At 40.8% G+C, this 138,728-nt stretch overlaps 18 protein-coding genes and 2 non-coding genes across 25 annotated transcripts; 13 read left to right on the top strand and 7 right to left on the bottom strand.

Annotated features, from left to right (window-relative positions):
- The first annotated feature begins 274 nt into the window (after nt 1–274).
- On the top strand, nt 275–2,657 carry LOC116212764 (AP-2 complex subunit sigma). The gene is made up of 6 exons (XM_031547443.1): nt 275–443; nt 549–647; nt 724–774; nt 921–1,094; nt 2,062–2,121; nt 2,387–2,657. The coding sequence occupies exons 1-6, from the start codon at nt 441–443 to the stop codon at nt 2,426–2,428; spliced, it is 429 nt and encodes a 142-aa protein (XP_031403303.1). The 5' UTR covers nt 275–440; the 3' UTR covers nt 2,429–2,657.
- Nucleotides 2,658–7,229: 4,572 nt separating this feature from the next.
- On the bottom strand, nt 7,230–10,113 carry LOC116212731 (ER lumen protein-retaining receptor erd-2.2-like). The gene is made up of 6 exons (XM_031547394.1): nt 9,507–10,113; nt 8,465–8,689; nt 8,106–8,227; nt 7,920–8,000; nt 7,704–7,828; nt 7,230–7,585 (listed from the first exon to the last, which is right to left on the bottom strand). The coding sequence occupies exons 1-6, from the start codon at nt 9,730–9,732 to the stop codon at nt 7,537–7,539; spliced, it is 828 nt and encodes a 275-aa protein (XP_031403254.1). The 5' UTR covers nt 9,733–10,113; the 3' UTR covers nt 7,230–7,536.
- A 272-nt stretch (nt 10,114–10,385) lies between these two features.
- Nucleotides 10,386–13,388, bottom strand: LOC116213067 (probable alkaline/neutral invertase B). Of its 2 annotated transcripts, none has more exons than XM_031547874.1 (5): nt 13,013–13,388; nt 12,212–12,740; nt 11,694–12,125; nt 10,910–11,468; nt 10,386–10,804 (listed from the first exon to the last, which is right to left on the bottom strand). In XM_031547874.1, the coding sequence occupies exons 2-5, from the start codon at nt 12,632–12,634 to the stop codon at nt 10,509–10,511; spliced, it is 1,710 nt and encodes a 569-aa protein (XP_031403734.1). In that variant the 5' UTR covers nt 12,635–12,740; nt 13,013–13,388; the 3' UTR covers nt 10,386–10,508. The 2 variants fall into 2 exon arrangements, with proteins under 2 accessions (XP_031403734.1, XP_031403733.1); XM_031547873.1 differs by having other exon boundaries at nt 13,027–13,388.
- A 1,209-nt stretch (nt 13,389–14,597) lies between these two features.
- On the top strand, nt 14,598–15,107 carry LOC116214491. The gene is made up of 2 exons (XM_031549892.1): nt 14,598–14,843; nt 14,937–15,107. Exons 1-2 carry the CDS (start codon nt 14,598–14,600, stop codon nt 15,105–15,107), a joined length of 417 nt encoding a protein of 138 aa, XP_031405752.1.
- Nucleotides 15,108–19,158: 4,051 nt separating this feature from the next.
- LOC116214490 lies at nt 19,159–19,566 on the top strand. Its single transcript, XM_031549891.1, has one exon. The coding sequence runs from the start codon at nt 19,159–19,161 to the stop codon at nt 19,564–19,566; it is 408 nt and encodes a 135-aa protein (XP_031405751.1).
- Nucleotides 19,567–20,811: 1,245 nt separating this feature from the next.
- LOC116212673 (transcriptional regulator ATRX homolog) lies at nt 20,812–23,073 on the top strand. Of its 2 annotated transcripts, none has more exons than XM_031547314.1 (5): nt 20,812–21,271; nt 21,398–21,493; nt 22,033–22,155; nt 22,249–22,319; nt 22,591–23,073. In XM_031547314.1, exons 1-5 carry the CDS (start codon nt 20,936–20,938, stop codon nt 22,904–22,906), a joined length of 942 nt encoding a protein of 313 aa, XP_031403174.1. In that variant the 5' UTR covers nt 20,812–20,935; the 3' UTR covers nt 22,907–23,073. The 2 variants fall into 2 exon arrangements, with proteins under 2 accessions (XP_031403174.1, XP_031403173.1); XM_031547313.1 differs by having other exon boundaries at nt 20,813–21,271; nt 22,027–22,155.
- Nucleotides 23,074–23,650: 577 nt separating this feature from the next.
- Nucleotides 23,651–27,213, bottom strand: LOC116215705 (tubulin beta chain). The gene is made up of 3 exons (XM_031551529.1): nt 26,567–27,213; nt 24,923–25,192; nt 23,651–24,723 (listed from the first exon to the last, which is right to left on the bottom strand). The coding sequence occupies exons 1-3, from the start codon at nt 26,973–26,975 to the stop codon at nt 24,050–24,052; spliced, it is 1,353 nt and encodes a 450-aa protein (XP_031407389.1). The 5' UTR covers nt 26,976–27,213; the 3' UTR covers nt 23,651–24,049.
- A 642-nt stretch (nt 27,214–27,855) lies between these two features.
- LOC116215704 (BRISC and BRCA1-A complex member 2) lies at nt 27,856–31,544 on the bottom strand. The gene is made up of 13 exons (XM_031551528.1): nt 31,333–31,544; nt 31,132–31,222; nt 30,859–31,051; nt 30,674–30,764; nt 30,020–30,055; nt 29,805–29,903; nt 29,603–29,718; nt 29,479–29,527; nt 29,303–29,392; nt 29,019–29,072; nt 28,817–28,882; nt 28,313–28,410; nt 27,856–28,232 (listed from the first exon to the last, which is right to left on the bottom strand). The coding sequence occupies exons 1-13, from the start codon at nt 31,408–31,410 to the stop codon at nt 28,172–28,174; spliced, it is 1,122 nt and encodes a 373-aa protein (XP_031407388.1). The 5' UTR covers nt 31,411–31,544; the 3' UTR covers nt 27,856–28,171.
- A 363-nt stretch (nt 31,545–31,907) lies between these two features.
- LOC116215761 lies at nt 31,908–31,996 on the top strand. The gene has a single exon (XR_004158561.1). It is a non-coding gene; the product is annotated as a small nucleolar RNA Z161/Z228 (small nucleolar RNA).
- A 170-nt stretch (nt 31,997–32,166) lies between these two features.
- LOC116215762 lies at nt 32,167–32,265 on the top strand. The gene has a single exon (XR_004158562.1). It is a non-coding gene; the product is annotated as a small nucleolar RNA Z162 (small nucleolar RNA).
- A 511-nt stretch (nt 32,266–32,776) lies between these two features.
- On the bottom strand, nt 32,777–39,143 carry LOC116215703 (putative E3 ubiquitin-protein ligase LIN-1). 2 transcript variants are annotated; one of them, XM_031551525.1, is made up of 16 exons: nt 37,914–39,143; nt 37,763–37,826; nt 37,344–37,652; nt 37,136–37,221; nt 35,776–37,044; nt 35,535–35,679; nt 35,187–35,444; nt 34,795–35,104; nt 34,590–34,714; nt 34,390–34,509; nt 34,177–34,311; nt 33,923–34,045; nt 33,712–33,822; nt 33,423–33,566; nt 33,060–33,311; nt 32,777–32,975 (listed from the first exon to the last, which is right to left on the bottom strand). In XM_031551525.1, the coding sequence occupies exons 1-16, from the start codon at nt 38,849–38,851 to the stop codon at nt 32,958–32,960; spliced, it is 4,407 nt and encodes a 1,468-aa protein (XP_031407385.1). In that variant the 5' UTR covers nt 38,852–39,143; the 3' UTR covers nt 32,777–32,957. The 2 variants fall into 2 exon arrangements, with proteins under 2 accessions (XP_031407385.1, XP_031407386.1); XM_031551526.1 differs by having other exon boundaries at nt 35,776–37,035.
- Nucleotides 39,144–52,559: 13,416 nt separating this feature from the next.
- LOC116214489 lies at nt 52,560–55,082 on the top strand. The gene is made up of 7 exons (XM_031549889.1): nt 52,560–52,564; nt 52,908–52,960; nt 53,212–53,556; nt 53,638–53,858; nt 53,905–54,044; nt 54,246–54,888; nt 54,972–55,082. Exons 1-7 carry the CDS (start codon nt 52,560–52,562, stop codon nt 55,080–55,082), a joined length of 1,518 nt encoding a protein of 505 aa, XP_031405749.1.
- A 17,112-nt stretch (nt 55,083–72,194) lies between these two features.
- On the top strand, nt 72,195–72,981 carry LOC116213045 (peptidyl-prolyl cis-trans isomerase-like). The gene has a single exon (XM_031547851.1). It carries the CDS (start codon nt 72,218–72,220, stop codon nt 72,782–72,784), a length of 567 nt encoding a protein of 188 aa, XP_031403711.1. The 5' UTR covers nt 72,195–72,217; the 3' UTR covers nt 72,785–72,981.
- Nucleotides 72,982–78,914: 5,933 nt separating this feature from the next.
- Nucleotides 78,915–82,731, top strand: LOC116213017. 2 transcript variants are annotated; one of them, XM_031547816.1, is made up of 13 exons: nt 78,915–79,029; nt 79,134–79,449; nt 80,003–80,319; nt 80,412–80,504; nt 80,590–80,680; nt 80,761–80,854; nt 80,937–81,034; nt 81,138–81,207; nt 81,285–81,400; nt 81,514–81,612; nt 81,708–81,784; nt 81,890–81,934; nt 82,061–82,731. In XM_031547816.1, the coding sequence occupies exons 2-13, from the start codon at nt 79,195–79,197 to the stop codon at nt 82,578–82,580; spliced, it is 1,875 nt and encodes a 624-aa protein (XP_031403676.1). In that variant the 5' UTR covers nt 78,915–79,029; nt 79,134–79,194; the 3' UTR covers nt 82,581–82,731. The 2 variants fall into 2 exon arrangements, with proteins under 2 accessions (XP_031403676.1, XP_031403675.1); XM_031547815.1 differs by having other exon boundaries at nt 81,514–81,630.
- Nucleotides 82,732–83,024: 293 nt separating this feature from the next.
- LOC116214488 lies at nt 83,025–83,891 on the top strand. Its single transcript, XM_031549888.1, has one exon. It carries the CDS (start codon nt 83,025–83,027, stop codon nt 83,889–83,891), a length of 867 nt encoding a protein of 288 aa, XP_031405748.1.
- Nucleotides 83,892–84,888: 997 nt separating this feature from the next.
- On the top strand, nt 84,889–88,077 carry LOC116215711 (ferredoxin--NADP reductase, leaf isozyme, chloroplastic-like). Its single transcript, XM_031551536.1, has 9 exons — nt 84,889–85,274; nt 85,515–85,752; nt 86,135–86,268; nt 86,394–86,472; nt 86,676–86,767; nt 86,873–86,950; nt 87,250–87,312; nt 87,401–87,635; nt 87,748–88,077. Exons 1-9 carry the CDS (start codon nt 85,167–85,169, stop codon nt 87,813–87,815), a joined length of 1,095 nt encoding a protein of 364 aa, XP_031407396.1. The 5' UTR covers nt 84,889–85,166; the 3' UTR covers nt 87,816–88,077.
- Nucleotides 88,078–95,779: 7,702 nt separating this feature from the next.
- LOC116213519 (pathogenesis-related thaumatin-like protein 3.5) lies at nt 95,780–113,145 on the top strand. Of its 2 annotated transcripts, none has more exons than XM_031548500.1 (4): nt 95,780–96,047; nt 96,137–96,446; nt 96,623–97,015; nt 98,516–99,569. In XM_031548500.1, the coding sequence occupies exons 1-4, from the start codon at nt 95,981–95,983 to the stop codon at nt 98,715–98,717; spliced, it is 972 nt and encodes a 323-aa protein (XP_031404360.1). In that variant the 5' UTR covers nt 95,780–95,980; the 3' UTR covers nt 98,718–99,569. The 2 variants fall into 2 exon arrangements, with proteins under 2 accessions (XP_031404360.1, XP_031404359.1); XM_031548499.1 differs by lacking the exon at nt 98,516–99,569 and adding an exon at nt 113,115–113,145 and having other exon boundaries at nt 95,804–96,047.
- On the bottom strand, nt 101,327–105,473 carry LOC116213516. The gene is made up of 2 exons (XM_031548497.1): nt 105,287–105,473; nt 101,327–104,587 (listed from the first exon to the last, which is right to left on the bottom strand). Exon 2 carries the CDS (start codon nt 104,513–104,515, stop codon nt 101,735–101,737), a length of 2,781 nt encoding a protein of 926 aa, XP_031404357.1. The 5' UTR covers nt 104,516–104,587; nt 105,287–105,473; the 3' UTR covers nt 101,327–101,734.
- Nucleotides 106,463–111,695, bottom strand: LOC116213518 (endoplasmin homolog). Its single transcript, XM_031548498.1, has 15 exons — nt 111,531–111,695; nt 111,157–111,277; nt 110,919–111,072; nt 110,753–110,833; nt 110,515–110,626; nt 110,282–110,408; nt 110,047–110,185; nt 109,138–109,255; nt 108,838–109,037; nt 108,509–108,724; nt 108,244–108,409; nt 107,951–108,089; nt 107,676–107,826; nt 107,134–107,538; nt 106,463–106,996 (listed from the first exon to the last, which is right to left on the bottom strand). Exons 1-15 carry the CDS (start codon nt 111,595–111,597, stop codon nt 106,751–106,753), a joined length of 2,442 nt encoding a protein of 813 aa, XP_031404358.1. The 5' UTR covers nt 111,598–111,695; the 3' UTR covers nt 106,463–106,750.
- Nucleotides 113,146–124,743: 11,598 nt separating the features above from the next.
- LOC116213515 (GDSL esterase/lipase EXL3-like) lies at nt 124,744–128,476 on the top strand. The gene is made up of 5 exons (XM_031548496.1): nt 124,744–125,102; nt 126,950–127,080; nt 127,353–127,586; nt 127,683–127,938; nt 128,050–128,476. The coding sequence occupies exons 1-5, from the start codon at nt 124,850–124,852 to the stop codon at nt 128,241–128,243; spliced, it is 1,068 nt and encodes a 355-aa protein (XP_031404356.1). The 5' UTR covers nt 124,744–124,849; the 3' UTR covers nt 128,244–128,476.
- Nucleotides 128,477–138,728: the final 10,252 nt, after the last annotated feature.

Raw genomic sequence — 138,728 nt, 5'->3', positions numbered from 1 at the left:
CGTTTGCGGAATTAAGTACTCGACTAAGCTCATGAGCAGCTCTATCTTGACTTTTCTAGGGTGCGGGTGCTCGACTTTCTGGCTCGGTTCGGTTGCACCCCTAATGTCGAGAATGACTAGGAGCCAGATCAAAATGGATCACGGGCCTTAGGATGGGCCTCCTCGTAGTAGGCCCATACTTCTCGCCCATGCACCCGGTCCCGGTGGTCAACATCCACAAGGTCCCGGCATTACCTGCGCCCGGCGCATGATATACTTTTCATCGCTCAACCTGCGCCTCCTCCTTCATTCCGCTGCTCCTTCTTCGTCAATTTCAACAGCTAAGATCAAACCGAGCTTGCCGAAGGACGCTTCAAGCTGCTCTCCGATCTGCATTTCCCTGTTGGCGAGCGGAATCTCTGCGGTTTGTCGCTCAATTTCTCCGTCGAAGCAGCTCGACGATGGTGAGTTCATCGCGTTTCCTCGGAAATGATGGTCGATCGTGACCTCTGTGCATGAATGGCTGAGTTCCTGCAATTGTCTGAATTCCGCGTGGTTTGGCTTGTCAGATCCGATTCATACTTCTGCAGAACAGGCAAGGCAAGACTCGCCTGGCCAAGTACTACGTCCCCCTCGAGGATTCCGAGAAGCACAAAGTCGAGTACGAGGTAAGTTCCTCTCCTAACTTTGCAATTGGGAGGTAATTGTGTAGGGTTTTGGTGCTCATGGATCGTCATTATGCAGGTTCATCGGTTGGTGGTGAATAGGGATCCTAAATTCACGAACTTCGTTGAGGTTAGAGCTCCCATGGCATAATTAGCTCAGCTTAGTTCGTTGCAGCATCGCCTTTCGTCGATTCATTTAGCCTGCTAGATTGGCATAGTTTAGGCTTTTGTAGTTTGAGAGGGTATTGGTATGATTTGGAGCTATTTTAATGGCAGTTCCGGACGCATAAGGTTATCTACAGGAGATATGCAGGGCTGTTCTTCTCTCTCTGTGTGGATATTACGGACAATGAATTGGCATACTTGGAGTGCATCCATTTATTCGTCGAGATATTAGACCACTTCTTCAGCAACGTGTGCGAGCTTGATTTGGTGTTCAATTTCCACAAGGTCTGTTGCATATTATTAGTGTATTACTCTCATCTCTTTAGTTGCCTTAGGTTTGCTCCATTCCTATGTGTTTTGTTGGAATTCTGCTATAGTTTCCATCATAAAATCTGTTATGGTCAGCAGTCTATTTTTCATGCTCCCGTCGTGCTTTCATAGTTGCCGCTGAACAGTCTATTTTAAAAGTGCCACCAAATTTATGTACTTAAATGTGATAGGCAAGTCCAAATAGGCATTCTGTTGGTATAATCGAGTGGTACTTTGATATTTTTTCTATGGAAAACCAGAAGAAAGCCACTTGTACGTTCACAGTGAACAGCATATCAGCTCCGAGATCAGTATTTGTTTCATAGGATGCTTCAGGGCTAGAATCAGAATTGAGTTAGTTCCGGTACCACTTGTATAATGATAGATATTATGTGTTGAATGCTGCGATATAATTATAGAAAACCATTCAGCAACTCCCCCAGGAATTACTGGTTGTTGGTTCTTTTGGAGAACTCGAGGAGGCAAAGTGAGATATCAATTTCTTCCTAGTTGTGATGATTATATGATCTTTGGGCGCTAAGGGAATTGTGGTTGTTGAATAATAAACAGTTCGTCACATTTTTTAGCTTATCTAGAATCATTTTTTACTCTTGATTTTAATACAAATCTAGAAGAACTGTATGAAGCATTTTGTCTGGCTTCCTTTGAATGTCTCTGTGACTGTCTGCTAGCATCTTCTCCAGTTCCTTATTTCATTGTGCCAAGATTGCAAAGTCTTGCATTTTCTTTTGCACATCAGATAGACTGCTGATCAACCCATTAATTGTTTTGGACTACCCACATCTTAGTCACATCATCCGGTTGTTAGAGGACTTCTAGATATAGTTCTTGTGCTTGGATACATGTTTAGGTATAGTTTCTAGTATGAAGAGTGCTTTATGCTTTCTGGCAACTAACCCAAATTTCCTTTTACCCATCAAAGGTTTACCTGATACTCGATGAATTCATTCTTGCTGGGGAAATTCAAGAAACAAGCAAGAGGGTGAGCATCCTTTATAAGCTCTCTTAATTTTCTGGGCATAGGCTTTGAGTTTTCTTGGCCCACATGTCCTTTTTGCATTGAACGAGGGTATCGCTAGAACTATGTGTTACGTGATGGCATATGGTAAACTGCACAGACTAGCAGTTGCTGACATCTTAGGTTGCTGACAAATCAACATAGCAATCTATTAGTTGTGAGTACCTAAACGTTGTACGAGGAAATGATTATTGCGTGCTGATGGTATCGTGGATTTTATAACTTGCAGGCTATTATAGAGAGATTGGGGGAACTGGAAAAGCTTGAATGATAGGTTATCCTCTTTGCCACAGAGAGAGAGAGAGAGAGAGAGAGCTTCATGAGGCATTAATTTCTGTATTGTAGTGTTTCAAGTGTTCCATTCTAATTCTATGTTCATGTTTGTGAAATAGTTCTTTGTTCTTTTCTCTGGGTATTATTGCAACACACTTTCACTTCATGGTGGTGTTATGTCAGCTTGTGTTCTGTGGCGAAAATTACGGAAAGTTTGTTAATAATTTTATATGCGGCTTGCTTGGGTGTTGCACTCGGGAAACGACGAGTCGACCATGCTGGTGCGCTTGTCATTGTCACTGGGCTCAGCCCGCCATTAGTAACTAGCTTAGAGCTTGGTCTTAGGTTCAAGGTTGTCAGAATCGCGATTCTACCTAGAATCGGTCGAGGGTTGTAGAATCGTTGATGCGATTCCCGCCTAGAATGACGAGACTCGACAACTAAAGGAATCCAAGATCGTTCCACGATCAGATTTGAGTGACAAACCTTCGACCCGTTGTTTACGACAAAAATAAGAATCTCGGTATAATTGACCTCAACCCGTTATTTAATGCAAAACAAGAACCTTGGTATATAGGAAGACGCCATAAACGGTGATGGAAAGTCGCTTGATAAGTCGATGAAGACGCCACAAATGGTGGTGGAAAGCTGTTTGATAAGTCGATGATGAACGCCACGGAAACTTCCGATAAGTTCGAATTAGTTTTTCAAGAACCAAGGAGAATACTCTCACAATTTTCTGAATGTTCCTTTTTTTATTAAAAATTGACTAAGATGAATATATATAGACATAAACTAATCATAATCTGGCAATATCTCCTCCTAAAGATAAGGAAAATAAAACCTAGAATATCGATAGAGATATGACATAATCTATAAAGATATGAAATCTAAATACCCCTAGAATATCTCTATGAGATTTAAACTTTAAACAAATCTGATAATATCTTCTCTTGATCATCAAATATTCTAGAAACTTCCTCAAACACTTGTTGAATTTAGCCTTGTCCGAAATCTTCTATAACTTGAATCATGTTGATGGATTTTTGTTCATGTCCAATGGGCCTCCACGAATTTGCTTGAGCCCGAACCTCTTGAATCAGGCCGTTGAGTTCATCTTTAAACTTCTTTGCTTGTACTCGCGTAATCGGTCCAATTGGAACTTGAAATGGATCCCTTGAAGTCGTGCTCCGATTTGCATCAATCGTGAATCGCGATTCGAATAGTGAATCGTAAGATTCTACCTATAATTTTTAAAAAAACATATATATATATATGTAACATACTTTCATGAGTAAAAAAATAGCTCATAATATAAAATGAACAAACATATCAAATCTCATCCAATACATTCAGATTCAGTCTTTAAAAACATTAAAATAGTTCATTTCGTTCAACTATGGGAGAGTACAATTACTACATAGGCACAGACCAAACTGACACTAGCAAAATACAAGAATGATGATCAGGAACAAGGCTTGTGTTGTGTCGAATACTGGAAGCTCAGCAATTAACAACCATTCTCATTAAAAGTTCAGCAATTAACAATCAATTTTCAGTCACAGATCTGGGATGTAGAGACAAGCAAAACACGAACAAAAGTATTTTTAGTCAACTATGGGTCGAATTCAGCAGCAATCAGCAATGCAGTAAACCTACTGGGGTATATTTCATGAAAGATATTTGCATAAAAACTTCCTTTTATTGGAAACATTATCTAGATGCTAATATATATTCCAAAAGCAAATGGAGCCTAAGAGACCACATATCATGTACTTTAGATTATTCCAGCGCAAAGCCCGATGAGAAAGATAAACAAAAAATTTCATTCTTTGAAAGTTTGTTGCAGATATTATTCAGTTTGGAACTGTGCTTGTGCATGCTGCACTTGTATGTCCACAGGATCATATTTGCGTGTCCATGTACACGCCAAGCGCTTCCCCAGGTAACTTTGAATATCAAATGTGTACTTAATGTTTTTCCTTAAATTTATTCTTCTGGTTGTACATCATAAATTGCAATTTGAAATTTGTATATGATTAATCTCAAATGGTCTCTCGGCAATGTAAATACATTCGTGTTTGGTGACAAATCTAGAGAGTTTCCAAGACTCTAGTTGACTTTAATTAAAGGGTGTAATTTGAGGGCATTAAATCCAACAACATTCAGAAGACAAACTCGAATCTTGGAATGGTCAGAAATCAAAATGGTTCAGGCATTTCATCGAACAGGCCAAGTGCAATACACCAACTGCGACCCAAGAAAAAACATATTGGGAGCATCCAAAACTAAGAGCTCAAATCAAAATGTTCGACGGAATGGGAGACCGTACCTGCTCATGGTATGTTTTTTTTCTGGCGATTCTAGAATCAGTAACCATAGGTCCGCAACTCTGCCAACCGGAGGAGGTGGATGGAAGCTTCGAAGCTCCGAAGGTGGACAAGCTAGCTTGTCGGAAGAAGCAAGTGGAGGACCATCAATCGAAGCAAGCAAGTGGATGGAAGATTTCGTAGCAATCGGACTGGAAGGAGGGAGAAATTAGGGTTCATCCAACGGGGAAGAAGGAAGAAAGGGCGGGTGGGAGAGGCTTTCAGGTCTGGGCTTCGGCCCGCTTCCCAGCCCGGGATTAGGCCTGGTCATAGAATCGTAGAATCGGCCGGATTCTGCGATTTTACGACCTAGTGCGCGATTCCAGCCCGATTCTACAATTCCGACTCAGCCCGTAGAATCTGAATCAGTGACCCCCTTGAATAGTAGAATTGTACGATTCTACGATTCGAATCGCGATTCTGACAATCATGCTCAGGTTACCTCGTCGGTGTCTGGGGCCATTAGTAAAGTTGTTTACGATTAAGTATTATATACGATTTAATGGGGGAGGTCTCTCTATGCGTATTGAGTTAGCCATACGAATCGTCATTTTCTCTTTCTCATGAACTAAGTTATAGACACCCAACTTTCTCTTTTGATGTACCAGGTTAACTTGTCTTGTACTTGAAGCCCCTTACCATTTTTACGAATCCAAAAGCCAACCGAATATGACCTCGATAGTTCTCGATCAACTTCCTTATTCGTAGACAAAGCTGATTCAAAATTCTCTTTCATTCTAGGGCACAATATGTATTTATGCTCTAATTTATCATATGTAAAATGTGTTATAAATTATTAAAAATAGTATTTACGATAAATAACAATATATAATTACATATATACGATCATGGTTATTTTAATTTTATGAATAAGACAAGAAAATATATATAAAAGAAAAGGAATCAATTTAAATTTTGAAATCAAACGAAGTTTATGTGTGAGAAAAAGTGAAAAGTTGAAAAACCAACCTACGAGCGTGTGCAAAAATTAAAGAACTCCAATAGTAGCAATATTTTATAGAGTCGAATCAAGCACAGTTTATGTGTGATACCTCCATTATTTAGAACGTGTCACATAGAATATAATACTGGTAATAAATCATATATATATATATATATATAAAAGTATGATATGATTTATTTTTTGAGAAGCAAATATATATAACAAATCATACCTTTGAAAATATGATTTAATTTAAATTTGAAAAGATAATTACGTGATTTACTTTATTTAGATCTTCTCACAAAATATTTATAATTTTAAAAAATTTGAAAAATTATAAAAAAAAATAGTCCCATAAATCTATATATGTATGTCTTTAAAAAAATTTTTAAAATTCAAGAAAATAACGACTAGTCCCACAAATCTATATTTATATCTTTTAGAAATTTTAAAAATTGAAAAAAAAATTTGTAAAAAAAGCTCAAAAAATGATAAAAATAAAGAACAGTCCCACAAATCTATATTTATATCTATTAAAAAATTGAGAAAATTTCATTTAGAAACGAAGCATTTTGAAGCTATCTGACTGGGCTCACATTTATCATGCTTTCATATATACTAATCGTGGAGCTCGTGTATTGCATGAGATTGATCGCGATCATTTTTTTGCTAATTTTATTGTTGAAAATAATAATCAAATTTCACAAATAAGATAAAGAAAAAATTATATAAAAGGGAACTCAAAATATGTCTTGAATAATTCCACGTTGTCAAGTTTATGCATAAAAAATTAAAAAGAAAAAGTCCAACCATGGCGGGATGAATTTTTTATCTTTAACATTATCAAGATTCATATGGTGTTATATTGTGTCTTATGTTAAGACTTAACAACATACACAAAATTGGAGAATCCTAAAAATTCTACAAATATTTATGTGTGAGAAAAAGCAAAAAGTTAAAGAACTCATCTCTAGAAGTCTCACTGTAAATGTACTAACATAAACAATTTGAGAAATAATTTCACCACACATCATATTTTCAAAAAAATTCACGATGCATCACAGAATTTTTTTTTTAATTTCCCACCGTGCATCAGATCCATCAAGAGATGGAGGGAGAAATGACGATGCACGTTATTTGGACAAATGGTGCTCATTGAACCACACGAACTCAGCTTCTGAGTCCCAAATGGGGTGAATTAACCAAAGTGGGGTGGAAATAGCCCTAGCCTAAAATAAAATAAAATAACTGTATGATGAATTAAAAAATAATTGCATCATAAAATTTTCCTTATCAGTGTCAGTACAGAAGGATTAAAGGTGAGGCTCTAAATGAAATGGTGCCATCCGCGGCCGTGATATTTCATTTAACCACACAAGGATGCTGATATTAAAATAGGTCGCGCTGGAACTTCATCATTTGGCTGAGAAGCAGACTTTGTCTATGCTACGTTAGATACGTATTCGATGTTGTAAGCTCAATCCGACTTAAACGAATAAGAGTCAGTCTCGGACTCCAGGTTTGGATTTCTGGGAGACCATTACTTACCTAGGTCTAGTTTATTGCTCTCTCCTTTGCTCGTCGAGCTATATATACGTAAAGTTAGTTGCTGGAGCAATTACTCACAGAACATCATCATCTAAGAACAGACTAGAGGTTACAGCATATGCCGAAGGTAGACAAATAAAACAGTGCAACCTAGTCGATACAACAGCTAAGCTAATACACAGAGAATACATAACAACACGAGCACTATCTAACTGGCAAAGAACCGCTCCCTCGATTTTTTAATAATCAGACCACTCCTGATGGAAGTCGTAGAACAAGTTGCCCACCAAGGACACTGCATGCAATGAAACAATAAGAGACCCTTATTAATAATCTGCATCTCGAAGGGGAGAACAAGAAGTTTTCATTAATCATCAGCAAGCAGTTCGGAATTACGACTCCAACTCGCATACCTTTTGATGTAGTAGTAGCAAAAATCTGCGAGGATGAAGGTTTGGACTATCTCAGAGAGGAGAACCATCGAAGGCCACAGGCCGTACCCTAGAGCTGTAAGCAAGCGCCCACTCGTGTCTAATACCTGTATATATACGCGGAGTTACACATTGGATTCTTGCAAAGTCAAATGTAGCATCTTACGAGGAATTTAATGTAAGCTTGACTTCTCAAACCTGAAGAACCCAATGGGCGCAACTCAAGAACCTCGCAATTCCCAGGGCAAACACATAATGTGCCGTGAATGATTCCACGATCTGAAAAACGGAAAATAGTTTAGAGAGAGAAGATAATGTCAAGTCTTATATGCGAATCCATAATTCCTAATCATAGGAGATTCATGAGGATGTTTTGATTACTACCTTTATGTTCTGCATGACACGCAGCTGAGGAAGTACTGAAACACCTTCAAGATACACGCAGAAGGCCCAACAAATTCGGTTAATAATTTGATGATTCGTTGAAGGATGGATTACCAGAGATACGGATAAAAAATCATAACGCGTTAAATTCGAAATCCGTCAATTCAAGGATTGGACTTTCAATAAACCGGCTGCATAGATGCCTCAACATTAGATTAAAACAGTTCAAGACCTACTTATTCAGTTAAGTTGGGTAAAAACAGAGTACAGAAGCTTGATGAATAAGAGCCATTAGATTAACAACGAAGGTAAAACAAAATAAAGGAAATATATAACTTATCAAAAATGAAAGGAAACTGAAGATGAGCGAGGACTTAGACTCACCAGGAAGTAAATGGGGAAGTTGTCTTTGTCCTGCATGTAACTCGACTTCAACCTAAACCGAATCGTGTATATGACCCAGAGGGTTGTGGCCAGTGTAGCTGAATCGAGGAAAGTGTGAATATCGTACTCCATTACAACGCTACAGTAGAGCCTCACAGCCAGAAACAAGGCAGTCAGCTCCTGTGACTTGAGCGACAGTCCTGAATTTTAATTCAAGGTCCCCTCTGTTAGAGGAGAAACCATCACAAAATGAAGACTAATAAACAGCACAGATGAAGCTCACTAATGGATTTTCGTTTGTCTCGAAGAAGGTTCATTTGGGAAAAATCATGAATGTTGCTTCCTTAACAAGCGACCCGATTAAGATCCAACACAACTATGTTTGAAATGAGATCCCTAGCAATGTGTAACATAAACTTTGACAAAAGCTCATCAGGCAATGGTAGATATTAATCAGTACTGCCAGTAAAGCATATCTGCACTTTGCCAACGAGTGAAGCCAAACCACAGACACGAAGAGATCTTGAAACCCAGAACGAACTACGATTAACCAAGCGTTTTCGGGACAATGTCTTTATGAAAACCTTAATGCTAGTTGGCAAGGTTTCACCCATTCTCCTCTTATGATTTTACTTCGATAAGCTAACACGAAAATCTGGGGACGGGAGGAAACGAAGAAGACAATCTTATCTGCCATATATCATCAATTTGCACAGAAAGCCTTCGAATTGTGCACAGGACATTAGACAACCTTTTCTCTTATATTAAATTCCCTGTTCTTCCAAGCTGAATTCTTTCAAAAGCTCAAACATCTGATGCCATCAATAATAGGGACAACAATGTTCTGTAATCAAGAATCCCATGCAACTGCAGCAACTTGCCAGAAATTGGCTCAAAGTAGGATTATCATGATCAAAGTTCGATGTTTTGATCCCCCGAATGGATTTTTGTTAAAATCTTTTGCTTCCCATTCAGATTGAAAAAAGATCGAAGATTGAACGGGGAGCCCTTAAATACCGGCGCATGTCTTCTCCTTGGTGAGCTTGTAAATGAGGACGGAGATTCCGACGGCGTGGACAGCCTCTGCGGCCACGAAGAGGTTGTCGTGGTCGTGCACCACCATCTGCAGGAACACGATCGCCGCAATCCCGAGCACCAGGGCGAGGAACGCCTTCATCTTCGGCGGCTGCCGCCGGACCCATGTCGCCACCGCCCGCAGTAGACTGTTCTTGAGAGGCTTCATCCCGCAGTCCTCTCCAAGCCTCTGCCTTTCTCAGCTCAGCTCCTCTTCTATAAGCAGACGTTTCATCTCCAGAAGAAGAGCGACCCGAAGAATGCGTTGGTTCTGTCTGCTCGTGTGAGCTCGAAGGGGGCTGCGGTGGGGAAGGTGCAGCGGTAGTCATGGTGGTGGGGAGGTGTCGGGGGTAGGACACGTGTCCTGGTGGAGGGAGTTAATCCGTCGTATCATGGCCAACCACCGCCGCTGACGGTGGCGCCACCTCCACCAACTCGATGATACAATCTCTTCCCAGCTGGGATTGGTTCGCCTAATATCTAAACATTGACCATTTAGTCAACGACATGGATAACCCAAGGGAAGATATTCTGGTCAACGACATGGGTTACCCAAACCAAAAATCTAGACAAAAATTGTTGATATATTCATAAGAGAGAAATTATTAAATCTAACTGTTGAACCGTTCGGGGATCAAAGAAATGTTTGAAGCAACTGATACGATCTCTATCATGGTACTCAATTCGACATTGTGTTCCTTGGTTCTATACAAGGAATCGATATGGCAATGACAGACTCGTCGTCAAATCGTATGGGTATAATTTAACCGTCGAAAAGGGGATCCTACGATCACTCTCGCGCTCGTGATTCGTCATGGTTGCTTAAAAAATCATCTAGGCCAGTCGGCCGAAAAGCGTGATATTAATTTAAAGAGATCACTGTCCAAAATTATCTTATTACAGATTTTCTATAACATGAAGCTGGATCAAACTTTTCAAAAGTACCTAACAGTTCCATGAAGCAGATCTCTTGACAAGGTGCTTCATCTGCTTGTCATCCTCGAGCGAGATCATACCCAAATGAGACGGGTCCTCGAACAACATTTTTGCCACCAAGTACCCGGCAATCGACCATGTCTGGAACTTACGGGCCTGTTTGCCGATGTACCTTCCTGTCTTCCCATCATAGTACTCAGGCCAGTGATCCTTGGACAGCCTGCTCTCAGTCAGCTCGATCGCACGCCTTGCAATCTGAGGACGACCCGTCTTGATACAAGCTGCTGTGAGGAGCCATAGGAGCACTGCAAGAACCAATTTCACTCATCAATGAATGACCTTTGATCATTAATTAGTATTTCCTTTCTGGACATTAAAAAAGAAAGAACAAATTAATAGGTCATCCTTGCCTGGCCAAGAACCACCGTTGTGGTAACTCCACCTCGTGTTCTTCGGATCACATCCCGTCACGATCCTCCACTGGTGACTCTCAATCGCTGGATAACAGATCTTCAGTGGCATCTCCCCGACAAGCTCCTCCCACCGAGCCTCGATCAGGTCCATTATGGCCGCTGCCTGTTCGGGTGTCGCCAGAGACGACAAGATCACGACGCAGTTTCCCAAACAGAACCATCGGAAATCCATCCTCGCAGGACTCACATTCCCGATGAAGTATCCCCCACGGCTCGGCATGAAGTCAAAGACCCAGTCAGGGAGGGAATCAGGCATCACATTGAACTTGTTAACAGCCGTGTGGGAGTACTCCTCGGTCTTGTACCGGTATATGTCATTCAGCTGCTTCAGGTCGAGCCAGAAGTAGCTCCTCATGTGGTAGCTCAGGGCATGGAGACGCTGCACGATTCGTTCCACGAATTCCTTGCCCTCGCCGTCTTGTTTGAGTAGTAGAAGGGCACATCTTAGTGCCATGAAGAAGGGGGCTTGTATTTCAATAGGATAACCATAGACACCCTGCCAGGGGTACATTCAGTAAATCAAGTGAGACGATATATGCGATATGATAGGCTATGGTTGAAGACCTATCTTAGCTGCTTTTACATTCAGAAAAACATCAGTATGTATGTTTATATCGTCGATTATGCGGCAACATTTATCAGAAAGAAGGTCGTGGCATTTTAATAGGAAACAAAGGAAAATTAAGTTGCAAGATAAGGAGAAGAAACCGATGATACTGACCATCCTGCGATCGATCATGCTGCATCCATCTGCACATAGCAGAGTAGGGAAAGTATCAAAACCTTCGGATAGACAGAGACTGAGAATGAGGCGCATTCCCCTTTGGCATTCGGGCAATTCTGCCAAGGAAGTGTCTCCTGTGGACTTTGTATACGCACGGAGCAGTATAATCCACCAAAATCCCGAATCCACGGGAGCCACCCTCCCTATCGCACTCTCGCCAAAATCAGCAGTCAAAGTCTCATAGTTCCTCGCCGGGTGATGGATCACCTTAAAACTTGCAGGCATCACCCCTTCTCCGAGCTTGAATTGATCTACCATCTTCTCTCTTGATTGCAGACGGAGAGTCTTCAGGAGGAAGTTCCTCACTATCTCCGTCTCGCCATTCATCAGAAAAGCCAGTGCACTTGGAACAAAATCTCTAACAAAGACCTGAAAACAATTTAAAGTACCGTATAAGAACCAGTGAAGGGATAAAATCTGCGAAACCGAACTAAGCAAGATGAAATAGGCCGAACCTGATCATAGTTGAGTTCTTCCACTGAATGGTCCAAAGCAGCAATAGTCCCCACTGGTTGGCCACGGAAGTTGACAATGGACTTCCTCAAAGCTTCCCATGCATCCACAATCATAGGGTGCGTCTCATAGTAACTGTGCGACCTAGGAGTATTCAAACCCGACCTTATTCCCGGAGAAAACATGTATCCAGCATGTTCCAAGTTACGGAAATTCTCAGAGTTCCTGAAACTGTGACGGGGCGACAAGCTAATAGACACATCGTTGTAAGACCTCTCATCAAACGACCTTCTGTCCACATTTATAGGTTTCGGTCTGTCCAGTAAGCGCAAAAGGTCGGAGTCGCCAATCTCAAATATGGAGCTTGCAGTCTCGAGGCTTGTCAGGCTCCCATTCTGGGTGATATCCGTGGTGGTCGTTGACATTGTTGGATTGTTTTTCTCTCTTTAATCTCAAAGACTCAAAACGTACTAGACGAATATATACATCTGCCTAATACAACGCCCTCAGAATTTCCTTAACGTCAAACCTCTGCATCGATCAAAACCGAATATCATTGTCACGTCCGCAACAAAGGGACAGATTTGTCAAATTTAACTCAAGTCCATGAATGGCAACCTAAGCATGTCTTTAAACTACTCTACTTGAAGCATTCGACCCAGTTGAAGCAGGATCAAAGAAACAACTTTCACAAAACTAACACGATATGGTACTAAATCATCGGCATTACACACAAAGAACATCATATTCAACTACATTAACAAGCTCAAATTTGTAAAACAAAGGTCAGTCTCAAGCCGTACCCTGCATTTCCTACCTGTCCAAATCAATGGATGATTGTGCAACGAGAAACAGGGAGAAGGGCTATTCGAGAGCGGACATGGAAAGCGCCTTTGATGGAAAGCCGAAGCGAATTAAAGGAAAAAGGGTGCCTGGGGAACTGCATCTTTATAAATGGACCACTTCGAAGAGGAAGCAATCGGTCAGTGGATTGAATTACTCTGCTTGGACGTATAGTCGACCGGTGAATGCTATGTTACAGGGGAGGTTTCCTCGGTTGATCCGTCACCGGTTTCGGGATGTTGTCCTGCTCCTCCACTGTTATTGTCTCCGTGAAAGCACGACAGTTGAGCAGAACAAAATCAAACAAGAAAATGTCCAAAAAGTTCCCTGAAAACGGGATTTTTGTCGTCGCTGAAAAGGAAGAAGCTATGACGAATTTCTTCGGTGTAGACGAAACGATCGATGTTGCTCTAGCTGGACTGTCGGGATGCCAAGTGGCATGCTGAGAGTTAGTGGGGAGCTGACAGAGCGCCAGGTTGGACTTTTGTCGTATTTCATGTCAAGGGTATTGTTGAATATATAGCAACACCACCTACGGTTTTATGATTTAGAACGACCGGAGGAGGAATTAGGTTGGAGTTCTACTTATAGATCTTGATTAGACGGTTAATAGTACCGGAAACCCATTCTCGTATCAAGATCGTAATTTAACGTTGAATAGCATATAAGCAATGGATGAAACAAGTATTGAGGGACACAATCAATCGACACAATCCGACGTATGAAACTCATTGCTATTGAAATTTATTGCATAATCAACGCAAGTCATCTGACGAATAATTCTATAATAATATATACATCTTTTCAAAAAGAGTCATAAATACTGAGCCGACTATAATTATAATACTCGATCATGTCACGCTCACTATGTTTTCAATGGTTTGGTGATTCATGCTTACCGTGCTTAATTAGGACCTTGGAACAACATCTGTTGATTTTTGCGTTTGTTTAGAAACTGATTAATTAGGCCTCGTACAGACTGCTTTCATGAAACATTCATGTCCTTTTCGGGCACCCTTAGGAAGAATACGGGTAAGGTCTAGCGTATATATGCGTCTATATCGATCTGTGTGTGCACATGAGAGAGTCCATGGACTTACAAATAGGATGTCGAACATGAATCTCAAGATTTCCATTAACAGCGTAATGCGTGGTGCGGACTTGTACATATACTTGGACGCGTAACGAGTTTGTGATGCGTTCACGAATCCAAAAGAACAAAAAAATCCTTATTAAAAAGATAACGAAAATCAAATTCGACAACTCTTAATATCTAAAATGAAGGTACACTAATTTCGGTTTCCCATGTAAGCTACTTCGCTATGCATATGCTTTTTACCAGACAATCCATAAGTTGGTTATCCCCTCGTTCCAATCATTGCCACCGACAAATTTACATTGAATGCAAGAAGTCAATTATGAAATTACTAAATTTCCGTTTCCATATCTCTTTGCAAATCCTGCCTCGAAGTTTATGTATATAAACACCAAAAATCATTAACATAAAATTAATAAAAGGGGAAAAAAAACAAATAAAAGAGGGCCATGCAGGTCGTCTTGATCAAGAGCTTCGGCTCCCTTGCGATTTTCTTCATCATTTATGCCGTGATGACTCCTAATCCGACAGCAGCTCAAGTCGACTGGAGGACTTGTGGGGCGAACGGACTAACCACGCAATGCGGACAGATTATAAGCAGCTACGTGATTCTCAACGAAGGACCGCTGCCAAATGACGATTGTTGCAGGCAACTCCTGAAAGTCGGGAAGCCCTGCCACGATGCATACGTCCAGGTAGATCGATAGTACATTAAAAGATAAGGTTTTTGTCTTACCTCTATTTGGGATGGGATGAACGTAATTTATGTAACTTGTAAACCTGTGCAGGCACATATTGATATCAACGATTTCGAATACACCATACCCATAGTGATCCAGAGACGCGATGATGTTTGGGTGGAGTGTCTCGGTGTGGGTGAGCTAGTACCTGTTCTTCCGCCTGTTCAAGCTCCCGCCTATCCCGGTCCAGCTGAAGCTCCCAAAAACTCTGGAAGATAGTCGAGGCACTGAAAATGGCTGAGATCGACCGAATGATATCATTCTCTGTCATCTGAAAGAAACATAATTGATGTGGAGAATCACATGAATGAAGAATTTGTTCGATTGACCCGATAGTTCTCTTGCCCGCCGACCCCAATTTACTCGGCCTGTACTGTATTAATTTCAAGAACAGATTGGATTAAACTGTGTACAGCGATCCATTTCGATGAATACACAAGAAATTTTACCAATTAAATCAGTATTAATTAGTTCCCTCAATATCCCTGTCGTCTCCCTATTCTACAATCTTTTATTTAATCTTGTGCAATCTTATCTTGTTTCATCAATTATTTTGTAATAAACGAGGAATGCCCCTGAATATTTCCCCAAAAGAAAGGGAAAAAAGAACAATAAATTAAGAAGGCATGGGAATTCCTAGATAAGACATCGACCTCTGCTAAAATTGAGTTCCCGTTTAAAACACACGAATGAAATGAAGATCTTATTATTTTCCTTATTTGCTTATATGGTGATACTTTCATTAGTTAGAATGTTCATTTCATTTGGAAGGCATTTTTCTTTCAATTTATGCTCATTTCATTATTTCTACTGAATTTTATATGCATCATATATTTTTTTTAACTTTATATATCTAAAAATATAATTTATAGAATGACATCTTAAATATTAAGTTCATCTAATTAGATACATTTTTTCATATTCTCTAGCTCAATCTAGATGTTTTTCTTCACTATACAAAATTCATTTCATTTCCGTGTATTCATCTGTGCCTTATTATAGGCGTGAATAGAAAGAAATGGGGAGGATCAATCATATATATTGCATGTGTGATTGCAGTCAAAGGTGAAATAATCAGTTTCTAAATACCCTACGAGAAAATTGGATGTAGTTGCTGCGTTTATTTTTTGCGGGTGAAATAGGAAGTAAGGATTATTGCGAAATTTCAAATTCAAGTCACTTTATATTAGACAACCGACACAGTCTAAGATCGAACTTATCTATCCTGTAATCTTGTGAGTTGTTCACATGGACTGTAAAGATTAGTCGGGTGAAATCCAAACACTTTTTCCTTAAAAAAAAGAAGAAGATATCGAGTGAATTAAAATTATTTTTAAAAAAATGTGGAAATTTAAAGAAACTAGTGGTGACAATTCGTGTCGTGTCGTGTTTATACGTGTTGTGTCTAAACGGGTTCGTGTCATCAAAGTCATAACCCATACACGACACGATTATTAAACGGGTTAGGTTTTGGAAACCCATACACGACACGTTTATATCCGTGTCAACCCGTTTAGATACGTTTAAACCCGTTTATCGAAACGTGTCATAGTAGGTACACGTATATACGACACGATTATAAACGTTATCGGGACACGTTAACACAACTTGTTTATCCGATCAACTCAGTTACCCGGATACATTAACACAACATGTTTATCTGATTAACTCGTTTATCCGAACACGTTAACACGGCATGTTTACACGTTAACACGACATGTGTTGGATTGGATGAAAGAAAGGAAAAGAAATTAGGTTAGAGACTTAGGAAGTTAGGATTACATGAGGATATTTTGGTAAATCCAAATACATAAACGAGTTAACAGGTTACATGATTATAGTAACACGATTAAACATGTTTAAATAAATAGGTTTAATCGTGTATAATCGGATTACACAGGTTCAACCCGATAAGACACGCTTATTAATCGTGTTTAAACGGGTTGGACCCGTTTAGATCGATTATCAAAAATGTCCAATCCAAACCCGTTTAACTCCGTGTTGTATCCGTGTCGTGTTATCGTGTCGTGTAAAATATTGCCAGGCCTAAAAGAAACGATGACAATAAACAAAATTTAAATTAATATAGATCGTGCTTGGATAAAGTATAATAATTTGCTGAGGAAATATTATATAGATTCTTTTGGTATATTAGTAGAGCTATGAGGAATTTATGAATAGGAAAAAAAAAGCATTTTGAAAGTTAGAAGACTTACAAATATGAAGGAAAATAAAGTGAAAAAAATTTTGAAAGAAAAAGGACTAATCAATCGTTTTTCTGTCACATATTTCTTTAAACTTTCAGTTATAGATCCTTGCTTTGATTATTTATTTATATATTGAAAGAACAGTTTCTTTTCTCCTTTTCTTTTACAGCCAGTGGGCGTTTTTGGATACATATAAATTTTCCATCTCCCAATTTATTTCACCAAATCACTAAATACATTTTTCCCTTTCGATATAATAAATAAACATAAATGATGAAAACTCTTTTTTTTTATAGGTAAAATGGTGGGTAGCAGTGATGGCAATATTGCCGCCCCTGTTACGCAATGTTCAAGCTCTCATGTTCAATCGTGAACATATTAGACGAACTGAACAATCAGCGCAAATACTGATCCTGTCAACGTAGCACCATCAGGAGCCTAATATAGTTTACAGAAACTAGAGATGACTCAGGCCCAAACCAAATAGCCCATCCTACCATATGCCCCTGAGTGGATTCGAACTCGAGACTTGAGGATTACCAAATCACATGAGAGTGAGCTTAAAACCACTAATAAATGGCCAAAATTCAGTTCGTTCTTATGTTTTCCTCCAATCAAACTTGCTGCAGTTGTGAATAATTATCATAATTAAGCTCGAATAACCAGAATCTTCAGAGGCAATACACATATACCCATGGCAAGTGAAGGGAGATGGAATGGAAAAAAAAAAAGTTCTATGAATTAATACAACAGGTAAGTGAAGCAAAAGAACAAGAAGAAATAGAGGGATTAAGTTTTAACATCTCTCTTCTCATTGAATTATTTGCTCTATTTTTCCGTTGAAATGATAGAATTCTAGATTATAGACGCGAACATAATTAGCCGTAGATGATGAATAAAATACAAATTAAACATGGAAAACTGGAGTTGAAATGGGAGGACCGGATCACACCTACATTCTAACTTGTGAGAACGAGTCTAAGGGACTAAAAAATTGAGAAATGACCGGAGATTATGAGCTCAGGCTACACGGAAATGAAAAATATAGAATGGAGTTGAATGAGTTTTATAAAATGAAATGTAATGGTATTGAGGGAAAATAACTTCTTATTGAACATGATAATTCGAAGAACTATATTTATAATTGTAACATTGGATTTACTATTTACTAAAACTTCACTACATATCTTCTTAGATATATGAAATTAAAAGAAATATATGATATTTACACAATCTTTACTGAGAGAATTGAAGAAAAAATGTTATCATGATAAAATGTTCATTTAATTCAATCCATTCTCACTTACCAAATAGAACTTCTGGGAATGTGAGAATGGAAAGGAAAGGGCCAACCATTGAAAATTTATGTATGGATGAAAAAGATATTTAGGGGGTGTTTTAACGTTTTTAAAAAATGAAAAGAATTTTTTAATTATGTCCAAATATACAAATAATAATTATTATATATATATGTCAAAAAGTGAAACAAGAAGCGCCACGAAATCATTTTTTTTTGGAAACTTCAATTCATGAATGATTGTCAAGCGGATAATTAATGGGCTGGTGTTCCAAAAAAGAAAAAAAAATTTCGGAGATTAGAAGTACCCCGCCTGTATAATTTAAGGGACAAAAAAAAGTATTTTCCCCTTATTATTCTTAGCATTTTATTGGCGTAATAGATGACAAACATATAGCATCCTGCATACGACACTTAAGTCCCTAATAATGTTGGCCGCGAAATGTTGTCCGAGCCAATCATTGATGATGTCTTTCTTCTAATTTATTATCATTCAATTATATTAATATATGCACATTTATTGCTCTCTAAAATTCATATTTACATATTTGTTATGATTAATAATCACAAGATGTAACTCACTCCGTTTATTCAAAAAAAAAACTGAGAAAATTAATTAAGACGAATGAATCTACCCCTCATGTCCTACCATAAATAAAATTCTCTGCCTCAATCCAACAACATATTCACCAATCAAATCCACCCCTTTCCCCAAGCAACTGATCTTAATATCCTTGGGGTCATAACATTTACGATCGTAGTACCCATGGCCATCGTCAAGAGCTCCGCCGCGTCCGCGATGGCCCTCTTCATTGTCGTTGCCGCTGTCTGCTTCAGTCCAGCCGTGGCGGTTAAAAGCAGGGACAAAGAATTGCACGAGTGCCTACGGGGAATCAATGATGACTGCGGGGTCATCATCGCCACGTGGTTGATGTTCAATGAGGCTCTGCCTCCCAGTGTCGGGTGCTGCACGTGGCTCATTGACATGGGGAAGCAGTGCCACGATGATCTCGTGGATGCGCTCATTGAGATCAACAAGTACAAGGGCTCGCCCGAGGACGTGAAAGACAGGGCCAATGAGCTGTGGCAGTTCTGCATCTTCGAGACGAATCATGACCAGCCCCACGCACCTCTCATGGCCCCGGCCCCGGCCCCGGCTCACGGCGCTCAGTAATTTTAGGGCTAGGTGGATTGGTTTTCTTAAAATTGGATGATTGGAGTGTGATTTTGAAATAAGCAAATTAAACTATGCAATAAATTAACCGTAACCCTTAATCGGAGTTTACTTGGGCGTCCGAATATCATGATTCATAAAAAAAAAAAAAAACCACCGTAACCTAGCAAATATATTTACCTTGGAATTTCAATTTTCATCTCACTTTACTCTTAAAATTTAGCCCCTGTGGAAGAACCTCAGTGCGTACGTATTTGATCCACAAACATATTCTCCACTAGAGAACATGAAGAATTAATAATTTCTCATCAAACCCCATATATAATTGCAATCTTGATGTGATTTTCTTGGTAATTCGATCCAAAATTCTACGTTTGTACTCTTGAAAATGGGATTGAATTCATGATATTATATATGTTCGTATGATCGATGTATTTAGTGAACCTTGTCGACTGAGTTATGGTCACTATGCAAACCGGAGAAAAAGTGAACCTCGATGGCAGGTATTGACGCGGTATAAAATAAAGTTTGGGATTCGAAATGTCCTTCATGTCCTGTCTCATATTGCAACGTGAATTATCCCTGAATTTAAGACAACTTATCATACCCAAAAAAGAAAATTACCAAACAGGATTCGACATCTTCGATATTTCCATTATTATTGGAGATCTCACTGCAACTCTACATGAAATATCAGTATGGTTATATATAGAGTTCGATGTCGTGGCATTATGTCATTCATTTTTGTTATCTATCTCTAACTTGAACACGTCATGGCACTACCAATGTAACAGTGATACTTGCTCTCGTCCTGAAAAATCAACAGATTAACGAATACTATTTTCATAGGCTTATCGGCCTTCTTTTTAATTTTAAAAAATTGATTTAATAAAGCTTAAATGCCAAAAAAGAAAAAGAAAAAGAAAAAGAAAAAGAAAGGAAATGTAGTTTATTATAAGAAGCTGAGACTGCTGATGATAGCAGCCAGCGAGAAATCTGACCTATAGGCATTAGTAGGTTAGCTGCATCGTACTTATTTTTGTATTTACAAAAATCCTCTAGCTATTGGGAGGGGAAAAAGAAAAAAAGAAAAAGAAAAAGAAAAAATAATTACATTATAATGGGCTTGGGCCGAAATTGGGCCTGGCCCAATGATAGTTTCGAACTCTAAAACGCGGCGTTTTGCCATTGAATGTGGGGGAGTGGGTCCCATACTCTTCAATGCAATTCGCTTTCCCTGCAAAAATTGTTGGAAAGGGTTTCAAAATCCCAACCCTCCAATAGCCATTGACCCCCTTGCTTCTTCTCGCCCACTGCAGCAAGCTCCGATTTTTTCATCATTATTCACCATTGTTGATTCATCGAGAAGATGCCCTCCGAGGATTCGAAGCCCGCCGTCAAGAGGGTGAAGGATGAAGAGGAGGAGGAGGACGAAGACGACAAGAGGAGCCTGGGCTCTATCCTCAAGGAAAAAAACAGCAGAAGGGCTCCCATTGGTGACAATCAAGGAGCCAAGGTCAAGAAGGAGGAGCCCAGCAATGGCGGCGGTAATCCTTCTAAGGAGAAGGAGAAGCCCCCCAGAGTTGGTGGTTCTGCTGCTGGCGCCAGGGGAGCTAAAGTGAAGAAGGAAGTGAAGGATGAGGACGTGGATGATGATGATGATGTGCCCATCGTGAAGAAGGCTTCGGCTGCGAAGAATGATAAGGTAGTTCCTGGCTGTGAAAGTTGTAGAGTTTCTATCTGTTGGTGCTGGTTTTGAACTTGAATAGATAATTTGTGGGACAAAATTCCGGTTTGGTCTCTGATAAATTTATGGATGACATCAATGTAGGCTAAAGTGAAGAAGGAAGTGAAGGGGGAGGACGAGGATGATGATGATGATGATGTGCCCATCTCGAAGAAGGCTCCGAGTGCGAAGAAAGATAAGGTAGTTCTTGATTCTGAACATTCTGAAGTTTGGATCTTTGGCCGATTGGTCCTTTAAGAAATTTATGGATGACGTTAGTGTAGGCTATGCTTTGTATGATGTGCCAATTTTCGTGTGTTTCATAACATGTATGGTAGAATGCGATTGAATTTATGATAGGATTTGTTGCAGAAAATAGATTTTCAGCTGTTTAGTTACGAGTTTCGATGCCGGGTAAATTCCGGGCTCTCAGATGTGCAAAGTTGGGGTCAAGAACTTGTTTGACTGATTGAGGATTCACTTGCTTCATTTGATTTGTGAGAACATCATACACTGGATATAGAATCTGCAGTCATGTCACATGTTCATGATCGATGGTAGCAGTGAGAATCATGCAGTTACCGATCTTGCACTGATAGAATCTTTTCTCATTAGTAATTTCATCATAGGTTTATTTGTGGAAAGACTGTCCTGTAGTTTGTGAAATAGTGAAGTGCTTTTTTTTTTTTTCCCTTTTCAGCTTAATGAAATAATGGATGTGTTGTGAATAAAAGGAACAGAACAAGAAGAAGGTTAAGGAAGAACCCAAGAGGAAGATGGTGAAACAAACTGTGGAAAATGGAAAGAAGAGAGAGAAGAAAGTCTATGATCTGCCTGGCCAGAAGCGGGATCCTCCTGAGCAAGTATAGTCTCCAACTCGCTCACTGGAACCTTATGCCACTCTCTTAATCAATTCATTGTGGGAATGATTGAAGTCTGCATTTTTTGTTTTGCAGAGAGACCCATTGAGGATTTTCTATGAGACACTGTATAAGCAAGTCCCCAACAGCGAAATGGCACAATTCTGGTGAGATATTTGCTCGAGTTGTGAGTTCAGCTAGAAAAAGTGATCCTGCAATGAGTAGTGTTTTCGCATTAGGACATTAAAGTTGAAAGGTGATTGTAATTTGCTCTGGTGAAGGAAATTGAATGTGGTTGTACCTCAAACTAGGATTTCCTTTTTCTCCATTCCCATTGGTTTTTCTCGATCTTTGAAGGGTTAGTAACTCTCTTAGACCCAGATTTCATGGTCTATGTTTTGCAAACAGTATGAATATGTAGTTTTATATTGGCTGCAGGATGATGGAGTCAGGACTTCTTCCCAAGGAAGAGGCTAAGAAAGTCTTTGAAAAGAAGCAAAAAAGAAGTCAGGCACAAAGGCTTGGTTCCCCGGTGAAGTCTGTTGCTTCAGTGAAGAGAAGCTCTCAGACTACCGCCACTGTTAAGAACAATTTGCCATCTTCTCCACTGTCCTTGAATAAAAAGACAACCAACGCGAAGGTCTTGACGAAGCTGGTCAAGAACCGGAAAGACGAAGATAGAAGCTTTGACAATGACTCAGACGACGACTTCGTGTTGTCTAGCAGAGTGTCTAAGAGACAGAAGGCAGCTTAACTTGGTTGACTGGTTACTGCTTTGGCTCATTGTTATAGTTCAAAGTATAATTCTCGATTAGGTATTTTCTGATTGTATAGCACTCTAATGAGGCTCTTACTGATTGAATTCTATCTGAATCCAATGGATGACCATTTTATAATTATGAGGAGTTCTTCGTTTGCATCTGTTTATGTCTTACTATGCTATGTTTTATTAGATGAAGTGAACGAATATCGGGGATAATGTTACCACATTTGGCATAACAGGAAACCAATGCTACTGCAAAGATTCCTCTTTGGATAATTGGTACTGTAACTAGTATTCTTGTGATCGGTTTAATAGGTATTTTCTTTTATGGTTCATACTCCGGGTTAGGTTCATTCCTGTAATAATCTAATAATCCCATGAACTAAGTTGGAGATTTGAAAGCTTACGCAAGGAGGATTCTACCCCTTGCATAAGCTTTCATGACATTTTATTCATATAAATGATAAAATAGATCACTTTCCTCGATGTTTAAAAAAACATCATTTCATTTTTCGTTTTTATAATGTTTTTGCAAACTACATTAATTGATTTAGAACATCTTTTACTTGATGGATAGTATCTATTGATACTTTCAAAGTTAGAAGCAAGGAGAGGAGGAATTGCTTGATTTTGTTTTCCTGAATGACACAATTCTAATGTCTATTTCTGTATGTCAGAATTTATCCAAATCCTATCAGATAGACTCCTAAAATTCAAGTTGATCACTTGTAAAACTGATAGCAAATATGTTTGGGATGTAACATGAAATTACCGGGAGAAAACCCGAAGATTACATGAAGACACTATACAATACAATACAGCAAAATATCATCAGATTTCCCAGGGATGTACTTTTTAAGGTAGGGGCCTGTTGGCTGTTTTCCGAACAGAAACTAATGAAGTATATTTGAAACACTAGATGAAAAGGCGGATAAGCCAACAAAAGGCCCAAAGTCTCTCAGCAAACAAAGTAAGACTGCAACATATATAACCCGACCACAACGGAAAGCAGAGACAGGAAAAGGACTGAAACTCATATCTTGGTTGAAACAAACAGAAAGATGGAACCACATCCTCGGGAGAAACCCGGTTAATTCAGATGGAGGCAGATTCCTCAAAGTTACTGGATCTGTCTCAGGCCTCATAGTCCTCCTCGACTCCCTCATCGTACTCCTCATCATCGGCAGTGGCATCCTGGTACTGCTGGTACTCTGCCACGAGGTCGTTCATGTTGCTCTCTGCCTCAGTGAACTCCATCTCGTCCATGCCCTCCCCAGTGTACCAGTGCAAGAACGCCTTTCTCCTGAACATTGCTGTAAACTGCTCGCTCACCCTCCTGAACATCTCCTGAATCGAGGTAGAGTTCCCGACAAAAGTCGAGGCCATCCTCAGGCCCCTTGGTGCGATATCGCACACGCTTGATTTCACATTGTTAGGAATCCACTCTACGAAGTAGGAGGAGTTCTTGTTCTGGACATTGATCATCTGCTCATCCACTTCCTTGGTGCTCATCTTCCCACGGAACATGGCTGAGGCTGTAAGGTAGCGACCGTGACGAGGATCAGCAGCGCACATCATGTTCTTCGCATCCCACATCTGCTGGGTCAGCTCTGGCACGGTAAGGGAGATGTACTGCTGGGATCCACGGGAGGTCAGTGGGGCAAAGCCCACCATGAAGAAGTGGAGACGGGGGAACGGGATAAGGTTGACAGCTAGCTTCCGGAGGTCAGAGTTCAGCTGTCCTGGGAACCTCAGGCAGCAGGTCACGCCACTCATGGTGGCAGAGATTAAGTGGTTCAGGTCCCCAACTGGAGAACAGAAAAACAAAAGAGAAGCTTGTAAGTACCAAAAGAAGATCACGAGTGTCTTCCAATCAGTCTAGCTGTCTGTTTTGACGAATAGTTGAATGCTGGGGAAGACATTGCTGTCCCTGGCTGAAGTATACCTCATCAATATTGTTTCCCTGAAGTTTGAATTAAGCTTTAATGAAATACTAGAATTGCTTACAGCTTGGGGTGCTGAGCTTTAAGGTTCTGAAGCAGATGTCATAGAGGGCTTCGTTGTCAAGGACCATGCACTCATCAGCATTTTCAACCAACTGATGCACGGAGAGAGTGGCATTGTATGGCTCCACGACTGTGTCGGAGACCTTGGGTGAAGGGAAGACAGAGAATGTGAGCATCATCCTGTCCGGGTACTCCTCCCTGATCTTTGAGATCAGGAGAGTTCCCATCCCTGAACCAGTGCCTCCTCCGAGTGAGTGGCATACCTGGAAACCTGTTTAGAACATTATCAAACATTATAGAGTGCCGACTAGCATAACGGGAAGATCTATGATCTGTCATGACGGAATTGTGCCTTTTGGTTGGCCTGACTGCAACAGAAGTTAAACAAGTCGAAATTTATGACAACTACGGACACGAATCAAATGTTATCCAGTAATTCTGTAACTGATCCTGACAATTGATTGAATTAGCAGCTGATCAGCAAAACTGGTTCTTTCATGCTTATTGTCTTGTACATAAATGCTCATTGCCATTCAACATATTTGAACTCAACAGCAATTGTCAATATTATAATTACTGACAAGGGACTTAATGTCTTCAAATGATTTGATCTGCCACTGCCTGAAATGGGTAACCAGATTATGACACTGACATCAATGTCCACTGCATCACACCTAGTTTACTATAATTACAAGACTGTTCTCTAATTGGGCTAACACATCGTGACCGTGATCATCATGTCCATTGCTTTATGGCTAATTATAATCAAGCAACCCATCTAATTCGTCGGCTGGGACATAACTATTAGTTGGGCCATCACAATCACGGCATCTTGGAAACAGACCTTAAAAGGATCTATTGGGGTGATATATTTATATTTTGGCATCGAGAAAAGGTAGAACAAGACTATCATGCCTCCCGATATCCACAAACAGACAAAAGGTGGGACCTTTTCCCACGATCCAGTCCCGATCCAGCTAATCTATTTTAGTCCGAAAAGCCATGACTAAGACAGACAAGTCAAGAAATAGTATTTTATACGGCATTATTGGAAGGGTAGCTGTCTGTTTGAACAAAAGTGGCCAACAGTGCAATTCTTGTCTCTTGTTGGCATAACTGCCTTTATTCCCATCTACACCAAATAATTTTTTCGGAAAAAAAAATAAATTTGACCGTGGCTGAACTACTTTCGCTGTAGTGCTAATTATCAAGCAAGAAGCGATGTCGGCGCCAGCTACAATGGTGCAGTGAGGGTACTGGCACAACAACACAATCACAGCAAGAATTTGTACATTCATGGGCAGAACGGCGACCCCAATGAGATGGTAGATTTGTTCTCTGAACAAATGCATGATCGGAATCACCAGATCGAGAGATTTGATCATGAACAAACGGCAGAAATGGAATAGACAATGACGATGGGACGACGGAATCGCAATACGATGGATGTAAAAAGAAGCATATCGATGAACAGAGAAGCGTGAGGAACAAATTTTAGTTAAGGATCTGTAAATGCAGACCAAGAGAAGCATTCAATCACGATCCATGACCGCCTAATGAGAACAGATTTTGACGGAAATATAAGAATCTCATTGCGAAGGAAAATGCGAGGGGTTTAGCGTTTTAATGGATGATAGATAGATACCTTGGAGGCAGTCGCAGTTCTCGGCCTCCTTGCGGACGACGTCGAGGACGGCGTCGATGAGCTCAGCGCCCTCGGTGTAGTGGCCCTTGGCCCAGTTGTTACCAGCGCCGGACTGGCCGAAGACGAAGTTGTCGGGGCGGAAGATCTGGCCGTAGGGGCCGGAGCGGATGCTGTCCATGGTGCCCGGCTCGAGATCCATGAGGACGGCGCGGGGGACGTAGCGGCCGCCGGAAGCCTCATTGTAGTAGACATTGATGCGCTCGAGCTGGAGGTCGCTTTCGTCGACGCCGCCGTCGCCCTTGTACCGGCCGGTGGGGTCGACGCCGTGCTCGTCGCAGATGACCTCCCAGAACTTGGAACCGATCTGGTTCCCGCACTGCCCGCCTTGGATGTGAAGGATCTCCCTCATTGTTCGTCGATCGGATCACACGGACAGAGAGAGAGGAGATATGAAGGTTGAGAGGTGCGATGGAGATCGCACGACGCTATTATAATGGGAAGAGGGAGAGAGAGGGAGGGAGGGAGGTAGGAAGGAGAAGAAGAGGATATTTATGGGGGAGGGAGAGGGAGTCGAGATGGTAAGATAGGCAAATGCATGTGACAACTAATTTGGGTGTAAGCACTCTCTCTCTCTCTACGGAACAGAACCCCCCCCCCCCCCCCCCCCCCCCCCCCCCTCTCTCTCTCTCCCTCCCTCCTTCCTATGTGGAATCTGTGAAGGGGGGCACGAGGCCCACGTGCCCAACCGCTTGTGGGCCCCGACCTCCCTTACTATACTTGTAACATTCTCAATTACTTTGCACCTTTATTGGTTAAATAATTTTACGGTTTAAGTTACCGTTCAATCCCCCTGTGAGATTCCCGGCCTCCGGAGGTCCCTTCTCCGGCTCCAGGTATCGCAGCATCACGAATACCCGATACAAGGAACGACCGAGATGGTTCCAACCAGTGTGGGAAGTGGGACCGGTAAAAGATGGAATTTGCAAGGTCGGAATCTTCAGGTTGCCTATTCCGGTTCCACCACGCCTTCCATTCTCAGAGAAGACCGAAGGATACAAACCTTCTGGTGGATCTTGACGGTAAAGCAAGAGAACATGTAGCAGGTTATGCTACGACACCATCATCATCCAGCGATCGGCTGATGGTTCCTTCCAGATGGTCAGTTTCCATCTTCACGAAGCAGTAGCTTCGACAATTTATAGTTCTCTGCTAGCACGGCACTAAGCTTACAAGAGGTGCCGTCTTAACCCCGAAGCAAACTTTTAGTCTCCGCGCAAGATTTTGAAATATCCTTTCGACAAAAATTTCATCCCAAAGTCCGAGTTACACAAAAGATGGGAAGGTTGCATGCATAGGCATTGGAGACAATTACAGCTCTTTTCAAATGTACCACCCAAAAAACAAAGAAGAATCCTTTCCAACAATCATCGAACAAAAGACAGAGACCTGCAAAATATCATCGTTCCAGTGCAGCTGCAGTGAATGGAAGGACGATACAATTTACACTACTATGATAGGCAACAGGATGCATGCTACCCACATCAACATATCTTCAAGATGAACGGGAATGGCTTTGGTGGGCGAATCTTCGGAACTGTATCAACCTTAGAGTTGCATCTCATTACAGTACCTTTTGAAGTTCACAGCCTCATCCAACAAGAAATCGCTGTCAAATAAAGGTGGGTATCTCATAAGTATATCCATAGATAGAAATTCAATTAGAATTAGCTAGTGTTTTGAACTCACAACATTCTCTCAGCCATCTGGGAGATGTCCCATCTCGGACTCCATGGATAATCCGTCAGCAGAGCTGACCTGATCGGCGCATGATGGGAATTGAAATGCTGAATATATGAACACTTCAGTTAATAACTTTTCCAGAAACCAAAAATTGTTCCTTTTAGGAGAATATTCAATTCAAACTGTTCAGATATGTTACTTCACAAAGAGTCAATAAGAGTTACAATATAGATACAAAATTGCTGTGACTCAAACAGTTCCTTCCTAAGAAACTGACACACAGATGACAGATGTACAATCATTGATGCAGCTGTCAGGTAAAAGGACAACTTTGGCTTGTTAACTGAGTGGATGTAATATATCTCTAACGTACATATTCGCTCCAGAGAAATTTGAAATGAACAAAGAAGGTCGAGTTTTAGAAATACAATCATTAAAGTAGCTAAACCATGTTTGCTTCTATTCATAATGCAATTGATCACAGAGGCAAGTTAAGGAGAAAATGGGAACCTGATTACTCATCAGCATTAGCGCTGCTTGTTGCTTTGGAAACTGGGTTGGAATGGAAAGGTGGGCCTACCAAAATAAGTACATCCATTAGAATTGGTAGGACTCGAACGGATGGAGAAATGAAAGAAAGCTACCCAAAGATCTGGCTACGAGCTTATATTCAGATAACTAAGGACAATCACGTGAAAAATATTCTGCATACCTGGAACGTAAATGCGCCAGAGGCCACAAGAAAAGTTGCTTTCCTACAGAAAATCTGGGCAAAACAGCAACAAGAACACAATGGTGAGCCTGAGAGGTTTGTGCATTTGGTTTCAGAGTTAAAGTAACTTTGATTTTGATTTTGATTTTGATTGTGGAAAAAGACAAATAAGATGGTATTATAAATTTGACTTGGGAAACGTGTGTTTTTGTTGTGTAGTGGGTAGAGTTAAATCAAAATCATGATTCTAAAATCAAACTATGATCGGGCTAGAGCAAACATACAGGTTCAGCTTCTAGCGGTCTCCCAAGCAAGGGGGCTAATGCCTCGATAAAGTGTCTTCTAACATCAATTGATGAGACTGCTTCCATAATCTGAAGAGCATTGTTAGCTGACAGTTAATAAGAATTCACACAGAAAACACTTTATCATGAGCAACTGAAGGGAGATTGCATCCAACCTGCCCCTGAAGAGATTCTTCTAGATGAGGTAGATATTCAGCCATGCACCTTTATAAAGAAACATAAATGAGAGGAAAGAAAGGAAATAAGGAAACAAATAAGGGTATTGAATAGAATTCGTACATGCCATCTACCCATGTAGGGAGCTTCACATCTTCAACAGAAAATAGAGCCTTCAACTCTGTAGTAGATATTAATTTCAAACGAGGTGTATATTTCTTGCCAATGGGATATACAACCTGAGACAATTGCAAGATTCAGAATTGATTCACTACAGAAGAAAATGAACATAACAGTACAAATGAGAAATGAATAGGATAATAACCTGCAACTGTATCTTTTGGAGGTGTCTCCAAGGACACCCATGCACCATCTTGTTGATATTCATGTCCAACAGAGGCACTGCAAACTTTACCTCCTCTGGCTACACTAAAAATCAAAGGCATAAAAAACCAGCAGTATAATCAAGATGCCATGTAAGATTATCCGAATCACCGTGATTTATGGGATAATAAATTAAATATGCATTCCAAGGAATACCTTTTCAAGACCTGAGCTCACTTGGATCTCGATTCCCTGTGAAGAAGTGAATAAAGCAAATCAGGCACAATTACAGGCAGAGAGAATAAACTACTTTTGGATGTGGACGAGGAGTTTAAACCAGTCTTCACCTAAGTTTTCAACTTCAAATCCAAGAAACAGAATCGTAGGGGTAAGGGATGTGGGTTATAAAGGGTTTGCACTACCACTCATGACCATAACGATAAAAATACCCGTTTTGGATACCCTCTGTGTCAACAACTGCAAGATTCAGAATTCAGTTCAACAGGTTATCCAAAAACCTACAGTCAGATTCACTTGTTACACAACCAACTCGAAACCAAGCCAACCTTGCTGTCTTAATTGTTACACACCCTACACGAAACCAAGCCAACCTTGCTGTCTTTATCCTTTTCGTATATACTCATTTTTTAGCTATGAACCTCTTCGCTTGGATCATCAAAGAGGCAATTCTTTGTGGTTTTAAGCTTCTATCACAGTTCACTTATTTTTCTGTCTGAGTAAATTGCAGCACTGCAACCTGTATCCTAGCTTACCCGAGGATCTCTTGAGAGATTACTCAATAACCCTTCTTGGGAAGTAACATACCACTAGGTTTCAAGATCTTTAAGCTTTCTTGGAACAGGAAATTACCTCCCTAGACAACATGGTGTTGATCTCGAACTTGAGCCTATAGTCATTAACAGCCCCGGCTCTCTTCTGCTGGTACAAAATGTACTCATTCCTAGCATGCATATACAAGCCTCATCAAGCACATTTACTTATCTGAACTAGAAAATGTACTATCTATCAATCAAATGCAATTCAGAAACCCTAACCTCAGCTCTTGAATGAGAGCACATAGCCGCGTAGGATCTTTATAGCTCCAATCAGACAAAATCATCTTCAAGGGCTTGGCTTCGTCTCCTCCTTCACTACCCGTCAACCGGAACGGATGAAATTGCTCGTCTTCAGGTCCGAATACGACGTCTGGAGCACTCAGAGGAAACTCCGCATTGTATATAATGTCCCCTGCACACCATTAACAATCAATAATGTCACACCACGCGAGTTGACAGAACATCAGCAAACATCATCTGAACGGTGCTTACATTTGATGTAATCGAGGCAGTAAGGGATGCACAGAGTGAACCGGTCGAGCACTCCGGGGTAGTTCCTGCTTCCAGACCACGCCTGCTCAACCTGCAAAAACCAACAGCAGCTTGAGATCAGATCGCCATTGCAGAAACCATCCCTTAGCTTCAGTCACTTTCTCGGGAGATTTATGTGAGGTGTGGCAATAGTGACAGCACCTTGACGGCTTGGGGGAAGTGGGTGATGAGGTAATTGAGCTGAGCCGCGATGAAGGGGGGGAAGTAATCGGAGGCCATGACCGCCGCGGGGGCAACCTCCGCGATCGTAGGGTTTACGGAGCTTCGATTCGTCACCGGCGACCTCGACCTTCTCTCTCGGCGTGGGAGCTGACGATCTGAGGAAGACCGAAGAGCGGCGATACGACACGGCTCCCCCTCCCGCGGTCGTCGTTTTTGTTGTTCCTACGGTAAACTGCAGTGGGCTGGGTCATTTACAGAGATTGGACTCCGTCGCCTAGAGGCCCAGCCCGACTTGAGATGGGCTACCCGATCAGCTGGACTTTCCCAGTCGGAGCCCATGGGGACTGGATCCGACCCGGTACGGGGTAAAATCGTCAATTTACTCATAACCCTAGACAGTCCCTGTCCCTCGCCATCTTCCCACGAAACCTCTTTATAATGGCCGGCGCTAATCTGCAGAGCTCCCATTGAATTGAAATCGTTCCTCTCTACTTCTCTTTATCTATCTCTTCATATGGCTTCTGATTTTTTGTGAACGTCTGCGATTTGAGGAGGGATCAGGTGATGATTCTTGGATTGAACATCTCACGACGGTCGTCTGAGAACAATCTGATGCATAAAAGATCCATTTCTTCTGATGATTCCTCGTCAATCGGCGAAATCATGTGGTGGGGTCGATGATTCAATTTCTTCTCAGAATCAATCAATCAATCCATGTCTTCTCTCTTTCTCTTTTGGAAACAATTGACATATTCATTGCTTTGTTTCCTATGAAAGATTGAATTTTTATGAAGATTTTTAAATGGGAGCTAATGGGGCACAGTGAGGAACAATCAGAAATGTCTTTGAGGGCAGAAGAAGCTCCGTGAGACCAAAGATTTCAGTTCAAGTCCTTTTCATTCTGAGTGCCCCATTTCGTGTCACTGTTTCATTTAAGATCAATTCTGGTTATGGTTGGAATACAACCTGGTTAAGTTTTATTCGATGGGATTTGTGGTTTCCAGAAGCTGCAATATGAATTGACAACAACATGATAGTTCGAGGGTACGAATTGTTGAAACTCGAATGTCGACTTGAGATTCGAATGAGAATGGAATTCTTTACAAACAACATGAAAGCTCGAGCATTGTATTGTATTTGTGACATTGCTGTCACTGAGTCCCGACCTACGGAGATTTGAAAGACTCAAGTGCCTGCAAATGACTCAGATTGTTGTGTTTCCTCGGGTTGGATACTCCGGGTGCAGAAACAAGCTTGCTTTATGTGGTGAGAATATGCCTAATTGAACGCCCAAGCCTGCAAATAATGATGTTTGAGGGCATATAGGCTTGCCTTTTTTATAGATTAGGAACAAAACTCGCGAGGTATTCACTGATTTGCGATTTCCGGAAGCTGCAATATGCATTGACAGCAACGCAAAGAATTGCTGATACCCGAAACCCACATACTTTACGGACAATGCAAAAGCTCAAGAATTGTAACAATGCTGCCACTCGAGTCTCAGAGTTATAGAGATCTGAAAAAACTGCACTGCATGCAGTGACTTAGATGTTATGTTTCCTCGGCGTCGATTCTCCAGGATCCTGAAACAAGCTTGCTTATGCCTAATCCAAAGCCCAAGCCTGCATATAATGATGTTTGAGACTTAGGATTCAAAATTCAATAATGCTCTGCCTTAGTTTCATAGGTGCCATGTATCAATATACCTGTATTCTACCATCCGAGGAACCGGCAAAGAGCATCCCTCCGTCAATGTCCGATGCCAAGGATGTGATCTTGTGATGACCTCCACATGCCATCTTAATGGAGGCGAGTCTGCTAATTCTCTCCCTCAGCCACACCTCGATGATCCCACACTTTGTTGCCGTGAATATGAAGTCGTTGCTTGCAGCTATGTGCTGGATCTCAAATCCTGTCGAGAAAGCCCCTACGACTGCCTTGCTCGGGAAAGAGAAAACCTTGTACGTTTGAAATAAGTGGAGGCGAATTAAGTCGGTTTCCAATTGCCAAATCTCACATTTGCAGGAAGGACACTAGGACAGGTTGAGGTCGTGTCGCTTTTTACATACCTTCCCCGCTGTTCCATCCACTGAAGAGCCACCACAGAAGAGAAAATTATCGTTAACATGTAATGCATGGATTGTCTGCTTGCCCAACAGCTTTCTCGTGCCGGAGTAAAACGGAGATGATACCAATTTTCCCAAGTCCACCTCCTGCCAGAATTCATAGAACGATATCGATATAAAAGTTGATAGTATCCATCTTGTAAAGTGGAAATGGTATTTCTTTCAGATTCCAAGCAGAAATCTTCAGCTTCAGCAGTAACATTGGAATAAAACATCATCGGGAAGGTTTTACCTGTACACTGTAACCGGAGCAGCCGCAGTACAGCTTGTCCCCGAACATGGCTAGGCACTTAGCGGTTTTGTTAAAATTCACATGCTTGGGACTCCCGGACCAGTTGTAGACCTGTGACAGCACATTTATACGTATCGGTAACGAATGAATTCATACCAATTCCCGTTTGTGTTGACATTTGATATAGTGTGCAGAGGGGTTGCGGACTCACCTTAATCCCAGTTCCTTGAGAAATAAAGCAGGCAACATTACTATTGGCTGTTAACCCGTGCACTGGCTCCTTCACATCGTGGACTTGGACGCAATGAATTTCTTCGGGTTTGAGCGCCCATACCTGCAGCAGGTTCACAGGTCAAGAAAATTAAAAAGTAAGGGACATCCATAAACCCGAAAACTGAAACTGTATGTCCAGTTTTCAAGAAACAAATAGTAACGTCCCGGATATGATCATTGAATGCAACTCACCCGAATAGTTTTGTCTAATGAACCACTGTAAAATAATCTGTCACCCAATGATGGTAGGCAGAGGCAAGTGACTGCCTTGGCGTGTTCGCGAACTTCTTGGATCAATCTCAAGCTCCTCTTCGAGGTGTCCCACATCTATAAGAAAGCATATAAATTCAAGAGTCGGTTTGTACCGACAATTCAGCTTCAAGTGCAACATTTTGGGAGTCATACCTTGATGGTTCCATCAGAATGGCTGCTCAAGAGCCGAGTTTTAAAATGAACCAAGGCGAGGACTTCACCATTGGTGCCTGACTCCAACTCGACCACTTCATTGTAACTCCATAGCTCCGCCTAAGTTCGATGAACTAGGAATGGTTTAGCTATCTGACTCTTTATGTGATTTTTACTTAACCAGACTGATAACTACTTACTGCATTTATAGAAGTCGAGCGCATCAATGCCTTTAGTATGTCGGTCACAAGCACAGAGTGCCTCTTCAGCTTCCTCAAGTTCCTGTATATGCGTTTCGCGTAAAATCCAAGTCCCTCAAGCGCGGCTGAAAATATTTTTCAATCAAATCTGGGAGCATTGGTTTCATCAGTAAGGGATACATGAGCTTCAATAAGGAGGCCATACCTGGATCACTGATGAATGTTTTCAAAGCCAATGAAGCCAAAATCTTCTCCTCGAGGTTTTTCGAGGACTGAAGGATGTTTATGAACTCATCAAGCAGAGACTTCCGAGCAACGTCTCTCACGCCAGTATCGGGAAGAAGGGAAAGCATGTAAATAAGCCATGTGCCTACAACGAGACAAGACTTTGCAATCTCTATGGAGTTGCTCTTGAGGCATTCCTCGAGGGCCTTGAAGATGGAGCCCTTCTCATGGTTGCAGAGTACGAATGCAACTCGTCTCTCCCAAGTAGCAGAAGCCTTCTCCTCTTCTTCCTGCACTCAAAACTCATCTCTCTAAGAGTCTTAACGGAACATCAAGAAGAATGAACTTGAAGATAAGAAACTTGATCCAAACCAGTTTTTCCGCTGATTTGTTTTCATGCTCGATCCACTTCTCGGCTCTTACTAAGGCGTTGTAAGGTTGTTCGAACCCTGCAACCTTGAGTAGCCAAGCTTCAGTACAATGATTTCCTGATGCAGTCAATCGACCTGAAAGATGTAATAACGCCTTGATGGCCATGATTTGAGAATTAGGAAAGTCCTTCTTCTGCAATGCCTCGATCAAGGCATCTACGGCTTCTTCTCGGTAAATGCTCATCTTCCTCGGCTCCACCTGGAAGGACAAATTCAACTCTTATCTATATGACTTCCAATCAAACGTCTCTAAATTCCTTTTCTCTTCAAGGAACACGAGAAACCAGACCAGTAAATCAAGCTGAAGAAGAAGAGCTGCAATGGTGGGTTGCTGCTCCATTGGGGCCATCTGAAGGTACACAAGGAGGGTGTGCATCGTGCTGAATGCTCCTTCGTCTTTAATTATCTGCAAAATTTGGTTGCAAACTGTCCTCCTGAGAAAGAATAACATAATAAGTTTATCCGGAAAAGCAGGAAGTAATGAATATAAACTGGAGTTATCATGTTTTGAGTTGCTTTAACAGAATTACCTGTCCAAATGAACTAGCTCCGAAAGGAAATTGATGCAGATGCCCCTCGCAGTGTCGTCTCCCACGTGAAACAATTCAAGAACAGAAGAAACCTCAATTCTTGTTGCTATCAAGTTCCTGCAGCTTTTATCCGCCTGAATGCAGCACAGAAGGATCGAGATAACCGACTGCCTCTGTTCTACTTTATCCATACACTTAATCAAACCTGAAATTGCATCTGCAGATATAAGATTCAGTGTATTTACGGTCCTTTCACCCTCATCGCCTCCCATTAGTATCTGCTCGAGCATTGCCAAGGCAGCATCCTTTGGTTCCACCAATAACTTAAAATCATCGGAGCATTCATAATTGTTCAGTATCGACTGAACAAGGGAGGGAACAAAATCGTTAGCAGAAAGTTGAGTGAATGAAGGCCTCAGCTGATTTATGAGAACAATAGCCTCGAAGAGGCCATTCTTCAACAGAGCAGCCAAGCAATCGAAATCGGAGTCCACACTAGTGAGAGTCTCTCCAATGCTCTCGTCCACTGATATTAGCTCCGAGAGTAGATAGATCGATGCCCTGAGCACATCTCGATCTAGAGAAGCTGATAGGATCTCCACTAATCCATTGACAACGGTGGCTCTGCACAGGTGGGAATGAAGTGCAGGGTCCCCTTTCGTATCCTTCCATGTCTTTGCGATCGCCAAAACAGCTTCCTCACACTCTTGCAGGTTTTCTGAGGTACAGAGACAAGATATGTACGGTTTTAGACCGTTGATGATTGCTTCCACTGTAGCTTGAGAGATCACACTCGTTGGGGAGGTAGAGGCAGCTCCCGCAGCGAACCTTGAGGTCCTATGATTAGGTAGTTTCTTTTGATGAAGGAGGAGTGAAGATGACACATTTGAAGTTATAGTGTTTTCTTTCGATGAAGGAGGAGTGAAGGAACTTCTTGGTGTCTCACAGTATGAGAACTCTCGAGCAAGATCAGGATGCTGCTCTGACCAAGACGTAATGAGTCTCTTAAGAACGTAGTTCATCTTCGGTAATGTGCTAGCAGAGAGAGCTTGCCGAGTGATGGGACAGCTCGTGTTTCCTCGCTCCAACCATTCTTGAATTGCCTTTCTTTCATATGTCTGACCTGTTTCGAGGGTGACTGGGTCACTGAAGATCTGTCCTGTGATCGGACAGACAAAATCCTTTGGAGGCTTTGAGCCAGACGTAAGCTTCTCCGATTCAGGAAACGAAATGCAGCTGCTATCTTCTTCGTCATTTTCACTGAAGGAACTTTATGTATCATGAAAAATAGTTTTGTGCTAAGGAAAACAAATAAACCTGCTGAACTGATGCTGCTTGGTATAATAAATTTGTTAATTACCTGTTCTGGGAGGCCCAGGTATTTGCACGCTCATAACTCATTCTCCAAGACTGACTACTGTTAGCCCTTCGGGTTCTCCGCAAACTCTGAATTGCGTAGCTACTTTCGGTTAATCGCCAGCAGTTTATAATTCAGGAACTTATACAAGTCCTGATGTTTATAAGAAGTCCCAAAAAAAAAGGAAAAGTTTTTGTGTTTGAAGCCGTACTATTGCTTCACCGTCTGAATCTGCAGAGTTCCTGTAGTCGCTGAATGTATGCGGCGATGTGGGCAAAGAATTGGATGCGGAGTTGTCACGGAGCCGGCCTGACAATAACCTTACCAAGGGCATTGATTCTCTTTTACCCGGTTTTGGAGACGAAACCTTGGGAGAAGATGTTTTACTTTTAGGGGAAGATGAAGATGAGAGGACTTTAGGAGTCTCCACTCTAACTTTTTCCATGGAAGGCTGGACTTGCGTTCCCATTATTTCCTCTCCGTCATCGGAATCATTTTCCTTCTCCACATCTGATCCATTCTGTTATCATATTCAAGAATGGAGCACGAGTTAGAAGTTCCTCTTGGAAAGACGATCTTATTCCCGAGTTAGGATTGTCGAACGGAATATTGACATTATCTGAAACTTACATGAGGTTCCTGCACGATGGGTTCTTCCAAGTCCTGGGAGGTATTGGAGGTTACCCTTGTTAATCTGCTTCAACATAGTGCCGCAATATAGTTAGCGCTTCAGGTCGAATGAACAACCTGGACTGACTCGATAAGTAGTTAACTGATTTACCTGCTATCTTGTCTGGCACTGTCTTTCGATGCAATAACCGAGAATCCCGCACTCTTGGGCAGTATGGGGCCAAACTTCACATAATCAGGAATCGAACGGCTCACCTCGTGCAATGGAGTCCTTGGGGGCTCTGCGATCGGCATCATTGGTACCACCTTCTTGCAGGCACCAGTCGAATCGGACTTCATACAATCCTTATAGAATTTAGCAAAGAGTCGCGTATTCTCGTCCAAGGATTGCCTATAAATACCCTCGAGCTTGTGCAACTTCTCGATCTGATCCGGCCTCACGGAGAAGATGACTGATTCATTAAGAAGCTGGTCCAAGTCAGCAGTGAAGGAAAGATCAGATGAGTCAGGAATCGCCTCCATCACGAGCCTGTGCCTCGCCTCGGAGTACCACCCGACAATGGAGCTCATCTGGGGGAGAAACAGGTCTCTCCAAAGCTCGGGAGCAAAGTCGATCCTTGAGAAGAATGGGTCCACGATGAACATCTCCAGAACATGGAGGACCGAGTTCTCGACATCTTCACGGAGCTTCCAGAGGTACGAGAGGTTGAGGTTGGCCCACGCCGAAAGGTAGAAGTTCGGCACCCCCGCAGTTTTCTGCTCGGAGTTTAACATAGCACAGACTTGGAGCATTTTCTCTGCGTAATCCAACCGAGCAAGCTTCGTCTCGGTGTTCGACGTATTGATGGCTTCTTCTAGGGCATCGATGCCCCAGTCCAAGTTTGCTAGGACTGCCTGATCGGAGTACCGGACCTCCGTGCCGCCGTCACCATTCTCACCTTCAGCTGCCAATCTCTCGGCACATTGCTCCTTGTGCTGGGCCCGTTGGTCTCTGTTGATCAGTCTCTCTTGGGTGAAACTATCGACAGTTGTGACCAATAGCAGGACTATATCCTTTTGGTCCATCAAAAAATGATAATTTCCGGCCATTAACTCTAGCAAAGACGGTCGAAAACAAGGATGTTGCAACTGCAACAGAGCACTTAGCTCGTGTAGCTTCCAGTTCTCATGATCAAACGTAAATATCACCGATTCAGTGATGTATAACGACGTATCCGATCATAAACCATATGACCAAACACACGAAAATGCTTTTTGCTCGTTCAACAGCTTCGTCAATGGAGCTCCATAGAAGATCAGAAATGGCAGAGACAGGGACGGAGAGAGAGAGAGCCGGCAATTGGGGAGGATCAGCTCTGCCGGCTTTGGCATTAGCTGTGTGATGATCAAAGCGGAACGTAGACTTATTCCTCACAATAAAATTAATAATAATAATAATAATCATAAAGTTTTTTTTTGTTACAAAGAGGCCCATGGATCTAGTACATTGAAATAGAAATCCTAAATATATAATAAAAGGGCACGGGTAGTCCCACTGGATATCGAACCTAAGACCTCTTGGTCATCGGGCGAGTGGTGCACCATTGTGCTATTCCCTCTCTTAATATAAAGTCCTTTTTTGATGTTAATTAAATTCTATTAATTAATGACTGTTAAGAAAAGTAGTTTACGATGACTCTCGAATAGACCTGAACAAGTAAGTTATGCATGAGTCGTTTTCGATGCTACACCGAAAATTTGCACAGTGGCAATCTATACCGAAATTTTATAAATAAGGTGTAATAGGTCAAACTCGAGATATTTTTGATCCTATCAATTTTTTTTATGAATGTTAATTATATATACCGGGTGAAAGAGGATAAGAGCAAAACAAAAATAAAAGAAAAATAAAAAACAAATAAAGGGAAGGGCAGAGTATATGGCAGATTGAGGCTCATAATGACATCTCTTGGAGCTGGAGGAAGATATTGAAATTGTGGCCGGGAAATAGCGAAATCTTTTGTTGGTTACAAGCTGGGAAATGGTGAGAGCATTCCATTTTTGGTATGATAGTTGGTGTTTAGGGGGCCCCTTAGTTGTTGATCTCTGTACAGCAGGCCCGCAGTGCCTTTGCTTCAGTCCCGAGTAGCCAGAGACTGAGTTTTGGGAGGGTCAATGGTGTTGGCCAAGAAGTGGAGATCAGAAAACAGAGATTGTCAAGAGTGTAGCGATGAGCACAACGCGATCTGTCGGGAGGGATACCCTTATGTGAAATGGCACGTTGAAGTTCGGTTTAGCTGAAGTATGGAAGGATGTTCATCCAGCACCCAAAAAAAAGTGGAATGGCATCGGTTGGTTTGGTTTTCTGGCCATGTACCACAGCTGTCCTTCATCCTTGATGGCCAGCCTGGGGATGGGGATTGGGACAAAGAGTACCGAGAAGGTATATGATGGATGGGCAAGAAGCTTGAAGTCGCCATCAAAAAGCTTGCTTGGACAGGTTACATCTACAATATTTGTGTTAGTTATATGTCCTATAGCAGATATTTTGTAATTGGATAATTCCTATTTATGGCAATAACATTATTATGTTATTCATGAATTATTTATGTTTATTAGAATAAGCTCTTAAGATACTTGACATATACTTCATTCTCAAAGAGTTGAGAATATGAGTGACGGAGTTATCTGGTACAAGCTCTTTAAATTGTTCGCGGTCATTGGAATCCTGGCTGGACACTATTATTCTGACTAGACCATTACCTCTGTCTGTATCCATGATTAGTATATAGATAGGGGTAATTACACTGGTGATCCAAAAAGTTTCACCAATGTATCAAGTTGGTCCAAAAAGTTTTTTTTGCTACTTGACGGTACAAAATGTTTCAAAGTTGTAACATGATAGTACAAACCATTATCTCGCCATTGACATCGTCATCTCGCCATTGACATGGGTGGACCTTTAAGTTAATTAAAGAAATATTTTGTACTATTATGTTACATCTGTAAAATATTTTGGACTATTAAGTGACAACTTCAAAAGAGTTTGAACCGTCATGTAACGTTCCACCAACTCCTAAAAACATATAAGAGCCATGTGTCGGTCACGTTTCGGCCACGTCAGCTTCGCTTAACGGTGTCAATGGTGAGATAACGGTTTGTACTATCATGTTACACTTTTGAAACATTTCGTACCATCAATGAGTAAAAAAAACTTTTTGGACCAACTTGATACATTAGTGAAACTTTTTGGACCAATAGTGTAATTACCCCATATAGATATTAATGAAAATGGAGTAGCAAGTCTCATGCTATTCGATATTCGATATTGAGACAGACATGAAGATACTTATGGAGATAAGTGAATTGAACATGACGTATAGATAATATTCACATGATACATTACTGTTGTTAATAAATATTATTTAGACCATATTAGTGCATATAGTCCTTAAACTTGAGATGGCATGATTATCTCATACATAGGGAGTTAAGATTTACTCCTACTTATGTACTTGTGGTAAGCATGGATATTGGGCAGACAGTGATCCTAGTTAATTATATATAGAGAGAAAACTATCAAAATGATCATCGAAAGATTTTAAAACTAACAAAATACTACTTGAAAGTTATTTTTAAACAAAATGATCATTGAAAGATCAGAATCCATAACATTTTGGTACCACCATCAAGATTCCGTAAGTGTCGTTATGAGAAAATGACGTGGACGCTTACGTGGTATCTAGTAGGCAAACGGTCCCGACTAACGGTGCACGTCATCTAGTACGACGTTGTTTTTTATCACCCCAGTAAAAAAAAAAGTTTGACCTAAAGTCGTTGTCACCTTCCCGCCCGCCCCCCCATCTACAGTCAATTAGGGCAAACAAAAAACATAACGCTCAACAGGGGAGTATGGGCAAGTAGAAATCGAGGAAATTAGGGCAAGCGGTGGACTCACACCAGACGAGACGCACGGGCTAGAGTTCGACCACGGCACGGGCGCCGTAACAACTGCTGATCAAACCAGACGGACTCGTCGAGCTCAGGTTTGACCAGACGGAGTCATCGAGCTTGAGTTCGACCACCGCACAGATGCTGTATGCAGACCAGATGGACTCGTCTAGCTTGAGTTCGACCACCGCACGGCCGCCTCTCTCATCACCCATATCTCTGCGGGTTTCTTTGCTCATGTGACCGCGGATTGAAACAGAGATGGGAGAAGATTGACGAAGAGAGTGTAGAGAGACGACTGACCAATTGTTGTTGAGGAAGGAAGGGAGAGCAGATTGAGGAAGGAAGGAAGGAAGTTGCGCTGTTATACATAAGCAAAGGGTGTCAGCACCCAATTTTGGTCCACCGGCTTCAGAGGGGCAGGATCGTCGTTTTTGCCACCCGTGAGGGAAGTATTTCCGATTAATTACCCGAGTATTCACGACTTTTCGGAGATAGCACATTTTCCTAATCTAGCACCAATTTTATGATTTTTCAAAATAATACTATTTGGGACGTTTTCGAATTTCGCGTACATCGACGTCATTTTTCAAAAATTCGAGATAAAATCGAGATTTGAAAATAATTTATCGCATAATATTGATCGGCGAATTTTTCTAACACGATGGCGGTCTCGAATTATTTTTTCAACGTTCGATTAAGAAGAGAGGAATTGTCGATTTTTATGCGCGTCAAAAAAAAAAAGCCGGTCAGAAGTCAGACTGCTGACTTCTGACCATGACTTTCCCTCTTTCCTCTTTATTTTCCCCCAGCCTTCGTCCTTTTCCTTCTTCTTCTTCTTCTGACTTCTTTCTTTTTTTTTTCTTTTCTTTCTTTCCTTTTCCATTTCCATTCCAGCTGCTCCTCTGCACTCGCCGAAGTCTGCCGCAACCCACTCATGGCTACTCCTCTGCCCGAGGCCGGCTCGTCCTGTCACCTCCCTCTCGGCTATGTTTCTTCCTCTGCACACGCTAACTTCGGCTCGGACGGCAACGACCGATCGGCTCGGCCCCTCCTCGAAAACCCGCGGCTCTCTCTCGCTCTCTCTCTCTCTCTCTCTCTCTCTCGATTCCGGAACAAAAACCCGCAGCTCACAGAGTTCGGGGACACGAAAAAAATCTCAGAGCTCGCGGAAGAAAAATGGGGAGCTCACCGATTCTCTGGGAAGAAAAAAAGGAAAACCGGAAGCTCGTATTCCCAAAAAAAAAACTCCCCACAGCTCACGCTCTCCCTCAGCTCGTTTGGAGGATCTCATCCACAGCTCACAAGACCCGTGACTCTCAGCTCCCTACACCTCGCTCCCTCTTGGCTTCTTTTTCCTTTCGAAAAAAAACCCGTAGCTTGACTCGGGGAGGACTCGAACTTCCGGATTCTCTCACCTCCCCGGCGCCACGACTCCGCGACTCGTCCCCAACGCCCGAAGTTCCTTGAGCTCGCGGCCCCCGTTAACTCCATCGACTCACCTTTCTCTCGGCCTTCCCTTTCGACACTAACCGGATCGATTTTTCTTTTTCTTCTCGGGTTGGTCCAACAGCTCAGCAATCCAGCCGTTCAGCTCAGCCCAATCCAGCTCGTCCGATCAGTGGCCCAGTCGAGTAGCCAAGCCTAGCCCGGAGCGGTCCAATCCGTCCAGCAGCCCATTCGGCCCAGCAGCAGCCCGTTTGGCCCAGCAGCAGTCTGTTTGGCCCAACAGCCCAGTGGCCCAATCCGGTTCCCCCCAGAAGCCCAATTCGTCCGGCGTTTTTATTTTTTGTTATTTTTTTTATTTACAGAATCACCCCTCAACTTCACAAACTAGGTAAATTCCCGACTTAGTGGAATGTTTAGGGCTCCGCTTCTGAATATTAATGTTTGCTTGGATGAATATGATGTGAAATGAGCGTCTTTGGGTCGTGTGGGTGATCGGATTCGTCCCGAACTCGATTTTACGAACTTTCTATTTGTCTCATTTTAGTCTAGAGGACGCATTTTTATTCTTTCAGATCTGCCCCAAATTTTAAAATTCTTTTCAGCCAAGTCCCAGTCAATTTCACCATTTCCTATTCAGTCCTTGAATTTTTCAGAATTTTTCAAGCATCCCAAGGAACTTTTCAAGTTGTTTCAGTTTAGTCCCGGGACCATTTTCGCCTTTTTCAGATCCGCCCGAATTTTAAAATTATTTCCGTTCAAGTCCCGGCCATTTTAATATTTCCTGATCAGTCCTTGAAATTTCCAGAATTTTCTAAAATCGGTGCCGGAACTTTTCGTGTCGTCTCAATTCAGTCCTTGGGGCATTTTTATTTTTTCAGGTCAGCCCGGACTTTCAGATTCATTCCAAAGGAGTCCTGGGGATATTTTCAGTAATTCTTACACGGTCCCCAATTTTTCAGAATTTTCAAATCAGTCCCCGAAACTTTATCCGAATTTTCAAACAAGTCCCTGTTCTCTTAAAATTATTCAAATCATTCCCTGGACATTTTTAAGATATCCAACCCTTTCCTATTTGGATCCCTGATGGACAACGTGTGTGCCCCGTTTAAATATTTTGTTCTTGTAATTATTTGTATACAACGTGATGATGCGTGCTCTTTGCATGATTTTTTTGCTCCCATGAGTCGGTGCCGTTTTATCGATTTTGTTAACATTATGATTGTGCATGCTTGTATGTGTTTATCATGATCATGGCGGCTCCGATTGTGCAAATTTGTATGTTTGTCATGCTTGACGTGTTAATGTGCTCTTGATCCGTGTTTAAATGCTTTATTTTCTCGTTTTAATCGAAACCTCACATGAATCGGCTTAATCATGCAAACTCGACCTAAAATTAACTTTTTAATCCCAAGGTGGTCGAGAATTAGGATTCGCATCGGACGGTCTATCAATGATCGGTTCGACGGTCTGAAACCCGCATATTCAGAGCATTTGGCAAAAACATTAATTAATTTAATCAACAATTCCACTAACGGGTAATTGGGACGTTCACACGATTAATTAAATCACTTGGCCCTAATAATTTTGCACGAATTGGTAATAAATCGGTAACACGCGTCGATAGGTTGCAAACATGCGTTGGTGCCCTTCTCAAAACTTGCAAATTTTATAAAACTCGAGACACGTGGTTTGATGTGACATGAATGTCTAGGAAGGACTTGTGCGTCTCGACTCGAGGCCTCACCTGATTTCAGGAAACTCAGGTCGGGACGTGGAAGTTTTTCTTAGATCACTTCCGGATAGATTAACCGATCCTTTGGCTCTTTTAGGGTTCTTGACAACCCTGAAAGGTCCAAGGGATCGATTAGCGCCGGTCACAGGCCGAGGTGGCCTGCACCGCGTAATCTCTCTTTCCCGAAAATAATTTTTACCTCAAGGGCAAAATCTTCTATTTGCAACTTAGCGACACCCCTAGGGTTAGAATAAGAGAAACACTACGGTATCAGGGTAGGGATGGGCTACCTGTCTAGGCGCAGCTTCATCTGCATAGCCCGCTCAATTCGATCGATGAGTTTTTGTTATTCTAGCATAGTCTCGGGTAGTTAGTTTGGGTGGATTGGCTCAAAATACAAATACCGGACTAATTGTGCACTCGGTTAAGACGAAAGCGGGCAATAGCGGGATAGGCACTAGGTTCTAGGATTTACGGGCGAAATCAATGTTCGGTAATAACCTGTAACAACCGTAGTGTCACAACATAGAACAATTCTAAAAGCAACCCACAAACACAAAACTTGACAACAGACGTCCCGTACGTCAAGTCCTCGAAAAATAATGCCAAATGCGAAATACCTTCTCGAGGCGATCTTTGATCGATTCACACCTTGTATCCATTTTGTCTGTTTTAGGGTAGGATTTGCATGCCAAGATACCCCGGTTAATAATCGGTTAATTCACATAAATTCGGCAATAACAAAACCCCATCGTTTGCTTATTTATGCCCATTTTGTTACATTCTTGCACTTGTTTTGTTATGCGAATCGAGCTCGATCATTTAGGATGCGATCCATAGGGGGTCCAACGCCCCACCGTAGATCACGGGGTCTAACCCCCTAACACTGAGCGCATCTTAATTTCAATTCCGGTCTTTTCAAACCACACGGTGAGCACGAGTGGAATAATAACCGAATGCGATTTGACCGGGATTCAGTTGTTGTAATTTGTATTTTATTTATTTGAGAGGACAATGTAAGGATTTATGTTGTACATTTATTCATGTAAGAATCCCGGTCGGAGAGTGGACGGTCGGAGTGTTCCTTCGAATTTACGGTGTCAAAACGCGTAAGATGAGCGGAACTTAATTAAGCGGTAATTAAATTAAAATGGCAAGCCTAGATAAGCTAGAGTACCGATAGGGCATGCGAGATATATGCTCGCATGTAACAGAACCCCCGAATTCGGAACCTCGGGTTTTGCAGACCATATGCCTTAGCAATTAGGTGTACTCCGTACCCCTAGACCCGGGTAACTTGCTGGCCCTCGACCTTCGGGCCGTAAAATGGCAAGTGGCGACTCCTTCTCACGTGCGTCCGTCGCGCGTCCCCGGGAAGGTGGACACTCCCAAGCCGCGTTGCATAGGCGCGCGCATTGCGTGCCCCGACGAGATTAAAATTCGGGTGCGCACAGCTTGGCGACTCCGCTGGGGATACTTAGAGGGTTCGGGCTCGTTCCCACTTGCTTTGTTTGCTTGTTTATTTACCGCTTTCCGCATTTCCCGCTTATCTACTTTGCGCACTTTTATTTCCCGCACATGCATTGCATATCATTCTAGCTTCTAGGTACTTATGGGTCGCGTCCCACGACCGGTAATAGGAGCATAGGTTAGATAGGGGTTCCGAGTAAGGGTACGTCGCATGGTTGGACCGTCGATTAGGCCCCCAAAGATCCCCGCCCGATTTCAAGGAATTGACACCCTTGAGTTGGGAGCCCCCATCCTTACGTAGCACAGTCCCTATAGCACTAAAGCCATGCATTCTGCAGGAGCTCCATGCCATCCTCCAACCCGGCTTCGACGAACAGTTCATCGAGTCGGCCTGCGTGTCACTTGAGTCTTTTCTGTTTCAAGAGCTATGTACCTTGTAATTTGTACTAAGCCGTGGGCATTTACTTTCTTCGCACACATGCATCATATGTTTTACAAAATCAGGGTGCCATTCATATTGATGAGTGCTAAGTCGATATTCCTTTCGTCTTGGTAAGAGACGCCTCACTCGTCGTCTTGCTTGCACCTCGATAGAGCCCGCCAATCTACGAGGACCTCACCGACTCTCTACAGGATGCATGTCACACGTCTCCCAGGACACCCTTTCCTTCGAGCACATCCAGTATGATCGACCTCACCAACATTATGATCGATCACTGAGAGATTGCTGATTGATGAGGAATTCGTCGGCCAACCACAACTTCAGAAGGGGCCTGCACGAACGAACACTGTCTTGGAGAGGTCTAGGAAGAAGGCTCGTAGAGACCCACACATGCGCTCTATGATAGATGTCTCCGCAAGGCTCTCGCCTAGAACCGGTGCTTTCCAATGCCGCGCTCGCTCAAATTTCGAGTGTAGTGGAAGATCGGCTTAAGGCTTTATTTTACAAAATTTACATTGTACTTTGATTGTTTCGAATCAATGTGAATGGCGGCATTAGTTTTGAAAAACTCACGCATCGCATGTATCCTACTCATTTACTGTTTTGCATAACAATTAACGTCCCACCATGCAAGTAAGTGAAGTCCTTCTTCGCAGGTAGACCAATCACGACTCTCACGGCAAGGCAAGCCGTGGCCCGAGGACCGATCCACCTTCCTTGGCAAAGCTAACTTCTCACTAACCCCGCGCAACTAAGCGTCATCGCGTGATTGCAAACACGTCTCTTCGCGTAACTAAGCACATCCACCAGCACAATCGAGTGCGTCCTTTCTCGTCGTGCGAGCATGCCTCCACCTTACCCATGCACACACCCCCGGCACGCTCGCACGACGCCTACCAGGCTAGTTCGATCCCCTGTACCCTTGCGATAAAATTGCGAACATAGTTTGCTCCTTCATCGTTCCCCTTTCCCATTGCAGGAAATAACCGACAAGAAGGCAATCTGAATCCCGAACGACCACAATTGAGACAGGAAACACTTCTCTGCTATTTCCGTGAACTCCAAACACTGAAGAACGACCATCCCTCCACGAAAGACCACAGGCGACAGCTCCAACGAACATAGCATGTCCCAGCCCACCCGCCACGGGGCTTCTAGCCTAATCACACTGTCGATCGAAGATTGGGTCCAACCCACCCTCCGCTATGGCCATCGACCTGCTACTGGGGCAACACACACTCTCCTTCAAGCTCTTTTACATTTATTAGCATTTCCAAACAAGCTCTCGGCATGAACGACCCATTCAAGGGGCACTTGAACAGTCTCGAAGACGCCCTATTGGTTCTGTCGGACCTGTCCGACTCGCATGTCCCAATGGGACTCGGCTCCTCGAGCTTTCCCTAGGACGGCTGCGCAGACCAACCCGCAATCAGGAAAAGTACAACTATGCGGTTCCCAGTCACAGTCTAATTGCTCCAGCGTGGCGATGACCGGACTCCCGAAATTGAGTGTCCCCCACGAGCGGCACCCCATGGGTCGCGCGCTGGATGAGGGAATTTCTCATGGGTCCACCTTACATTTCTTACCACATATTTCACCATATAATCACCTAATACATCATCTTCTTTGTCGTCATTTACAGGGGCACGACGGCTACAAGCGAAGAGCGATACACGGGTTCACACCTCCGCGAGAACTCCTATCGGGCCTCTCTCCCTATACTTCGAAAGGAAAGAGGCTGATGAGGAAGTACCCCCTTTTTAACGAAGTCGAAGACAAAAACAACTGAGTGAGCCACATGCTGTCAACCCAACCATCTTAGTCGATAGCAAGCATGGCCCTCGAAGCAAAGCACGTACGCCGACTTCAAGAGCACCTATCCTCTTAGGGGCACCCTCCACAGGAACGACAAAACTCGGTCAGGAGCGGCGTCCGACGCAGACCACGAAGACTAGGGCATCCGCATTTAACACTCATGCCGAGGCAACCTCGGTCACTTGCACCCCAGGGCAAATCTTATTCTTCTTCTTAGACGATAGGGGAAATCATTTGTAAAGTTTGTAAGGACGAGCAACACGAAGTTCGGCTTCCGAATATCCAGGAGCCAGACCTTCATGAAAGGCCGGCCCTCATGAAATAGGGCAAGGCACACCAAAGCGACCACGCAATGTAAAGTCGAGGAGTTGGGGGTACAAAACAAACCCCAACTGCAAGAAAAAAAACAGAGTGAAAAGAAGCGGGAAACACCCGCCAATGAAGAGAGAGAAAAAAGACGCGGGAAAAACCCGCCAATGAACAAAACAAAGCACCGTCGAGATATACAACTCCGGCACTGCTAATTCGAAGAAGAAATCAACAAACCCCGACAAAAAGGGGAGCAGCAAACGCAACTCCTCGACGGAGACAGAACACAACGCACTCGGAGGTCGAATCCTTCGAACCCTTCGCCCTTGCAAACTCGAGAGACAAAAGAATCGAGCTCGCTAGGTCGAAAACCCCTCGGGGCGACCTAGGCAAAAGTTAGGGTAAGAGAGATGCACGACTGAAAATCCCGAGGCGGGCAGTTGTGGCAAAAGGAGAGCTAATCCCCTTTAGGTTGAGAGGTACGGCCCCGATATGGGTAACCGTAGTAAAAGGAGAGTAAAACGAGAGATAAACAAAACAGTCACCCTATGCTCTCGCACACTGCGCGAACCAGGGATCCCCAAGGAAAATGGCCAGGTTATCTACTCCAACATGATCCCCGATCGACTCTCCTGCACGACTCAAGTGTCCAAGGCGGATTCTTCCTCAAGCACGCAATCCAAGCAGTTCAAGACAGCCAACACCAACCGAAGGACGGAAGAGAAAGGGGGTACATGTCGCTGCAGGGCGTGAACCCATGTATCCTTTTGGCTTGGGACAGCGTGCTTCCTAAGCTTTCTCTTTTCTCTTTGTCATTGCATAACTCCAAGCGGGTCATAGCCACCCTACAACCGGCTACCACAAAGCCAAAATCCTAGACACTCATCTCCGGGAGTCAAGTCATAAACACTTTGGAAATGAATAGACTGAGGTCTAACCAAATTTGCACATAAATCACCAGGCGGGTCACAAACGCAGCCGCCTTACGGTACCCTGACGAGAAGGGTCCTAAGCTGACGGGCGTGTCGAATAATAGACAGAGCCGCTAGGGCATCATTGAGAATGTCTCGATATGCTCGTGCATGGCCAACAGGAGCCTTGGAGGCCTCGCATTGATGCCTTCGAAAATGGGATCTCATTTGCATCGCCAAAGCAAAAATTCTCTACGGGTCGCCCAGGCGACCCGAAACTAAAGAACATGCGTCGCGAACACATCTTTTACCTGTGTTTACAAATCGCTAGTAATCCCATGACTTACTAATGATGACAGGATCACAGGTACAACAAACGCGAAAACTACGACGGACTCTGATTCCCCATCTCTCGGGGTACGTGGACACTTCGTTCAGAACTTGAGTCATTCATCGCAAGACCGGGCATCCCCAGCAAACTATAATCGCCCCTGCGACAAAGCCGGCATCCGGCGGAGCAATGAGCAACCGTCCTAGTGGCGAGGCCGGCCTCCGGCAGATTAGCACATTCGGGGTAGCATTAGCCCTGCACATTTAGCGTACACCACCGTTCACACGACTAATAGAAAGTGGTGCCCATCTCTGCGGGAGAGCCACGTGCAATCCTCACTCTCCACCGAGACAAGATGCGTCTTGGTCTCGAGAGTTAGTTCAACCCACAGCCCCGCTTCACTATGGCAACATTCACAAGCAACAGCATCCCCGGTGAATACAGTGATCAGACTATTCCTGCCAAGCGCGCGACACAAGTCATCCAGCATGCGCCCAATCACGCGACAAACTGCAAGCCACACCTACCACTGCACCATCCCAACAAAGCCATGACCCAATGCCAAGCGCCCCTCTTCGGCGCCCCGCGCCATTCCCTAACACTAGTCGTTGCTTCTGCATTCCCTGCATTTTCTCATCATGCCCACCTTTACTGTTTTTCGGATTTCGTGTCCATATTTACTGCTTTTCGGACTCCGTGTCCTGGACTTCGTGTCCATTTTTACTACTTTTCGGACTTCGTGTCCGAAACTCCGTGTCCATCTTTACTGCTTTTCGGACTCCGTATCCATCCTTATTGCATTTCGGACTCCGTGTCCGTCTTTACAGCTTTTCGGACTTCGTGTCCACCTTTACTGCTTTTCGGACTCCGCGTCCAGGACTTCGTGTCCACCTTTATTGCTTTTCGAACTCCGCGTCAAGGACTCCGTGTCCACCTTTACAGCTTTTCGGACTCCGCGTCCAGGACTCCGTGTTCAGCTTTACTGCTTTTCGGACTCCGCGTCCAGGACTCCGTGTCCATCTTTACTGCTTTTCGGACTCCGCGTCCAGGACTCCGTGTCCATCTTTACTGCTTTTCGGACTCCGCGTCCAGGACTCCGTGTCCATCTTTACTGCTTTTCGGACTTCGCGTCCATCTTTACTGCTTTTTCGGACTCCGCGTCCAGGACTCCTTGTCCATCTTTACTGCTTTTCGGACTCCACGTCCAGGACTCCGTGTCCATCTTTACTGTTCTTCGGACTCCGCGTCCAGGACTCCGTGTCCATCTTTACTGTTCTTCGGACTCCGCGTCCAGGACTCCGTGTCCATCTTTACAGCTTTTCGGACTTCGCGTCCAAGACTCCGTGTCCATCTTTACTGCTTTTCGGACTCCGCGTCCAGGACTCCTTGTCCATCTTTACTGCTTTTCGGACTCCGTGTCCACCTTTACAGCTTTTCGGACTCCGCGTCCAGGACTCCGTGTCCATCTTTACTGCTTTTCGGACTCCGTGTCCACCTTTACAGCTTTTCGGACTCCGCGTCCAGGACTTCGTGTCCACCTTTCTTGCTTTTCGGACTCCGCGTCCAAGACTTCGTGTCCACCTTTACTGCTTTTTCGGACTCCGCGTCCAGGACTTCGTGTCCATTTTTATTGCTTTCCAAAATTCTTGTTCACTTTTACTGCTTTTCGGACTTCGTGTCCACCTTTATCGCTTTTAGGACTTCGTGTTCACATTTATTGCTTTACGAACTTTAGCCCTGCATTTGCTTTTTCGAGTTACAAATTCACACCGTATCATTTCCTTGCCATGACTCCTTAATCTTTTTCCTCCCACAAACAGGTCTGTTGCATCTGGGAGAATGGCCAGGTGGTCGTCAAGACCGAACGGGTGCTTCTCATAATCTTTGGCTGCACCCTCTATTCGAGCACGCAACCAAAGAGGGGCAAAATACTACTTGAAAGTTATTTTTAAACAAAATGATCATTGAAAGATCAGAATCCATAACATTTTGGTACCACCATCAAGATTCCGTAAGTGTCGTTATGAGAAAATGACGTGGACGCTTACGTGGTATTTAGTAGGCAAACGGTCCCGACTAACGGTGCACGTCATCTAGTACGACGTTGTTTTTTATCACCCCAGTAAAAAAAAAAAGTTTGACCCAAAGTCGTTGTCACCTTCCCGCCCGCCCCCCCCCATCTACAGTCAATTAGGGCAAACAAAAAACACAACGCTCAACAGGGGAGTATGGGCAAGCAGAAGTCGAGGAAATTAGGGCAAGCGGTGGACTCACACCAGACGAGACGCACGGGCCAGAGTTCGACCACGGCACGGGCGCCGTAACAACTGCTGATCAAACCAGACGGACTCGTCGAGCTCAGGTTTGACCAGACGGAGTCATCGAGCTTGAGTTCGACCACCGCACGGATGCTGTATGCAGACCAGATGGACTCGTCTAGCTTGAGTTCGACCACCGCACGGCCGCCTCTCTCATCACCCATATCTCTGCGGGTTTCTTTGCTCATGTGACCGCGGATTGAAACAGAGATGGGAGAAGATTGACGAAGGGAGTGTAGAGAGACGACTGACCAATTGTTGTTGAGGAAGGAAGGGAGAGCAGATTGAGGAAGGAAGGAAGGAAGTTGCGCTGTTATACATAAGCAAAGGGAAAAGAAGAAATCAGATTGGTTCTTTTCCACGCGCATAGGGACACCGGGATTGGTTTGTCTGCTTCAAGGTTAGTCGATTTTATATTGATTTGTTGATGAATGGTAGGTTTGACCGGTTGTTGTTGCTCGAAGTTGTGGTCCCTTGTCTCTGCGAGTCTGGTTTGTCTGTTCCTTTTACTGTCTGTCGAAGTTGTGGTCCCTAACTCTGAAAGTAGTTTTGGTATCTTGTGCTCTTGTGCTTTAACAAGCTATTGTTGATTTAACAAATAAGTCTTTCCTTTTGTTGCTGCCTTTTTCTCCTTTGTTGTCTCTTGCTTTTACTATGGCTTTACTGGAAGTTGTGCTTTTACCGTAGGATGCTTTATCTGTACGTTCGATTGTAAAATGCCTTTTTTAATGTTTTAATGCAGCTTGTGGGCTCATGGATGATCTGTACACCATTGTCTTACACCATGGGGGCAAATTTGTGTCAGAACCCCACTTAAAGTACATTGAGGGAGAGACCAATGCATGGGAGATGGTGGACATTGACAAACTGTCCATTACAGAGCTACAATACTACTTTCAGCAGCATGGTTATAATATTGAGTCCTACAAGAAGGTTTATTGGTTGGAGTATGGGTTCAATTTAGAAGATGGGTTAAGAGTTCTTGAGACAGATGAAGACATTCATAGATTTTGTGCTTCTGCGAAAGCTGCAAACAGTAATGAACTTGAGTTTTACTTTGATCAGCACTTACTGGATTATACAAATGGTGAGGCTAGACCGGTGGATGGTAGAAGAGATGATAACACAGTTTGTGGTGTTGCTATTGATATCACTGAGGTTGAATAAGCAATTAAAGACCTTACACTGGATGTTTCTGAAGAGGATGATGACAGTGAAGGGCTTAGTGATGATGATGATGATGAACCTACTGATGATGATGACGGTGAAGGGTCATATGGGAGTTATTCAGATGGTTCTTGGAAATCAGGACTAGAAGATGCTGATGTTGAACTACAAGATGCTGAGGATGAACATGATGACAATGCAATTGTTGGGACAGATCATCAAGTTAGATCTTCTGGAGTAAGAAGAAAAAGGACCAATGGATGAGCAGGTACATCATGTTGAAAGACCAGAAGATGCTGATATAAGGGGAGAAGTCGATGAAGATTTTTTTGAACATGATGAATACCATTCAGAGGAAGAGGGAATTGTCAATGGGAGTGATGATGAGAATGCTGAAGATGTTGAATGGTTTATTAAATTCAATAAAAACGCAACTTTTGGTCAGGTACATTTAGAATTGGAGATGATTTTTCCAACTCTTAATTTGTTCAAGTTGGCTATGAGAGATTATAATATTGCACTTAGGAGGCCTGTTAAAATTAAGCTAAATGACAGAATTAAGTGCAAGTTTGTATGTGCAGAGGGTTGCCCTTGGTATATTTATTGTAGTTGGTTTGAAGGTTGTGGAGGTTTTCTAGTAAAGGGATTTAATCCTACCCACACATGTTCAAGAAAGTTGAAGAACAAACTAGCAAATAGGCAGTGGGTTGCTCAGAAGTTAGTGGAAGGGCTTAGAATGTTTCCTAAGATGACTATTAATGATGGCTGCGCATATATGTCTCATAAGTATAAGGTTAAAGTATGTCAGATGAAGATCTACAGAGCCTTGCACATTGCCAGAGAAATTGTGGAAGGGTCAGAGAAGGAGCAATATGCCAAGCTTCATGATTATTGTGCTGAGCTTAGAAGAAGCAATCTTGGGTCTACATGTGCGGTTGGGGTTCAGAGAGTGAACTTGTCAGAACCCCCACACTTTGAAAAATTGTATATTAGCTTGGATGCAACTAAGAAAGGATTCCTTGCAGGCTGCAGACCTCTCATAGGTTTGGATGGTTGCCACTTGAAGGGCTATTATGGAGGCCAATTATTGACAGCAGTCGCTCAAGATGGAAACCATTCATTCTATGTTATAGCCTATGCCGTCGTGGAGCAAGAGACAAAGGAGACTTGGATTTGGTTCTTAACAAGGTTACTTCTAGACATAGGTGATCATGTCTTCCACGGGTGGGAATTTATGTCAGATATGCAGAAGGTACTAAAATCTTGATTTTGTAGATTTTGTCTAAATTGAATTTATATTTGAATGCTAACTTGTTAGTTGTACTTTATTTGTAGGGGATTCTACCTGCACTTAAGGAGTTAAGCTCCAGGATGCACTCACAGATTTTGTGTGAGACATTTGGAGACAAACCTGTGGAAGAATTGGAAAAACAAACAACTCAATGAGAAAATGTGGGATTGTGCCAGATCAAGGACTATGCCTGAGTTTGAAAGGAACATGGAATTGCTGAAGGCAATAAGTGAGGGAGCATGGAAGTATCTGCAAAATTTACCTGCAGAATCATGGACAAAGGCAGCATTCGGATCCTTCAGTAAGAATGAAAGCTTGACGAACAATATGTCTGAGTAGTTTAATAGTGCAATTGTGAAGATGAGAGGGAAGCCTATCATTATTATGTTAGAGGAGATCAGGATGTATATCACGAGGAAGATGAATGCTGCTCGAACTCACATGGCGAAGTACAACGGTCCACTTACACCTACTGCTCAGAGCAGGCTTGAAAAGTTTGAGATAGGTAGTCAGAGTTGGCATGCCACTTGGGCAGGAGATTCTCAAGAACTGCATTTTCAGGTGCAGCACATTCATATGAGCAGTGACAAGCATGCGGTTGATTTGAAGCATTGCACTTGCTCTTGTAGGGAATGGGATATCAGTGGAATCCCATGCAAGCATGCAGTGGCATGCATGACGATGAACGATTCTGATCCAGAGAAGTTTGTGCATTCTTACTACTCAAAGGAAACTTGGCAAAAGATTTATGAGCCATATATTCGACTTGTAATAGGGGAAGATTATTGGGAGAAGCAAAACTTGGACCCTATTCTACCTCCTAACTACTCCAGGGCAGGTGGTCGTCCTAAAATGAAAAGGACCAAGGGCAACGATATAACACAGGATCCATACAAGGCAAAAAGGAAGTATAGGAAAATAAGATGTGGAAAGTGTGGTCAGCCAGGGCATAATAGGAGAATATGTAAGGCACAACTGTGAAGGACAAGGGAAACAAGAAAGTTCCTGATGCTGTCACTAGCTCACCCGCAAATGATCCAATGGTACCAACTTTGTTTTTTTGGTTATGTCGATTGTTTTCAACTTGTTTGGTTATGTCCTCTGCTAAATTTGCTGCATCATTTGAATGAAAGTTCAAATGACTCTGTACTTGTTTAGTTTGCTGCCTTTATTGTCTCTGCTGAATTGTTTAAATTTGTGTTGAGTTTGCTTCCTCTATTGCCTCTGCTGTTTTGTTCGAGTTTGCTGCCTTTACTGACTCTGCTGTCTTGTTCGAATTTATGTTGAATTTGCTTCCACTGGTACCATTCCAATGGTTATGTCCTCTGCCAACTTTGCTTTTTTTTTTCTTTACCCAGATGAAAAAGAGAAGAAGGGAAGCCACTGATATAGCTGGGCCCTCAAGCTCAAATGTTCGAAAGGTAGGAGTTAGTTGTTTGCTCCGAACTTGTTTGCATCTATTTCTCTCCTGAATTGTGTATGTTTAATGCATTATGTAGGGGAGGAAGGGAGCAGAAAAAACTGTTGAAACTGCTGCTCCTGAAGATTCAAACCCTCAACTGCATAGGAGAAAGAGAGCAAGAACAACTCGAGCAAGTACTGCCACTGATTTAGCTGGGCCCTCAAGCTCAAATGTTCGAAAGGTAGGAGTTAGTTGTTTGCTTTGAACTTGTTTGCATCCGTTCCTCTCCTGAATTGTGTATGTTTAATGCATAATGTAGGGGAGGAAGGGAGCAGAAAAAGTTACTGAAACTGCTGCTCCTGAAGATTCAAACGCTCAACTGTATAGGAGGAAGAGAGCAAGGACAACTAGTATGAATATTGCCACTGAAATTCAACTATCTTTGCCTCAGTCATCTCTGTCGCAAAAGAAGTGCAGGAAGAAGTGTACATGAGGCTTTCTGTGTTGGGAATTGGTGTATGCCCTAGAGGCAATCTATAATCAGTTCTGTAATATGATATCTATTTCATTATATTACGAGGCATATCTGTTATTGTGTAGATTGCGCTAAATATGATTTTACACAATAATGTCCTTGGAATAGTAGGTTCAATAGGCATCAAGTGTGACTTGATTGTGAGATCCTATAATTAATGAACATTATTCCTAAATGTCCATAGTCAAAGTATTATCGTTAATTAGGACAACGATAATACGGTTAGACTAGTGTGAGTGTTGATTGATGACCAAGTCTCATAGGTCATGGATATGGAGATATCAAATCACACCACATGTATACATTAAGAGTAATGTGTATTGGACTGATCCACCATGAGATTGCTACATGGGTTGTTACGTGACTGTCATTAGCATATCTCAAAGTGACTATAGTGTAATGGTCCTTTGACTTGAGGTCACCATAGATTCCTACATGTAATGTCATATACTTTGATACTGTCAAACGCCACTGTAACAGGATGGTTATAAAGATAGTTATTGGGTATACCACAGAGCATGGAGAGGAATGTGAGTGATCAAGATAGGATTTGTCCCTCCTACGAAACGGGAGCGATATCTCACGGCCACTTGGTGGTTAAGTCTAAAAGTGTATGCATACCCAAATGAGTCGATATAACGATATCGAGCTCATTTGTTCTGATAGACTTAACCGGTAAACCAAGAAAAAGAGATATTGAGCCATACAAGGATGTCATCGACCATGCCTTGGGCTCAATAGAGATATAGAGGACAAAGGGATTATATTACACGGTAACGTAGGTCACGAGGTTCGTCGAGAAATTGACTTTCCGATTACTTGAGTAACATTGATGCATTGCTAGATGCCGCTCACTGTTTGTAATATTGAAATAGAGATTTCGATATTACTATCAACGTAATTGGGAACCTACAGGGTCACACACGACGACTAAATTGATGAGATATTTTGAAACAAACAAAATCGTCTAATAGAGATTAGATGATTTATGGTGCGATCAATTAATCGGATATTTAATGAGATTAAATTTGTCGATTAATTAGACTCGATTTATTAGATTAAATGGACACAATTGATGCACGATCCATGTGATGACACATGGCAATTTCAAACTCTTAATTCTTTGTCCCACATCGGTGGGTTACAAATTTTCTTCCCCCCTCAGCTGCTTATAAAAAGGGGCAGTGAGGTTGTATGGATAAATGTGTGTGTGAATGTATATATATAATGTTTGTATATGCATATACTTTTTATATATAAAAAGCAACACATATTTATATGTGCTGATATATGTGTGCGTGCATATATATGCATATAAAGTATATATATAATTTGGGTTGAATTGTTCAACTCAAATTAGGTCCATTAGTCTTAAAAATTTCGGGTGTTGCATCGGTGTTTCTTTCGAGTGTTGGTCGCTAGCACCGCCGATCTCGAAGACTCGTCGACAAAGTCGGTGTGGACACCGGTAGAGGCGTCACGCGTGGGACGCTTGGTCGACAATTTTAAATATTCCAGGTACGCTTTTATTTACTCTTATTCTTCTAGTAGGTCTTGGAATTAGTTTCACGGGTAGGAAATTTTGAATTTCTGTTCCTTTTACGCTTCCGTAGATCCTGTGAAACTAGCAATTGGTATCAGAGCCTAGCTAGTTAGAGTCTGAGTAGATAATAGCATAAAATATGATTTTATGCTTGGTACTGGTATGATTATGTTTGATATTTGCGGTGCATGACTGTTAGACATGGACTATGTCCTAGTTGTGTTAGTATAATAGTTATACGTGTGGACTATTATGTAATAGTTACATAATAGTGTATAGTGAGATCGATTAAATGTTAATCAAATCCCTCAAAATATTAAGTCCATATCCTTCCACCGTGTAACGCTCGTCAAGACCAAGATCGATGAGTGTGTAGACCTTGCCTTCGCAGGATGCCCTTATCTATCCTAGTAAGACGTTGTGTTTACCAGTGGGTCGGACTTAACTGAGCAAGCCTAATAGGATTAGGAGTTCAGAGGCATGTAGTTGGGTATCGATCTATAAGATAGATTTGAATAAGGAGTTATTCACTCAACTAATCAAGAGTTGCATGTGATGCAATTGGGAAAGTGAGTTCCCTACCTAAATAGCCAGTTCTGGGTGAATCAGCCCTCGCTGACTCAGAGCTTGGTGAGATATGGATCTTGAGCTACTATGAGAATGATATTCTCTGAATCAATGTTGAGGGTCATTGATTTGATATAAATAGTGGGAGCAATATTTATAAAGTCCTCATTAAATATTGTTGTGTCATAATACTTATTTTGTATATTTCTATGGTAGTTACCATGGCAGGGAGCACTTCTAGTACTTTCTGTTTGCGATCCGTCCTTGATAAGGACAAACTGTCAGGGAATAATTTCCTTGGTTGGTATCGAAACTTGAGAATTGTTCTCACCCAAGAAAAGAAGCTATATGTCTTAGAGCAACCTCTTCTTGCGCCACCGCCTGACGATGCCCCCCAAGCTGAGAAAGATGCTTATAGTAAGCATCATGATGATGCCGTAAACGTCGGATGTCTCATGTTAGTCACCATGGACTCGGAGCTTCAGAAGTAACACGAGAACATGAAGGCGTACGATATGATCGTGCATCTCAGGCAGCTCTATCAAGAGCAGGCCCGACATGAGAGATTCGAGATCTCTAAAGCACTTTTTCAGGCAAGGTTGATTGAGGGTAGCCCGGTGGGTCTTCATGTACTCAAGATGATTGGGTACGTTGAGACTCTGGGAAGACTGGGATTTCCTCTTGGTCAAGAGTTGGCCACAGATTTAGTCCTACAGTCGCTGCCCAGCAGTTATAGTCAGTTCATTATGAGCTATAATATGAATGACTACAATAAACCATTGCCTAAACTGCTTAGCATGTTGAGAACAGCTGAGCATGATATCAGCAAGGGGACGTCCGTTCTAATGGTCCAAGGGACCAAAAGAAAGGGCAAGAGCAAGAGTAAAGGCAAGAAGGCTAAAGGTGCATCCAATTTTGACTTGGGTGCGTTGAAGCCTAAAGCCAAGGTGGCGAAGAATGATTACTGCTTCCATTGTGGCAACACTGGACATTGGAAGCGGAATTGTAAGATATACCTGGAAGAGTTGAAGAAGAAGAAGGGAAGTGAGACTTCCACTTCAGGTATCCATGTTATAGAGATTAATGTATCTACTACTTCTACATCTTGGGTATTAGATACCGGATGTGGTGCTCATATTTGTGGAAATATGCAGGACCTAAAGGACAGTAGATCGTTGACAAAGGGCGAGGTGGACCTACGAGTTGGAAATGGAGCAAGAGTTGCTACATTAACTGTAGGGACTTATCACCTAGTTTTGCCTACTGGGCTTGTATTAGATCTTAACGACTGTTATTATGTACCTGCTATTAGTAGAAACATAATATCTGTTTCTTGTTTGGACAAGAAGGGATTTTGTTTCACTATAAAGAACAAGTGTTGTTCTATGTACATGAATGATGTATATTATGGCAGTGCACATTTAAGTAATGGTCTGTATGTTCTTGATCTAGATACGCCTATTTATAATGTGGAAACCAAACGGCTCAAATCTAATGATTCGAACCCGACTTACCTCTGGCATTGTCGTTTAGGCCATATTAGCGAGAATCGCATCTCTAGACTCCATAAGGATGGATTACTGGACTCGTTTGATTTAGAATCGATCGAGGCATGCGAACCTTGCTTAATGGGGAAAATGACTAAGGCCCCTTTTACCGGAAAAGGTGAGCGAGCTAGTGATCTTTTGGCTCTCATACATACCGATGTATGTGGACCAGTGAACAAGCTTGCTAGAGGTGGGTATCTCTACTTTATTACATTTACTGATGATTTCAGTAGATTTGGATATGTGTTTTTGATGAAACACAAATCTGAATCCTTTGAAAAGTTCAAAGAATTTAAGAATGAAGTGGAGAATCAGTTGGGTAAGAGCATTAAAGTTCTTCGATCAGATCGAGGAGGTGAATATTTGAGCTATGAGTTCGCTGACTATCTTAAACAGTGTGGGATTTTATCTCAACTGACTCCACCTGGAACACCACAATGGAATGGTGTAGCTGAGAGGAGGAATCGAACTTTATTAGATATGGTTCGATCTTTGATGAGTCATGCAAACTTACCTGACTCCTTCTGGGGATATGCTCTACAGACAGCTGCTCTCATATTAAACAATGCTCCGTCGAAATCAGTTGAAAGGACACCATATGAGATGTGGTATGGGAAACGTCCCAAGATGTCTTTTCTAAAGATATGGGGTTGCGAAGCTTATGTGAAGAGATTGTCTTCGGATAAGCTTGGCCCTAAATCGGACAAATGTTACTTCGTGGGGTATCCTAAGGAAACTCGAGGATACTATTTCTATAATCCCATCGAGGGCAAAGTGTTTGTCGCTCGAACTGCGGTATTCCTTGAGAAAGAGTTTCTCTTCAAAGGAACTAGTGGGAGGAAATTAGAACTTGGGGAAGTTCTACCACAAAATGACATTGACCAATCGACGGGCGATGTTGCAGAACAAGTACCACAAGTTGTTGTGGCACAATCTTCTACACAGGTGACACAGGAGCCTCGTAGGTCTAGTAGGATACGTCATGAGCCCGAGAGATATGGATTTCTCGTGACTCAAGACAATGACGTATTGCTCATAGATAATGATGAGCCTACAACCTATGCGGAAGCCGTAATAGGCCCAGACTCTGAGAAATGGCTGGAGGCCATGAGATCTGAGATGGAGTCCATGTACACTAACCAAGTATGGACTTTGGTTGATCCACCTGAAGGGGCAAAACCCATTGGGTGTAAGTGGGTCTTCAAGAAGAAGACTGACATGGACGGTAATGTGATTACCTTTAAGGGCCGACTTGTGGCAAAAGGTTTCAGACAAGTTCATGGTGTTGACTATGACGAAACCTTTTCCCCGGTAGCTATGCTTAAATCCATCAGGATCTTGCTTGCAATTGCAGCTTATTATGATTATGAGATCTGGCAAATGGATGTCAAAACTGCTTTCCTGAATGGGAAGCTCCTCGAGGATGTGTTTATGACACAACCTGAGGGTTTTGTCGATCCACATTGTGCCGGAAAGGTTTGTAAGCTACAACGGTCTATTTATGGACTGAAGCAAGCTTCTAGGAGCTGGAATCTTCGTTTTGATGATGCAATCAAAGAGTTTGGTTTCATTAAGAATGAAGATGAACCCTGTGTTTACAAGAAGGTTAGTGGGAGCATAGTAATCTTCCTGGTGTTATATGTAGATGACATACTTCTGATCGGGAATGACATTCCTTCCTTACAGTCTGTGAAGACTTGGTTGGGAAGGTGTTTCTCTATGAAGGACTTAGGCGAAGCTACCTACGTGCTAGGTATCAGGATCTATAGAGATAGATCCAAGAGACTGCTTGGCTTAAGTCAGAGTGCATACATAGATAAAGTGCTTCGGCGATTTAGCATGCAGGATTCTAAGAAAGGGTCGCTGCCTATGTTACATGGCATAAGCCTTTCGAAGGCTCAGTGTCCTTCTACTCGAGAGGAGAGGGACCGCATGAATAGGATTCCATATGCGTCAGCTATTGGATCCATCATGTATGCTATGTTATGCACTCGATCAGATGTCTCGTATGCTTTGAGTATGACGAGTCGATACCAATCAGATCCAGGTGAAAGACACTGGATTGCAGTAAAGAACATCCTTAAGTACTTACGAAGGACTAAGGAGATGTTTTTGGTATATGGAAGCGAAGAAGAGCTCGTTGTAAGAGGTTACACCGATGCTAGCTTCCAGACCGATAAGGACGACAGTAGATCGCAGTCAGGGTATGTGTTTTGCCTGAATGGAGGTGCTGTGAGTTGGAAGAGTTCCAAACAGGAGACAGTAGCCGATTCTACCACAGAGGCCGAGTATATTGCTGCCTCTAACGCTGCAAAAGAGGCCGTTTGGATCAAGAAGTTCGTGACAGAACTTGTTGTGGTTCCTAGCATCGCAGACCCAGTGGATCTCTATTGTGACAACAATGGAGCCATTGCGCAAGCTAAGGAACCCAGGTCTCACCAGCGATCCAAACATATACTCAGACGCTTCCATCTCATTCGCGAGATCATCGACAGAGGAGATGTGAAGATATGCAGAATACCAACAGATGAGAATCTCGCAGATCCACTTACGAAGCCTCTTGTGCAGCGCAAGCACGAGGCTCACACTAGATCTATTGGCATTAGACAGATGCCAGATTGGCTCTAGTGCAAGTGGGAGATTGTTGGGAATTGGTGTATGCCCTAGAGGCAATCTATAATCAGTTCTGTAATATGATATCTATTTCATTATATTACGAGGCATATCTGTTATTGTGTAGATTGCGCTAAATATGATTTTACACAATAATGTCCTTGGAATAGTAGGTTCAATAGGCATCAAGTGTGACTTGATTGTGAGATCCTATAATTAATGAACATTATTCCTAAATGTCCATAGTCAAAGTATTATCGTTAATTAGGACAACGATAATACGGTTAGACTAGTGTGAGTGTTGATTGATGACCAAGTCTCATAGGTCATGGATATGGAGATATCAAATCACACCACATGTATACATTAAGAGTAATGTGTATTGGACTGATCCACCATGAGATTGCTACATGGGTTGTTACGTGACTGTCATTAGCATATCTCAAAGTGACTATAGTGTAATGGTCCTTTGACTTGAGGTCACCATAGATTCCTACATGTAATGTCATATACTTTGATACTGTCAAACGCCACTGTAACAGGATGGTTATAAAGACAGTTATTGGGTATACCACAGAGCATGGAGAGGAATGTGAGTGATCAAGATAGGATTTGTCCCTCCTACGAAACGGGAGCGATATCTCACGGCCACTTGGTGGTTAAGTCTAAAAGTGTATGCATACCCAAATGAGTCGATATAACGATATCGAGCTCATTTGTTCTGATAGACTTAACCGGTAAACCAAGAAAAAGAGATATTGAGCCATACAAGGATGTCATCGACCATGCCTTGGGCTCAATAGAGATATAGAGGACAAAGGGATTATATTACACGGTAACGTAGGTCACGAGGTTCGTCGAGAAATTGACTTTCCGATTACTTGAGTAACATTGATGCATTGCTAGATGCCGCTCACTGTTTGTAATATTGAAATAGAGATTTCGATATTACTATCAACGTAATTGGGAACCTACAGGGTCACACACGACGACTAAATTGATGAGATATTTTGAAACAAACAAAATCGTCTAATAGAGATTAGATGATTTATGGTGCGATCAATTAATCGGATATTTAATGAGATTAAATTTGTCGATTAATTAGACTCGATTTATTAGATTAAATGGACACAATTGATGCACGATCCATGTGATGACACATGGCAATTTCAAACTCTTAATTCTTTGTCCCACATCGGTGGGTTACAAATTTTCTTCCCCCCTCAGCTGCTTATAAAAAGGGGCAGTGAGGTTGTATGGATAAATGTGTGTGTGAATGTATATATATAATGTTTGTATATGCATATACTTTTTATATATAAAAAGCAACACATATTTATATGTGCTGATATATGTGTGCGTGCATATATATGCATATAAAGTATATATATAATTTGGGTTGAATTGTTCAACTCAAATTAGGTCCATTAGTCTTAAAAATTTCGGGTGTTGCATCGGTGTTTCTTTCGAGTGTTGGTCGCTAGCACCGCCGATCTCGAAGACTCGTCGACAAAGTCGGTGTGGACACCGGTAGAGGCGTCACGCGTGGGACGCTTGGTCGACAATTTTAAATATTCCAGGTACGCTTTTATTTACTCTTATTTTTCTAGTAGGTCTTGGAATTAGTTTCACGGGTAGGAAATTTTGAATTTCTGTTCCTTTTACGCTTCCGTAGATCCTGTGAAACTAGCATTCTGTTCGTTACATTTGATGGTTTTTGTATAGAGAATGCAGCAGTGGTTTAAGTGCAATTGTATAAATGAGCTGCTGTTAGGATTTGTATAGGTCATATGCTCAATGCAATTATTAGGATGATTAAATTTTTTGGGAATGATTATGAGAAGTTTGTATTTTGGTAATTTGGTTTGGTCCAAAGTTGAGGCATAAATTGAAGCTTCCTGTACTGGTATGTGTTTGGAGACAGCATTGAATGCTAAACAATTTGCTTTAACAACCTAAACTCTTTGGTGTTTCTCTCTGTTCTTTCATGTTATTATTTCATTTCTGTTTACTTTCATCCATTCATTGGAGAGGTAAGATGCCATTGGAATTATAATCTGCCTAATCCACTGTGTGTTCATAGCCTGTATCCCGGGAATGGCTGAATTCAAAGGAATGATTTTATCCCTGATATGAATTGTCTGTCACTCAGTACAAGAAGTGATATCTCTATTTGAGCATAGAATTTAGTACCAAATCCAACCAAATTCATTTGCATTTGCATTGCAACTACAAATCATTCCTTAACTAGAGGAATTACATCAGTCACTAGACAAAGAGCAACTCCCTAACAGACCACATAGACAAATTACATAAACAATCATACTTCATTTCATCATAACCAAGCATTCTAATACAACCACTGTCATAGCTAAAACGAAAGATAAATGCCTCCACCTCTTTAGCTGCATCTCTCTCATCTCTAAATTCTTCCTTAACTTACTTATTATCTTCAATTCTTGGGACAAGCTTCTACTGATATACAACTCATCCTCCCACTGAAAATACTTGCACTTCCTTGCATAATCATTCCAAAAAGGGCACCTGTAAAATGAACGCCATGTATTTACTTTTATGTTTGATATCATCCTCAATGCTGGCATTCTGCAATAACATAGGATGCTTCCACCTCTATCCATGGTCTAATCACCCTTGTCCATGCTCGAACAACTGTACTTGGAGGTTGTTGAGGCTTGATCAGGGTTCATAGGGAAACTATCATACACATCGTGGCATTTGCAGCAATGGGTGTGCGAGCGATGGGAATGCGAGCTCATTTTGAAGGTGATACCTTGTTCGACTTTCTTCTGCACCCTCAACTCCTTTGCTCATTCCCTATTCTCATCATCCTCTCCTTCCCCCATCGAAATGTTACTGCAATCAAAATTAAGGTTGACCGACAGTAAAAGCAAGACACAAGAATGTAATTGGGGACAACGACAGAGAGAATAATGCAACATCCTCACGAAGGACCATCAACTTGTTGAGATTTGCATGTCAACGACAGAGAGAATAATGCACATCGCCTCAACAGTTGTGCTCTATCTAGATTCAGAAGGTATCATATTGAAATAGTAGTGTAAATTTTTAGGAGCACGAGTGAAAATCAATCGGTTTCTTATTCATGTTCGACTTCGAGCAACACCAACCGTTTAAACCTACCATTCATCACCAAATCAAGTGAAAACCTACTAACCTCGAGAGGGATGAACTCGTCTGGATTGCAATGGAGGTTGCAGATGAACTGCAGCTAGGATTGTAGGAAAGACCAAATTGGTGGTCGAACCCAAGCTCGAGAAATTCGTCTAGCCTGAGTGCGGCGCCCGTGCGGTGGTCGACCAGCGTCGCCGACTCTTCTGAGGGGAGGCGATGTCGGGTTCCTCTGGTGTGAGTCCGCTGCTTGCCCTAATTTCCCTGATTTTCGCTTGCCCAAACTCTCCTGTTGAGCTCTCTGTATTTTGTTTGCCTTAATTGACTGCAGATGGGGGTGGGAGGGAAGGTGACGACGATTTTAGGTAAAACCTTTTTTTTTTACTGGGGTGACAAAAACGACGTCGTACATGATGACGTGTACCGTTAATCGGGGCCGTTTGCCTACTAGATACCACATAAGCGTCCACGTCATTTTCTTGTAACGGCACTTACGAAATCTTGACAGTGGTACCAAAATGTTATGGATTCTGATCTTTCAATGATCATTTTGTTTAAAAATAACTTTCAAGTAGTATTTTGTTAGTTTTAAAATCTTTTGATGACCATTTTGATAGTTTTCTCATATATAGAGGTAGCTAATCATTTGAGAAAGGATGCAGTGACCTAAGTAAACCGGGAAATGTCCTATAGATTTGAGTTATATTCTTGATCAAGAAATCTTTGGCCAAGGTGGTTGGACTTAAAATAAAAAGGGGTTTCTAATTTAAGTCTTGATGATCTATGAATGTAAGCTCAGAGATTTCATATGGTCAGTTATAGGGTTTGATATTTACCATGACCCTGATTAGATCTAGATCCACTATGAAGGGAGTCGAGTGTATACCACTTCCTTCCGCGCAACTCTCTCTCTGATGAAGTTGTATCTGACCTCAATGTGCTTGGTCTTCCAATGATACTTAGGGTCTTTAGCCTAAGCTAAGGCAACCATGCTATCGCAGTGTATCAGGATAGGCTCAGAATCCTGTGTAGCAACCTCAAGGTCTTGTAGGAAACACCTAAATTAAACGGCTTCTTACACAGCAGCGGAGCATGCAATGTGCTCTGTCTCCACTGTGGACAATGCAATGCAGGTCTACTTCTTGCTAAACCAGGTCACATCGCCTCCATTCAGTAAGAAGGCATATCCAGTAGTCGACTTGCGTTCATCCACTTCTCCAGCCTAATCAACGTCACTATACTCTATCGGGCATATATTAGTACTCCTAATAACAAAACACATAATACATAGTGCCTCTCAGGTAATGCAGTACTCTCTTTACTGCCTTCTAGTGAGCAGGACCCAGGTTAGACTGGAATCGACTAACCAAACTTACAACGTAACATATGTCTGGTCAAATACACATCATTGCGTATATCAAGCTGCTAACCGCGCTAGCATAGGGGACACATGACATGTGTTACTTTTCCTCTACGGTCTTTAGGTACATACTAAGGCTCAAGTGAGCTTTTGAATTGAAAGTTGAGTCCAAACCCATGTAAGCCCAATAGAATTTAAGATGATACCCATGGTAATGATCTTGGGGCGTGTATGCGCAGAAGCCTACACCACACCAGTGAAGTTCGAGTCCAGAAATAGAGTCGACTCGTAGTAGTTGATCCCCATTGCCTGAGTGTGGAAGAAGAAACCCACCTCGAGGTAGTTAAGGCCAAAGTCTGAAAGAGAATAGAGACTTGCTCGAGGTAAGTTGTTGAGGGCAAGCGGTTAAGATTCACTTGGCATGTGTAGGCAAATCGTAAGAAAGACCACACGGTACCACATGAGGGCGGGTGTTAGGAAGATAAGAGTTAATTGGGAAAAGTTAATCCCACATCAGAAGTATAAAAGAAAATATAATAGTTTATATGGGATTGAATCTCATAATTCATCAACTCGAGTTTTTGAGTTGAAAGTTGAGTCCAAGTCCATATAAGCCTGGTAACTCGAGCTTTTGAGTTGGAGATGAGCCCAATCGCTTATAGGCCTAATTGTATTTTACATGGTATCAGAGCGGATTACGCTTTCTCGCACACGTGTGGGCTCACACCACGCCAGATTCGGTTTCAAGGTAGCCAATGGTGTGCCTCATGTTAATTAGGCCCGAGAGTGGCCCGGTCCAGCTTCGAGGTAGCTAAAGGTGCATCTCTAGTTAGGCCCGAGTATGGAACTCGATGCTAGTTTCATATTTGTTCCCCCTCACCCAGGCACGGAAGATGATGCACGGCTCGAGGTTAGTTATTGAGGGTGAGTGTTTAAGGGCACGTGGCACGTGCTGGACCGCACACTACCACGTGAGGGCTGATGTTGATATATATTGCCCCATATGGAAAAATTGAGAAAGAAACCAGTCCAACAACCTATTAGTTTAAACTTTTGGGTTACAAATGAACTCAAGTTTGTGTAGGCTAAAGTGGGAATTTTACACCCTTAATTACAGGAGTGTCACAAGATTTGTCATTATGCATATGGAATCGCTCAAGGATCTTCTTAATGTAATTCTCTTGGGACATTTCCAGGAGTCCACTCGAATGATGCCGTCATTTCTAGCCATTAAAATGTCGTCGACATACAAAGAAAGGATCAAGAGATTTCCTTTGCACCGCTTGATATACACACACAATGGTCCTCATTATTCATCGTAAACCCATTAGACGTAATAACTCGACGGAATCTAGGATACCATTGCCTGGGTGATTATTTCAGGCCATGTGAGGATTTTCGAAGCTTGCAAACCTTGTGCTCCCCTCGTATGACCCCAAAACCCTATGGCTGATCCATATAGATCTCATCATCCAATTCTCAATTGAGAAATGTTGTTTTTACAATAGTTAAAATGATGCGGATCAAAGTAAACCTAACTACAGGAGAAAAAATTTCTTTGTAGTCCACACCTTAATGTTGGGTGAAACTTTTGCAACTAAATGAGCCTTGTATCTCTTGATAGAACCATCCGCCTTGCGCTTGACCCACTTGTTTCTAATGGTTTTAAGCTCCGGTGGAAGGTCAACCAAGTTCCAAACTTGATTGGTCCTCATAGACTCCATCTCCTCGTTCATTGCATTAGTCCATTCTTTTTTCGCAGGGGATGAGAGGGCCTCTTGAATAGATTTCGACTCTCTATCATCTTGTGGAGAAACCATGAAAGCATCCCCTTCAACCTCAAATCGACGACGATGAATGTTTCCACATTTACTCATGCGTAACTCAGGCTCGACAGGCGCCCCATCCAATGAACTAGGTTCATCATATATAATGTCGCTCTCATTCACCCTAGCAGGTAGAGGAATTTCTTCCCCATCCTCTTCTAGGACATTAGGAGCGCCATTAGCGGGGTCTCCCTGTTCATAGATCACTATGTCACTCGAAACCTGCCCCTTACTAGAGAATTCATCTCCCAAGAAGTCCACATTGCGAGTTTTGATATCAGAATTAGTCTCATCAGGTTGTTCCCCTATGAACACATATCCCTTAGAGTGTTCAAAATTGTAAATATTTGGTGCAATGAATAGAGCAATAATAATTTTATAATGAAGTATGATATTATTAAAAAAAATCAAATTTTTGTTCGAAATATTAGTGAATAAAAATATCATAACGCTTTACTGTTAAAGTATAACCTCATTGTTAATATAATATTGATATTATTAAGTATGATCTGTGACGTGAAGTAATAGAAAATCATAACCAATATTGACATTACTCATATTTTGCGTGAAATCTCCTCTATGTATCTTCTCTTGCTCAATTTAAAGTAGGAAATCATATAGGAAGAAAATGAAGATGGAAGTAACAACCTTTTATACATTTTCAAAATGTTTTTAAATATTCCAAAAATGATATAAAGAATTACTAAAGAATTCAAAAAGTTTGTATAAATTAGTAGTATAATAAAGAAGTAGACTCTTGGAATTCTATGATGAAGTGGCACCATAACATTCTAACATTTGTTGCATTTTCATTGGTTGTCAATTCAAACATCACTCAATGGAACATAGCCTTCGTTCTACGTGGCGCCGTCATATGAGTTGGCTTATACTTTACAATCTATATATATATAAAATTGTATTCTCGTAATAAACAGGATTAGAAAATTAATTTTATATATAGTTTAAGGTTATAAAGGTAAATTTTTAAATAAATAATTATAAATGTACATGCAATTATGACTAAATTAATAAAGTAGGAAATCAATTTCGTCCAAATTAACGAACAATTTAACATTATTCTATAATTGTTATGAAATCGAAAGTTTGTGCATTTTTAGGTTAAGGAAAAAAGTTTGTACTAGAATTGTTAAAATGTGAAAAGTTTGTGCTTTTTTTGGTTATTGACTACAAATTATGATATAATATATATGGCTAACAGATGCAAAAGAAAGTGAAGTTTCCCTCGCTCAACAAATTCCTAATTTTCTTTCTCTAATAAAATTTGAGCCTATCTATTTTTTTTGGCTTTATTTGTTTATTTACAGTATTGGAAATTTTGAGGTGTTATTTTTCCACTCAATCGTCTATAACGGTAAGTATATTCTCCATCTTCTCCTTTAGTTACTTTTCAATTTTGTATTAAAATTTTATTTTTATTTAAAAATCAAGTCATCCTCCAATAATCTCTTTTAATTTTCTAATAAAACAATTTCGAAATCAATAATTTTTTAAAAATTCATAATTTATTTATTTTAAAAATTACTTTCTATCAAAAAATTATTAATTTTTCCCACACAATGCGGGGGTTCTCATCTAGTTGCTATTAATTGTAAATATTTTGCTAAGGATATTTTTGGAAATTGAAAGTTATACTATTAAGGGGTTTTTCAATATAAGTATTATATATTAGGGATTAGTACATCATATATCCCATGGTTTTATCGTTTTTTAAAATCTATCCCATACTTTAAGAATTACCCAAAAATATCTATGATTTACATGTTATTTCAAATCTATCATGCCGTCAATTTATCCATTAACGAAACGTACGTATGCTCCAAATCTATCCCATGATTTTAAAATTTTCTCAAATCTATTACATGATTTTAATTTTTTTTCTCAAATCTATCCATGATAAAGGGCCACAGTGGCAAGAATGGGCCCACTTACGTTTCATGTCAGTAACACCGTTAAATGTTGGCGGAGAAATTAACGCCGGGATATATTTGGAACAAGATGTAAATCATGGCCATTTCTAGGTAATTTTTAAATTATATGATCGATTTAAGAAAATTGTGATACCATGAGATATCTGGCGTAATAACCCCTATATATTATAGATGAAATAATATCTCCATGTCCATATAGCGTCAAAACGGCCCTGTGTCTTGTCAAATGGGTCCGAAGATAACGAAGAATCTAACCAATGGAATAGTTTAGGTAATTCGACAATAAGAAGATTCTTCGTTTGAAATTCAAAAAAATATGTATAATTAAAGAATTTTTGGTGTGTACCGTATGCAGAATTTCAATGGGTTTCGACTAATTCAGTTTGAACCAATTTGGCCCACTAAGAGGCAAAATTCTTTTGCCGTGGGTATCTCCATTTGTAATACTCGAATTAGAGATCTTATTTAAGAGAAACAAGTGTCTAATTACTCGAATAAGCTCCCCTAATTTATAATTAAAAGAATTTTAATTCTTAAGAGACTGTTTTAACTCGAATATGGATTAATCGACATAAGTTAAGTTTTCACATAGGAAGTGGTGAAAAAAAAATTGCAGAATCTCCCCCCTCCAAACTTTTTCCCGTCCCTTCCTCCCACGTATCGACAAGATAAAGATTAAGAACATTTCAACCAGTGGGTTTGAGACACGTGTTCCACTGTCGACGGCCAAGATCGAACTCCGGGGCTCTATATAGCGTCAACTCTTCACCGGACACTTCACGCATACAAACTCTCGACATGTTGAACAACTCTTCACCAGACACTCCACGCGTACAAACTCTCGACATGTCGAACCCGAAGGTCTTCTTCGACATGACGATCGGTGGCATCCCGGCGGGGCGGATCGTGATGGAGCTGAACGCCGATACCACCCCTAAGACGGCTGAAAACTTCCGAGCGCTCTGCACCGGCGAGAAGGGGATCGGGCGGTGCGGAAAGCCGCTCCACTACAAGGGGTCCAAGTTCCACCGAGTGATCCCCGGCTTCATGTGCCAGGGCGGTGACTTCACCGCCGGGAATGGTACGGGTGGGGAGTCAATTTATGGGGCCAAATTCGCGGATGAGAACTTCATTAAGAAGCACACGGGGCCCGGGGTGCTGTCAATGGCTAATGCGGGGCGCAACACCAATGGGTCCCAGTTCTTCATTTGCACTACGCAGACTCCGTGGCTCGACAGGAAGCATGTAGTGTTTGGGCGGGTCGTGGAGGGGATAAATGTGGTCAAGGCGATCGAGAGGGTCGGATCCCAGTCTGGCCGAACCTCCAAACCCGTGGTTGTGGCCGACTCTGGCCAGCTCTCTTGAACTATATATTGAAGTGAACCTACCGCCCATGTACATGCATGTGCATGCATGCATGGATTCTATTACTACCAACGAAGCTAATTATAAGGAAAAAGCTTTTCTACTATTTTTAATTTTCCTTGTCCAGAGGATTATATAATTGTAATACGAATTTATCGAGGGCGATGATATACTCCGGCGTTATGTTTTTTTGTTCTCGGTTATGTTTGCATTGGCCATGATCTTTCAGCAATGTCGTGATCGTGATATCATTATCACTATAACCTACTAAACCGACTTCTAAACATGCAAATTGGACGTTGAGAAACTTGGCCGCAATTAATATATACTCGAATGAAATTAAGTTGACCTATGGTATCCAAGTGCTACTCATACTGATGCAACATGGTCATATCTGAAGCTTGTTAAAATCAAATAACCATAGCGGCCCATTTTCTAGCGGAAATTCTACTCTCCCCGTGGCTCAGCTAGTCAAGTGCAAAGAACAACGTTTCGTACTAGTGCGGTGAGTTTATATGAAATAATTTTCTTCTTGTGCGAAAACTTTTCACACAAAAAGAATAACGTTTTGTACAAGAGAATCATTCTTTAATGAAAGCATTTGTGTGAAAGTTCTTCACACTTTAGTTCAAAAGTTTTGTAAAAAGAGAATTTCAAAAGTATTTGCAAAAACTTTTCGCATAAATGTTTCGTACAAAACATTTTTTCTTGTACGAAATGTTATTATTAAGTGTGAAAACATTTTGCAATTGTATGAAACTTGTGTAAGAACTTTCTGCACTTGTACAAAACGTTGTCCTTCAACTACGCACTTGAGCAGTTATGAACCTTCAGCTCCGGGTAGTCAAATTTCCGAATCTCTAGTTGTTATTGGGTGTAAAGGGAGACAGAGACGCATTTAGGTACGTCCAGATGCAAAGTTATTTGATCACGCTTGAAGAACCCCAGCCAAAAGAAAAGAAATTTGTTGAGCATGAAAAAGGTGAGGCCTTTCCTCTAGGGTCTCAGGATCGCTACATTTTCCAGAAAAGACACATCAAAAGGTTGTTCGTTATTCGTCAGGAATAATTCTTTCGTAGCGATTTTCATGATTCTGGGTAACCCTGGGGCCCTCACTGACCATGTTATTGTTCGTTAGCAGGGCTAGGCATCACTACTTATGAGATCTTCTATGGAACCAGGTACCGTCCTTCCCAGAGAGCACCGTTGGATCACAATTTCCCTTAATTCCGGGGTGATTCAGTAGTCACCGATGAACTGATCAAGTGATCATCAGTTGGATATCAATGGGGCAATCTGTATGGATATCGGGTCGAATGATGCAGGTTCTGAAGGAACAATCTCCGAACATGGAGTTTGGGGGAAGTATGAGTCGAAATGCATGATCGTCTTTCCTATCAAGTGGAACGAAGACGACTGAGATGGATATATCAGCTTAGAATCCAAATAACACAAGATTTGTTTTGAAAATGCAAGTTTTACATTGGAGTTCAAATCTGATCAAAATCAATAAGATTTAGCCAATATTCAATTCATTTGGAACTAACAACTTTGATTTTAATTTTCTTTTTTCCGAAACCAGCATACTCCTTTCATTATAATCAATCGACCAAAACAATACAAGCTGCCCAAAGGTTAGCTACCAGACCAAGTCATTCAAGGTCCCAAACAGGGACAGATCTAGGAATTTTGTCCAAGTAAGGCGAAATTCAAAATAACTTTATATCGTAAAGTTAAGGGGATGAAATATGATAATTTCGTTCAAAAAAATGATAAACTTGATACATACTAATAGAAATTTTGTAATTTTCTCGAGTTCAAGGGGGCGATCACCCCTGCGCCCCCCTAAATCCATCCCTGCCCCAAAATGTCTTGAGAAAGCACGCTAGCCTGTTATAAAAGAGGAATTTCATTTTAATTATGGATTTTGAAATCCTTTGGTGATAAATTACTCTATTTTAAATGCATTTCAAACACAAATAATTCAATTCATTTCACTTAAACTCTTTAATTTTTCAAACAACGTAATTCATTGATAATTGAATTGAATTGAATTCAACAGAACTGAAATCAATTGAATCGACATCATTTCTGACAAGAATGGATTCCAAATGGGGTGGTGAAACTAATACATATGTGATACGAAACTTTGCAATCAAAATTTGACACATTCTCCTATAAAGTTCACAACATATAGTTCTTCTATAATTTATTTAGAAATTGATTTGAATTGACACATATCACCTTTTTCTTGATGGTAATACATGTCACCTTATACACAGCCATCTTAGTATATCAGTTTGATCTAATATTTTCTCGTATCAACCAGGCGGATAAACTCCAAATGGCGAAGGTAAATGAGATCCTCTGTTAAGAAGAGAAAAAGGGAGATATATGTCTTTTTTTCTTTTTCTTATTTTGGCCGACAAAGGAGATTTATGGTAAATTTGTTTAAATATAATCTATATCTTATTTAATTAGTCCTTTAAAAATTTAAATATAGACTTTGATATGTTCTATGCATCAACTCTGATTATTAAGACCTACTAAAGGCACAAGAATTTACATGTGCCATGCGAAGGTTTTGTAACTTTTGTTAGGTAATAATGCAAACTGACATAAAACGTGTATTGTGGTGATACTCGCCTTTGATTTACAACCGATAAATAAGTATTCAATTTTAATTAGTGAGATTCCCGCGCCTTCTTATTTTCCCTCACTTTATCTCATTCCGGACCCATGAATCTCTGTTAAGGTCACTTTCATAGTTTAAGGGACAACAGAGCAAGAGAAATTACTCTACGAGACTTTCATGATTTCATACTTATATGAATTTTATTTTTCGCCCAAGACCTTGCATTTGCATACATATAGGAAAGCATGTATATATGCACTTACATAATAATTTCATCAATTTAAAATGTCTAGAGCAAGAGAACAACTTTTTACAAGAAATTTAACGAGAAAACTGTATGATGCAAACTCTAATATATTTTATGGATGCAATGCAAACCACTATAGCTCCATTATTTTTTCCTCTAATAAACACCAAACCGACGTTTATAAGATCAAGTGTCATCATGACCAATAAACTATAATAGAATGCTTTTGGGGATCGAGAGCATGCATATCTGACCCGCGATGATATAGATAATAAACCCATTGTATTTCTCAAATTGACATGAACAAGTTAATATGGTGCTTGATCAAAGTTCTAATGATTTTATATTATTTGACCAAAAAATGTCAACAATCTTTAGTTGAAGTAGTCACTTCATTCGTAATCAGAATCGATCGTAGCATATTTCTGATCCGACGGAGTAAATTGAAACCCGTATATGCATCATGAGTGTTAAAAAACTCAAAAAGGCCAAGCAACAGAGGTTTGGGATATTCAAGCGAATGAAAACACATCAATGCACATTGTAATAAATTACTTACAAGTAAATTTAAGTATTTTAAAGTAAACTACATAGCTTTTGAATAATTTTATTCAGATTTTTAATAATTTACTTGATCGAATCATATGATCATTTTTATTGATTGCATCATAGTATTTGCCAAATCAAATATGTGTAAGAAATTTTAGCATCGATTGTCTCATTGACCCTTCTTTATATTAATGCAAACCATATTTCACTAGCAAAATCCACCGGTTGACCAAGCTCTTCGTGATGCATCAAATGACGATTCTTCCCCCTTTGAAATCCGTTGTGACAATGCAATTCGTTACTTGTCCGAAACAAAATAACATGATAAAAAAGAAAATTGAAAGTCAACGTTTACTTTCTGATTTATTATTTGTGCACTGTGTCATGATAATAAGCCATATATATATATGTGTGTGTGTGTGTGTGTGTGTGTGATGTGATGCCATTTCCCCTCTCATATAAATAAATTGTTCAAACCAGTTAAATTATAATAAGCACTGAAGTGATGCTTTATAATAAATGGTGACTAATTGCACAATTCGTTTGTGTACCTCGAAAATGCTTCTCTATGGCCAATCATATCTTTATAATTAAGCACATATATTTATTAAGTACGAGTTGTAGAATATTTTATAATTATAAGTGCCACTTCGGGGAACTTCTTATTATTCCATTTATATTAATTAATGAAAATTTTGTAAGGTCAATTTGCAAAAGATAATTTTTTTTACGTATATTGTGCGTGTGCGCTAGGTGCTTGGTAACCTTTGTACACAAAGCTGCTTCTAGGAAATTCAGAAACTTTACATAAACCTGATTATAACAATCCATCGTCATTTTCAGTTGAAAATGATTGATCTCGGGTTGATGTAAGGCGAAAAGATAGTTAAAAGGACTAACCAACTCAAAAATAAAAATAAAAAGCCCGGGAATTAAAGCGGGAACGAAAATTAATATGGATTTTTGTTCTTCGCCGCGGAAAATTGCTGCAAAGGATTCATCTGATAAGAACTGTGTCAGACCTCGGACAAAGTTTACTCCTTGATATGTGAATGGAATATGGTACGCGTCGACAAGTATGATTTGCTTATTAAGAAAGTTGTTAGAAACTGAAAGAGCAAATTGCAATCTATTTTATGATCAAAATAAAACAATAAACATAGTCCCATATGCATCTTTCCTTGTAAAGTAAACGATTTCTTTTTTATTCTCAATATTGATTCGAAGGGCCGATCGAATCATATCATGATCCTGGTTCTTTTCAAAGACGTGAAGTAGCATGTTATTTTATCAGTGGTTGCCTCTAATTATATAATACGAGGTGAGTATTAAACCATTCGATTTGCAAATATCGTTAGATAGTTGGCAATCTGCTGTGTGTTTGTGTCATCCTAATCGGGGATGACTATTTATAAAGAAGAAAAAAAAAAGATGCTTTGTTCAGAGCTTCAAAAGTCGTTTTGAAAGACAAGTCGATATTGAGAGGTAAAGTAAAAGGAATTCTCATGATGGGCAGGAATCTAAAGACGGAGGGGTTTATATGAGGCTTAGATTTCATCACCTAATAATTTCAACTTTTGATTTGAATTGAGCCTGTTCGCTTATACGTCTGGATTAAGCTTAATGATTCCTTTAATATTGCTTCCTCTGTAGATTTCTGGAATTTGGTTTTATTATCCTCTCTTTTGTTCCTTTTTTTTTTTTGTCCCTTTGCACATCTCGATTCCTCTAAAGAAGAATATGGAACCTTTAGAAGAAAGAGACTTTCTATAATTTACAAATTCTTTGAGGAGATATTTCATGGTATCCTTGAATTGACATTTAACTTCTTACTATTTAAGGAGAGAAAGGTAAAATTTAAGGGATAAAATGTCAGCGCAAGTTACACTATAATTCAAAATAAAGTACTAACATAAATTTATTCACTCAAAAAAAAAACATAAATGTGGCTCGGTAGCAAATTGAGCCCGTAAATAATGCATAAATTTTAAAATTCACCCGAAGTATCTGATGGTTAGATAAATAGACTGTAAATACTCGCTATTTCACTCCAAAAAAAGACTCGTATACAATTGGAAAACTACATTCTTGTTCGATGATGGATTTTACCTCTGGTGTAAGAATTCAAATCCCATTGAAAATGTTTTATGGTTAGGGCAAGTCCAATCTCTAGTTGAAATTAATCTTAGCTAATAATTGAGAACATAACGTAAACTACATTTTCTTTTTCTTTTTTTTAAGAAAAGGGACAGAAAATATATGCTCATATAGTTCCCCCCCCCCCCTTCTTTTCAAGGGAGAAGACGGGAGAATTCAATTATGGATTAGCAAAGTCAACTCTGGCACGAGTTTCCTTCGACGAAAATTTCCAATTCCCTAATGATTTTCCTTCAAAATTAATCAAAATTCACTTTAATCAGTCTTCATTATCATCCCATCCGCATAAATGTGAATCTTCCGTCACCCTTCCCCTGCTTTTCACTTTGTCAACTAACCCGAACTGCCCCTTTTGTTTCTGCATGATTTTTACTTTTCTTCACTGTCCATGCTGTCTTTTTATATACACAATATATATACACACACACACACACATATTACATATGAATATATATGACATATCTATCGTGGGATTGGCTTTTAGCGTTTGGCTGAAATACTGTACTTATTTATATATTAATTTAAGGTTTGAATAAGTATGTATATATACATCACTTCTCGTTCTGTTCTGTCCTGTTTGTTAAGGCTTTTCTCTCTGCTGGTTTGTCAGTTGACTCTTTGTTCGGTTTCTTAGGAAATGGGGGAAGACAAGACAAAGTTTGTATCTTGATTGTTTGAATGCTTCTTCTTGCTGGTTTCTTCTTGTTGTCCTGTCACTGGACTTGCACTGAAACTTGCTGCCGCTGTCTCTTGACTGTCAGGGCAAATATAGGCATCGTTGCTGGGTGATCAAATCACCATTTGAGATTGAGAGAGGAGGCCATGGGAGGCGTTTGTTCGGGTGGAAAGTCGACCATACGAGATGCTAAGGAGGGGAGCGAGACCAAGGTTTCGCGATCCCCAGGGAGGCAGAGGTTAACAAACGGCTCCGATAAGCAGAAAGAGGTCTCCTCCTCATTGTGTTCTGATGGGGAGGCGAGTCAGAACGCGCTGCAAAAGCATGATGGAAGTAATCTATCAGTGGCGGTCTCATGCAGAGTCAAGTCTTCTTCAACTGCCCAAAATGGGCCGAGCAAGGTACTTAAATTTATGACTAATACCGCTGCTAGTTATTTGTAACTGACTGCTATAACGATGCAGTTTTAGCAAAAGAGTGAAGCATAATTTAATTCTATGGATCGAAGATTAACGCGGGAGTGACAGCAAGTAGAATATGGCATATTAACCTCTTTTGGGATCGTCGAGCATCAGAGACGGGAATCGGCGGATGTATTGCAGCGGTTAGAGTGTTTGACATTTGTACTGCAAATCTCCGTGATATGTAATGCTGGAACTATCTCTGACAATTTTTAGAAGAGATAGCTGTAGTAATCGACATAATGGCCTAAAGTCCGCGAGGTTTGAACTTTGTTTGTCAACATCAACGAAAGAAGTCCTTCCCGCGTCGTCACAGCAGCTTTAGTTTTTTTTCTGATTTCATGGCAAGAACAAGATCACTTGCATAAGTCTGCTTGGAAATAGTTTTCTGGTTCTCTTAGACACACGGTGTTGCCGTGATTGTCCATCTGATTCCATCAATATGTTTCAATTGTATAGCTTGAGAAATCATTTGTTATGTCTATATTTTCAGATTGCAAAGAAGAGTGCATTTTCTGAAAGGTCACGGAATTTGAGCTTCAAGCAGGCTGTAAAAATCTTGGATACAATTGGGAAGAGCGTCTCAGGTTTGAGCAATGAATTCATCTATGGCTTGGTATCGAGAGGGAATAAGATATCTATCCTGGCCTTTGAGGTGGCCAATACGATAGTTAAAGGTGCGAATCTACTTGAGTCCCTTTCAGAGAATAACATTCAGTCTCTCAAGGATACTTTGCGATCCGAAGGAGTCCAGCGTTTAGTTTCCCAAGACATGAATAAACTCCTGATGATTGCTTCTTCTGACAAAAGGTTCGTTGATTGATAAGGAGAAAATTTCAATGCATTTACGCTTCAGAACAGCTTGAAAAAGCAGGATGTTAATTATCTTGCTGTCTGAGCAGGGAGGAATTTGATGTCTTCTTACGAGAGGTGATTCGGTTTGGAGATCTGTGCAAGGATTCCCACTGGCACAACTTGGGCCGATATTTCTCTAGGTAAACTGTGCTTCAATCACGAATTGATGACAAGTTGTAATTCAAGTTATTGATAGTATATCACAAGCTTTTTGCGGGATTACAGATTACAGTCAGACGATTCAGACCTCAAGCCCCTGAGAGAAGAAGCTGAAACAACAATTGGAGAGTTGAGTCTTTTCGCCCGGTATACCTCTGTAAGTTCTGTATGAGTAAACTTTTAAATTGTCAAATGTAAACGATCTCTTCAGGAAGCTGAGTTGTTACATATTTGCAGGAGTTGTACCACGAGTTGAATATCTTGGATCGATTTGAACAAGACTACAAACAAAAGCTCGAAGAAGCAAAGTGTTTCAATCTTCCCCATGGAGGTCAGCTGCAAATCTTATGCTTATCCTGCAACAGTTTAGGCTTTGCAATTATGAAGTGATGGACTTACTTCTTGAATTGTAGGAGAGGAGCTCATGATGTTGCGCGATGAGCTGAAGCATCAGCAGAAGCTTGTAAAGAGTTTGAAAAGGAAATCTCTTTGGTCAAGAAATATAGAGGAGGTATGCTGCTATATGCTCATTTAGCTGTTTTCGATTAACATAAGAAGTTGAATATTACGCCCTTTTCAAAAGTCTTTTTGATTTTTGCTATCAACCTCTGCAGATCATGGTGAAGCTTATCGGCTTTGCTACTTATATTCATCAAAAGTTCATGGGAGCCTTTGGAAGCAATGGTACGTGAGTCGATGCTTTATGATTAGGAAAGTGTATTGGTTTCTGCTTAATATTCGGGATAAATTTACGATGCCAGGTCTCATTACAATGGGCAGTAGAGAAGATGCTCACAGATCTAATAATACCCAAAGATTAGGTCCAACAGGTCTTGCATTGCATTACGCCAACATAATCATTCAGATTGATACAATCGTATGTTTCAGTTAACATCCCTTCTTGGTTTTCCTCCTTTTCATGTCAGGGCACTTTAGAAAGATTCCGAAGCTAATGCATCTGCTGTGTTGTTCTGTTTATCTGTCTTTCAGGCTTCCCGGCCTGCGTGCCTTCCACATAATATCCGAGACTCGTTGTATCATGCTTTGCCAAGTAGTGTTAAGACAGCTCTACGTTCTCGACTAAAAGCAGTCAGTTTAAATGAACGGGTAGTGCAGAGTTTGAATCTTCGGTTCTGAATTATCTTACACTATCGCAACTAAGATTTATCTTCTGGTTGCTGCAGTTTTCTATTTCTCGTGTCAAGGCTGAGATGGAGAAAACTTCAAGATGGCTCATTCCTTTTGCGACAAACACTATCAAGTAGGTTCAATCAGTGCTTGGATTCTAAAAATTTTCATTCAACTTTCAGTCACTTCTTTGGGTTTCCATTCAGTGATCTCATTGTTTCTTTTGTAATTGACACAGAGCTCATCAGAAGTTTGGGTGGGTCGGAGATTGGGCTAATGCCAGGTGAGTACATTTTCCATCATTTATTCGCCTTCTTGTTCAAAACCATGCAAGATGAAGGAAAACGTGTTCTGCAATGTAACTGTGAACATAGTGGAACATCAGTAACTCTTTTTCTTGTTTTCACAGCAAGGATTCCGCAAAGAGCACATCTACAAGCAACGAACCAATCTGCCTCCAGACTTTATACCACGCAGATAAGGAGAAAACAGACCTTTACATTCTTGAAATAGTGGTGTGGCTTCATCAACTGATGAGCCTCGTGAAAGAGAGGGTCCATTCAATCGGGCCCTTGTCCATAGAGTCTCCATCCCACCAAAGGGCCCCAAAGTTCCACCCCAAAATGCAGCAGTTTCCTCCTATTAACTACAGCGTACAAAAACCAGATCTGCCAAAAAAGGCTGAAGTTAAACTTTCTCAAGAAGATAGGAATCTCCTGGAAGAGGTGTGCCGAAGGAGATCAGTTCCAGGAATAAGCAAAAGCCAATCATTGACAGTTTCCAGGAAGAAAAGGAGGGGCAAAGTTTGTCCCTTGAGCAGGAGTACGGGAAGCTCACCAAGCCGGGAGATGGGGGAGAGACCTGTATCCAAACACCCGAGTATTGATGTCTTGGACTTAATCGATGGATTAAATGAAACTCTCAACTAAGCTTGATCTTTCCCCAAATTAAAATTAAACTTTTCACACGATGTATAGTATAGCTTCGTTTTGGTGATTGTGATTCTCTTGGCACTGTTAAACGACTCTCAAGTATCTATGTATTGTATCATTGAGTATACATCGAAGTTTTCGACATGAATGATAGATTAGTGAGGGACGAGGAGAAAAACCATTCTAAGCGTTTTGGTTTTACCTAGTACTTTTCCTCTGATGTTAGCATGCAGCATGTTCAATGAGGTTGTTAAACCTACTGCAATATAAGCAGTTTAGCAAGTTAGGAGATTAAATTCAATTACAAGTCCCTAATACTTCTACTGGAAACTTCTCACAACTGCTCCAATGACGGTTTTCCCAACTACTTCAATTCACGTGATATGATATATAAAATGCCAGCCTCTTCTGTTCACTCAAATGGACTGAGAATCCACAAGGATGGGAGCTCTCCGTTTACCACGCAGTGTTCTGACCCTTCTTTCTCTTCTCGTGACCCTCTTCTCTGTTTCTTGTCATGCTCAATCACCTTCCAGAGTGATCGAGCTTGGCAAAAATGGGCAGGTGCCAGTTGCTAGCCTCCAACCTGGTCAAGACAGGTCAGGGACTCCTATTTCATCCCAGCTCTTCCTCACTTCTCCGTCAGGAAACTTTGCAGCATATATAGTCCGGCAGGAATCTCCTAGGACCAAGAAGAGCTCGGGACACGACTCCTGTTACATTCAAGTCCAAGGAAGCAGGAATCCTAGTGCTAGTATTACTACTGGTACTAGTAGTCCTGGCGCTTGGCAATTCAGGTGTGTCCCAGTTGCAAGTTCAGATACTTGCAGCTTGGTGTTGTCGGATTCAGGTCTCGGTATTTATGGTGGGATGCAGCCAATATGGGGTGCAGGTCCCAAGGGGGGACACTCAAAGGCCTTGGCCCTGCTTGACTCCGGAGATTTGGAGATCAGTGACCAGAGTGGGAAGATCTCGTGGAAGGCAAGTGATGCCGAAGCCAGTGACAATCAGAGCTGTGGTGGGTCGGATTTTGGAGGATTGACCAACCAAAATGGTGAGGAATCTCAACCGGGCAACGGTTTTCAGCAGCAGCAAGGGATGAATTTTCCACAACAACAGGATCTGAATCAGCCTTTGGCAGGGTTCAATCAGCCATTTTCTAATGGTCTTACTCAGCCCTTTGGTACAAGAGGGAAGCAGGGATTTGGAGATGCTAATGTTCCTTTTGAGAATGGTGTCTCAAAGAGGAGTATCAAGCTAGGATTTGTCTTGGCCTCTTTGATAGCTCATCTCAAGTTACTCGTCTAGTTATCTCGGAGGACATTGCGAAATATTCCTTAGGCCGTCTCCTTCTCTCGGATCCTTCGGTTCATTTTGTTAACATTCTTGTTCTGTGAGGCTTTGTAGTACTTGGGTGAATGAAAGAAGTACAGATTGTGTGCATAACCTCGGTGATATTATGGATCTACATTAGGTGTTGGTGAAGAACAATGTAATAGCGCGTGGTCACATGTTTGGGAAAATTCCTTGCCTCGATATGGCATGGCAATATTATCCTACACCAAGCTAACTGTCCCTTTTTTTTTTTTGTTGGCTGAATACCAAGCTAACTATGTCCTAACTTGACGTGACATAAGATTTTTTTTCGCTTAAGATATGTGCAAGAGTAACCCATTATGCCGAACTATGATAACCACAATCGCAATCATGGGGCCCAGAACTGATGGCCCTTGATGGCTGTGACGGTGTCATATTTTCGCCACAAATCATATACTCATTAAGGACAGGTTAACTGTTACACAACCCTGGGGAGACGCTGTCCAACGGCTCCAGCAATACTCCACGGTTATGCCGAGTCCATGATAGGATGTCCCAACATGACTAAACATATAATGAGTCTTACTCATTTATTTTGGACGAGTAATAACCAATCAAAATACATATAAGTGGAAATCTCTGTAGGCCATGTTTACCATTTATATGCATTTGTATTGGAGGTTAGATAATCATTTGGCTACACAATACTCACCAAATATTTATTCCGCTCAACATGAATCTCTAGGATATTGGGTGCTGACATGGCTGCATGCTATTGGCTGTGACTCAAGAAAACAGAGCAGAAGTGGTTAGAGGTGGAAGAAATTCCAAAAGCAAAGGAGCCATGAAATGGACACAAAATATCCACTTGACATGGCCTGCCAGTGGCATGGCATGGCATGGCAGTTTCCCCCCACAGAAATCACCATCACCTCATTTCTTTCTCTTTTCCTTCCTTCCACTCATCGAGATTATTAGTAACATTTTTCCATTAATTTGTTCAAAGACATGAACGAGAAATGAGAATCATACATGACAACTTCATAGACTTATCCTCTGACAGAATCTTTCTCCTGCATATGTTTTCCCTTCCAATTTCCTCCACCCATCCCCTTCATCATCTCAGATACAGATTTTGTGCTCTTCCACCCCCCTTTTCTTCCCTTCTCCCCTTTACTTAACTTCCCTCGACAATCTCTCTCTCTCTCTCTCTCTCTCTCTCTCTCTCTCTCTCTCTCACTAATTCACTCACTCAGAGAGATAACAATGGCTGTTGCTGTCAATGCTGCTGTGACTCTGCCATCTTCCAAGACATCGTCGTCCCCTTCCATCAGATTCTCTTCCATAGCTCCCGAGAGAATCGCCTTCTCCAAGGTACCAGAAATGGGGCAGTGACACATACTTTCAAGAATAAACAGTTTCCTTTTCCATTGCTCTGTTTTCTGGGAAACAAAAGCTGCCAAATGAGTTCTTGAATCCGCCGAGCATTTTTCTATTCCTAATGGATAATGAAAACAAGAAAATGTGGAAAAAAACAAAAGGGGAACAATTGGCTGCAATTCGACAGCTCTGAGACTGTCTGCTAATTTTTTGTTTTCCCTTTTTATCGACCAGGGTGTTGGGTACCTCAAGAATGGACTGGTCACAGGAGGGAAGGCGGCGTCCATTAGGGCGCAGGTGGCAACCGAGACGCCCACCAAGGTCGTGAAGGAGTCCAAGAAGGATGACGAGGGAGTGGTGGTGAACAAGTTCAAGCCCAAGAACCCGTACATCGGCACATGCCTCCTCAACACCAAGATCACCGCCGATGATGCCCCCGGAGAGACCTGGCACATGGTCTTTAGCACCGAGGGTGAGGACATGAATATCGCCACTTGAACTATCTATTTTTCTTGGTTTAGTAACTCTGGTCCATTTCAGTTTCATGAAAGGCTTTATGAAATCACGATTTCCATAAGTTTAGTTCATAGTGGGTTAAAAGTGCTAACCTTTCGACTGGCATGTATATGCTTGCTGATGAATCTGTACACGGGCTTTTAGATTAATGTGGTAGATGTTTGGATCATGCAATAATTGTCTTTATTACTGGGGTCGTACACCATGTTGTCAAGTTAAATTATCACGTGCTTGTGCTCTCTGTTCTCATATTTATCTCACAGATATGCGAGAATGTCAATGATCCAATAATTACTCGATTTATTGAATATTGGGGGATCTCCGCTGGATTAACGCAGGGGAGGTTCCATACAGAGAAGGGCAATCCATTGGTGTTATAGCAGACGGGATAGACAAGAATGGGAAGCCCCACAAGCTCAGATTGTACTCTATTGCCAGCAGTGCTCTTGGGGACTTCGGGAACTCTAAAACTGTATGGTTCCTTCTATTTGGAAGAAGCATAAGAAAAAAAAATTACACGAATATACATCAATCTTCCTATGCCTTGACATTTTCTCAGTGACTTATGAGTTCTGCTGAGGGGGTCGGTCTATGCAGGTTTCCCTGTGTGTCAAGAGGCTCGTCTATACAAACGAACAAGGAGAAATAGTGAAAGGAGTCTGCTCCAACTTCTTGTGTAAGGAAGAAACCTTCACTTAAGAGAGATTCTTAATTGATCCGGCAGACATGTCTACTTAAGATTCACCTTCTGATATAATGAGAAAGTAAAACTATGCTTTGTCCCGGAGATCATACTGAAGATGGGTTTGGTTGAAACCCAAATGATCAATTGGACCATTGCAGCTATTCTATTTGGTGACATTAAGGATTTCATTTCAGGTGACCTCAAGCCCGGGGCTGGAGTACAGATCACCGGACCAGTTGGTAAAGAAATGCTCATGCCTAAAGATCCGAACGCCACCATCGTCATGGTAGAGCTCTTATCTTCATTAATCATATTAGGCTTCTTTTTGTCAACTTCATTAAATTTACTTAAAATGTAATCGGGGAAATTAAACACGGTCTCTTCGCGGCAGCTTGCTACTGGAACTGGCATTGCTCCATTCCGCTCTTTCTTGTGGAAGATGTTCTTCGAGAAGCATGATGACTACAAGGTATGTGAAAGAGAGAAAGAGTTGAGTTTTTACATATAGACATTAAAAATGAAGTTGCGCTAAAAGACTAGCAAAAGCACTAGAAAACTGGGCATGTTTTACTCATCTTCTTGTCATCGGGAGCGTATTCTTCTTCAAAATGTCGGGAAAGTTTGACAGTTTTTTGGTCTCTGAAGGCCTCTGGATTCTAGTCTTTCTCGAGCGCATTTTTCTTTATTGATCTTCTACTGTTTTTTATCGACAAGCTAACATAGACCACAAACTTCTATTTTCACTGAGCGCCATTGTATCTGATGCAGTTCAATGGATTGGCTTGGCTCTTCTTGGGTGTTCCAACGAGCAGCTCATTGCTCTACAAGGAGGCAAGTCCTTTCTTTCTTCCCTTTCCACCCTTTCTTGTTCGGATTATGAGTTCCTCTAAATGTTGATACGCATGCATTCCATGAGCAGGAGTTCGATAAGATGAAGGAGAAAGCACCAGAGAACTTCAGGGTCGACTATGCCGTAAGCAGAGAACAAACGAACGAGAATGGCGAGAAAATGTACATCCAAACCCGAATGGCCCAATATGCAGAGGAACTCTGGGAACTGCTCAAGAAGGACAATACCTATGTCTACATGTGTGGACTCAAGGGAATGGAGAAGGGAATTGATGACATAATGGTCTCCTTGGCTGCAAGAGATGGTACTTCAAATCACTATTTTTCCCGTAAAATAATCATGTTTTTTTATGAAAACATTGGGATCAGGTTGAGCTAACATTGCTTTGTTTCTCGATTTCGTAATATGCTGTGCAGGCATTGATTGGTTGGAGTACAAGAGACAGCTGAAGAAATCGGAGCAATGGAACGTCGAAGTCTACTGATTTACAAGTGGTTCTGTGAATAACCCATTTTTGCGTGATTTCCATAAGATACAGAAAGATGGAAAATTTCCTGTAACCTGTGTTAATATTCTTTTTTTCCCCGGTTTTGGGGTTAGTCGTGTACAATCACACCATCTTAATTCAGGGAAATCATAGCAGTATCGAAATGAAGGTGCTGAATCTGGAATTTTTCAGCTCCTTGATCAATAGTTCTTGTTGCTCGACTCAGGTATATAATGAAGTGGCCTTTGATTGACTGTCATCATATCCTAACACCATGTTTGTTTCGAGAGAACAGAATAATCATGGAATGCAGTTGCTTTTCCATTTCCTGTTTCATTTGGGCGTGGCTTAACCGGCAAGGAGGCATCAGAGTGAAAATCAGCCAGAAGAACTTTCTTGGACTTCTTCATTGTTGTGTCATCATTGGCTCGGATAATTTTTCATAATAATCCTAACTTCATCTTTATCTCAACCTTATCACAGAAAGGTGGAAAAGGTATTAGCCTTCGAAAACAATCCGTAACGCATGCATGTTGTAGATTTCAGTTTCATTCTTCCCGATCCATCTATTTCTTCGTACTAAGATGTGATCTTATTAGATCACAGATTTATGTTCTCTTCCCTTGAAGGACTAGCCTGGTTAGTGAGTTGGATATTGGCTCAACCCAGATAAGTGGACCAGGCCATTATGTGATGAATCTCCGGTATAACGAACCGGGCTACTTGGACTCAACTCTACAGATACTCAAATTTGACTCGCTATTTTTAGCCCTAGGCCAAAGTAGTTGAGCATTTCAGCTTGAACTATGCACGGCCAACTCGATATGTTCAGAAGCGTCTCCAAGCTTCTCTCATGTTACAGATTCAGAACTGTTTGAATTGCTGCTGAGGCAGGGCCTCTGTACCATGGTTTGGGGTCAGTCTTGATTAATTATTTCGCGAGGCAACACTTGCAACAGATCACCTGGTAAGTATTCGAATCCCGATCTTCAAGTTATCTATAATCTCAAGCATGGTTTCGAGCTTAAGTCAAAAACACAAGAGGAAATCGAAACAACTTGATTTGAGCTCGGATTATGTCATTATTACTTTGAGCTTAGACCGAGCCTATAAATATACTCTAGCATGCTCGAGAGATTTTAGAGCTTGAACTACCGGCTTTTGGCTTGGTTCAGGTTTGATTACATCCCCTGGACCCCCCCTAAAAGGAAAAAACATAAAACATAGTTGTCAAATTAGATATTGGGACGGCAAGCAACACCCCATCATAATTTTCCAATTGTCATGACAGAAAATAACGAAAACTTTAGCAATTATAATTGACAATTGAGTGAAAAGTCATAATCAATAATAATTGTCTACATGAATGGCTGTTTCTAGCTTTTTCTTTTTTTTTTCTCTCTCGAAAGTAATGGGAATTCATTCATTATCGAAAAGTGCGTATGAAAAAATGCTCAGAAAAATAGAGATTATAAGATTAGATAATCAGGTTCCTCCTTCGCAGTCTGCATAGAAAAAAAAATTTAAGGGTGAAGAACACCGAGCAATTAATTACAAATACAAGTGTAGCATACTTTCATAGTGTGTTTGATTTTAAAGTAGAGTTGAGTTGAATTTTTATTTTAATTGATTTATAATGATTGTGATGTTAAATTATGAGAAAAAGTATGAAAAAGTAATGAATAGTTGAAAAAAGTAATGATTGTATTGTTGAATTGTAAAAATAATAATGAATAATTGAGAGAATTTATTATTAAAAATTGAATTGAATGGTTAAAAAAATGAAGAAAAATAAAAAGTAATAATTGTATTGTTAACTTTTATTATATAGTGAGTAGAGTTAAAATCTTAAAATTAGATTGCGAAATCAAACGGGCGGTCAACATTTTGATGAAAAATTCCCTCCGTCCCACGTGAACCCCAGGAAAAACCTGGGAATGGCTGTTCTAGCTTTCCAATTTAATTTGCTCATTAGCCGCATCATCTGATGTGATTTTAGCACAACGGGGAAGTTGCCCACCAAGATAGTATTGCTTAAGATTTCAATCCCTTTGATCTTAATGGAACATTATACAGATATATATTTATATATGTGTGTGGATTCCAGATGGAGCCAGAAGTGATTATTAATTACCTTCAAAAAAAAAAAAAGCCAGAAGTGATTGTTGCAAGTGATCTCTTTTAGTTCAAGTGATCTCTTTGGGTTCCGGTGGGAATGCGAATCCACATCCCTTCTCACTCACGGAAGCTCATGTGCACACTCCTCAGACATAGGTGTGGCAAAAGGAAGCTAATTCGGTTTTGATCCACGCCGAACCTTTGAAAGCTATCAGTTGCGAAATGAGATACCGAGTTGCGGATTCTTGCTTCAGGTTTCAGATTTGGCAATGTATATGAACTTGGTTCTCCCTAAGCTCTAGCCACAAAACATCCGTAATTCATTAAAACATCGATAGGTAAATCATATATCAGATGTTTTAATTTAAGAACACTGAGAGTGTATTTTTCAGATAAAAAAGCTAAATAAAAAAGATAAGGAAGTTCCACTATCATAATTGCACGCAAAGCCTCTTGCGAGTGCATGACGCTTCCCCTTTCTTTCTTCTTTCTTTCTTTTCATTTCTTTTCTTTTCTTTTTTTAATATTTTTTCATTTCATTTCTTTTTTTTTTATAAATATTTTCCGCTTGAAATGCAACCCTTCCTCTTGTTAAAAATTCCAGTGATTTTACAAGTGGATGGACGTATGTCCAGTCTAAAAATTAGTTGTTATCACCTATGAGATTATGGTGCACCATCCTATTATAAACTCACAAAATTCTTTTTATTTTTCCGGCGTGGGATCCCTAGGGTTCTGATACTGGTCCTCACGCGCTGAATGCGAGTCATACGACATGGGAAATCAGAATGCTAGCATAGAGTGAAGCAAGGTGCTTAGATTGTTGTATAGCATAAGCATGAAAAAGGAAGCCTAAGCGGCACATTGGATTGGATGTGCGTGGACACCAAATCAAACCAAGTATATAAACAGTACGTTAGCATAAATTTTAAGTTTAGCTTTGATACCATATTAAAATTCGATCGAATTTATCAGTTGTTGGACTTATATTCAATTAAAAGTTTTGAACTCCGAATTGTTTTTACTTTTTTATGCGGGATCCTCAACATCTCCAAAATTTTTCTTTTCTCGCTAAAATGAATCAGAGCTTAGACTCTGTCGAATTAATGCGTGTAATTGACCATTTTGTGATTGTTGATATCTCCTTATCCAGTCACTTAGGGGACAGCTGGGGGGAGCTTTTTGTCCTTATCATAGAAATAGATGTCCTATAATAATTCATTTTTTTAAGACGTGTATCAGTGTTACATCCGAAATATTGTTAATAAATAATGAGTGCCCGAGACGGGGCCTACCTTGTCATGGAAGGGACCAGCTTGTACCTACACGTAGGTGGAACATTGGAAAAGATTAGCTCACTTTCTAGAAGTGAAGTTGTCTTTGATAAATTAAGTGTTTAAAAATCAAGCACTTAATTAGTTAAGGGAAAAATGTATAGGAAGAAGGGAAAAATGAATAATAACGATAGAAGATTCGTGAAAAAAAAGAGTATCGATAAGTGAAAAATGACTTATCTTATTAAGTAAAATTTTTCTATTTGTGAATGATTTCTGTTTAATGATTAAGTAGTTTAGATCATTATCTCTCATTTTCCCTCTTTCTTACATTCATTTTCTCTTATAACTAATTCGTAACTAATTTTTAACCATTTATTTAATTAAATTGAAACAAATACACGTGTCATTCAGAAGCTTATATGTTGGTATTAACTTATTAAGGCACATTTACAAACAGTAACTCCCATGAGTTGTCAATGGTTCTCTCTTTTCATTGCTTTTCTCTTCTTCTTTTCTTCTTCTTTTTTTTTTCAATACAATATGACCCCCCAAATTTCGTTGATCTCGTTTTATCTCTCTAACAATTTTCCTAGATTTATTTTCCGTATTTCATTATCCATCTAATTAAATGTTAGAGGTAAAGCTATGAGCGATGAGTTTACAAAGAATGGAGTTTAAATTAAACACATTCTTAATACAAGAATTATCCTGAAATTATTTTTGAACGTTTAAAACTTAACTAAGAATTTAGATTGTCAACGCAACCATATGATTTTTTATTATGCTTACATGAATAAAAAAAAATTGGGCGAGTTGGTCATCCCTCTCTTCATTTCTCATTATTATTGAACTTTAATATTCCATATTAGAAAAAGCAAAGATGAACTAATAAATTATATATTAGTTTACCAAAATAAAAAAGAGAGTTTTTTCCTTGAAAGAAAAGAATATGCCTTGAATAAATAAGGTTAAACTAAAATATTTGAACAAATTAGAAAGGTGAATAGTGTAGTGGCATACACAATCTCATTTGGTAATTAGGAGATTTTAATTTCAATTTTGTTTAGTGGATGGCTTGTACTCTTGAATTTAAAATTTTCATCTTTGTATTGAATTCATGGACCTCCTTAATAATCGAAAAGAATTCTTGGACAAATACTAGTTAGGCAAACAAATTGCTATACGTTTTCCATAAGTCACGATAATTTCGTTTATGCAATATCAAATTGACATGACTCCCTATGTTCAGTGTTTATCTAAGTTTTTCTTTTCTATATTTCTCTTTTTTCCCTCAATAATCAACTTCTATCCAATTTCTTGACTTAAAGACTCTATTGTTAAATTTTTTTTGGTGAAATATTGTTTATTCAATAATATCATATTGCAATCATGACCATAATACATAATGTTAGATAATTGCAAATAAAAACATTGCAGGAAACTATATGTTACTAATAATAAGATAATAAATGTAAAAGATGTATGGTAATTTCGAATTTGCTGCAATCTAATTGTAAATTCAAGTTCAAATTTTGTTGTTAATTAATCAAAATCTTAGAATAATGTTTATGTTAGATGTACATCAAGGTAATATTAGAAGCTTAATGAAAAGGAGCATACCACAAAAACCGATTAAACTTACTCATCTTACGTTTAATGAGAAGGACCCGCAGGAAAGCGATATTTGGGCGTCATTTTCCATGTCTTGTAATCAAGTTTCGTTGGGAGTTAGTGACTTATACTTGGCCTTTGATTATCACAACAATTGTAATTTTTCCAAAGATAATGTAATTAATAAGAATGATGCATTCGGAACTAAGAGCTGAAGCTTCAATTTGCAAATCACGAAAAACAAAACTTACAAACACAATGGGGCAAGATTTCTTCTTAAAAAGTTATCTTGTCTAGTTCATATAAACCGTTCATGGTCGTGGATCCTTAGATCAGCATATTACTCATGATCTAAAGAGACTTCTGAAGGGTTCATAAACAGTCCATGAATTGAACCGTTTTTACAATTTAAGACATGATTGACATCGAGTTGAATTATTAAGAAATGATGATTAATATTAGAGTAGAATCCGAAGTGTTTGGCCACATATAGATGATATAGTAAAGTAAAAGAATAATCTGTCACATTCCCACTGAAAATAATAAAGATATATTCCGCCCGCACAAAGTTGAGTGTTGAGGAGATCACGTACACGAGTTAAAAAATATGAAAAATTTTGAAAGTTAAAAATCTGAGCCCTTTCCTTTATAGTATGTATATATTACATGATCTATGAAACAAAAAAGATTCAGTTATAATCACGAAACAAAACCAAGTAAGTACTCACTGCCTCCCTTTTAATTGAAAAAAATCGACATTTCCTTCTCATCAATTCTATTTTTGTTAAACAAGAACATTCAAATTTTGCCTAATTAATCTGTACAATCTACGTGAATATCCCGTTTACAGATAAATAAGTGTGGCCAAAATAGGCCATCAATGGGTAGTATGATTTCTTGATAACTCGAACTCGGTCCTCAAAGAGGAAAGTCGTATAGCTCAAACCATGTCCAAAATATAATGTTGAATAATGAACACTCCGAACCTGTAATTATATGAGAAGAAAGGCTGACCATTCAAAGGATTGCCCAACAAAATCGAGTCCTTTCTTGGGCAAATTGAATTCTTGCTTTCACGGGCAACATGACACTGCGCTATTTCTTTGGTATGTTCCGTTCGAGGGCCTTTCATATCATAACTACCCAACGCACAGAAATTAATCATTTCTACTCTGCAATTAATAAAATTCAATTTTTGTGGGGTTCTTTCATGCTTTGCACTCTGATTATCAGATGCATATTTAATTATTTAATTAATTCATATGTCGAATTTTTTTATAAGGAAGGCCATGGGCCTGTGTAATGATATGAAAAAAATTGAAATAAATGACATATTAGCTCCGCAAGTGAAAATTGAACTATGCAGTAAATTGATCATTACAATTTACAGATGATGCTAGATTATATATGTCTCTCTGAGTCCAAAATATAACTGAGAAGTTATGCATCCATTATGTGCTAGAAAATACATAGTAAAGAGATTCGTAGAAGCAAGTAGGATGGAAATATCCACTTTGCTCGATTGGACATGAGAAATTCTTCTGGACCAAGTTAACTCAAATTTGAATTAGTCAGAGTCCATCAAATACCAAGCGCACACCGAGAAAACAAATGAGGAATTCAAAAAGCTTTCCAACTCTGAGACCGCTATGTCTTATCACCAATATTTGATGCCACAAAAGAGACTTATAAATGATGACGGGAAACTTTCTGATGAAATTGACCCTGCGTTAGATATTTCTCAACTGTCTTAGCTCTGTACCCTAAATATCTCAGACCAAGCAACATTCTACTTGTAGACAGCCAAACACAACTCACCAATTATCTCAAAAGCTCTACTCTGTCGCTGTGGGGCCGCTGAAGACCCGACTCGAATTGGAGAGCAACGAGAGCTGGCGGAGTGAGACCAGAGGGCTGGAGAGAGTCACAAGCTTCTTAGCTTACCGTCGGCGTTGACTGTGTCTAGGGCAGCATCGGTGTTGGGGTGGGATGGGCACCGTGGCGTCTTGTCCGTCTTTCAGTCTTTGTCTGTCTGTGTGTGTCTGTCCTGTCGAGTGTCGAGTGTCGAGTGTCGAGTATGAGTCGAAGAGAAGAGAAGAAGAATGGACTGAAGAATAATTATTTACACCAGAAAAATTTTGCATCATCGTACGAACTGGTGATGAAGTTTGGGCATGGTAGATTGTCGATTGGATGCGCCATCATGACGTGAAAATGACCTCCAAGTGACACTACTGTTGGAGACCATAACTTGTACGACTTGGTGAGCATATAGTCCTACAAAAGAATGAAGCTTCCTCTGCAGAAGTGATTTGTCTCAATCCAACAGATGAAAACATTCGATAAAATCGTCGGCTATTAGTTCAATCAATTGGTTAAAAAACTACTCATTCTGATCACGAAGTGCTTTTAGTAAATTTTGAACTCTCGTATTGCAATTGCACATGAGCAACACAAATTACTAACCACGGCACCCCCCATAATTTATAAGCCGTATTTTTGATAAGTTGCTTGTCAAAAAGCGTATGCTCAAAACACTGCCAAACAGAAGCTATATATTAGTCATTACTAATAGTATGGAGCTTACATAATCGGCTCGTCGACAGCATGGTCTTTCATTTTCTTTCCACCGTTTACCATTGCTCAAAACTAAAACAGCTTCGATACCTTGACTCGGTTTAACTAACCATCCGATCCTCGAGGGCGAACGCGAAAACTAGTCCGCGATTAGAACCCACGTTTATGTTAATTTAAAGGTGCTGGGACTGAAAACGACGTCGCTCATTCCCACTTGAATGTGTCCCTTCCAACTAGCAGGAACTTACAGTTAATCAATCAAGTAGATTCACAGTAACTCATCCATCCCCCCCACCCCCATCACAAAAAACAAATCGACTCAACCCATGAAAAAAAAAATAAAAATAAAAAACTGACGGAGGCGCCGCCTCTCTTTAACAGTCTCTGTACTTCTCCATACCTTCTCTGGGCTTATATACACCGCCATTGTTCCTCTGCAACTTTAACCTCCTCCCCAGTCTCTCACCTACGCGAATAAGGAGGAGGAGAAGAAGAGGAGGAGTTCTGGGTCCGACCCCACAGTCCCAACTCCTCTTCTCCTTCTGCCGTAGCCAATCTCTCATCACAGCCAGAGCTCCAATGGCCAAATTTCCATTCTTGATTTCAGCTTTGGCTGTGATGTTCTCTCCGTTATTGTTCATCCGAGGTAACATGAGATGAAATTGCTCTGTTCGGTCGGATTAATTGGCCGGTTTGGTTTGGTTTGAATTTTGTTCTGTTTTATTTTATGTGCAGGGGTCGAACCGACAACCTTTACGATCGTGAACAAGTGCGATTACACGGTGTGGCCGGGGATCCTGGCAAATGCCGGCGAGCCGGCGCTTTCCACCACCGGCTTCTCCCTCCAGAAGGGCGAGTCCCGGGCCATCTCCCCCCCGTCCGGCTGGGGCGGCCGCTTCTGGGGCCGGACTCGCTGCACGGCGGACTCCGGCTCCGGCAAGTTCTCCTGCCTCACCGGCGACTGCGGCTCCAACAAGCTCGAGTGCTCCGGCGGCGGCGCCACCCCTCCCGCCACCCTCGCCGAGTTCAAGCTCGACGGCGACGGGTACTCCAAACTTTAAGAAGATAAAATAAAATAGAACATCAATTAAATTTGGCATTTAATAAAATTAATAATTTTATGAGTGTGAATTTTAATATTCAGAATTTCAATTGAGTCCCGACTAATTCGTTGGACTCGTTAAAGGTCTAATATGGGATTTATTTAAATTTTAATCGCAGGGGCCTCGACTTCTTCGACGTGAGCTTGGTGGACGGCTACAACCTGCCGATGCTGGTGGTGCCTCAGGGCGGCTCCGGCGCCAACTGCACCAGCACCGGCTGCATGGCCGACCTCATCGGCACGTGCCCCTCGGAGCTGAGGGTGACGGATGCGGGGGAGTCTGCGGGGAAGGGGGTGGCATGCCAGAGCGCGTGCGGGGCGTTCCAGCAGCCGCAGTACTGCTGCAGCGGCGCGTACAGCTCACCGCAGACGTGCAAGCCGTCGCGGTACTCTGCGGCGTTCAAGAGCGCGTGCCCCGACGCGTACAGCTACGCCTACGACGACGGGACCAGCACCTTCACGTGCGCCAACGCGGATTACGTCATCACCTTCTGCCCGGCGCCGACCAAGAGGTCAGTTTACTATTATACCCCTAATTCTTCATTTAATCCTTCTCCGCACTGGTCAGGGTACTTTAGTCTTTCCAGACACCGGTGGACCGTCGAGTTCGGTCTCTCCGCGGGAATGAACCAACGGCCGATATGTCGGTTAGGACATTAATTGGCATGGAATAGCCCGCTCGAGCTTTCCATTGCTGTCCACTCATTTACTGCTTTAATTTATTTAAATTTAATTTAACAATTTTTGTCTCGAAATTAAATCAACAGTATTATTTATGACATAGGGCCAATCTCATAATTTTTTTATAACTGAAAATTTTTCACTGGACTTATTTGTCAAAAAAAAAAAAAAAGGTGATGGTGTCTAATTGTTATAACATCACATGGCTCGTGCTTTAAAGCCGGTCGAGTTCTTGAGTAAGGAGTAGGAGGGACAGTCCGGACCCCAAATCAAACCAAACTCAGTTCTCTTAGAACCTTATCATGTATTCCATAAGTGGCTTCCTTTCCCACAACATTTAACGTGGGACGTCACAATGTCTATAGCCTGTACGCATCTTTATCGAGCCAGTCGCGAAGAACCTAGAGCGGGCCCGATACCTCTTGGCGGGATCGGGCATGTTCTACAGTGTTCTGTAAATCCACGGCTAGTATACACTTAACAGTCGGAATTCAACCGACCATCGTTTCGTTGGAGATTCCGATATCGAAATATTTGACATGGACTTCTAGGACACTAAAGCCGATTGCTTTTTTCAACGCCCGTGCCCCATAAAATATCTGGCAAGAAGAAAAATATCTCATCCATAGTGCATGAACTTCACCGATATGCCATTGCTGCCGCTGTGCACGAGACGATGTCTTTTTCAGAGTTGCGGCTGAGTCAAAGCTCTCTGCTGTTCAACTTTCATAATTCCCAATCTCTTCTATTCTATTCTAATTCAAGTCTTTCATTTTGCTACGAAATGTGTTTGGTCTTGAAAGTCACAATCACATGTTTCGAGCCTAGAAAGAACCACTTACGTATGCTTAAGTTGCTATATTAACCGGTGCCAGGGTATCGCGTTTCATGTTTTAGCGTATCGTGTTTCGTGTTTTAAGCCGTTGCCGGAATCGATTCAGGGCAAGGTCGTTTCTGATATTGGTATTACATAGAGCTAGCCAGTTTGTAAGTTCGTCGTGGCATGGGGTCTAGAGACCCCTAATCCTATTCGGGATCATCGGTTTGTCCTTAAAATATGTATTTATCTAAATAGATTAATTAACTGGAAAGGGTCTTTAATATAGTGACGTCTCTTTTAGAAACTTGAAGATTCCAGATTTTAATGAATTTCTTTATATAACTCTTAATTTTTTATTATATTAAATTCGTAAAAAAATTTTATAATCTGAAAAAAGAAAAAAGAAAAAGACATATATTTTGGAAAAGTTTAATCATTTGGTGCTGCATATTGTTTGTGCCACCGAATTCTTCCAAGAAGTTTAACCAACCTTTGGGATGTGATTTTGCAGCCAAAAGTCGGCATCATCCGATCAACCTCCGGCTGAGAGCACTTCAAGCTCTTCGGCTCCGCCAGAGATTGATAGCGCGATGGTGTATGAGGGCGTAATGGACATTAGCGGTGCATCACCGTCCACGCGATCCGGCGTGTCGTCATCCTATGCAATCTCCGTCCTGGTCGTCCTCATCGCGGCGGTTCGGCAGCTGCGCTGAATTAACGTTAACCCTCCACTTTAAATTACCAAACTGACCCTCCGATAGCGAACTTTGTCGTATACGGAAAGCCCATATAAAGGTTCCAAAATATGCTTATCTCATGACCTTTTCTGGCCCAACTGTGGGTGTCCAGTAGCACGTGGGCCCATGGCTCCTGGTTGGTTCTCCTTCACGGCTAAATATTCAAGGAGTGTGAAGAATCAATGAAAGTAATTGTAAGTGAGAATCCGTGAGTCCGTTGTGGGATGAATTTTTCACTTTCAAATATTTTGATTGAGTGTTACACATTCAAGTGAATGAGTAAGTGAGAATCCGTGGGTCCGTTGTGGAATCAATTTCTCCCTTTCAAATATTTTGATTGAGTGTTACACATTCAAGTGAATGAGTAATACTCACTCAATATTTGCTCATTCTTCATCGTTGGTAGGCCCACGGGGCTCCAAGATGACATGGCGCTGATTCGTGATGGAAAAGCTCACCTGTCCACCTGATTTGGCAGTAGGGATTGACAAATTGGTAGTGGACACGACAGCTTCAGTATCTTATCCCGATTCCCGAGCTCGTGTTCACAAAAGAAATCGATCCCGATCTTCTAGTTGAGGTTTGCTACTTTAATGATTGAGAGACCCCGGGCTCGATGGGCAAATCAGTGTGATCTGATCGCATCAAGCGGGGATTCAGAATTCTTAGTCATGTGACGATGGCGGAGGCATGTTCTTTGCACTACATATGAAGCTTGATAATGAATATATACTTGCTAGGTCTCATAGTTATTATTATATCGATCGACTTCTAGAAACTGTGTACGATCTCTATTATTTTTGCGCATGAATGTTTTGTATTAGGTCATCTGATCCACCTTACCATTTTTTTTTGAATGATATACATATTTTTCTGTGTGAAGTATAATTGAGGGAGCAATAAATAAATGTGGTCTTCCCCAAGTGGACAATATTTCAATAATGGAGAAAAACTAATTACTAAGATGGTAGGTCTAAGTTGGGTCCCCAGTCGATGGAGCTCACGTCAGGGGAGTCACTACTTGTCCTAGAAGGGTTAGGCAAGCTGACGAGGGCCTTGAAAATGGCCGTATGCTCCTCTTAGCGCGTCATGACCAGAGTACGTCCCGACGAGAACTTAATAATAGTTATTGCTACCGTTAAGGATCACGAGAAAAGCAGTACAAAGGTCGCAACGAAGAGCCTTCCGCCATCACTAGTCCGTGGGATTGGGAGACCACTTAAGATGCTATCCTAAAAGTTCACAAATCCAAGAATATATACATGAAAATTCTGCGGTGTGGTCATAAAAAAAGAAGTAATACAGTGCACTCAAATGTCTTATTAAAAAAATTAGATAAATAGATGTTTTCAATTAAAAGTAAAGATTTTTCAAAATTTTATATAATTTATTTGTTGTTAGCTAAGGAACTTGAGAAAAGCGGTCGAAAGGTTGCAAGTTGCAACTAAGAATCGTCTGCCATCTCTATCCGTGGGTGAGGGAGACCCCTTACGACGCAAATTCAAGAACCTATGTAAGAAAATTTTAGGAGTTTTTACCTAAAATGGTTCATAATTTTTTCATTTTGTCAAATCTATCATATGTTTTGTTTTTTATTAAATCTATCACATGGTTTACTTTTTTTTTGTATCAAATCTATTCCGACGTTATCTTTTTTGTCAACATCTAACGGTCGTACTGACGTGACACGTGGAGGGATAGTGGGCCACACTTGTCACGTGGGCGTCACATCAGCACGGTCGTTAGATGTCGACGGAAAAGATAACGCTGTGATAAATTTGATGCAAAAAGTAAACCATGTGATAGATTTGATAAAAAAATGCATATAATAGATTTGACAAAACGGATAAACCATTAGCCATTTTAGGTAAATACCCCAAAATTTTATAGTGCAATCACAAAAGTGGTAGTATGGTGCACTTATATATTTCACTAGAAGATAAATAAAATTCCCTCAAATATATTTTATTAACAATACAAGTAATTTTTTTATTTTTTATTTTGTAAATCCATGTAATTCATTTCAAATATAAGTAACGTACTACGAATTTAAATAATTTATCATAACTAAATTCTTTAAGTTTTGTTTACTTGCATGCATAGCGCAAACTTTCAAAGTAATTGCTTACTGTCAAAGTGACTGCACATCAAACTTCCCCCACCTACATCAAGCGTTGGGATCGGTAGGATCAGACTCCCGAAAAATTTAATGAAAAAGATTAAATCAACAAGAGGGAAGAAGCTTCCGGGCCAGCGATGAGGTAAAGGAGGCTTTGACAGTTCTTTTTACTATGAGCAATGAATCCGCAGAATACAAAGTATCTCCCAAACCCAGTTAAAATGTTCTCTCAGATCACTCTCTGAATACTCTCACCCCTCATGGGATCTTATACAAGAATAAGTGAATCGTGGATATAAGTCCCAATCAGTCGAGCAAAGAAATAAAAACTAGTCAAATCTGATCCTATTATGCCATATCTTGCTCAGCTGCAGCCTTCTACGCCTGACTGCACGTGCTACCACAATCGACTTACTGTGACTTGTTGTCTGCAGTAGACTGAGTTATCCTCGAAAGACGAAACGAATCCACAGAAATAGATTGCACATCACATGTGCGGGCTTCATTTCCGACTCGAAGATAGAAACAGTTCTGATGATTTATGTGATTACATGAAGAGAGATTAGAATTACAGCCGCTACAGCCTTCTATTGAACCATCAAGGAAGTAACAAAGAAGGGCAAAAAGGGGAAGAAAATGTAAAAACATGAAGAAGAAAGCCTAAAAACAATTGAACCTGACTTACCCCAACCTATGCAAGTAATTTCAGGAATAATGACATTGCATCGAATTCCAAATCTTTATTCAGTTCCTGACCCCTCTACCAGAAAAGAAATCAGCTTACCATCATCCCGAGCAAATATTAGAAATGAAAACACAAACCTATTCGATTAGATTATGTAACAATTCTAGTGATTTCAATGAAACAAATCTGTCACTTCCAGGGTGATTGAAACTGCCCATAGCTGACCGAATAGGGGTCCCAACCGCTCTCGGGCTCCTTCCTCTTGCCTCCGACAATAGAACCAGAGAAAGGGTGAAGGAGAGCGCTGGGATGTTCACCTGTAGCCTTGACATGAGAAGGTGGGAAGAGCTGCATGAGGAAACCTGGGTCCCGGTTCGCCCCATCAACTGAGAAATTCGAGTTCAAGTCGAACTGAGGCTGTGAAGGTCCTGCATTCAAGCTCATCGCGAACGGCATGGAGTAAGGAGAATAGAGAGCTGGAGTAGGCCCTGGAGCCCCAGGGAGGATTGGGGCAACCCGTGGGTCAACCACATAGCGAGTTGGTTCGTTGGGCCCATATGGGGAGAACGATATTGTATGCCCTGTTGGCAAGGCACTGCACCGAGACGGGGGAGAGTAAAGGGAAGAAACAGCAGGACCTAACCCGGGAGCACCACCTGAAGAAGGCTCAAGAGTAGTCTTGCCATTAGACAGATCTGACGTTCTCTGAGGGACAAGACCACCTTTGCTGATCTCTACTTTAGTCCCCATAATGGAGATAAAGGGGTCCACTGTAGGCTTCCCCGGCCTCCCCAAGCTTCTTGTGCCACAAGAAGGTGAATTGTGATGGGAAGCTTGGTCCGAGAAAGGATCGTTGAAAGAAGAATAGGGCTGGTCGTTCAAGTCAAAATTCCTTTCATGAGGCTGCATCTGCGACGATGAAGAGGCGGGAGATGGGCAGATACGGCCAGTAAAATGGTGGCTATCGGAGATCACCACATCATCATCATCATCACCCGTTGAATTCAAATCAAGATTGGGCCTCTCTGATCTTCCTTGATTAGCTTCCCCTGAAGAGCCCTTTGAATTCACACTCGATGAAGCTGGAATATGGTTTCCCGTCGCAGGAAAAATTGATGTGTCCTCCCCAGCTTCGGCCATGTTCAGATCGATATCCAGTCGCTTATGCACCTGACTGGAACTATCACGGAGCTCCTCATTGAAGAGAGCTTTACTACCACCATCATCTGAACAGACTTCTTCATTCAAATCAAAACCCTTGTCGGTCTTGACTTTGGCTTCGGTCATATGAGAGGACGCCACATCCTCCACAGGATCTTTAGTTTTTGAATCTCCATTACCTGACCTCGTGGACCTTCTTCCATCACCCTCAGCAGATTGACTCTCTCCTGTTGATAATTCATCTGAGGAAGTGTCACTGGGTGAGGAGGCGCTGTCATTAATTGAGTCTGGGCTCATGGGCTCTCCAATTATACCTCCTGAACTTCTCTCCGAAGAAGTGCTGCAGAATGGTTCTTTGTAATCTGTCACTTCCCTCTCCACCTCTTTAGCTACTTGGCGAGCTATGTCTAACGCATCAAGAATTCCATACTCAAGTTCGATGGTAGACTTCTTCCCACGAGCCCTTTTGGAACGCCTGTTACCTTTTCGTCCTCCATATAAAGCACTAAGATTTGATACCTCCTTGTATCTATCCCGCGCAGTTTCCTTGCATTTAGTAGCTGCACCAACTTCCTTCGACAAAAGGGAATTATCTAAACCATCAAGCTTCTCAGAGACCAGCTTGTTATCAGGAGCGTTCTTTGCAGCGTCAGAACTGCAATCGTTATCTTCAACAACTTTAGGGACCTCAACCGTCTCAATTTGAGGTTCAGTAGCAGGTGTTTGATGATCAGGAACAGCAGCAGCTTCAGCATGGTGATTACTCTCATCAACATCCATCTTTGTTCCCACAGAAACTGCTGCAATCTCTTCTGATGTAACAGCTTCAGCATCTGAAGACACGTTTGCTTGCTCAAATGCATCTGTAGCAGCTAGAATGCTCGAATTTTCCGGACCACTATTGAGCTTATCCACTGGCTTCTTGTCTTCAGGCGGTACCATATCTGTCTTGTCAAAACTGCTGGAATGTGAAACATCAGGGCCACAAGTTTCAATACTAGTTTTTTCCTGGACATCGGTCCCCTCCTGTTCATGGCCTGGCGCATCAATAGAGGATAATAAAGGATCGCAAGAACTATCACATGTGTCTATTACCATGTTAGATCTGAGCTGATTTTCTTCATGCTTTGTCTGTACATCTTCAAGTCTCTCTGGTTCGGTGGCATTTGAACTCTGTGATGGCAAGTTATCGGTCCTCATAGCTTCTGAAACACAACTTTCTGTATCCTCTTTCTCTCCACGAGAAGGGATACTTGAAGGAGAACATTCCACTTCACCGATCTCTCTTCCCACATCCCCTCTACCTGAAGCTCCTTCATTTACAGGTGCACTGCTTTCTAGCTGCCGGCACAGAGCATCACTATCCCCATGGTTCCAATTACCAAATACAGCTCTAGCTCTATTCTGCACCTTGACATTGTGGTGGTCAAGAAGGTGACCCACAGTAACCCAAATACCCGAAGAAATTGATCTCTCCTTGTCTATACATAACTTCTCCAGAGCAAGTAACAGAGCAGTTATTGACTCTTCTTCAAAGCTATCACCATTCTTACTGCCAAAATTTTCAGCATCCTTAAGCCACCTATCTATGAACAAAAGTCCCCCTAGTTGAACAAAAAGATCAAGACAATCTTTATTGTCAGTTGAGGCAATGATGCTTGCAACAGCTGCCCACTGCCTAATTGCGTCGACAGGATTCACAGCAGAGTCCTTTTCTTTCTGCATGACTGCGACCAGCTCCTCGACGCGAGACGTAGCAGTGAGCCCATCTTTCATCTCAGTTAGAGTAAAGAAATCCTCTAGTGTCATTGCGCTTCACGTGTCATAAAACTGCAGTCTGACGCATACTATCATCAGGCTATAAATAAACTCCAAAGACGCCTGCATAACACGACAAGAGGATACCAGACAAGTCAAGATCAAAAGATAATAAACCTAAAAAATACGTATATGCACTCATAACCTATCCACCACTGAAAGAGTTATGGCTTTGATCTGAAATATAACCAATTAGCAATTAAGTCACCTTTTCGATTTCATCCTTAGTCATTCGACAAAGTTTTCACTCAATCGATGTAGCGATGCTATAAAGACTGAAAACTTGACTGAGCTTTCATTGGAACAATTATGAATATCCTCTCTTAAAACCAAATAAAAACACTGAAGACCGATACAAGCACATGAAATCTCGAACTAGCCTAACAACATTATACACCCTGGAGCCAAATTTTCGGCAATAAGAATTAGAATTAGCAGATTGCAGTCCCCAATCTATCATTAAGGAGCTTTTCCTCTCAGAGTGATTAGATTGCTGAATGATCTAGACATCACAACGGAGCTAAAATCTCGCAATATTGATGCAGTACAATACAGAACCCTAATACCCAAAATTAAAAGACACAAATTTCGACCAACCAAAAAATTAAAAATTAAACGGTCCCCGCTTTGAGGACTATACAAGTTCCATTAGACAAATCATTCAATACCCATAATCCTAAACGCGTAGACACAGTGAATCAGAAGAGACAATTCAAGAAATACTCGCCCAGCGGATGATTGAATCCGCATAACGTGTCTTACCTTGACGAATTGAATTGAATTGAAACCCTAGCTGAGATTCAGCTCCCGCGTGGAAAGCCCAGCGAGCGGTCGGTGTGAAGAACTGCGACCCGAGCAGGAGTGTTGGTTGTCCGCGTTCGAGTTCTCTCTCTCTCTCTCTCTCGCCCCTCTTTGAAAGGTGAAAGCATAGAGGAGTCTTCGTCTTCTCTCTCCAGCTGCAGCTTTGGGTTCGGTTCGGTTCGGTTCGGTTTTGGGAATAAACCGGAGCCAGAGAGAGGATGTTCTTCTTAATTGTTAATTATTGTCTTATTTTATTTTATTATTTATTTATTTAATTGTTTGCTGTTCGTATCATCAATGGGTTAGTAATCACATCATATCATAGTCAATGAACTGGCTTAGACAAATGGGCCGGGCTGGCTAATTAGCTTATCCAATCTATATATATATATATATATATATATATATATGAACTCCATAAAATTTTACTTTATGGCTAGACTAAGGATCCAAGAAATTGAAAATCTGGGCCGACCCGGTTCAAGCTGGATTAGTCGGGACGGTTAAACTTTCAGATACTATGATACACACGGAAAAGAAATTGAAAATCTACAAGGAAAAAATTGAAGTTTTTATTTTTATTATCCTATGAAGTGTAAGATATAAGAACCGTAAGGCGTAACAGTTGGCTCACTGCACATCTACCGTATATAATATGATGGCTAAGATCCATCTAAAGCACATTGCAACTGTCACAAGTTGACGGCTGAATAAAGGTAAGTGCTGGACTCCCAATAGATAGTATGCATACACGATTGCGCCGGCAAAAAGTCGGGAAGGATGGAAATTTTACGGGTAGATATTTTTTCTTTACGTAATATAAATTAATTATGATCTGGGAAACCTATTCGTGATCAAGAGCATAAGTTCTATAGCACGACATTTGCCGATGTGGAAAGCCATTCGAAGCTCTGAATGTATGAAAGTACCATTTGGCACAACCCCCATCGGATTCACTGTGCGTTGTTGAGAACAAATCATCAATTTATTCCCTAGTCTTCATCGCTGCCTTGTCTCTGAACCTTGCATTCCGGTTTTTCCAGACAAACCTTTAAAATCTGCTACTAGTTTTTCGCCAGGCCATTACTCCCACTGCAGACGATGAATATAGCAACTTGGAATTGTCACAGGTTCCAATGGTAACTCAGATTGACATGAGGATTTGATTAAGCAGAGCCAAGACTTGATAAAATGTTCCCCAACTGGTTAACATAATAATCCCAAATCTCACCATTGAGTAAAAGCAAAAAATTCCTCATGATTATAGTCGAAATGCTAATCTCTACTGAATACATCATAATTCTACTTCTCGGAAAACCTGGCAGTATAACACAGTGCTTTCGGATTCCTATCCCAAGATCAAACTTGAAGAAATAGAAAGAGTTTCCCTTTGACAGAGGAGAGGGCTACGCTTCGAAACCCACCCTACAGTTCATCCTTCACTTCAGAAGTTGTGGTCTCTTCGTCTTTCACTTCGTTCGTCTCGGTTTCTGCCTCGGCTTCTTCAGTGTCATCTTCCTCCTCGACAGTAGCATCAGGACCAATGTTAAGGCCCGATTTGACCGAGTCATAAATGCGGAACGCAAAGTCCTTGGGATCGCTCAGCAGGAAGCCACTCTCCATGAGTGCTGTTTGGTACATGAGCTGCGCAGTCTGCTTCACACTCTCATCCTAAAGAGAACAAAACCATCGCCCAATGAGCATATAGAACCTATGAGAAGTAACAAACTGATTTCCCAAACATTGGATAAAACTGATCGGGAAATCAAGATCCACAATCAATTCTCATGCAGGGGGAAGTTATATACCTCAGGATCCTTCACGACTCTCTCGCGGAGCTCCTTAATGATGGGGTGCCTAGGGTTGATCTCCAGAACCCTCTTCCCGCGCATGTATGCTTGCTTGTTCGAGTCCGACAGAGTTTGCGACTGCATGATCCTCTCCATATTTGCGCTCCAGCCATACTTTGAAGTCACGACCACACACGGCGTGTTGTCCAAACGGTTGCTCACCTTCACATCATCCACATTGTCCTTGGCAAGAGCACCCTTCCACCACTTGGTCAGATCCTTGAACGATTCCTTCAGGTCCTTGTCTTTCGAGTCCTTCCCAAGTTTAAGACCCTCCTTGGAGACGTTCTGGAACTTCTTGTCCTCGTAGTCCATCAGGTATTGCATCAAGTACTCATCAACAGGATCAGTGAAGAAAATGACCTGCAGTAGGCAGCAGAAAGGTAACCAGTAAATATGTGAGTAGCAATAATGGCAAAGGAACAAAATTTTTAAAAGGTCTAAGATTCAAGGGGATCTTGCACGAAAGCATCATTAGCAACTAGTGGCAAACTGCATACCTCATAGTTCTTCTTCTTGAGCCTCTCAAGGAACGGAGAATTCTCCAGTTGTTCCTTGCTGGTTCCAGTAATGTAGAAGATGTCCTTTTGGCCCGGTTTCATTCGTGAAATATACTGGTCCAGTGAAGTCAATTTACCATCTGACTTGGTACTGCAAAAGTGACATGCACCAGAAGGTTAACACAGGATCCAGTTAGGTGGTCATCCAGCGGATTAATTATAGCATCATTATAAAACTACAGAAGAACAGAGACTTCAAATGTGAGGTCACATACGTCTCAAATCTCAGAAGCTTAGCCAAACGGTTCCTGTTTGTGGCATCTTCAATAATGCCAAGCTTAATGGACTTGCCAAACTCATTCCAGAACTTTGTATACTGGCCTCTCTTCTCATCGTCATCACTAGACTCGACATCTATAACCGAGCAAAATATAAAGAGTCAGCATGAATGTAGAAAACAAGAATCACATAATGATAGAGCTCCAGATGTGATGCCAAGACAAGAGTAGCCAGCGCATATGCTACAAGTAGAAACACCAAAGGAAGTAGCTAACGGCACAATCCATACCTTTCTTGTCCTTGTCAGCAGATTCATCTGGGTCCTCCTCAGCAATCTTGCGGATCATATCAAGGGCCTTCCTGATAAGCTTCTTCTTAATTGTTTTTAGACTGCTGTGTTGTTGAAGCATCTCACGAGAGACATTGAGTGGCAAAGTATCAGAATCGACAAGACCCTGCACGCAACAATCAAAACATTTGAGACTTGTCCAACCAAGACAGTCCAGATTGATGTTTGGAACAAACAAGATGATATGGCAACTACAAGATGATACCTTCAAGAAGTTCAGATACTTGGGCAAGAGCTCATCAAATTCATCAGAGATGAACACTCTTCTAACATATAACTTCAAATTGGATTTCTTAGTGTTGTAATAGCTCTCATACAGATCTTGAGGAGCTTTAGGAGGCACAAACAGCACCGCCTTGAACTCCACATCACCTTCAGCAGTGAAATGACTCCATGCCATTGGCTTCTCTTCACTGAAATCCTGTTGACGATTACATTAAGATAATGAGTCAGCACCATCAAAGAAAGGCAGCAAAAAGAGATCTGTGGATAAGGCCTACAAGCTAATAAGATGCAAGCAATGTGATTTATTACCTTTGCCAGGGATTTATAGAATTTTGTGTACTCTTCATCAGTGACTTCCTTTGGATTACGCAACCATATGGCTTTAACATCATTCAAAAGTTCCCATTCATAAGTGGTCTCCTTCACTTTCTTTGTTTTAGGTTTCTTCTCAGCATCTTCATCTTCAGATTTCTCAGCATCTTCTTCCTTTTCCTCTGAACTGCTTTCAGCTGTTTATCACAGAAAGAAATAATGAGAATCCATGGGGAGCAATTTCTTATGGCATGTAAACTGGTAAAACTTCTAGATGGGGTAGATAAATCTACAGACATGATTCCTCCTCATCGCTGGATTCGTCATCATCCGCCGGAACCTCCACATCAACCTCGTTGCTTGCCCAGAGGTAGATAGGGAAGTTGATAAATTCAGAGTATTTCTTCACCAAATCCTATAAATTTAGAAACAACTGTAAGATAGCTATCACACAGAATCACAAGCCACGACACTTTCAGAATCAGCAAATCAAGAACATGATGACTTCTTTAAGAGAGGACGGCGTAAATATAAGCATGAGTCTTCTGACTCACAGAGAACAACAAGTCATACACAATTAAAACAATATCAGCTGCATCTGCGAAGCCTGAAAATAGAAAAACAAGAGCCCAGACAAAATGAACAACCAATTCATTAAGCTTCTTGTCCTCTATCTGATCACGAGATTTTACAAAGAGAAATCAGGGGCTGTAATCTAAGATGACAGTAATTGCCACCCTAAAAATATGTTGATGCATTATAAATTAGGTATGGTTTAAAAAGAAAGTAATTTCCAGTCAGCGACAAAATATTCAGTCTACAGAACAACTAGAACCTTGACGTAGCTTACAGCACCAAAATAGCACAATTTAAACATAAAAATAGTTATAAGCCATAGATGCTAATCAAGAAGACAAAGACACCAATTAGAGCAAGAGAAGCAATGATTTGGGAATAAGTTCAAAAAATCTAGACTACAGCAGAAGGACAGATAATACTCCAAACTATGATAAGATTAAAGTTAACATTTTCAGAGCCCAGCGGTAATAAGTAAAGAATGTATGAAATAACCACCTAAAGAATTTAGACAGGACATTCTTGTATAATGTGGTATACCAGTTCATCAGAAAATTATATGGCTGAGTGCAGAAACAAATAAAGACTTAATGAAACTGAGAGCAGGCAATGTATGGACAAGATATGCACCTTCAATTTGCTCTCGTCCGCGTACTCCCCAGCTTCCTCTCTCAGGTGAAGTCTAATTTCAGTACCACGTCCGAGTGGTTCATTCCAAGTATCCTCCGAAATCGCAAATGCTCCATCGGCCTTTGATTCCCATACATACCTGAAACCAGACGATGCAACGGTCACACATTACATTGCTTAGTCCCCGGAAATAGATACACTTTTCTAATTCGAAGGAGGACTCGAAACGACTTACTGTATATCATCGTTATGTTTGCTAATGACTTCAACATAGTCAGCAACAAGATATACAGAGTAAAACCCAACACCGAATTGTCCAATGAGGTTAAGGTCTCCGCTGGTCTGCATCTTCTCCACGAAGGCTGCAAGCAACATTATAAAGCATCAATACTCTGTCCGCATTTCCTGAGAGAGTGAGCAGGGAGCCCTCCATATTACAGAATGAATTTCTTCAGATCAAGTACAGACCTGAAGTTCCAGACTTTGCTATGGTTCCAAGGTTCTTGATCAAATCCTCCTTTGTCATGCCAATACCTCTGTCACGAATTGAAAGGATTTTCTTCTCCTTGTCTAATTTAATCTGCACATAACATCATTTGAGTCATGGAAAGCTGGTTATCCACTGAGAGATGCAACAAACACTGAACTAAAATAGCATCCTACTAATAGAACAAATAAAAATGTGAAAATGTCCACTTCTACTTACCAAAATCTCGAGCTTGGTGTTGTCGCCCTCGCCCAAAATTTCTTTGTCAGTCAGGGAGAGGAATCTGATCTTGTCAAGAGCCTGAAGACGAGATATTTACAGTAAATAAGCAGTGCAGCCATCGCAGCAATCAGGAAGAAAATCAACATTGAGCTTAGTGGCTTACATCAGATGCGTTCGATATCAACTCCCTCAAGAAGATGTCCTTGTTACTGTACAGAGAGTTGATGATGATGTCCATAAGCCGAGAAACCTCAGCTTGGAACTCAAACTTCTCCGCATTACTTCGGAGAGATCTCTTAGAGATCGACTCCGCCTCCCTGCAAACAGAAAGTTCCACTCCATCCATTTAGCACAACAAAGATTAAACCAGCCAAAACACGACAAATCAGAAGGCCACAGACCTCTTGGCTACATCAGAATCAGTGGATAAACCGTGGGGAACAGCGCCGAGCTTCTCTTCGACCTTGGGCGGATCCGCCAGCTCATCTGCGCCTCCCTCTGCACTCGCGTGCAGCTTCCTCCCTGAGAAAAGGAATCACAGATCCATGTCAACTTCATCTTCCGTGATATGAAAACCGAACATCCACAACGAACTCTGAACTGATTGTGACTCTAAAACTATCCGCTGAAAGCAACATCGGCAGCTACCAATGGCAATGATCCTACTTACAGCCGCAGGACTCCCGCTCGGAATGAGATCCGAGTAGGAGGAAGCTTCACCGGAAATGAGAGCCGCGGAATTGGAGGGATAGAAGGAGAAATGGCGGGGAATTACCTTGATCTGGGAGGAGGAAGAGGAGGCAGAGTAGGAGAAGAGCGGAAGGGACCGTCCACTTCCTCATCACGCGGTGGCCACCGGCGTCGTAGTCGTCGTCGTCGTCTTCTTCTGGTGACTTCTCTCACTTCTGCTGAGCTCTGTCGATCGATTTCTCTACCCTTCTTCGCTCCCGAGCACGTGATTATATATATCTAAGCGCGGTTCGCTAAGACGGGGAAATGCTTGACTCCGGTTGGCGAGACTTCCTCTGATTGGGCCGATGGTCCCAGCGTGGACGATCCGACGGACGAGCTTGCGGCCAAGCCACGTGGCGTGGTCTCATTGGGTGGTGATACTGCATTCGACGTGGAAGAACTGAAATGGTGTAAACGGCCCCACGGGAAGACTTTGAAAGTAAGCACCACGGCGTTAACGGACTAGCTCCACTTATCCGACGTGGCAGGTGGTGAGGTTTGTTTTTCCTACGTGGCGGAGGCCTATTGGTGCCTAAGCGGTGGAGGGAGCTCTCACATTGTTCTAGATGGTTCTATTCAAGATCAAGAAGATTGGGATTTGGCTTAAAAAAAGAATTTTTCAGTTGGGAGCAAATCTTCATTTTAGTACTAAAATTGAGATGGCCATTAATAACTTCTAAAAGTAGTTAAATTCTTTCGTGTACATTCTGAGGTAAATTTAGGAGTGTATGAAGAACCGATAAAAATAAAAAGTCCGAAAAAACCCGAATCTACCTAATTCTAAAATTTAAATTTGAATCCCATTACCGAATCAATGACTAGCACGCAAAGATTGATAGACTCGCCGTTATTCTTCTTCCTCCCCAAACCTTAAGGCACCCAAACCTTGTGATGCTACTACAGCGCGTCCAGCTCTGGTCAGGCACATCCAGCGGTGATCCTCTACTCTCGATCTTTAGTCCTTCTTCTCCCTTCTTTTGTCTCCATCAATTTCCCTGCCTTATCCCCCAAATCCAACTCTCTCCCCCTTTCCCCTCCGCTTGCTGCTCCTACAACAGCTCTCTACCTTGGTCCTCCACCTTCCCATCTTGACTAGCTTCGCCGCCTCCTCACCTTGTCCCTTGGTGCTCCTCCACCGCGACTTGATGCACGCCCCACCTCCGGTCCACCATGCCTCTCACCCGCCTCGATCAAGTTGCCCCTACGCTTCCTATCCGCTTGATATGTGCCAATCAGGTCGAACCCCATCCCTACCGCCCACTTCTAGGTCAGCGACCATATTTGGTCAATCTACATCAGATTTACCTGGATTCGACCCTCATGCTAGGGCGGCATTGGCTTCCCACCGGGATCACGTGTTCCTTTAGGTTTGGCTGGAAATCTCTTACGGTCATCTAATTTAGAGGTTAAAAAATGCGGGTTTCAGCTTTGATCATCGAGGTATAACTAATGTAGCCTGACGCCCCTGTTGTGTTCATTACACTATTCTCTATGGTGTCCGTCACGATAGTCCCCAGATCGTGTTAATGTATGATTGGCTAGATATGATATGGGTTGAATCAAGGTAATACGGCCCAAGGCAGTTGTTTATAATTTTATTATGGTGTTGTTTGCTTTCTTGTTTCAGAATAAGACTTCATTGATGTTCGAACTCCATTGGGATCAGCTCAGCGACTTCTCAACACGTTTTGGCAACTACCCGTGTTAGAACGCTATTACGGCCACCTCCCCCATTTCCTAAGATTAAAATCTCTTGTTGCTCGAGCTGTTATCGTCGACGCCTTACCGATGTAGCTCGGAGCTGTTTTGGTTTCCTATTGTGGTTCACTTTGAGGTCCTAAGAGCCCGTAGTTAAGGTCACTTGGTCTAGTTAAGCCGTGATTTGTCAGCCCTAGTCTATCTTTAATTGAGTCAAGAAGTAGCGGAGTCACTGTGCACTTATGTCATGTTAGTTTTGTGTTTGTTGTTTGTTTTTATCAAGGATGACTTTTCAGTCATGTTTCTATACGTAAGCCAAAATTTCAATCAGGTGGGCGACAAAGCCGGTATTGCGGTCGGCAATACAATGTAAATTAGATTTGTTATTAATAAAACGCTACTATTTATTTTTAAAAATTTTGATTTTTTTTTTCTCTTCATAAATGGTTTTTTTGTTGGTTTTCAAGGCAACAACCAAAACAGTCGATTAGTACCCAAACCCATTGAAAAGATACTTCTCACTTAATATTCTTAATTTCTTAGCTTGTATGGCATACTTATTTGTTTTCAGCTTGTTATCAATGATGGTTAGAATGTCAAATCTCAATTAGATTGTTGAATTTGTCATGAGCTTTTCTCCGGACATTTTATTTAGGGTAAAACGCAAAAACCTCCCTTGAGGTTAGATAAAATGGCACTCAACCCCATTTGTTTGAAAAATATGCACTTCACTCCACTTGACCGGTTTGACCAATTTTTATTTTTTGCAAAAAATAACAATTAGGTCATAACATTTTGGTTCCCTCTTCTTAAGGCCATGGTATTATTTATTACTTAATAAGGGCACCACTTCATAAAAGGCCCTTCTAATTTTATAAAAAAAAATCCTTAACGTGACACATGAAAAAATTGAAAAATAAACAGAAAAAAAGTTGACGAGAGAGAGAGCAAAAGCCCCGATAGCGTTGTATGGGCCATGGCCACGCTTAGGGGTGTGCACGGGTACCGAGTATACCTGGAACCGGTCAGAACCTACCCGTTAGGTTAGGGTCTGAGTAGCTCGTATTGAAAATATGATAGGTTCCGGGTATTAAAATTAAGAACCGGTGAAAATCGATTCTGGTTCCTTCCTACAGGGTACCCGGAACCAGTTATTTATTAAAATAAAAAAGATGAAAGAGTAAATTTACTGCCTCCTCTAATGAATCAGAACAGAGGCATTTTGTTGTATGGGATCGTATTATGGATTTTTAATTTTGTTGATGAATTGATGAGACATATATATATATATATATATATATATATATTTGTGGATTAATCTAAATCTATGTTGATATATTATTTGGCGTGATTACTAATTATATATGTGACATTTTCGGTTTTATTTAGCGAAACAAAAAAATTTATAGGTTACAACAGGGTATCCGGAACCTGTGGTATAGTACAGGTTCCGGGTAGGTTCTGGTTCCAAGATTCAACAGGGTAGGGTCCGGTTCTAAAATTTTGGAACATGTCCCTTACAGGATAGGGTCTGGGTATCGTGAAAAATATAGGGTACTTGGAACCGATCACTCCTACCCACGCTTGACAACGTCTTCGATCCCTTCAATGCCACCACCACTGCCCTTTCCTCCTTTATTTCTCTTATTCGTTTGATGCATTCAATTTCTTGTTTTTCTTAGAACTATTTCACATTCTTTTTAATTTTTTAAACTAAAGAAAATATTTAAAATATATAAAAGTCTTTATCCGAAAATTTTATGTAATTTGGCGGCTTTATTCAATAATAAATAATTGTAGGGCCTTAAAAAAAGAAATTCAATACTTATGACTTAATTTGTTATTTTTACAAAAGATATAAATTTGGTCGAACCGGTAAACTAGGGTTAAGTGCATATGTTTCAAAAAAATGGGGTTGAGCGTAATTTTACTAAATCTCAGGGGAGGTCTTTGCATTTTACCCTTTTGTTTATGTATAATGAGAATATTTAGATAATTAAATGTAAAGGTGTAAAATATTCATTGATTGTATTCGTGGTCCGGAAAAACCATTCGGGAAAGGGGTTTTTACCCCAAATGACCTATAGTTTACCCATTTTGTTAAATCTATCATATACTTTTTTTGTCAGATATATCACATGCTTTACTTTTTGCATCAAATCTATCCCGACGTTATCTTTTCCGTCGACATCTAATGTCCGTGCTGACGTGGCACGTGGAGGGATAGTGGGCCACACTTGCCACATGACGTGGATGCCACGTTAGTACGGCCGTTAGATGTTGACGGAAAAGATAACGCCGGGATAGATTTTATAAAAAAAGTAAACCATATGATAGATTTGACTAAAAAAAACATATGATAGATTTGACAAAACGGGTAAAACATGAGCCATTTTAGATAAATTCACCTTCGGGAAAACCAAAATAGTGGAGGTCATTTTTTTATCCCCGTTTTTGGATGGTCTTTTATGCTGAAAAAATTGGTTCGAAAAAGAACAGGGTCTGAATTGAAATTTTATTCAGAAAACGGAATCTATCCACCCATTTTCCCTCAGGTAAAATACCTAATTAAGCAAAACTTTGTGAATGAAAAAGGCAACGGCCAGGATTTGTGAAAGATGGATATATAGTAGTTAAAATGAGATATGTTTTTAAAATGAGCTATGTTTTTGTGTCACGGAATTTTTTGTGTTTAATCGCAAACCTGAATTTTAATATTTTGACAATAAATTTGCAAAACTCAAATGGTTGTACACCACCAAAGTCCATTAAGATTATTTTTTTTGTGTTATGAGTAAATGAATAAGATTATTTGAGATTCGCGGATATTCAAGGTAATATTTTCTTGCCATGAAATTGAAATTAAGAACGGCATTCATTCACCTACATATTGCTTCCGTCTATCTCCTACATCTCACCTAGAACTCGAAGAACATATGTACCAGAGTTGAGGTAAGATAGGGGACCAAAGCTTTGCACACTTTTACACCCTTGTTCTTAGTACTAATAATAATTATTTTTATTATTCAGAAGGTTACAAGAACAAAAAAAAAGCTCAATTCAATTGCAAGAGTAAGTATAATGGTTTTGGAACTACTAAACTGACTAAAAGAAAAATACTGGGTGAAAATCTCTCAAAAAATATAAGTAAGACTAGTGAAGGCTCGATCGAAACCACTATTACCTGAATTTTACCACCCAATAAATTAGTTTCATAAATCATGATATTGTTCTTAATAGACTCCCCAAGTTTCTTCGATTCAAACCCCGTTTTCCGACCATTTGATCAAGCAATTAGAAGATGAAACACCGACCATATTATTATTACTATTCTTAATCATCAATTTCAAGAAATTCTATGTCATTTCTAGGAGTTATTTACCAAAAATGACCCTTCTCACAAACTATTTACCAAAGTGGACCTTTTACTTATTTATTGTTAATTTTTATCTTTAATTGAGTTAAATATTATTATATTATTCTTTTCTGTATGCTTATCTTCTTCTCAATCCTAAAAACTGAGAAAGTGAAACTAAATTTATTTAATAGATTCTGCTAACTACGTAAATTTAGCTTCTGCTTTCTTAAAAGAAATCACTTCTCAAATCTATCAAAAGGACATTCAACTAACTATCTATCTCTGTTTAAGTGCGTATATTATATGTTTGCACCTGGAAAATTTTTTACTTAAGAAACATAATATTTACATGTAATCATATAATTCATATGTTAGCAAAAAATGACTTTATGCAAGCAAAAAGGCCATAATTGTGGTGATTGTCCAAAAAAAGATCAACGTTGGTAAAGTTTTTGTAACAGTTTAACAACACATGTTTATACTTTTGGTGATGGTATCTAAGATAATTCTTTAAGTACTTTGGTAAAATCTATCAATATTTGGTATCCTATAGTTATATGTGTCATCCAGTTAATTTTGGCAAAAAGCATGATTTTGAGATAATTAATATATCAATATCATAATAGACAATTTGGGTCTAGTAAAACCCCAGCGCGAACCCAGATCCAGGCTCTCGATCCCTAGGGTGATTGACCATGTTTGCGAGTTGTTCGAAAAGCTCTAACTTCTCCTAAAGCTAGATCGGCCCGGAGAGGCCATATCTAGCCTTTGTGAGGTTGGATTTGGTTTCTTTGGCTCCAATATAGCTGGTAACATGTCTCGATGGGCATCGAAGGTGGTAATCTAGTGCATAGGGGCAGCAGTGGCAAGAAGAACATTGATAATTAATCCCAATTTTTGCAGAAATGCATGTCAAGGACCTACAAAACTAAAGTAGTCCAACTTAGATCATCTATCAGAACTGTTAGATCCATGACTACTTAACAACTATTACACACCGTTTGCCCAACATCTTGACTACAAGGCATAAGGACTTCATTGATGTAACTTGGGACCTATTCAATGCAACGCATACCCTTGAGGACTTCATTGATGTGATTTTCTTCATTGAGGGACCTAACTGATATAAGAAGGACAAATTTGATGCAAATTGGCAAACTCAAGGACCAAATTGATGCAAAATATCTATTAGGGACACAATTGACATAACACTCGTAAGTCCGGGACCAAATTGCTTATTTACTCTTAATTCACATATATACAGTTATAAAAAGCACAAAGCCCCTGCATCTATGAATTTACAATAATATAAAAGATATTACTACAAGAAATATATTGAGATTATCTTTTAGAAAATGAAAAAGGTTAAGTTTATATAAAACCTATATAAAGCGAATACATGAAATAAATTTGTGTAAGAAATGGTATCACTAAATACAATTATTGTACTTAATACTTCATAAAATAATAAATGATTTAATGAACATATTTGTAAATAGATATTACAATAGTATATACTCGAAAACACTTATTTAATCATATAAATATATTGCAATGCACTAATTATATACATTTACTAGAAAATTAAACAAAAAAAATGTGAAACTAAATATTTTGAATAACACTATTTCAAACAATATGCAAATTAATGTCTTTAATATTTTTTCGTATTATATTGACAATAAGTTAAATATACAACGCATATTAAATAAAATAATTAGTTACATATACACAAGACATTAATTCTACAAATTTAGGGTCAAACAATCATCATCATTATCAAAATATATAATAAAATCGACTACTTTTTGTAATAAATGTTCACTAACACAACAATTATATTTAAATTCTTTATAAATATATAAATAAAAGGTCTAATAAACAAATATGTCTATCTATATAGTAAACAAAGTGCATTTTGTATTAAATAGGATTATATTAAATAGGGTTAGAATAGTCATTTTATATTTATATCATAATATTAACTACACACAATAAAATTATTTATATTATAAAATTCTCCCAAAAAATTATATTATGAATGAAATATTCATTTTAATACAATAAATAAATATGTAAGTGAATATTAAATAAGTAAATAAGTATTATAATAATAGTAATTTATACTAAAAAATATTTAATTAAGCACATATGTAGATTATGACAACAAACTAATTATATAAACTTACAAGAATATTAAAAATAAAATTTTATGTTTAAAAATAACGATCTTGTGTATATACTAAAAGCAATGTATTTTTCACATATTTTTTTAATTCTACTGATAATAAAATAAATATATAATGCATATTAAATAAAATAATTAGTTACCTATATAAAGAATTTTTTTTTCAAAAAAATAACACAAGGCACTAATTCCACAAAATTAGGTTCACATAAAAAGTATAAAAAAAATTGAAATTAAAATTATAAAAATATTATTCTCAAAAAATAATTTTATAAGATCAAACTTGTATACATACACTTAGGGAATTTACATAATGTCAACGAAAGAAATACTTAATAAACTTTAAATAAGAGAATTATTAGCAAAATTATCGTTAAACTATTTAGAATTAAACTAATGTATTAATATTATTTTTTGAAATTATTTATTGTCATTGAAAATTATAAAATGTTAATAATTACTACTAAGAATAAATCCGTGCAATGCGCGTGTTACAGGACTAGTGTATACATATTAACGTCATTATCTTTTCCCTCTCATTTTCGCTCTCATACAATCAGTTCTATGCTCTTGTGGAGAAGTGTTTCCGGATAGGTTTTGTCTAAAAATTTACGCATAGTTTACGCCGTTTGGAAGATGTTAAAATTTGAAGTCAAGAGAAATGAACAGTGACTTTGGAGTAATTATGCGACGACTTTAAGGTCGCATAACCAAACGAGCATAACTCCAATTGATGAACCGTCAAGGGCATGGTGTTCCCTCTCTTCTTAACTTTGTGACGATGCCATTCGATGCACATTTGTTCAAATTGAGAGGGAGACATGGGATTTTTTGTTAGATCATGCAGTGGGAGAAAATTTTAGATGATCCTACCTCAAATGACGTGGTGAGGAAGAACCAATAAGAATTTTTTAATGAAGAATAATTATAGCAATTATTCGAGTGATTAGTACCAAATCTCTAGTTTCATGCATTTCAATTGGTACTTCCTCACGCCACGTGGCGAGGTAGGATCACGCAATAACTTCTCATGCAGTGGATACGGGGTGAACGATGATTTTACAACTTATAGCAACTTTATTCAGGCGCTTAGACTCTTTACCAGATCCCAACTTATTAATGACTTATTTTCAAAGCCATTAATTAAATTCCATATTGTTGCTCATCTTATGCAATCTATTTTTGGGCATTCAGCAGCAATGGCATCTTGAATTAGAGTGCTAGCTAGCTAAAGCGTTTTGTGTTCTTTGATCAATTTACAGAGGCATGCATTTCTTTTCCTTTTCTCTAATATTGGTTTCAAATTTTTATTTTCATTTTTTCCCAAAAAAAAAAACAAGAATTTTCGCCTTTAGGCCATTGGGTTTGGGTTCAAGAACTAACCTCGGGACTCCTGTAGGAATCTTTGGGGAGTTTACACTGACCCAACATAAAAACACCCACTGGCCTAAAAGCTAACCTCAAGACTCTCTACTGACTGAACACCACTGAACGAAAACCCTACTCTCTTTTTTCAGATGTCTCTTCAAAAATCCATTTAGTTCGTCGCTTCCCCATCCGATCTCATTTAATTCTCTTCAGTCTTCAGTTCTCTTACCCTTTTAAAAGCATAAAAATGTCGGCAACTTCTTGGACTAATACCTTCATCCAGATTTTTAGATTTTTATCCCGCAACTCTGGCCCGCAACCATGCGAGATTGCGGATAGGCGTTATGGGAGTTACTATGAGTCCAAATCCGTTGGAGTTATATTTTGGATTCAGACCAAAAGCCCAGCGAGGACTTTGGGGCAAAAATAGACGAGAGTTTATCCCACCCCGCAAATTTCATATCGGTTGCATTTGCACATGAGAGAGATCTGAGATTTATATATAAAGTCAATAACCTCATTGTTAGCTAGCACCTTTTGAATTGACGAACTCGTGGTTCTTACTACTACTGAGATGACACTCGGATGATTTTCATTGGATTGTCACTGCTTCTTGTGTTTAGAGTGGTGGTCTCAAATATCTTTTACTGTGCTTGGATATACCGTTTCATATGTGATTGGACTTCGAAAGCCACTAGCATCTTTACTAGGAGTTTAGAGAGCTTTCTTGAAGATTTTACTACCTATGACCGTCTTTCTCATGGCCTGTTATAACACATCTCCTCCAGTTGCTACCTTCTCAAATGTCGTTCCAGAGCCATCCTGACAATTTGATCTCCAGATCGATGACATCCTAGACAGGTCATTGAGAGGATCTCAAGCATATATATGTGCCGAATGATTTTCTTTCTCGTGTCAAAGCCAATATCTATTAGGAAGTTTCATGGTTAATCTAAGTGACTGTTAATTAGTGCATCCCAAAGCCTAATGCACACTTTATGCTGGGAATTGGTTTTAGGCTTAACCCAACTGGGCCTACGAAGCCAAAGCAATATTCCGCGAAACCAAATGGGATTTGATGGGTTGCTTAGCAGTCAGACTAAGCACCCCCCCTACCTTCCCATATTTATATGAGGTAAATATATCGAGAATCTCTCAAGGTGATAACATAATTTATCCCTAACTCTTCTATAAATATGATATTCATGCTTCATGTTAGGTTTATTTGGGCACTTTGGACGTTATTTCCCTTACACATAAGACTCAATCCAACTTGAGCATCGGGGACGAAAATTGGGACACCACTCCCAATCTCCCCTTTTGCAGGTGGTTGTGATTGGAGAAAGTGGATTAATCGTCATCAACTCACATGTGGATTGCTCGTGATCAAGGCCCGATTTTCGAGGTCCTAACACTTTTACACGACCAAATTAATTGGTAAATAAAAGTAATTTTGTTAGTGATTGCGCTCATATCAATAATCACTAAATTATATATATATATATATATATATATATGCGATCCATCATGACAAACAAATCTTTCGACAGTTATTGTATTGGCCTGCTAATTGAATGGCTAGTGGTGTGCAATTTCAAGGAAAATATCTTCATGTTTATTTTGTTCTTCTTTGTCTTCTTCCTCCGCCTTCTTCTAATTACCAGTAAATATTCATGTGCGTTGCACGTGAGATTTTTATTTTTTTATGTAATTAAACATTAAAAAATTAACTTAATACGCAGGGATAGAGGTTAAACCTAATCTCTATATGTCCTTCAAATTTTATGTAAAGAATTATATTTATTGGAAAATTTTCCTTCAAATATAAATATTTTTGACAATAGATATTTATCATCATAGCAACACAATATTAGAATGGAAATTAATAAAATTGCATGAAAAGACCATCAATACGGAGAGGAATAAGGAAGGGCTTATTATGCTGGAACCCTATATACGAAAGCAAACAAAACACGAAGAACACATACAAGCAATAATTATGAAAAAGGAGGAAAAGTTTTGTATGCAGAACCGCTTCGAGACATGTTATAGAAGGCGCTTACTTCAAAGTAGATTTCCACCGTTATCTCGGAGTAATAGCGTGATGATGTCCTACTCTCAAGATACAATGAACCACTAGGGATCTTTTAATGTGCAATCAAATAGAAAATCCGAAAAACTCGAAAATCTCTTTGACTTCTCTTGAAAAATTTTGGAATAGAAATGAGTTTTGGATCTTGGAATATTTTGTAAGGACTTTGGGAGATAGGGGGGAGAGAGAATAGTTGGAATCTAAGAGAATTTTTTAAATATTGTAAAAAAGAGAGGAAATAGGTATTTATATTAGTGAAACACTACAATCGTGCATTACAATAAATAAACACATTCAATCCCAAAATGAATGCACATCCTTACAATTAAAGTGCATGAATTTCTACAATTAAAGAGACTTATCTCTAATAATCTAAGAGTTAGGTCTTTCTATAAATACCTTCCCACAGACACTTAATTTTGAATTACCAAATATAATAAATAAAAATAACATAAATCACCACAAACCTCGAAGAGTGAATTCAGTACTTTGAAATATGGAGAAACATTGGTTGAATTTCAAAGAATAAAATTATACTATTGAATTAGGAAGAGCCTTAAAAGATATATTTACAAATAGATACTGCTTGAAGAGACATTTTGGTTATAATAATTAAGGTGCAAAAACAACTATAATTCGTCCAAGTATATTGAAAGGGCAAAATAGACATTTTAAAATATGTCAATGTACATTGAAGGGCAAAATTGAAATTTCAAAAATCGAGAAATACTTTTGTGAGTTTCACACTTTTATATATGTTATATTAATATTAATATTATTATTATTATTATAGATTATAGAATAGATAAATAATTAATTCTTCTCGTGAGTCTTTCTGGTTGTTTAACGACCCCAGACCTTGGTCCCGAGCTGGCTTCAGGGGAATGGAAAACATGCGCGCTCAAATTGCATGCTATGTGTACTAGTTTAATTTTTAATAATTTTTTTCCTACAATTTCTTCCCTTAATTATTGTTTTCTTTGTTTTCCTGATTTAGTAGCGACAAAGATATCAGAATTGACGATAAATGATGCGGAGAGGGGTAGCCCACCAACTTTCATGAAGTAGTCCTCACTCTTCTTCAAACTTCCTTAAACCTTGTTTCAAACTTCAACATACCCAATTGGATACTAATGTTTGTCAAGCCAACATATATACCGAGGAGAATATATATATGTTAGCTAGTCAACAAGTAAATCACGTAATTGGTGATGTTTCGGCGATACTTTTTATCTGCAACTGTGAGACTTTTTTAATCATTGGATGCATTCACTATGAACCGAGAGACCGGAAATTAAATGATGTTTACGGGTAAGTTGCCCCGTACATATACTTCACAAAAACAAAACAAATTTGATGTGTTCACTTGAAACTGTATATATATGAAAATGCAAATTGATTCGAATATATCTTTTTCAGTAGTACACATATATGGGATGGGAATCATAGGATAGAATAAGACCATATCAAATGGGACACATAAGCAAGTAAATTATATAAATTGTCATCAAATGTTCTGAGCATGAAATTCGATATGTAAATTATATTAATCGTCATCAAATTATATATATCGTGGAGAGATGCCTTAATCATTGAGCCCTTGTTCTGAGCATGAAATTTGACTTACTGGAATCAATAAGTAAATTTTGGATAAATAAGTAAATAAAATAATTCGATGAACAAAAACAAAAGTTTTTCCCAATTTTTTTTATCTGCTTAATAAATCATCCCCAAAAAATGAATCCTTGTCAATTCGCAGATTGATTCTTGTGGACCTTTCCTAGCTAGTAGCTACCTCCTGGCACCTGCCATGCATACATTATGTGTTAATTAAGAAAATGACTATTTGTTTAACTTATTTTTTTGTTTAATTGCTGCAACCTCATGAAGAAATTAGTTTAAATTTTTTTTCGGAGTGAATAGCAATTAGTTTAAATTTAATCAACCGGAATATATGATAAAGGTTTATAACTCACTTTTCTATTACCTTAACTTTCCAATTTGAGTTAAAGTTTACTCTAATTTTTCAATGAACTCTTACAAGTTTCGACCTATTAACATGATTGACTACACGTATCGTACTAGTCCTTGAAATACCTCCCTGTGCATGCATTTTCCTTAGTACTAAAGACCCGAGTTATCGCATTAAAAAAAAAAAAGAGACCCAAGTTAATGTTACTGTAAAAAAAAATTAAATCGTGTAAGAGAATGTCTCCTATGGATCAATTTGCACAACCTTAACTTGGAGTTGGTCGGAGCCTCTCGACTCCAGAATAAGAGCAAACATGGTTGCACTTAACCTACTTCTGATTTAATTTTTAACAAAATGAATCTACAAGAAAGGGAAAAACGTGTGCTAAGAATTGCATGCATACGTAGATAGACTGCATGCATGTCGAGCCAATATTTTACTTTTGAGGGATTAATAAATTAACAATAATCAGCAGTATTTCATTACCCACCACAGCTTCTCTCTATCAGACAGTATATGGACCTTGCGTTAAATCACTCTCTGTCTCCCCTATATATAAGAGTGGCATAAAGAAGACGGGGGGATTCAATCTCCCTAATTCTATCTCTCTCTATCTCGTATATATCCCTAATTGCCAGCTTAATTAATTACAGAGAAAGTTCAATTCATCAAGGAGAGCAGCCACAATGGTTCGGACGATGTTGCGTGTCGTCTTCGTCCTCTTGATGACAATCGAAGTAGTCCTAGCACTGGTAAAGCTGCCCCCTAACGAGACAGTGCCGGCAGTGATTGTGTTTGGGGACTCCATTGTGGATGCAGGGAACAACAATCAGCTCAGGACGCTCGTCAAGTGCAACTTCGCACCTTACGGGATTCGTTTCAAAGGCGGGACTCCCACCGGACGGTTTTGCGATGGCAAAATCCCGTCCGATCTTATAGGTTCTTCATTTAATTTCTTCACTGATCTTTTATATATCAATATATTTCTGTCTATTATACATCGATTTGCTTGGCTGAGCTAGACAATTACCAATTAATATTGTGGGAAACTCACCTTAATGATCAACAATTAATATTAGAATGATAAATATATATGCTGAGATACATAAGCCATTAGAGAATCCCTTTGGATTTCCCTAATAATTTCGAAAATTTGTCCCATATTATCATGGCACACACTCATGCACACACAATATATATATATATATATATATATGAAATCAAAAAAAAAATTTTGGGTAAATAAAATTGTGGAGACATTCCTTTCACTATTTTTGGGATCAAGTAGTAAAAGCTAGTCCTTCTCCCAATAAGTGCGATACTATGGCTCGAAGTTGTGTTCTCCTTCTTATGAGAGTTAGAGCCGCTTACCACACAATCAAAAATTTGTTGATTGTCTGAAATCAAAATTAATTATGAGTGAAGTCGACATGTTTCCTTATTCTTTTTGCTCCTTTTTTTTGTTGGTTATATTCACTTTATCATTAAGGGATCTCCAAACATGAATTTTCTCCATTTATAAAATTCGAATTCGAGATCTTATATTAAGGGAAATAAGTTCCGAATTACTTAATCTAACCCAACTTCGTGGAGTGATCTATTAATGTTATAGATTTTTGAGAGAAAATATAAAAAGTTGGTTCCTTTTCCAGTTTCCTTGGTACTTCTAATTTCTCTCGCACGCCATCTCCTAAAGTTGATCGTCGGATTTGTCAAAGTCTTTCTCGATGTGGTCTTTAAGTGGCTGAGAAGTGAAATTAATATGCATAAACTAATATATAGTAGTAGGGCTGGCTATGTAAGTTAACAAATATTAACCCAAGACATCTATGTCATATATATATATATATATATATATAATTGTATTTTCGAAGTTTAGGTGGCCAGAAAATGGAGCTTATTTAATGTGTTGATTGGGAGTATGGTGGGATACATCATAAGTATTATGAGTGACATTACTATTGATGAAATATGAAAAACAGTTATAAATGTAATTTTCTCCGACATGATAATAAGTTGTTAAAATTATTTCAGTTTGTTGCATACATTAAGTAGCCATCTTTCTTTTTTTTGGTGGATAATTAGCCATCTATTTTGATTGCAGTAATTTTAAAATAATGTATGCAAGACACTTTCAGATTCCCGTGAAATCAACACTTTCTTATCAGCAAAATCACCTTAAAGTGGCGTTTCTTATCAGCAATACAACACTCCCAAACCAAATAAATAGTAGAACAAACATTTTTCCTTTTCGTCACGAATCGTTAAAAATCCATGGAATTTTTGTCAAAGACATAAGGTTTCATTTCTAACCTATTTCTTTTTCTGCAGGTAAGACAATACTCTAGCATAATTTCGTAGTCGGCTCCCCTACTAAAGAAAACCATCCCATTGACAACTGAGGAAACTTTTTTTTTTATTACAGAAAATTTATAGCAAAGTAAAAGGCATTAATTTCAAAATGAAACCTACTCTCTTTTTCTAAATATATAATCAATTACAACAATCGTTAGAACACGTTTGTCTTTCTGTTTGTGTGGTCGATAGCTTAGGATGCAGCGGTTTTTGAGAAATTCAAAGGGAGAGTGTTATTTTACCAAATCATTCCATACAAATTTTGGAAATTTCTTTTGCTTCTTATGAAAAACACTTTTCAATATTTGATTTAATAAGAACAAATTTCCAACTTGAATATTAAATATTCGAAGAGTGCAAATACGTGTACTTGATTTAATTTTAGAAACACCCTGTCAAATGATAATTTCATAAGTTTTTCCTGATTTCAGCCGCAGAATTGGGCATAAAGGATATCGTCCCGGCATATCTAGATCCGAATCTGAAGAAGGAAGATCTCGCCACGGGAGTAACCTTCGCTTCCGGGGGCACGGGATACGACCCCTTGACCTCCAAAATAGTGGTACGTACATGCATAATTGGACACATATATCGGCCCACTTATGGACCCGTCCCAATATTCTATGATTTTCGAATCAATATTTTCACTGAAGATCTTGCCACAAATAGTTGATCCGCCGGTCACAAAGGACCAAGTCGAGACCTGACGGACCGTGGAAGCACGGCCCATTGCAAAATTCATGTTTTTCACACTCTTTCACTTCAATCAGTCCATCACTTATGAATCCCACAACAGCTTCTATCAATCAATGCTAACTTTCTCAGTTTGGGCAGTCCGTGCTATCATTAACAGATCAACTAGAACTTTTCAAGCAGTACATTGGGAACCTGACTGCATTCGTCGGAGAGAAGAAGGCAAACACGATATTAGGCCAGACCCTGTACCTAGTTGTAGCCGGGAGCGATGACATTGCGAATACGTACTTCACAGCTCGTTTCAGGAAATTCCAGTACGATGTGTCCGGCTATGCCGGCTTAATGGTCGAATCTGCTTCAAGCTTCTTGAAGGTACGTAAAAATAAATAATCAATGACACCATTTGGGGGAGCTCAATACATTCAATCCTAGATCATTTCATACTCTTGATTTAAACATGCATTTTAGGAGCTCTATGCACTCGGGGCACGGAGGATTGCAGTGTTCAGTGCACCACCGATTGGGTGCGTGCCGGCACAGCGGACATTGGCAGGGGGAACAATTCGAGGCTGCGCGGAGGATTACAATGACGCCGCTCGGACGTTCAACGCCATGCTCTCCTCCAAGCTTGACTCCCTCAACAAACAGCTGCCCCACAGCAAGATGGTCTACATCGATGTCTACAAGCCGCTTCTTGATCTCATTATGAATCCAATGGATCACGGTAACTCTCTAATCACGGTTCATAGTTCGTTTTGTATTCATCGCACTTTAATCCATGTCGATTTTCATAATCGATTATGATTCTTGTTTGGATAAAATGATCAATGTGCAGGCTTCGCTTATGCGGACAAGGGGTGCTGTGGCACGGGCAATATTGAGGTGGCAATACTGTGTAACAAATTGGAGCCGTACACGTGTACAGATTTGTCCGATTATTTGTTCTTCGACAGCTACCACCCAACCGAGAAGGCATACAAGACACTGATCACTCCCCTCATCAGGAAATATTTGAATAAGTTTTTCTAATTGTTTTGTTTAACCGTGCAATAATGAAAACCCGAGATCAATCGATCATTCGATATAAGTTATGATTTTGGGATACTGTCGATATTGCTAGAAGATGCAGTTGCAAAAAGAAAGGATTCAAATTGTCATATCGAGGAACTTATGATGTATTAACTTATGGGCACTTTTTTTTTCTTTTGTTACATAGAGAGGTCTATAAACTTAATTACAACAGTCTCTTTTTTTTTCGGATAGATTTGAACTCATTTTCTTAATTAATTCCATACAAAGAATATACTTATACAGTCCATTACGACCAACGATAGACAATCTGGAATGCTGTCTTCTTTCTACATCCCCTTCCCACGCTCAACCGCCCATCCTCTTCCTCTCATCTCTTTGCGATTTCGCCTATCTCTGCGGCTTCTCTACAATCTACAGTTTCTTTGCGCCCTCCCTTAGTGTCAGTTGGATTTCCAGGTTTGCAGATCGCTCCAGCGAAGAGTCGCTCGATCAACTAACTTGATAAGATGATATTCCCTAAATATCATTTCAAAGTTGAACCACATTTTATTCCACCATTGAATTCGAAGTGACAATTTTTTAATGAACTCGCTCGATTTAATTAGCCGATGACAGCGTGGCATGGCATAAGGAAGCAACTGCCCTCTTTTTTCCTTTCTTTCAATTGATCAGTTTTACCTTCTCTTGCCTTCTTTTTTTTTATTTTTCCCTAAAGAGTCGTTCCAAACAAATATTAAACAATGGTCATATGGCAAGGCACAAAAGTGGCTTGCACCGATTTATTACGTTCATTCAAAGCTAAGTTTCTTGTTCATCCTCAAAATGGAATATTATTATCCATGTTTGTGTAATATGGGTTCAAATTATTAACTGTTAGTTTACCTTTTTATTGTTTGATATTGTCTTATTAACTTATTAGCTAATATTTTGTGATTGCCGATTATCTGAAAGATGAATAGAAATGGGATATAAATGAGGATCTTAATCTTGAAGAACAATCAGTTGTCCTTGTGAACAAGCACAGGACGCAATAGGCCTTCCACAAGTCTTCCAAAATACTTGATCCTTTATTACAAGGACCCTTGGGATGAAAGTCAATGTTCATCTTAAGGTACTGATATTATTGGAAGGTTACTTTATTATAGATTGTACAATTGTATATTAGGACACCATTGTATATTAGGAACCTGTATATTTGGTATTTGACATTTTCGGTAGTCTTGGATATTAGGCTCATGACAGGATATTAGTTACCTCTTTTGTAACACTACACAGCCTATATACTGTGTCAATTGATTCAATGGGAGTTAAGTTGGATTCTTCAATAATTCTCATGGTATCAAAGCGATTGTGCTCCTGGACCAATTGATTTTTCCGGCAACAAAATGTCCGATGTCAGCGACGATGAGAAGAGTCCAAGGCTAGACTCTAGATCATCAAAGGACAGGAAAGAAGGGGACGGCTCAGTAAGGAGCATGGAGGTCCCGCCGGTTTATCGACTTGCGTCTTCTGACAGCACAGGAGCCCAGGTGATTGGGTGCACCCTCAACGGTGACAACTACCTAACATGGTCATGGGCTATGCTAATTGCGCTTCGAGCCAGGAACAAGCTAGCGTTCATCGACGGATCTCTGGAGAGACTAGACGATGAAGACCCCCTCAAAGAGAGGTGGGAGAGGTGTAATTCCACGGTTTTGGCGTGGATATTTAACACCATGGAGGGGAGTCTCCAGGCCACCGTAGCTTACGCGGTGGATGCCAGAAGCCTATGGGACGATCTCAAGGAGAGATTTTCCGAAGGGAATCAGTCTAGGGTTTTTCAAATCAAGACTGACATTTGTCTTCTCAAACAGGATGGATTGAATGTTCGGTAATACTACGGCAAATTGAAATTACTGTGGGACGAGTTGGAATTCTATTTGGCACACCCGGGCTATAGCTGTGGAGCGAACGCAACGATTGCGGCACAGAGGGAAGCAGAGAAGTGCTATCAGTTCCTTATGGGACTTACCTCGGAATTCAACACAATCCGATCGACGATTCTCAGCATCGAACCACTGCCAAACCTGAACAAGATATATAAGATGGTGGCGAACGAAGAGAGACAAAGGATGGTCGCGCGGTCGAGAGAAACCACCCCGGCATTTGCCGTCTTCCTTGCCAGAGGAGAAACAGAATGCGGACGACCTGGGATTGAAAAATTGCAGAGCTTCGGGGAAGGGGAAGTGATCTGCAGTCACTGTGGGAAACCGGGCCACACAAAGGGCACATGCTGGGCCATAATCGGATACCTAGCCTGGCATTTCAAGTCCAAGACGAGTGCAGGAAAGGGGCCCATGACAGGACAGGCCAAGCAAAAAACTGGGCTGCGAGGAAAGGCCCAAACTCAGCGAGGCCCAGATCGAGCGAACGCAGCCCAGACAGTGCAAGGAGCGAGTTCGCGGGCCGAACGCCTGGAGGCCCTACCCGACGAACATTTCCAGGGACTATTATCCATGCTTTCCCAGGATGCCATCGACCCAAACCGACTTGTCGGTAATAAATTTAATTTAGTGACCTTGCAGAATGAATGGATTTTGGACACATGAGCATCACGACACATGACAGGATGTCTTGAATATTTTTCGACATCTATTCCAATCAAAGGCGGAGCACCGGTATATATTCCAAACGGGGGCATGGTCAAAGCCACCCGGACGGGAAATGTGCTAATTGCAGGACTGATGGAGATTACTAACGTGCTTTATGTGCCCAGTTTCAATTGCAATTTAATTTCGATTGCACAATTGTCAAGGGAGATGGATTGTTACGTGACGTTTTGCTCTGATTTATGTGTTATCCAGGACCGCACCTCGAGGAGGACGCTTGGAGTGGGTGAACTACGAGGGGGGGTCTATTATCTGAAGCGAGTGACCACTGCACCACAGAAATGTCAAGCAGTTGTGGAAGAGTCTGCAGATATTTGGCATCAGAGGCTTGGTCATCCATCTCGCACGATAAAGTTGAAGGGTATTGATTTGAATTTTTCAAAAATAAGTAATAAGGAGTGTGATGTGTGCCTTAGAGCGAAACAAACACGCTCACAATTTCAATTGAGTATGAATAAAGCTGAATGCCCGTTTCAGTTGATACACTGCGATTTGTGGGGACCATATAGAGTCAAAGCAAGTTGTGGAGCCAATTATTTCTTGACTATAGTTGATGATTTTAGTCGAGGTGTGTGGGTTTATTTATTGCGAGAAAAGTCTGAAGCTCGACGATTTATCATTGATTTTTATAATTTAATAAAGAATCAATTCAGTCGCACGATCAAAATTCTGAGAAGTGATAATGGGATGGAGTTTTTGTCAAGGGAGTTACGAGAATTCTTTTCTACACATGGTATTGTGCATCAGACGTCTTGCATAGATACACCGCAGCAGAATAGTCGGGTTGAAAGGAAGTATCGACATATCCTCAACGTCGCTAGGGCACTAATGTTTCAGGCCTCATTACCGACAAAGTTATGGGGGGAGTGTATCTCAACGGCCGTCCACTTGATAAACATCACTCCGACGCCTTTACTTGATAACAAGAGCCCACATGAGGTACTTTTCGGAAAACAACCTAATTACTCAAATTTACGAGTTTTTGGGTCATTATGCTATGCTTACACACGAACCAAAGATAAGTTTGAGCCAAGGTCTCGACGATGTGCTTTTATCGAGTATCCCCATGGAAAGAAGGGATGGAGACTCTATGATTTGCAGAATCGACAGATGTTCGTGTCAAGAGATGTGAGATTTTGTTAAACGATTTTTCCTTTTGCCAGGGAGAATGAACAATCAAACCAACAAGAAGGAGGCGGCCCACTTTTTCTCGAAGATACCTCAGTTGGCCTAAGGAGAGCAATTGGGTGTTCTCAGCCCAATACAGAACAACTAGGCTTTTTTGGTGACTCTTCATCAGACCGGTCCAAGCGTTGGGAGAAGCCCAGTAGCGCTAGGCAGCGGCAGTCCAGCACTGAGGAGGAAGAGAGGCCCAGTGATACAGATGGGCCTAGTTCAGTCCAGCAATCACTGACGGACACAGATCACATTGTGGAGCGAATGGGCTGCGGTCAGCGAGGAAAAGATTGGGCAGCCCAGGAAGAAATTTCTGATTCGGGCCAAGCTGAGAGGCCCGCTGGGCCAGTTCTGGAAGCAATAAGAGATAATTCTGCCTCGGGCCAAACAGAAAAGAGCCCGGTCCGGATTACAGAAGCTAGGGGGAGTATTATGGGCGCAAAGGGGAGCATTTTGCAATTCAAAAGGGAAGGAGAATCATCCAAAAAGGGATTTTCTTCTGGAAATTTAGAGGAAAGTCAAGAAGTGACTTTGCGACGATCTAAACGGGTTCCCAGCCTTCCTAATCACTTCAAGGATTATATCGTCCACACTGCTCGCTATAAGACCCCTTCTCCTGTTTTGCCCACTACCTTGCACTCCTCAGGTACGTCTTATCCCATTGAGAAATTTGTTGATTATTCCACTGTCTCTAACCAACACAAGGCATTTCTAGCTGCAATTGATTCAGACAGAGAGCCCTCATCTTATCGAGAGGCTGCCCAAAATCCAAGATGGAGAGACGCAATGGCTGAAGAAATTCGCGCTCTTGAATTAAACAAGACATGGACGATTGTACAATTGCCTCCTGGTAAACATCCTATTGGCTGCAAGTGGGTGTATAAGGTGAAGCGTCGAGCTGATGGAAGTATATAACGATATAAGGCGCGGCTAGTTGCAAAGGGTTTCACCCAGGTCGAAGGAATTGACTATCATGAGACTTTTGCACCAGTAGCCAAGTTGGTAACTGTGCGATGTCTCTTAACAGTGGCAGTAGCAAAAGAGTGGCACATCCATCAAATGGACGTCAACAATGCCTTTTTACATGGGGACCTGGAGGAAGAAGTATATATGAAACTACCTCCTGGTTTTTCTACTTCTAGTAATGGCACCGTGTGCAGGCTTCGCAAGTCTTTATATGGACTACGTCAGGCATCAAGAAATTGGTTCTCGAAGTTTGCAGATGCACTTCGGCACTATGGGTTCATTCAATCAGGTGCGGACCATTCTCTTTTTATTTTTAATCGAGGAAATATTTTCCTTGGGGTGCTGGTCTATGTGGACGATCTAATCGTAGTGGGCAACAATGCTAGCCACTGTGAATCTTTTAAGGGATATCTAGATAGGTGCTTTCGCATAAAGGATTTGGGATCGCTGAAGTATTTCCTTGGCATTGAGGTTACTAGGATGGGCTCTGGTCTTTTTCTCAGTCAGCGGAAGTATGTCCTTGATATTTTGGCTGAGTGTGGGATGTTGGCATCGCGACCATCACCTTTTCCCATGGAGCAGCGTCATCACCTATCCATGAGTTTTAGTGATTTGTTATCAGATCCAGGAAAATACAAGCGTCTAATTGGGAGACTCATCTATCTAACTATCACGAGACCAGAACTCAGCTATTCCCTTCACACTTTGGCACAATTTATGCAGGAGCCACGCCAAGATCATTGGGATGCTACTATACGGGTTCTTCGTTACTTGAAGCAGTCTCCCGGTCAGGGAATTTATCTGCAGCCAACTTCTCTGGAGCTCGAAGCTTTTTGTGACTCGGATTGGGCAAGTTGTCCTTTGACTCGTCGTTCTGTTACAGGATACTTCATTATGCTTGGAGGATGCCCAATCTCATGGAAGACAAAGAAACAAACAACGGTTTCTCGCTCATCTGCTGAAGCAGAGTATCGCGCCATGGCAACAACCGTTAGTGAGATTATTTGGTTGCGGAACTTATTATCTTCTCTTGGAATTCATATGACTACACCGACTCACTTATTCTGCGATAATCAAGCTGCAATACACATTGTTGCGAATCCTGTGTTTCATGAACGAACCAAGCATATTGAGATTGATTGTCATTTCATACGTGAGCATATAAAATCAGGAGTCGTTGAAAACTTTGTAAAGACAAGATTAATGGACAATTCTCTGTCAAATTGTATTACTGATAAGAACATGTACATATAGGCCAAGTGCCAGCTATTAACTAGGAAACTATAGATAACTAGCCTAAAATATGTATATGTAAGATACTCAGAATATTCTTGCTTGATTGTCAAGAATCGTAATATATCGTAATACTCCCCCTCAAGTTGGAGCGTGAGGATTCCGAACGCCTAACTTGCTGAGGAGAAAACGGAATCTATCTCGACCTAAGGCCTTAGTGAAAATGTCCGCCGGTTGATGCTTCGTGGAGACGTGAGCGGTAGTGATGATGTTTGAGCGAATATGATCTCGAATGAAATGGCAATCAATCTCAATGTGCTTGGTCCGTTCATGGAATACCGGATTGGCAGCAATATGTAAAGCTGCTTGGTTGTCGCAAAAGAGTTTTGTAGGCCGAGATGAGTGAACACCGAGAGAAGACAGTAGACTGCGTAACCAAATTACTTCACTGACTGTAGCAGCCATTGCCCTGTATTCAGCTTCAGCAGAGGAACGAGAAACAGTGGTCTGTTTCTTTGTCTTCCAGGATATAGGACTCCCTCCAAGAGTGATGAAATAGCCAGTCAGAGACCGTCGTGTCATGGGGCAACTGGCCCAATCAGAGCCGCGGAAGGCAGAGAGCTCAAAAGAATCTGGCCGGAGAAAAATGCCTTGTCCAGGCGACTGCTTGATATAGCGTAGTATTCTAAGAGCTGCATCCCAATGATCCTGTCGAGGGTCTTGCATGAACTGAGTTAAAATTTGAACAGAATAACTAAGCTCCGGCCTTGTTATTGTGAGATAGAGAAGCCGTCCAACTAGACGGCGATAACGACCCGGATCGGAGAAAACGGCCCCTGAATCAGACGCGAGATGATGATTCTGCTCCATAAGGAAATAAGAGGGCCGTGATCCTAACATCCCGCATTCAGATAAAATATCTATGGCATACTTGCACTGGCAGAGAAATAACCCCGAATTCATGCGAGAGACCTCAATGCCAAGGAAGTATCGCAAAAGACCTAAGTCTTTGATGCGGAAGCATGACTTGAGATATTCCTTGAATGAGGTACAATGTCTAGACGAGTTCCCAGCAATGATGAGATCATCCACATAAACAAGTACCGAAAGGAACACCGTACCTCTAGAAAAGGTGAAAAGTGAGTGATCTGCTCCAGATTGTTTGAAGCCGAAAGCATACAAAGCATCAGTAAGTTTAGAAAACCAGTTTCGAGATGCCTGGCGAAGTCCATATAGAGACTTATGCAGTCGACAAACTTGTCCTGGTTGAACAGTACCGAGACCAGGTGGAGGAGACATGTATACTTCTTCGCATAGATCACCATGAAGAAAGGCATTATGGACATCCATTTGGTGGATCTCCCATTGCTTGGCGACTGCTACAGCAAGAAAACAGCGGACTGTCACGAGTTTGGCGACTAGGGCAAAAGTTTCGTGAAAATCGATCCCTTCAACCTGTGTGAACCCTTTCGCTACAAGGCGAGCTTTGTAACGCTCAATAGATCCGTCAGCTCGCCGCTTAATCTTATAGACCCATTTACAACTGATGGGTTTCTTGCCCTGAGGTAATGAAGAAAGAGTCCATGTTCCATTTAACTCGAGTGCTCGTAGTTCCTCGTTCATTGCTGCCTGCCATCGAGGGTCTCTGACAGCATCTTGATATGTCTGAGGCTCTGTATCAGAGTCTATAGCCGCCAGAAAAGAAACATATTTATCGGTAGCACCTGAATAAAACAAATATTGCTTGATTGGATAGGACGTACCTGTGGAGTATGATGGAACAGGTGAGGCCAAGTGTTGAGGGGGGTAATGTGTGACAGTGTGGCATATAAAATCTTTAAAATGAGCCGGCGGTCGTCGAATGCGATCTGACCGTCGTACGTGTGAAGAATGAGAAGGACTGGTGATAATGGGCTCAGCTGTAGGTTGAGGCCCAGACGAAATGAAGTTTTCTGGAGCCAAAGCCGGCCCAAGTTGGGAGAAATCCACGGACTGAGGCCCAGGCGGAATAGAGATCGGGTCGCGTGTCCGTTCTGTGGGTATCGGGTCGCGCGCGAGTTCGCGGGTCGAAGCCTTGAAACCCGGGTCGCGCCTCATGTCAATGGACTCCTTATGCTGGGCCATATTTGGGCCACTGATTGGGCCGTGTATCAGCCCAGTGGGCATCTGTCTTGGTGCAGCTGGACTGGGCGACTCCCCCTGTCCAATCGCCGGTTGGTAATTTAACGAGGACGAATCAATGAAGAACGGTGTATCCCGAATTCTTACATCATGATCATTGTCGTACTGATCAGCAAAAGGAAAGATGTCCTCATAGAATTTGACATCTCTTGACGCAAAAATTCTTCTTGCCTCCAGATCATAAACTCGCCACCCTTTCTTTCCATAAGGATAGCCAACAAAGACACACTTCCTTGCTCGTGCCTTGAATTTATCTTTGGGCATCGGTCTGATTTGTGCATAACACAGGGACCCAAAAACCTGTAAGTGCGAGTAAGTTGGAACCTTTCCAAAAATTACTTCATATGGACTCTTTCCATCAAGGAGCTGTGTCGGGGTGATATTAATAAGATAGGCTGCCGTTAGGATGCACTCTCCCCAAAAATGAACTGGTAGTGATGCTTGGATCAATAGAGCCCGTGCCACATTGAGTATATGGCGATGCTTCCTTTCTACACGCCCATTTTGTTGAGGCGTATCGGTGCAAGAAGTCTGATGTATAATACCGTGTTGTGAGAAGAAATCCTGCAATTCTCGAGATAAAAACTCCGCTCCATTGTCACTACGAATGATCTTCGCGACCCGATTAAATTGATTTTTAATGAGGTTGCATAAATTAATTAAATATCGCTTAGCTTCTGATTTCTCTCGCAATAGGTAAACCCACAATCCTCGGCTGAAATCATCAACGATCGTCAAGAAATAATAAGCCCCGGAATGAGACTGTGCTCTGTACGGTCCCCATATATCCACATGCACTAGTTGGAATAAAAAGCTAGCTTTATTCATACTGTTTGGGAAATAAGATCGAGTCTGCTTAGCCTTGTGACAGACCTCACATTCTTTATTCAAAAGTTCATTGACTGGTAGACCTCGAAACGGAACATGACGAGACGGATGTCCGAGCCTTCTATGCCACACATCATTCGTCTTGACAGCTGCTACTAGATCAACGTTAATCTTCGATGCCACACATTTCATATAATAGACCCCCCCTCGGCGCTCACCGATTCCAATCATTCTCCTCGCACGGTCCTGTATGAGACACAATTCAGAACTGAATTTTATTAGACATCCCATCTCATCCGATAGTTGAGACACAGAGATTAAATTGCAAGTGAAATCTGGAATCCATAATACTCCAGACAGATTAATAGCTCCTCCAAGATGCACTCTGCCAACTCTAACGGCTTGGGTTGTCTTTCCATTTGGGATGAAAACGGGGGAACTCCCAATAATTGGAGATGCCTCAATTAAATAATCCGAGCAGCCCGTCATATGTCTAGAGGCTCCAGTATCTATAATCCATTCATTGTTGCAAATAACAAAATCATTAAATAAGTTACCAGTATGTATTTCAGCTTCGTCATCACCGTTGTTCATTGCTAATAACCGATGAATCTGCTGAATTTGAGCCTCCGAAAAAGGGAACGTAGACTGGGCTTGTGTTCCTCCTAAATTGCTGTTTGTTGCCGTTTGGACAACGTGGGCCTGATTCGCACGGCCCGGCCCAGCAAATCTCCCGGTCTTCTTTCCTGTCTTGGGCCTATTCATCCGGTTCTCCCAATTCGTCCGGTTCTCCCAATTCGTCCGGTTCTCCCAATTTCTGGGTTGCCCCTGTTCCCAGCTTCTGTTCCGCGATTCCCAGGAACTAGGGTTTTCCGCCGCTTGATGTTTGCGAGCAGAGGCGTGCTGAAGCTCTCCAGATGCCGGTCTTCCGTGAAGCTTCCAGCAGGTATTCCTCGTATGCCCGATTCTATTACAAAAATCACAGTGAGGTCGCTCGTTTCTTTCGCTTCTCTGATCTGTCACCTGCTGGATTTCTCTGCCTCCTCTCGCCATGTACGCAGTAGCCTCCGGTCCTGTCTCTTGGGCACGGATTACAATCCTCTGCCGCTCATCATGAATCACCATCTGAAATACTCGACTGAGAGAAGGAAAAATCTCGAGATTGAGTATATTTGACCGGACTGTGTTGAAATTGGAGTTCAAACCCATGAGAAATTGATGAGCTTTTTCTTTCTCTCTTTGTGCAGCTCGGGTCGCTCCAATTCCACAAATGCATGCACAAGTGCAGCCAGTTTCTTCGAGCAATTGATCGAGTTCATCCCAGAGACCCTTGAGCAGTGAGTAATACTCTGAGACGGGTCTGCCATCCTGCTTCAACTGATAAATTTCGCATTTTAGTTGATAAATTCGGGTTTCATTACCTTGGGAGAACCGTTGTTTCAGGTCGTCC

Source organism: Punica granatum, chromosome 7, assembly GCF_007655135.1.
Source record: "Punica granatum isolate Tunisia-2019 chromosome 7, ASM765513v2, whole genome shotgun sequence".
Classification (NCBI taxonomy): domain Eukaryota; kingdom Viridiplantae; phylum Streptophyta; class Magnoliopsida; order Myrtales; family Lythraceae; genus Punica; species Punica granatum.
This window is presented reverse-complemented; position numbering and strand designations above follow the sequence as displayed.

Bases quoted from the DNA above. Each gene is read 5' to 3' on its own strand.
- LOC116212764 (XM_031547443.1), top strand. The intron at 648-723 runs GTAAGTTCCTCT...GTCATTATGCAG, and splicing joins AGCACAAAGTCGAGTACGAG to GTTCATCGGTTGGTGGTGAA. The intron at 1,095-2,061 runs GTCTGTTGCATA...TACCCATCAAAG, and splicing joins TGGTGTTCAATTTCCACAAG to GTTTACCTGATACTCGATGA.
- LOC116212731 (XM_031547394.1), bottom strand. From the start codon at position 9,732: ATGAAGCCTCTCAAGAACAGTCTACTGCGGGCGGTGGCGACATGGGTC. The intron at 8,690-9,506 runs GTATTTAAGGGC...ATTAAAATTCAG, and splicing joins CAAGGAGAAGACATGCGCCG to GACTGTCGCTCAAGTCACAG. The intron at 7,829-7,919 runs GTTTGAGAAGTC...GTATATATACAG, and splicing joins GCGCCCATTGGGTTCTTCAG to GTATTAGACACGAGTGGGCG.
- LOC116213067 (XM_031547874.1), bottom strand. From the start codon at position 12,634: ATGTCAACGACCACCACGGATATCACCCAGAATGGGAGCCTGACAAGC. The intron at 12,126-12,211 runs GTTCGGCCTATT...AATTGTTTTCAG, and splicing joins AAGAACTCAACTATGATCAG to GTCTTTGTTAGAGATTTTGT. The intron at 11,469-11,693 runs GTCAGTATCATC...TACCCCTGGCAG, and splicing joins GCATGATCGATCGCAGGATG to GGTGTCTATGGTTATCCTAT.
- LOC116214491 (XM_031549892.1), top strand. From the start codon at position 14,598: ATGCAGGTCGTCTTGATCAAGAGCTTCGGCTCCCTTGCGATTTTCTTC. The intron at 14,844-14,936 runs GTAGATCGATAG...AAACCTGTGCAG, and splicing joins GCCACGATGCATACGTCCAG to GCACATATTGATATCAACGA.
- LOC116214490 (XM_031549891.1), top strand. From the start codon at position 19,159: ATGGCCATCGTCAAGAGCTCCGCCGCGTCCGCGATGGCCCTCTTCATT.
- LOC116212673 (XM_031547313.1), top strand. From the start codon at position 20,936: ATGCCCTCCGAGGATTCGAAGCCCGCCGTCAAGAGGGTGAAGGATGAA. The intron at 21,272-21,397 runs GTAGTTCCTGGC...ACATCAATGTAG, and splicing joins CGGCTGCGAAGAATGATAAG to GCTAAAGTGAAGAAGGAAGT. The intron at 22,156-22,248 runs GTATAGTCTCCA...TTTGTTTTGCAG, and splicing joins AGCGGGATCCTCCTGAGCAA to AGAGACCCATTGAGGATTTT.
- LOC116215705 (XM_031551529.1), bottom strand. From the start codon at position 26,975: ATGAGGGAGATCCTTCACATCCAAGGCGGGCAGTGCGGGAACCAGATC. The intron at 25,193-26,566 runs GTATCTATCTAT...TGTTCTAAACAG, and splicing joins GAACTGCGACTGCCTCCAAG to GTTTCCAGGTATGCCACTCA. The intron at 24,724-24,922 runs GTAAGCAATTCT...TCTGTTCTCCAG, and splicing joins AAAGCTCAGCACCCCAAGCT to TTGGGGACCTGAACCACTTA.
- LOC116215704 (XM_031551528.1), bottom strand. From the start codon at position 31,410: ATGGCCTCCGATTACTTCCCCCCCTTCATCGCGGCTCAGCTCAATTAC. The intron at 29,528-29,602 runs GTACGAATTCTA...TTCTTTATAAAG, and splicing joins CCTACATGGGTAGATGGCAT to GTGCATGGCTGAATATCTAC. The intron at 28,233-28,312 runs GTGAGTTCAAAA...TTTATTTGACAG, and splicing joins CAGATGGCTGAGAGAATGTT to CGATTTCTTGTTGGATGAGG.
- LOC116215703 (XM_031551525.1), bottom strand. From the start codon at position 38,851: ATGGCCGGAAATTATCATTTTTTGATGGACCAAAAGGATATAGTCCTG. The intron at 35,445-35,534 runs GTCTGGTTTCTC...TTGTCCTTCCAG, and splicing joins TTCTTCAGCTTGATTTACTG to GTGGAGCCGAGGAAGATGAG. The intron at 34,046-34,176 runs GTGAGTTGCATT...AACCTGCTGCAG, and splicing joins CATTAGACAAAACTATTCGG to GTATGGGCGCTCAAACCCGA.
- LOC116214489 (XM_031549889.1), top strand. The intron at 52,961-53,211 runs GTTTGTCTGTTC...GTTTTAATGCAG, and splicing joins CCCTTGTCTCTGCGAGTCTG to CTTGTGGGCTCATGGATGAT. The intron at 53,557-53,637 runs GTGAGGCTAGAC...AGGTTGAATAAG, and splicing joins CTTACTGGATTATACAAATG to CAATTAAAGACCTTACACTG.
- LOC116213045 (XM_031547851.1), top strand. From the start codon at position 72,218: ATGTTGAACAACTCTTCACCAGACACTCCACGCGTACAAACTCTCGAC.
- LOC116213017 (XM_031547815.1), top strand. From the start codon at position 79,195: ATGGGAGGCGTTTGTTCGGGTGGAAAGTCGACCATACGAGATGCTAAG. The intron at 80,681-80,760 runs GTAAGTTCTGTA...ACATATTTGCAG, and splicing joins TTTTCGCCCGGTATACCTCT to GAGTTGTACCACGAGTTGAA. The intron at 81,631-81,707 runs GTAGTGCAGAGT...TGGTTGCTGCAG, and splicing joins CAGTCAGTTTAAATGAACGG to TTTTCTATTTCTCGTGTCAA.
- LOC116214488 (XM_031549888.1), top strand. From the start codon at position 83,025: ATGGGAGCTCTCCGTTTACCACGCAGTGTTCTGACCCTTCTTTCTCTT.
- LOC116215711 (XM_031551536.1), top strand. From the start codon at position 85,167: ATGGCTGTTGCTGTCAATGCTGCTGTGACTCTGCCATCTTCCAAGACA. The intron at 87,313-87,400 runs GCAAGTCCTTTC...TTCCATGAGCAG, and splicing joins GCTCATTGCTCTACAAGGAG to GAGTTCGATAAGATGAAGGA. The intron at 87,636-87,747 runs GTACTTCAAATC...TATGCTGTGCAG, and splicing joins CTCCTTGGCTGCAAGAGATG to GCATTGATTGGTTGGAGTAC.
- LOC116213519 (XM_031548500.1), top strand. From the start codon at position 95,981: ATGGCCAAATTTCCATTCTTGATTTCAGCTTTGGCTGTGATGTTCTCT. The intron at 96,048-96,136 runs GTAACATGAGAT...TTTTATGTGCAG, and splicing joins TCCGTTATTGTTCATCCGAG to GGGTCGAACCGACAACCTTT. The intron at 96,447-96,622 runs GTACTCCAAACT...TTTTAATCGCAG, and splicing joins TTCAAGCTCGACGGCGACGG to GGGCCTCGACTTCTTCGACG.
- LOC116213516 (XM_031548497.1), bottom strand. From the start codon at position 104,515: ATGACACTAGAGGATTTCTTTACTCTAACTGAGATGAAAGATGGGCTC.
- LOC116213518 (XM_031548498.1), bottom strand. From the start codon at position 111,597: ATGAGGAAGTGGACGGTCCCTTCCGCTCTTCTCCTACTCTGCCTCCTC. The intron at 111,278-111,530 runs GTAATTCCCCGC...TCCTTTTCTCAG, and splicing joins CTTCCTCCTCCCAGATCAAG to GGAGGAAGCTGCACGCGAGT. The intron at 109,256-110,046 runs GTGCATATCTTG...CTAAATTTATAG, and splicing joins CGGACGAGAGCAAATTGAAG to GATTTGGTGAAGAAATACTC.
- LOC116213515 (XM_031548496.1), top strand. From the start codon at position 124,850: ATGGTTCGGACGATGTTGCGTGTCGTCTTCGTCCTCTTGATGACAATC. The intron at 125,103-126,949 runs GTTCTTCATTTA...TCCTGATTTCAG, and splicing joins AATCCCGTCCGATCTTATAG to CCGCAGAATTGGGCATAAAG. The intron at 127,587-127,682 runs GTACGTAAAAAT...CATGCATTTTAG, and splicing joins CTGCTTCAAGCTTCTTGAAG to GAGCTCTATGCACTCGGGGC.